Source organism: Cryptomeria japonica, chromosome 7 (assembly GCF_030272615.1).
Source record: "Cryptomeria japonica chromosome 7, Sugi_1.0, whole genome shotgun sequence".
NCBI classification, from domain to species: Eukaryota; Viridiplantae; Streptophyta; class Pinopsida; order Cupressales; family Cupressaceae; genus Cryptomeria; species Cryptomeria japonica.
Window position 1 is genome coordinate 790774569 of NC_081411.1, and position 144179 is coordinate 790918747.

The 144179-nt window shown below is 36.4% G+C and overlaps 2 protein-coding genes across 2 annotated transcripts; both read right to left on the bottom strand.

The window, feature by feature from the left end:
* Nucleotides 1-27621: 27621 nt before the first annotated feature.
* On the bottom strand, nucleotides 27622-28215 carry LOC131068972 (uncharacterized). Its single transcript, XM_058004262.2, has one exon. It carries the CDS (start codon nucleotides 28213-28215, stop codon nucleotides 27622-27624), a length of 594 nt encoding a protein of 197 aa, XP_057860245.1.
* A 7739-nt stretch (nucleotides 28216-35954) lies between these two features.
* On the bottom strand, nucleotides 35955-105566 carry LOC131068949 (uncharacterized). Its single transcript, XM_058004236.1, has 14 exons — nucleotides 105213-105566; nucleotides 103953-104087; nucleotides 103345-103483; nucleotides 71872-71963; nucleotides 54895-54954; nucleotides 54214-54420; nucleotides 53190-53318; nucleotides 52389-53018; nucleotides 51841-52033; nucleotides 51480-51676; nucleotides 37701-37808; nucleotides 37309-37460; nucleotides 36864-37142; nucleotides 35955-36610 (listed from the first exon to the last, which is right to left on the bottom strand). The coding sequence occupies exons 1-14, from the start codon at nucleotides 105435-105437 to the stop codon at nucleotides 36346-36348; spliced, it is 2811 nt and encodes a 936-aa protein (XP_057860219.1). The 5' UTR covers nucleotides 105438-105566; the 3' UTR covers nucleotides 35955-36345.
* Nucleotides 105567-144179: the final 38613 nt, after the last annotated feature.

Consider the following 144179-nt stretch of genomic DNA (forward strand, 5'->3'; position numbering starts at 1 on the left):
TAGCAGACAGAACCTAAAAATATAAGGTGTCATACTAGTACTTATGGATCTTGCAATGTAATTTTGAAAGATTAACATTATCACCCCAAACCTGAATAATAATTGCAAGAGAAAGAATATTGTGAGCCTTATTATCTAAAGGATTAGCACTTACATCAATCAAGGGAACATGAAGCTATACCTTATGTGTCCCACCAACCTCCAAGCTAGGGTTAGGGATCAAAGGATTATGAGTGTCACCTGAATTATCTTCAGAGTTCTCCTTTGATGACAGTCATGATTGAGGATTCAACGAAGGTTGCTTCCCACTAGAGGCACGCAAATTAGAGGAAACCCTAATTGCATGTGCCGAATCTACCTGTAATTGAGAACTCCCCTTCCATCCATTCTTCAGATTAGGGTTTGAAGCGGGAGGCACCTTACCAGTTGCACTCACAACATCCTTCCAAGACCTAGTTGTATCAATCCCAATCCTTCCATGCCTTCGCACTGTAAAACCCACCTTTCCATTCCTCTGTCGATAACCCAAAAAAAGCCCTTTATTCTGAAACTGATGAAAATTTTCCTTAGGCTTGAAAATACCCTAAAAGTATTTAGAGAGGATGTTAGAATTCATTCCCCTCATAAAACCCCTCATTATTTTGCACATTATGATATCCCATTGTCATGTCCACCCATTTACCTCCATGGAATACCCATTGTGGAATATGATATGCTTGTTTTCCAAATGGATCCACAGGTGGAGGAGGATCATCAAATGCCCCATCACCCCATTCGTATTTCTTAAAATTCACCCGCATAGCAAAAATTTGTATAACCCTCAATATTAAGATATATATTGATCTTTAAACAAAAATAAAAATTAAAAAAAACAAACTCTAAATAAATCACTAGCAAATATTTAAGTCAAGAGTTGTTGTATAGGCAGGTGTAGTGTCCTAAAATTGCAACCCCCACAATTTCGACCACATTTTAGGTCCTCACCTAAGCGACTGCATCTCTCTCTCTCAACTGAGACCCATCTCTATGTTTTCATCTTGAGTCTCCCCTTGTTTCAGCCCTTATGTTGCCTCATGACCCAATCCAGGCCCCAAGATAGGGTAGGACAAGGGCGGGGCATCGCTGTCCCCCCTTGGACAGGGGCGTGGTGTCCCTATCCTCCCTCTTAGGGAGGCCCTAGGATGGGTCCATCCGGCCCCTTCTGCTTAATTTTCTCTTCGGGGATTTCAATCTCCCTTTGTCGACCTTTGATGGATAAAAATTAATTCTCTTGGGCATGTATAAAAGGAGATTCAACTCCCTCATTTGATAGACATGATATATAGGCAAGATAAGGAGAATAAACGAAATTCAAGCAAAAGGTCTTCATCAAGCATTCAAGTCTTCAAGCATCCACCAAGTTCTCTCCTTCATGTGTCTTTTTCATTCATCCATTGGAGCAACATGACAACATTCATTTGCAAGCATGTGTGTGTGTTAGGGTTTTGTCATGTTATGTGCCATTTCATACAACATTTGTGATTACATTCAAGAAGCAAAGCAATCATCGTTGTCAATTATAGATCTAAAAGGTATACATTTCCTACATTTACATTTAAATATTTGCAATTACTTTCTTTCAAGGTTGATTCCTCAACCGAGGTTTGACTGAGGCAAACCCCTATCCACAACCCTTCTTCTCTTCTTTTCTGTGTGTAGGTTGCAGTGCGCAACTATAATTGCAAGATTGGACTCCATTTACAAAGACGAAAAAACCCTTTTCTGCGCGCAGATTTTTCGGAGGACCGTGTGCACTTTCAACACGGTCCCGACGACGTTTCTCCAAATTTGCAGGGTAGATCCATACCAATCTAAACATCTCAGATCCGAAATTAAAACGCGATCCCGAACTGGTAGCTCCTCATTTCATTCATTTTATCTCCCTTTTTTACATAGTCAACAAGTCAACATATCTATTTACAAAAGAGGGCAAATCACTTTCCAACCCTTGCAATCCTCTTGGATTTGGATCTAGTGGATTCAAGTCCCTCTTTTGAATGTAAAGTTTCTCCCAAGTGAAAATCATCCTAGTGACTTCCTTTCTCTCTCCTAGGTGGGCAGTCACTAGGGTTCAATTTTCCACTTTACATTTTGGTGAACCCGATGTCTTACACTCTAATTCTGATTTCTTATTGTTAGACCTGAATTATTGCAATTTGAATTTCAAACTTTCATTTCCAAGTTTAATCTTTTAACAAAATTTAGAGGTTACTTGCATAAAAACCCTAATTTTTTTATTTTGACAAAATTAAGCTTGTTAAGTGTAGCATTTTAATTGCTTGTTTCAGATCTAATTTCTATTTCAAAATTGCAATTCAAATTTATCTTTTCATTCTGAAAATTAAAGTGGTTAAAAAGCAAAACCCTAATTTTTAAGAATCTCCTATTTCGACCTTTCACTGCTAATTTGACCAATCTAGACATCTCCAAATCGGTTGTTTTTTTGGATTCCACAATAAAATCATAATTTCTATCATCCCTGAAAATTTCAAAAAAAAATGGTCAGACTGAGTGTACTTTGTACACGATCCTTGGCTTTTCCCCGAAATTTTGGGAGTCAGAATTGACTATATTTTTCTGCTTAAATCCATAAAATTGGCATACTTTATCAATTTTTGCACCCCTTAAAGTCGAATACAAATTCAAATTTCCACACTTTTAACTTTTAAATTAATTTCATAAAAAGATCCTAATTTTAGATCTTCTTTTCAAGAAAATTAAGATTTTTATTGACTTTCAATGGCAATCAATGGATCAGATTTATTTGCTATTTCACATATGATTACATTGTTTTTAACATATATTTATTGAAATTATGTGTTTGATAATGCCTTTCTTCATTTCATGTTGCTTCTTTTCATTCATAACACTTGGTCATATTGTGTTGCTCAGATTTCAAAGTCATTTCCTTTTCAATTTGATCTCAAAGCTTTCACATATCATTTTTGTTGCATTATGGTGGTGTTGTTAACAAAATGCATTTCATGCATTAATCACCTTAAGGCTTTTGTAGATCACAACCTGAGAGACTCTAATCCTTCTACCTCTCCTAGGATATCTTGTGTGAATAAGATCAAAGCTAATATTCTAACCAATGATCTCTTTACAAAAGAGAAAGTATTGGACAGAGATATAGATCCATATTTTTCTCATACACATACCCTTGAGAAAGAAGGGCAACATCAAACTATTAATAATCTTACCTCTTTAGACCCTCCTTATTCTCCTAAGACCTATCTTCAACACCAAAGTATATGTAGAGATGATGATGTTATGAATTTTATTCATGATATTTCCCCTTGCATAGAAATGAGTAAAGATGAACCTTTAGATGATGAAGATATCCTTTCCCATGATATTCCTTCTTCATCTACAAAACCTTTTATTCCCCCTTACACATCAGGTTTCAAAGAAATTCATAATCTTATTCCCCCAACTTCCCATTTGTAACATTCTTATAGTTGTGGCTTTAATATAATATCAAAACAAGGTTTTAGAGGATAAAGAATTGGGAAATTTGAACAAGGAATATGTGTCCCTATAAACCCTCCTACGCAGGCTACTACAGAAGGCCTAGGAAGCAAAACTCCTCTTTCTAAGGAAGAACTCCTTAGGCTTCAAAATTTTAAGAATTATCTCAAAAGAGCCCGCAAGAATGCTTCTTCTTCAAAATGTCCCTTTTGCTCATTTCATCAAACCCATGATCATAATGTTGATGATTGCCCTGATTTTCAAAAATCTATTCAAGATAGCATTGACAGTGGCAAAATTAGAATTGTGGACGATAAACCTTCTTCTTCTAATAATTCTCCTCTTCCATGTCAAGAAAATGACTTAAAACACATTTATCATCCTGATAGACTAGCTACAAGAATCTATTGGAGATTAAAATATGATAATAATATTTCCTTTCGTCCTAAAAATCTAAATAAGAATATTAAGCAAGTGAAAGGTGAGGAAAATTGCATTTTTTCATGATTCATATTCACATTCTCTTGGGAAATGTCATGCATTTAAGAAATTTGTTCAAAAGCAATATGATCATGCACGAATTTCTCTTACAATAGATCTAGATGTCTTCCTTGACATGATCATGCACGAATTTCTCTTACAATAGATCTAGATGTCTTCCTTGACATGAGCATAGTGCCTTAGCACTTCTTTTCTTCTCATGTTGCTCTTCACCCTATGACATAACTAGACAACTTAACTAGGGGATCTTTATCATTTGTGGTGGTATTGTTTCAATTTTAAGTACTTTGCAGTAGCAACATGAGGCTCACTTCTTCTTCTTTTTTCCCATTAATTTATCTTCATGCATTATTCATTATTAGATCTCCTTTCTTGCATAAAGTTATGTGAGCATATAATTGTTCTTTGGTTTTTTCTCTTTGATTGACGAGCATCTTTAATGAGTAATACACTTCTTCTTCTTCTCTTAATTCTATTGGAAAACTTACCTCTTATATGGTTTCGATTATTTACAAATATGATATGCCCCTAGCATGGAATGGTCTCCTGTAAAGTACATGACCCTTCCTTGAGAGGATTCAGTCCATTAGGAAGTCATATCGCTTGAAAATGATCTCCATTTGAAGATGTGTAATATTTCTCCTTTTCTTCTCACTTGGGGGGCAAGGATTTTGCTCATTTATCTTCCTTTTTATCTCCTTTATCATTATTTCCTTTAGGGGCTGCATTTTTCATATGTGATTATCATTTCTTACAATTGTACGTTCTTATGACTAATCCCTCTTGAGGAATATGTGATTTTCTTTCTCTCTTCTCTTTCAAGATTACCACTTCTTGAGACGTTTATTTTACATTTACTAATGTTTTTTCTTGCATATGTTCATGTAAGTTCATTGTGCATTTGCTTATGTTTAATCTCTCTCTAGAAGATTGTGTAAGCTCTTCTCATTGTTCCTACACTTGGGGGACAATGATCTCTCCTTTTCTTTCTTTCTCTAAGGATCCACTCTTTCCTATGTTGGGGATTATGTGAGTTTTATTACTTGATGTCTTTCCTTGTGTGGAATCGTTGTTCTTTTCTCAAGAGTTCTCTCTTATACAAGAGGTGTAAGTCCTTGACTACAACCTCTTTTACACTTTCTAATGTACATCTATAATAAATTCACCCATCCACATTGGGATAAAAGTGAGTCATCCTTCATCAAGAATCCCTTTCACCTAGCAATAGGAGGAAGGATTGCATTCTTGTTCTCTTTTGTGCTTCATTCTAGAAGATATTATATTTGTCTAAGACAACTCCTCTTGGGGGTAAATGTCTTTTTAAAAAAGATATCTTCTCCTCCAAGGATCTCCTTTACACTTATAGCAAGATATCTCTTTTCAACTATCTTACCCTTGCTTGAAGAGTATTCCCTCTCTTGCTTGGATTTATGACATTGTTGCATAATGGATATCTTCTTTGTATTGAAGGTAGGTATCCTTGTTCTACTTTCCTTAAGATATCAACATAAAACTATGTTGACATCTTAAGGGAGGGCACCCGCACTCCTCCTTTTGTACTATATTTCTCTCATGCATCGTGTCTCTTATACAGTGGGTCATTCTCAGAACCAGAGGGAAGCCTCTTAGAGCGAGATGTCGCCAAAATTCTCTTATACAGTGGTTCATTCTCAGAACCATAGGGTGGCCTCTTGGTGCAGAGGCACCTAAGCACACAAGCATAGCAGGAGGTCAAAAGTCATAATATGAACAATTTATTGTATTTGAGTCATTCATAATATATTAAGGTTATTTGAGTCAATTGAATCATAATATGTAAGGCTAAATGAGCCATTTTGTCCAAAGATATCATATTTGGTCCATATTGAAGTTTTAAAAGTGTCCATGTAAGAGTTCGAGTCATTTATGTCAAAAATTGTAAAAATTGCAAAGTTGCAATATTGCCAAAAAGTGCAACAAAAGTGTAAAAAATGAAATCCATTGGTTATGAGGTGGTTGGAGTAGTTAGAAAGGAGTTGGAAATGGTTTATAAAACCATGTTTGGTCGAAATCAAGAAGGGAGATCGGTTTGGAGGGGATTTGACAAAGATTATCCATCAAACCCTCAAACTGTCATGAGGTTTTAAGGAATCTATGGCTGTCATAGATCCATGGAGGATCACATTTGATGTAATTTTTATATGTAGATATTATTTAATGATATATTGATGAAATATATTTCAGATGAATCCTTTCTTGTGCATTTTTGTGGAGTATTTGGCAAGATATGTTTGTTTTTTCAATGATTGTCAAAACCTTGCCAAGGGTTACCCAGTTTTGGAAAAATGATCATAACGTTTGATTAAACCGTTGGATCTGGCTGAAATTTTGAGATAACTTGTATAACTCAGTAATATAAATTCTGACCGAAGCGATTTTCTTTATGAGAAATATGTAAAATGTTATGGATGACTGTTTGTTACAGTTCAAGGTGAAAAGCAGATTGGTGAAGGCAGCAACAACCCAGTTGTAGCATTTGGTGTGGTCACATGAGGGATAATATTGAAGAAAGGATATATGTGTTGGAAAGGTCTCTGAATCTTCTTTCCATTCCTTTTGGTCTTACTTTATTTGGTTAAGAATTGAATATTTTGTGATTATTTTGGTGAAAATAGTTGTTAAGGGATGAAACTCTAAACTAGGGTATTCCATGGCAATAAAGAATTTATTCTCTCATGTTATGGTGAATGTTATGATCTAAAATATTGAATAAAGGGTTTTAATGATGTAATATAACCTTTGAAATTGTTTTGAAGTTGAGAAGAGTGATTTATCTTTTTATATGTCTCTTGATTCAAGTTTAAAGTTTACCCTTGAATGAAGGTTTTATGGATTTTCATGATGCTCTGCATCACCTCTTAGAGAGAGATGTCGCCACTTTTCTCTTATACAGTGGGTCATTCTCGGAACCAGAGGGCAGCCTCTTAGAGCGAGATGTCACCACTTTTCTCTTATACAATGGGTAATTCTCGGAACCAGAGGGAAGCCTCTTAGAGCGAGATGTCGCCACTTTTCTTTGTATAGTGGGTCATTCTCGGAACCAGAGCACAGCCTCTTAGAGCGAGATGTCACCACTTTTTGCTTTTATACAAGGTGATTATTCTTGGAACCAGAGCACGGTCTCTTGAAGCAAGATGTCACGCCTTTCTTGACATTTGTACTATACATCTTATACAGGTTGTAGCATACTTAGGCATAGACTCCTATGAGGTTCTTCTAACCTCACACACACGTGCACGAGGTTGAGTGGAACTAACCGCGTTCTCACCTTCCTCTCTTACATGGATCGCCTAGACAGACTTTAGGAAATAGTTTTCCATGTCCCTTTTCTCCATGGATCACCTAATTCTAGGGGCGAGATGTCCATGGTTTCCTCTTGTTCGCCTTTCTTCTCATGGATCACCAAAGTGTGTATTCATGTCCTCTCTCTCCTTCCTCTCATGAACCCATAGTTTTACTATTGATGGTTCATGGATGATGACAGTTTTGCTCTTTTATGTGATTATTGGTGTTTATGTGATGGCATTGGTCTTTGTGTTTCAATTAGTTGTTTGAGACATTTGTATCGAGGTCTCTTAGGCTAGTTGATGTGTGGTCTTGTGTGTTTTGTCTTTGTTGTGTGTCTTTTATGCTTTGTCTTGTTTTGGTCGGTCTTGTTCTCTTGGTCTTGTATGCTCTTGCATATGTTTGAGTGAGTTAAGACCCTAACATTTGGGGCTTTGTTCCTCAAGATTAGTGATGTCTTATACTCCTTGTGGTATTGCTCTGTATCTCCCATCTTTATCTCTCTCTTTCTTCTACTTTACCAGTAGTATTGGCGTAAGCTATACTCCCGCTAAAGTGGGGGCTAAATGTAGTGTCCTAAAATTGCGACCCCCGCAATTTCGACCATATTTTAGGTCCTCACCTAAGCAAGTGCATCTCTCTCTCAACTAAGACCCATATTTGTGCTTCCATCCTGAGTCTCCCCTTGTTTCAACCCTTATGCTGCCTCATGACCCCATCCAGACCCCAAGATAGGGTAGGACAGGGGCGTGGCTATTAGGGTTTCAAGCAGATCCGAAGCAAATATGAACTAACAATTATATGCAGATTTAAATACAAAAGATAAAGAAATAAAACAGGACACAGATAACACAGAGATTTAACGTGGTTCACCCAGAATGGGTTACGTCCACCATACACAGCCGTCCAATCTTTCTTATTATCCAGCAAAAACAGTACATCAACCTTACAATGCCTTAAGCATCCCAACCGCTTATAACATGCGTTTTAGGGCAACAAACAAAGTCGGCCTTTTTTAGGGTTTTATTACAATGTCGGTTTTCATCAACAAAAATGGCAAAAAAAATTTCAACAATCTCCCACTTGGAGACTGATACTACACGACACCACTGTACATGCAACATCCGCTGGATAAAACACTAGGACTTGACTGGTATAAATTCCACAATTATCAATCAAGAAGACTAACAGAAACTGATGAAGAAATCAGCTTCTCCTGTGGAACTGCCTTTGTGAACATATCAGTAGGATTCTCACTTGTGTGAATCTTCTCAAGCCGTCACTGACCCTCCTCCAAAATAGTCCGGATGAAGTGGTACCTGAGTTGAATGTGCTTTGTCCTTGAATGAAAAGCAGAGTTCTTCGCAAGATGAATGGCACTCTGGCTATCAGTATACAATGGGCTATCCTCTTGTGTCTGACCTAATTCCTTCAGAAAACATTGCAACCAAATCATCTCTTTGCTGGCTTCTGTAGCAGCAACATACTCAGCTTCAGTGGTTGAAAGTGCAACAACCTTTTGCAGCCTAGAAATCCAACTGACTGCAATTCCCCCTATAGTAAAAACATACCCTGTAGTACTCCTCCGTGAATCAATATCACCCACCAGATCAGAGTCAACAAATCCACTTAGAGAAGCATTAGATCCTTTGAAACATAATGCCTTCGTAGTAGTTCCTTTCAAATACCGAAGAATCCATTTCACAATATTCCAATGTTCCATACCCGGATTACTCATAAACCTGCTCACAACTCCCACTGCATGTGCAATATCTGGCCTTGTGCATACCATTGCATACATCAGACTGCCAATAGCTGATGAATACGGGATGTTAGACATTTTATTAACCTCTTCCTGTGCCTTTGGGCACATCTCCTTAGTCAATTTGAAATGACTAGCCAAAGGTGTACTAACTGCTTTTGCATCATGCATGTTAAATCTTTTCAACACCTTCTTTATATACTCACTTTGGGACAAATTCAAGGTTCTATATTTCTTGTCTTGTGTAATCCTCATACCGAGAATTTGCTTAGCTGCACCCAAATCCTTCATAGCAAATGATCTGGCTAATTTCTGTTTAAGATCATTTATATGTTGCATGTTAGACCCAGCAACAAGCATGTCATCAACATAAAGCAACAGGATAATATAATTGCCATTATCAAATCTCTTAAAATATACACAATGATCAAAATGACATCTATGATAACCGTGTTCAGCCATGAAACTATCAAATTTTAAATACCATTGTCGGGGTGCTTGCTTTAGGCCATACAGACTTTTCTTCAACCTGCACACCAAGTTCTCCTTACCTTTGACCTCATATCCCTGTGGTTGCAACATGTAAATTTCCTCCTCCAAATCTCCATGGAGAAAAGCTGTTTTGACATCTAATTGATCAAGATGTAAATCATCTGCAGCCACAAGACTAAGTACAGTTCTAATTGAAGTCATTTTTACAACTGGAGAAAATATTTCATCATAATCTATACCCTTTTTCTGTGCAAAACCATTTACCACAAGTTTGGCTTTATCTCTTTTCTGACCTCCTTCCTCCTCCTTCAGCCGATAAACCCATTTGTTAGGCAAGGCTCTTTTTTCTGCAGGTAAAGGGACTAAGTCCCAAGTCTTATTTTTCATCAAGGAGTCCATCTCCTCTTTCATGCCTAGTTGCCACTGTTGTTTGGCATCCACCTGCATTGCTTCTTCATATTCTTCTGGTTCACCAGAATCCGTTAATAAAATAGAATACAAAGAAGGAGAAAATCTTTCAGGGGGTCTACTTGTCCTCGTAGAACGTCTAACACTTGCAGGAGTTTGTGGGACAATCTGTTGTTGCTGAGCATCAGGTACCTATGGCATTTCATTTTCAGGAATCTCATCTAACACCACATATTCTTGTTTGTCCTGTTCATGCTTCTTTTCCTGCATCTATTCTTTATACATAACCTTCTCATTGAATATAACATCTCTACTTCTAATTATTTTCTTGTTTTCAAAATCCCATAACCGATAGCCATATTCATCTATCCCATATCCAATGAAGGTACATTTCTGAGATTTAGCATCAAGCTTGGTTCTGTTTTCTTTATCAACATGGACAAAAGATTCGCAACCAAAAGTTTTTAGAAAAGAATAATTTACCTTTTTACCAGTCCATGCCTCCTCTGGAATACCACCATCCAAAGGGGTTGAAGGTCCTCTATTTATCAAATAGATAGCAGTATGTACAGCATCTGCCCAAAAATGTAAGGGCAATCCAGCATGCAATCTCATGCTCCTCGCACGTTCCATGATGGTCCTATTCATTCTCTCTGACACACCATTTTCCTGTGGAGTTCCTGGAACTGTCTTCTGCTTTCGAATCCCATTTAAGGAACAGTAATCTTCAAATGCTTTGCTGTAATACTCACCTCCATTATCCGATCTGAGACACTTCAACTTTTTTCCTGTCTCATTCTCAACCAGAGCTTTCCATTTCTTAAAAGTTTCAAAAACATCTGATTTTTATTTTAGGAAATATACCCATGTTTTTCTGGTTGAGTCATCAATAAAAATAACATAATAACAAGAGCCACCAAGAGATGATACCTGAGCCAGTCCCCATACATCTGAATGTACAAGCTCTAACTTCTCACTCTTCTTCTCTTTCCCAACCTTGAGAAATCTGACTCTTTTCTGTTTACCATAAACACAGTTTTCATAGAACTCTAAATCAATCTTCTTTAGTCCTGGCAATAGATTTTTGGAGTGAAGGATTTTCATCCCTTTCTCACTCATGTGCCCAAGCCTATGGTGCCACATTATCGAATCTGTTCTTGCAACATTTATTGTTGTTGTCCCTGCAGTAACTTTATCTGTAGCAGCTAAGGTAGAGTAAGTGTTACCAGTACACAGATAAAATGTGCCTACCTTCACACCTTTAGCTACTACTAACGATCCTTTAGTGACCTTCCACATACTGTCTGAGAAGGTAACTATGCAACCTTCACTACCTAGTTGCCCTGCAGAAATTAAATTTATTCTTAAATTAGGAACATGTCTTACCTCCTGCAGAAATCAGTCATTACCATTCTGCAACTTGATCTTTATCTTTCCTTTTCCAACAATTTGACAGGGCTCATCATCACCCAAATATACCTGTCCAAAATCACCTTGAACATAATCTAGAAAATATTTTCTATGGGGTGTAGCATGAAATGAAGCCCCAGAATCTATTACCCAGGAATCATTAACATTATCCAAACATAAGATTAAAGCATCTTGTAAAGTATTACTTGCAATATTAGCTTCCTTACTGTCATTTTCATTTTTGTCTCCTTTGTTTTTCTGAGACCAACAGTCTTTCTTTAGATGACCAGGCTTTCCGCAGTACCAGCAATCTTTCTTTCCTCTAGATTGAGAACGTCCTTTCTTTGACTTCCCTCGTGACTTCTCATTCCCAGGGCCTTTTCCTCTTTCCTTTGATCTTCCTCTGTTCTCCACATTCAAAACACTACCCGATGATGTTGGAGTCTCACCTGTGCTTTTCCTTCGTATTTCCTCGCTTAGGATAACACCAACAATATCATCAAATACCAAAGTATTTTTACTAGAGACAGAGTTGCTTACAGTCATAACCAAGCTATTCCAGCTTTCTGGCAAAGAACATAAAATCAAGAGAGCCCTAACCTCTTCTGCAAAGGTAATTTTTACCGAAGACAATTGACTAGTAATTGTATTAAATTCATTTAAGTGCTCCGCTACAGATCCTCCCTCCCTCATTTTCAAATTAAACAAACGCTTCATAAGAAATACCTTATTAGAAGCCGAGGGTTTCTCATACAACTTAGCCAATGTTGCCATCAAATCTACAGTCGTTTTTGCTTCTTTTATATTGAATGCTACAGACGACGCAAGGCACAATCGAATGGATCCCAGTGCCTTTCTATCTAAAATGTCCCACTCTTCATCTGATATTGTGGTCGGTTTCTTTGCCTTTCCTTCCAATGGCCGCCACAAATCCTTTTGATACAGGTAATCCTCCATCTGCATTTTCCATAACTGATAATTCTGGTCGTTAAACTTTTCGACCTTGAATTTGGAATCCTCCATTGCTCCCACTCAAATCTGAAAATCCTGCCAATTTACAGAAAACCTCGCTCTGATACCAATTGTTAGGGTTTCAAGCAGATCCGAAGCAAATATGAACTAACAATTATATGCAGATTTAAATACAAAAGATAAAGAAATAAAACAGGACACAGATAACACAGAGATTTAACGTGGTTCACCCAGAATGGGTTACGTCCACCATACACAGCCGTCCAATCTTTCTTATTATCCAGCAAAAACAGTACATCAACCTTACAATGCCTTAAGCATCCCAGCCGCTTATAACATGCGTTTTAGGGCAACAAGCAAAGTCGGCCTTTTTTAGGGTTTTATTACAATGTCGGTTTTCATCAACAAAAACGGTGAGGATACGTGCTGAGTGTACAGTACTTTGCTGATCAGTCGCCACATTTCAACAGTGGCACCCCTGTCCTCCCTTTTCGGGAGGCCCTAGGATGGGTCCATTTGGCCCCTTTTGCTTAATTTTCTCTTTGAGGATTTCAATTTCCCTTTGTCGGCCTTTGATGGATGAAAATTAATTCTCTTGGGCATGTATAAAAGGAGATTCAACTCCCTCATTTGATAGACGTGATACATAGGCAAGATAAGGAGAATGAACGAAATTCAAGCGAAAGGTCTTTATCAAGCATTCAAGTCTTCAAGCATCCACCAAGTTCTCTCCTTCATGTGTCTTCTTCACTCATCCATTGGAGCAACATTACAACATTCATTTGCAAGCATGTGTGTGTTAGAGTTTTGTCATGTTACATGCTATTTCATACAACATTTATGATTAAATTCAAGAAGAAAACCAATCATCATCATCAATTGCAGATCTACAAGGTATACATTTCCTACATTTACATTTAAGTATTTGCAATTACTTTCTTTCAAGGTTGATTCCTCAACCGGGGTTTGACTGGGGCAAACCCCTATCCACAAGCCTTCTTCCCTTCTTTTATGTGTGTAGGTTGTAGGTGCGCAGCTGTAATTGCAGGATTGGACTCCATTTACAGAGATGGAAAAACCCTTTTTGGTGCACGGATTTTTCAGAGGACCGTGTGCACTTTCAACGTGGTCCTGACGAATTTTCTCCAAATTTGCAGGGCAGATCCGTACCAATCTGAACATCTTAGATCCGAAATTACAACGCGATCCCAAACCGGTAGCTCCTCATTTCATTCATTCTATCTCCCTTTTCTACATACTCAACATATCTATTTACAAAAGAGGGCAAATCACTTTCCAGCCCTTGCAATCCACTTGGAATTCATATCCTTGCTCCCCTTGGATTTGGATCTAGTGGATTCAAGTCCCTCTTTTGAATGTAAAGTTTCTCCCAAGTGAAAATCATCCTAGTGACTTCCTTTCTCTCTCCTAGGTAGGAAGTCACCAGGGTTCAATTTTCCACTTTACAGCAAGTTTTATTTCTTAATCACATCCATCGCATACCACAACACTCACGTTGCTACCACTGCTACGAAGAAAGTAAAACAATCAAAATGAAACTTTAGTCTATGAATTGCTTCACACGTGATATTTATGTCTTTCAAAAATCATTGATGGCACCTCTCAAATGTTCAATGTCAATTGATTCAGTAATTAGCATCTTGTCTCCAATAGCACATGCTACCATAGCAATAGCATATTTCTATGTCATGATTTTGAAGTTTGGTGAGGCTCCTACAAGACAAGCTTCAACTGAAATACCATGCTTTGGATTTATTTCTATAGATACCATGCACAGAAGATGGGGTTGTGTACGATCTTGGAGTTAGCAGCGATGCTTTTAAAGGGCTACAAATAATACTTCACAAAGATTTGTAGCATGGGTGCCAACTATTTTCTTCTACACTTCTACCAATGATAACATAACTTCAAACCAATAGCAAACATAAAACTTACATCCAATTTGATAACTTGCCTAAGAAATGGAGACGTAACCACAAATAAAATCTTACTTGCAATGGCATGATTTTGTTACCTTAATCCCTCTAAAACCATAACAAAATCCTCACAAGTAAACTAATACAATATGTGGAATGTACTAAAATACTACTCTGTTTGCCTATGAAATGCCTCCCATAGTCCAAGTGCAAGATGATATGCAGTGCCACAGCAATAGATAATATGGATCTGCTAAATCATGGCCCGATCACAATGAGGAAATGTTGAGAAGAAAATAAGCACTGCCAAATCTACCTCTCCATAGGCCCAAATGAGTGAAGCTCTAATACCATATTAGAGCTTTTGAGCAAAAACATAAAAGCATAATACAATTTTGCACACAAAATAATAGGCTTCTATATTACTTTGTTCAATACATTTGCCAATACATATAGGATTGACATATCCTATTTTATTGGAAACTACCCAAATAACTTTTCTAAATATAGTTATTTTAACAACTCAATATACATACCACTAATATTTTAACCCATTTAACAAACTATGAATCTACTAATAATTTTATATTTTAACATTCATAAATACTAGTGAGATATTAATTTAATTCACTTTACCTCACACACACTATGTGAACACAAATACATTTTCCCAACAAAAAAAACAAGAGGTACATGACTTATTTGATTTTAGGCCCATTTCTTTATGTAACACAATTTACAAAACAGTAGCAAAAGTCATGGCAAATAGATCAAAGTGCATTCTACTGAAGTTAATCTCGCCAAAACAAAGTGGCTTTGTCCTAAATAGAAATATCTTTGATGGGGTTATCATAGCACATGAAATCCTTAATTCAATTAAAACCCACAATATTAGGAAAGATTTCAAAGTTGGACGTAAAGAAAGCATACGATCATGTTCAATGGAGGTTCCTGATGTCAGTCATGCAGAAAATGGGTTGGAGTGGATTTACAGTTGTATATTCACTCCAAGATACTATGTACTTGTCAATGGTCTTCCATGTGGCTTCTTTCAGGGAGGACGGGGATTGCGTCAAGGAGACCCATTGTCTCCATTATTGTTCATCCTAATGGTTGGTGCCTTGAGTTGAAGAATATTTGCATTAAAAAAAATTGAGATGTGGTTAGGTATAAAGGCAATTCCCACACTCCCAACGTTTTCCCATCAATTGTTCACTGATGACACTATCCTATATGGAAAGGTTTCTTTTGACAAAGCAAACCTAGTAAATAGAACTTTGGAGGAATATTGTCTTGCATCCAGCCAACAATTCAACAAAGAGAAATCCAGACTTTACTTCTTCAACACAGGTCGCAAGGCACAAAGGAGGATTGCTTCAATTTTGGGGATTGAAGTGGATTAATTACCACGCAAGTATTTAGGAGTCCCCCCTCTTCAATGGTGCCATTCAGAGTAAATTATGGTCGGAAGTAGTGGAGAAAAGTGGCGAAAAAGTGGAAAATTGGAGGGGGCGTTGGTTCACCCTGGTTGGAAGAATAACTATGATCAAATCAATACTAGCAGTTGTTCCCATATATTTGTTGTCTACGCTAGAACTGTCAAACAAAACGATAGAAGATCTCAACAAACAATGGAAAAAATTTCTCTGGGATGGAGCAAACGAACAACACATAATACCACTCATGGCATGGGACAAAGTCAAAAGGCCTAAATAAAAAGGGAGTGCAAGCGTTAGGGATTTAAGAATTCAAAATAGGGCACTAGTGGCAAAGCTCATTTGGAGGATGTTTAAAGAACATAACTCCCTCTAGAGTATAGTTCTTAGGAGGAAATAGAGGAGAGGATTTTGAAAATAGCTAACCCTCCTCATGGTTTGGTTGTCTGGAATTATATGATTAAGTGTAGAAACATGATTACAAACCATCTTTCCTAGAAAATTAAGGATGGAAGCAAAGCAAACTTCGGATTGGACTCTTGGAATGGCCATAGACTGATCATCGAAATCAGAGGAATGGAAAGAGCCTGTGAGATTCTATCTGCAGTCTAGGATCACAAGGTGAGGAACTAAATTATTATAGCTTATAATCATGGTCTCCCTTCCTTCATTTGGAGAAGCTTCTTGAAACTCGAAGAGGAACAAAAGAATGCTATAGAAGGAGAATTAGGAGCTAGACTGGTCATATTGACAAAAGGAGAGGATGAGATCTTTTGGTGTGTAGCCAAATTAGGGAATTATACTCCAAAATTGGGTTACTATGTTATCTGGGGGATAGAGACAGATGTGAGTGGGATCCAAGTTTGTGCTAGAACTCTAATATTCTCCCAAAGGCAGGGGCGTTCACTTGGCTGGCCATACAAGGTAAGGTTTTGACTAGAGAAAGACTGATGAAGATGGGCTTCTCAAGTCCAATTAGATGCAACATGAAGAAACACAAGACCATCTATTTGTGTAGTGTAATGTTGCACAAGAATGCTGACAACATTTTTTGAAAAAATGGATTATCAATCTCCACTGCGAGCATCACTTAAAGATATTTTTGTGGGTTGGCTGCTTCTCAATAAAGGAACCATTTGGAAGGGGCTTTGGTATGCTATTCCAGCTACCATAATTTGGAACATATGAAAAGAAAGAAAGAAACCAACATATCTTTAACAGTATGAAGTTGAGCACAACTACTTTATTGAATAAAATAGAGATAGCCATCTATGAACATATCAATGCAACAGTACAAAACAAGTCGTAGCATCAATACACAACATGGGATGATGATATTGGTCGAAAATGACCTCATCTCATACCTCCCAAAGTGGAAAACATAATAGGCATAGGCTCTCGATAAAATGCTCGTTGGGTTCTTCCACCCAGGCCTGGAATTTGACGGTCACCCCTACCTGTCATATCATTTTTTTATGACGGTTAGATCATTTCAATACCTTTCATTTGACGAATTTTTGTAGCCATTTTATTCAAAATTTTCTTTTTACTTGTACTTTTTCCTAATTTACTAAATAAATTTCTAAATTCCCACTCAAAAATCTTGTTTACGATTATATTATATTTTAAAAAGATTCTAAATTAATACATATTTATAAAAATGATAATCAATTAATAATTACTAATTTATTAATAACACATGTCAATATCTTAAATATCATATAAATATATATTATAACAAGTTTCTAAATTTATATTTAAGACAATCTTATAAAAAATAAAATTGATTAACAAAATAGAAACAATTATATTATATCATTTCAATTATGAGAATTTCAATTTAACACAATCTTATTAAAAATATCTTAAAAAAGAAATTGATTAAGTTTCTTAAAAATAGAAACTATTATATTCTACTATTTTAAAATATTCTAAATAAATTTATATTTTTATAATAAACATTCTTATATATATATATATATATATATATATATATATATATATATATATATATATATATATATATATATATATATATATAATGAATTAAAATATTATATAATATATATTATTTATTATAATTTAGTATGGTTTAGTAATAATTTTAATTGTCATATGTACGCTTTTAGAAAAAAAGAACATGTCAATGCATACGATTCAAAAAAAATTGAGCTGTCATATACAGTCTAAAAGTGAAAAAACGGCCAAATTGACCGTCAAATTCCAGACTTGCTTCCACCTAGAGGAAGATTAAAAATGAATTTCTATGGTGCCGCCCGAGGGAATCCGGGCTTATCAGGAGCAGATTTTATAGTGAGGAATGATTCAGGTGGACTGGTATGGGCAGGCTCCGTCAAATTGCCTCCTAGGACAAACAATGATGCAGAATATTCAGCATTGTGGAATGGGCTACGGTGGTGTAGAGAGAAAGGGCTATCCAAACAAGATATCGAAGGGGATTCTCTAAATGTTATCAAAGCAGTCAGTTCTGGTCAAGCTCCAAGTTGGAAAACAATGATGTGGGTGGAAGCCATCCCGGAGATTCTCAGAGATTTCCTAGAGTACTCCATCTGACATGTCTTCAGGGAATCAAATTAGGCGACAAATCTTCTCTCCATTAAAGCCATTTATCAAATTGAAGGGAGGATTATCTCTGACGATGTGAGGACGTGGCAAGATCTGGACAAGGTGTTGATCACAGATTGCAGGAACTAAGTACCCATTTGAATTGGAAGTGACGGTTTGGTTGCAAAGCTCGGAGATACTTTTAGAATGTCTACACAACAATGAGAAGCTCCAAAATGTTCTCATTCGATCCCCTATTAATATCCATTCTTGGGCGCTTGGAAAGCATATTAAAAATGGCGAGTGAATGGGTATCTGTTCGTGTGATCGTGGAGGCACAGATTGGAGACCTGTTTGCTTCTAATGGACATGTCGTGGTTAATGTGATCAAGGATATCATCAGAGATGGATTTATGAATGGTGAACATGTTCACAATGCCTTTCTGCTAGAGAAATTCATCTATACGATGGCCAGAACGACGGGTAGTCACGATGCAACAGAGAAGGCCATCAACAGAATGGTTGTTGATCAGCATAAGGGAAAGGTGTTGGAAGCTCTGAAGAACCTGAACACAACTACTTTTGAAGGGCTTTTTGTGGATGCATTTAAAGTGGAGGACATCATAAAGAACGGGGATATGCATGATACCATTATGGCTTTGAGAGATGGTCTGGAAAAGAATTATTTGGAGTTGTATGAATACGTGATGTCTGAGAATGGTCATTTGTTTTCTGATGCTCAAATTAAGAGAGCACAAGTGGTCATTGATGTCATCAAGACCTTGTTGTTCTCCCTCTATGGCTAGATGTAATCTTTTTTCATAATCAATATAATGGTAGCCATCCCTGAGTGGAAATTTGTTGGAAATAAAAAATGAGAGGAGTGAGTAGCTCAAATTAATCTAAATCTATCATGAAAGAAACAAGCACCAAGAGATAAAAATAGATACTATTCTACAAATGTATAATATTAAACCTCCCAAATCTAAATCAATACTAAAAATGAAGCTCCCTCAAAAAGATAAAACTTATCCAAGTGTCAAGATATCTAAGTTATTAATCAAAGTGTAAATATATAACAAATTGAATAAAAAATACATGGAGCTAAATCTAGAAAAAGTACATGGATAGATCATAAGAGGTCTGTAATACATTTCAATGTTGTAAGAATAAGGAAAATTGGTTAAACAAACAAAAAATTATGAACTTGGAGGTTAAAAGGGGAATCTAGAATTCAATCAACAATAAAGTGTACCAATAGAAAAATATTAGAGACCTATACCACAAAAAAGTAAACAAAACTAGCTTTCTATTGATATTTCATTTGTAAAAAAAAGACTCTTGGATTAAAAGCTACGACTCTTGAAAAAAATTGCCCAACTAGAGCATCAAATGTGGTCTTGATGACCTCATGGTGGTTGGGTGGTGGAGAAATTGGTGGAAGTGGTATATCTTGCAACTCAATGTGGTATTTTGTGGTTGTGCTCTAGATTCAAATGGTGAAAATTGGTCAAGTCATTCATGCAACACTCTAATGGAGACCCAATGATGATTCCACCCACTAGGCTTAAGCCTCGTTAGTAAGAAATGACCAAGAATGAAGGACCTTAATGACCAACGTTTGAAGATTGCATTGAATTAAACTTTTAAAATTTTAATTATAAATAAATAAATTCATACTTTTTTTGCAAACCATAATAATGATGCTACTTATACCTTACACATGCCAATAAGGAATATTCCTTAGATTTAATCAACAACTACAAATTGTGACCCAATTGTGTACAACTCTAACAATATCATACAATATAGATCTGTACATGTTCCATAAGATTGTACAAACAATGACCTTGTCAAATATGCAACCCTCACCAAAAATGGCCAAAATAGAATTCACCAAAATATGAAGTGTTTTATATAAAAATAGAGATGATTGGGCCTTCAAGATGTTAGTGTAAATAGTTACTTTATGTATTTAGTTTTTTTAGCTTATTTACGTAGAATCTTATTCACAGTGCTTAAGTCTACACTCGGGGACTTTTAAAGTCTTGTCTCACCTCATATGGTTAAGACGAGTGTCCTCATTTTGTGAGACACCTCTTATACATACACTTGTCACTTGCTCACATACTTGTCAAGTGTGCTCACAAGTATTCCATTATTGGAGGATTTGTCACATGTTGTTTCCTACCTCCATTAGCTTGCCTATATATGCAAGCCTACATTGTACATTTTAATTGCACTTCTACTCAATCATTCATCTCATTGTATTGCATCATTATTTTCTCTCTCATAGATGGAGTGTGCACTTATTTGACGTGTGTGAATTGTTCATATTAGCATTCAAGAAAAGAGACTAAATGGTGAGGTCTTTTTGTCCCAAAATGCACCTAGCAAAATTTCATGCTCAAATCACCCTCGGGTCTAAGAAGGGGTTTGAAGACCAAGACCTCTAATATCATGTAAGAATTGATAGTGAACTCTAATACCCCAAGATGACTTGCAACACCAAATATAGCCTTCCACAAGATTGTAGAGCAAGAGGATAGATTGTTTGATTATAGTTTAATAATGTACAATTATCAATAATGGATCGATGATACTACTTGCATAATGTACATGAGGTCTTGCTTATGTAGGCAAGGTTGAGAGATATGACAAGACAAGATTAGATTGTGGCACATGTCTAAATTTTGTGGCATGGGACAACTAAAGATAACATAAGATCACATGTGTACAAGTGACTTCTAAAAATGTTCTAAAGCCTTAAGTAAACTTAACATGTAAACATGTGTTAATAGAACCTAACTAATGACTAGTTAAATATTGTGTGTTGTTCACACTACAAAGGGAAAATTGGATAGGAAATACTCATGTCACACCAACATCTACAAGTTGTGACCACTACCTAGTCATCATCTGACTTGGGTATGCCATCAAGGTTTGAACAAAAATTATGAATGTGATGCCAAACACGAGTTATTATAGCAATTATGTTTAAATTATAATAACAATGCTACTTTATGATGTCAAAATATATTCTAAAATACTTAACCTAAAACAACTTTACTATGTAAAACAAAAACAAAAACAAACAAAAAAAAAAAAAAAAACATTACCAACTCTATCACACAATTCCAAATTTATTTGATGGTAAAAATTAAATTATTTAATAACAAATTACAAGTAATGTATTTTGTTGTCTCATATTTAATAATTATGAATCCAACCAAACCAATCTAACAATTTTATGGTAATTGACCTCTATTCTAAAAGTCACTTTAGCGTACTTCCTACATCTACCTTCTATTTTATAGTCTCTATGCACTAAGTGCTACTCATTGACCTTATTTATAACACAAACGATAAGGAAATACATGCAACTACACACAAATCTAAATTGTGTTCACAAACCCTAAGACACAAGGAAAACCTTTTTTTTACACCATTGTACTTTCTAATTTACGTGAATATTTCATAGTACAATGTATAAACATGAATTCTTTTCAATAAATACTCAAGATCATACTACAACAAACATGTGAGTGTTCAATCCAATTCACAAAATTGTAAAGTAACTAAGACCAAATTGTGAAGAACAAGAGTTGTGCTTGAAAATTTAACATTATCTCTTGCAATATACATGTTAACAACTTGTAACAATCTTACACTTGCAAGTAAATTGATGGAATAATACCATGAAAATAGACTAATACAAATAATTTACACTTGAGAAACCCGATTAAAGAAAACCCTGAAACATACCTGCACTTTCAATTAAATAATACAAGTGCACTTTCCATCATGAAGGTCCAAAAGAACATCACAAATCTCCAACGGCACCTTTTCACCCCCAACAATCCCATCCCACCTACATCATAGTGTAATGAATGAATGAATGTTTTTAATAACATCTACATGACCAAGTAGCCTATAGGACCCACAAATAGCTAGCAACGCATATAAGTACCAAAGCCCAAAACAAATAGGCCATCGACTTACACCTATTTGATTTCCGTTTCTTTTTGTATGTTGGATCTTCTGTTGTGAATCTTGATTAGGTGATCTGCAACTTTTATTATCCTTTCTTCTTTAAGCAAGTTACTCAAGGAGTCTACATTTAAAGTCTCGATGTCATTGATTGGAATATCTTTGTAAACTGGGCACTCCATGACATAATGTCATTTTGATTCCACCATGTTAAGTATAATAAAATCATCTTCTATCTATTGATTCTTCCTAAGGTATCACCCACATGAACTAGTTCTTAACTGAACTATTTAACATTTTTGTTTTAATTTTATTTCCACTCCTATATAATTGATATGCAAGATTGTTCTCTTTTTAGAGACCGCCAAGAACATAAGCATCCTTGTCACTTGCACATAGTGAATTATTGATGTGTTTATTCTAACTACTTTTATTCGGTGAATTCCTTTAAGACTTCTCTAGAACCATTGCAATGGGCTGCAACCTTTAATTGCCAAACATCTAAGAAGGAACTGCAGTACAATTCAATTTTTTAATAGGAGCTCCGCTACAAATCGTTTGCATCTTCTCCAATGGATACATTTAAGATTAACATAAGGGTTGATAAAAGGAACCGATACAACTGCCATTCAAATAGACAAAAGAGGTACTTTTTCAACTCCACAAAAGAGTTTCAACCCTACTGTTTTCTCTTAAGTGAGACGATTTCTCTTGCTATCAAAATGGTTTGTTAGTGATGTTATCGTATCCTACCCCTACATTTTTTTGTCACTATTAGACGTAACTTTCCTCACCCTTTTTCCCTTTGTTCTGATTCGAGCTCTAGTATGATAACTGATCCATTGACTCAAATAAAACGCTTCTTTGATCAATTTTAGAGCATAGATACGCAGTCTGAATGGTTATGTAATTGAAGAAGTGTTTTCCACATTCACCCTATTCTAGGCCAAAGACTAGGCATAAGAATTTTTAGGTTGAAATTGCTTCCAAGAGCAAATGGTCCAAAGTTACTGATCGAGGTGTAATCTTTTAAAAGAATTCATTTAGAGGCATGTATTCTTAAATTTTCAACAATCTTAATTCTAAAGGTAATAAAGCCTACTCAACAAATTATTTGATATAAACATTTGATTTTTAATGTACCTTGGAATTGCAAACCGACATTATCGTGTTACAATGCAACTCGTTGTATACTACCCTGATTGATATTTTACTAGGCCAACCATGGTAACCAATATTTCTCACATATGGGGAGGGCTTCACAACTCACAGGCAACAACTCATGAGGCAAGTAACAAAAAGGGATTAGGTCTGGACCTTAGAAATCATAACCAAAATTCACTTCCAAACCCAATAGCCCAGAATTTGACAAACACAGATAACATGGATGTCCCAAAATATAGACCATATAGTCAGCAATTAAAAGAACCAAACAGATTGTCAGCATAGAGATACTCAAGACACTCCATCTGCCCGCATTCTCCCCCTGCCTCATTAACTCCATATAAACACTCTCTCAGTCACATAGATGGGTAGAAAAATTGGAGCGATGAATAAACCCAAACTCTCTCTAGTAAATATTGTGGGAAGTGAAAAATCAATTTTCTCTTATCAACTAAAACACCGACAAATTGTTTTGGCTTGAACATATCCTTTTCCCAGTCTGTAACCTCTGTCATTCAGTGCAATATAAATTGCAGAATACTTGCAGAACCAGCCCCACTCTTTCTTCAAAAGACTTTAGGCTATAGCAGGACCGGCTTCCACCACACTTTGCCTTGTTCATAGACTGACTTTACACCCAATATAGCCAAAACATTATGGGACACCCAAATAGACACTTGAGGACAACAATGACACGAGTATAGTCAAAAGAGATAATGACCACAAACATATTGCTGAGATATCCTCTTCTGATGTGATGCAGAATCATAAAAGAACGAAAGCAAATATGTGTTTTCATGTTAACTACTAAACAATTAGATATCAGGTATATATAATGGTTGTCACTGGCAACCAACTTACCAACCTTAATTCGGTCAATTTTATGAAAGACTGAAATTTTTTAGATAGCAAAATTCCGGATGGGAATGCCCTATGGACAAATTTATTTTTTCCAGGTAAACTAAAAAAATTATGTGATTAAAGAAGATAAACAACTGAGATAAAAAGTAGATATGTCATGTAGTTTTCAAGCATCAACAAGATGCTTTATCACAGTACAGAAAGTCGTATTAAAATTATTTCCATTTTGATTAATTTATTGTTCTTGTTTCATTGAAGTGGGGATGTGTTTTGAAGCATGCATATCACTCCATCAAAAATAGAACGGCTTAAACCACACACACTAAGCTTACACTTCTAGGCTTAAAAGTGTTAAACACTCAGAGTTGACTGATATTTTATAGGCTTAATATGTTGCTTAATGTATATGATCACACTAAGAATACACTTTAGGCTTAGAAGTGTTAAACACTCAGAGTTGACTAACAATCTCTAGGCCTAATATGTTGCTTAATGTGTGGTTTAAAGCTGGCCATTCAATAACTTTTTAACATGATAATCAAATGAAATGACCTCGGTAATATTATAGCACCTAACTGCCATCTTCACGCCTGCCTAGGTTGCTCTTGGTTATGTCATTATACCTGGAAAAACCCAGCATTGCACCTCACTGCCATCTTCACGCCTACCTAGGTTGCTCTTGGTCATGTCATCATACCTGAAAAAACCCAGCTAGGGAAATGTTCATACCGGATATAAGTAAGAGCCATTTACTGTTAGTCATCTGAAGGTTACATGGGAATTGCCAAATTTTAAATTAATTTATCTTCTGAGATGAAAGAAATAAGCTACCCTATAATTCCAAAAAGCATGTCATTTGTTTCATTAACATTAATCATGACCAAGAATGCAATTGCACATGGCAAGACCATGCCCCCAAAAATGCAACAATTTATATCTAACCAAACTTGCCAGCAGAAAAATGCTGGGAACATATCCTAGAAGAGATTCTCAACCTAAGATTGATGAAGATCAATCTGAACGTGGTAAGTGGCAGGAATCTTCAACCTATGATTGATAAGGACTACAGATTTTACGATTTTACATCTTAAGGTGGTAAATGAGAAAGGTAGCCTTTAACGACCTGCAGTCCCTCAAATCTAGTTATACATACTGAAAAAGTTCAGATTGAAAATTCTCAGATGACTTAAATAACATGTGTAGGCTATCATAATAAATGACCAATTACTTGCTCAACAACTTGTCACAGTCCCACTGAAGTAGCCTCCCTGTTCTCAATTTGATAAGATTATTTACAATTTTGGTATTACCATCATACTTCTTTTTTTTTAATCAAAAAACGGCCAAGCCCAAAATTTTATAACTTAATAAAAGAAATTACATATTGGAATAATACAAAAGTGTCTAGGATATCAGAGTAAAGTAAAGGGGCAGATTGGAATCAATCCCCTATCCAAAATTAGAGCATTCAAAGATTCAGAGGGTTCAGTTCATTTGCAAAAAGTAACAGAGGAAAGAGCAAATAGCCACAACCAAAATATAGCAAAACCTCCCAAACACTAAGCAGACAAAGAAGATGAAGAGCTAGCTGAGCTTGAAGAGGCTCTCCCCCGTCCTCTACCCCTGCAACGATCCCTGCCCCGGAGACAGCCACCACCGCAACCACGGCGCCCACGAGAGCCAGCACAACCCCTACCTTGAGAAGAGCTCCCCCCACCACCGCTCTCTGGAACAGGATGGATGTTTTGTTGTGGTTGAGCAGGCAGGAGAGCCATATAGTTTGGCTGGAAGGGAGGAATAAAACCATTGGCAGCCGCATAATCCTTAAACAATCGTTCCCTCCTAGCATCCTCAGGCTGGTGGTCCAGAACTTTTCACCTTAGAAAATCAATAGCTGCCCTAACATTCTGCCTATGCTCTCTCCGAGCCTGGTCCTTTAGGTCCAGAATAAGGGGATAGAAAATGACCGTTTCCCCATAATTGTGATATGCATAGACATTCGAGGGCCTAGGCACACTGGAACCCGGCAATGCATAATATAATACCTTATCAAGACCTCCCAAGAGCTCTGGACCAAACAATTTCTCAGCCAGAGCAGAGGTGACCGCCTTTGAAAACCCTGCATCAAGAACCGAGGCCACAAACCTAGAAGATATCTGTGTGTTGTCCCTTAAAAATTCAGACCTGTTAAGATGATCTTGCCCCAATATCATTTTTGTGGCCAGGATGACCAAGGAGTCAACAGAACGAAGCAGTCGTTTAAGCCTGAGATCCGAAATTTCTTTGAAACTGCACTGTCTTATTGGGCTGGAAAGAGAGATGGGAGTGTCTACTCCAAAGCAGTAAATTGGGTCCGAGCAGATCTTAACGATAATCCTATCTCCTTGCAGAGCACCCATGGCAAGCGGAGAAGGAAACCTCTGCAATCTGTCGATGAAACCAGAAGCTTCGAAGGAGAAAACAAAGATTATGAGGAGATGATGAAAGGTAACCTACCAAAAAACTTGCAATAATGCTCGAAAAGCACCCAACAAAAGAGGAATGTGCTGAAAAGACATTCCAACCGAGCGGCAAAGGAAATTTAATGCCAGGAGTATTGGATGACTCAAAAAACGAAGATCGAAGAATGAGCAATCGTAAAGGCCAAGATACATTCCCTGACAGGTGAAAAATTGTGCCAAAAAATTCGATCTCTGGGAGAGGAGGATAGTTGGATACCTGCCACGCACACCTTGCCATAAAATACGGAGGGGGAGCAATAAATGCACAAACTGTTGGAGAAAGAAAGCCTGCGGAATTTAAATACTCGAGAGCCAAAATCTGCCAAAAAAGGTAGAGAAACCTCCTTGCTAAAATGGAGGAAAGAAAACCTTGCTAAAAAGCTCCAACAAGAAAGTTGGAGCGTTAAAAATTAAGAGATACCGCTAATACTCGAGCTCCAAGGGCGCCGCAGAAGAGGGAACTGATAAAACACGTCAAGCAGAAGAAAGACAAGCTTTAAATGCACTGTCAGTGAAAAGACAACTGACAGGAAGAAGAGCACCACGTCAGCTGCTAGCAAAATAAGAGAAGCCAAAAATTTGAAAATTGGATAAAAAGCGACCATGAAGCTGATGAATGACACAGCTCAAAAGGCGGACCAATCAAAGAGATCCCACTCAACTGCCAGATAGACCTAACCCGCCAAAAAATTTGAAAACCAGAATCCACCTAGGCCATAGAAACGCCAATCAAAATGGCAAACCAACAGAGCATATTTAAATCAGAGATAAGAAGGCAACCGAAAACATTAAGCTTGCTCCCTCTGCTCAATGTCGAAACCATGCGCCCACCAACTTAAAGAGTCTCCTTCTGCCGCAGACTTTGAAAGCAAATCTAACTCTGAGTTTGCTTCTCTGTATATGTGACTGCAAGAAAAATTTTGAAAACCAGATAAAAGTTGAAGAACCTTGTCCAATATAGCTTGAAGGCGCCAATTAGGAGTTTTCCGAACTCTGACAGCATTGATCACCAGGGAAGAATCCCTTTCAATTTCAATATTCTTGACACTTCTCCTAGAACACTCAGTGAGACCAATCATGATGGCTTTGAACTCAGCAATATTATTTGTGTCCGGGGGGATTGGGAGGGCAACCTTACCAATGAACAAACCTTCATGATCCCTGATAACGCATCCAATTCCAGAGGGTCCTAGATTACCTCTCGAAGCACCATCAAAGTTAAGTTTAAACCAGTCGAGTCTAGGCAGGAGCCAGACAGCATTTGCTCTTTCCTCAACCTCGTTTTTACCTATAAAGGGAGGAACTTTGATCCCCTTCCATCGGAGTCTAATCCTGCCATCCCAATCAGTGAATTCCCTGTTAAGGGAAGGAGAGAAAGCCATTTTGCAATTGGCAGACTACAATGGAGCTTTCAACAGAGTTAAGGATTGATTCAACCTTTCTAGCCTTATTTTCAAATATTCTTTTGTTGCACTCTTTCCAAATTTCCCAAATTAAACAAGGACTGACTTCCCATAAAGAACTGAGAATTCCATCCTTGGGTCTAATGGGCCACCCCAAAAAAATTGAAACAATATCATTAGGGAGAGCAGTGATCCATCCAAGTTTAGCACAGAGCCACCTCCAGCACCTGGCCGAGAAAGGGCAATTGATAAGAAGATGGTCAATTGTTTCCTCATTTGCTTTACAAAGAACACATCTCGAGGGGCCTTCAAATCCTATTTTCTTGAATCTTTTTGTTGTTAGAATTTTCTTTCTCGTGGCGAGCCAAGCAAACACTCCTGCTTTTGGGATAAGATTACTACTCCAAAAGAGTTTGGGATTAATTTGAAGATCCAAAGGCTTCGATTGATTGGACAGAAGGTTGTAACCATCCTTGGTTGTGTAAATACCAGATTTGGAAAGAGTCCAAATAAGAGAGCCTTTACCATTTATAAGCACCAATTTTCTGATTTTTAAGATATTTAAGAGTTGGTTAACTTCATCCAAGGGAAGAGGAAGCCCTTCAAAACTTTTCCAATGCCATCCCATTGGGGAATTACTTGAGAGAACAACATAATCCTTAATGAAAACTCCCCAATTTCGAATTAGCCAATCACGGGAGAATTGAATGTCAAGTTGACAATCAATACTTGGGTAACCACACCATGAATCCTCCCAGAACAAACAAACAGAACCATCATGAACATCCCAAGATAAATAATCAGCAACTATAGGTATGCATTTGGAGATGAAATTCTAGATTCTAGACCCTTTGGGCAAGTTTTTCATCTCATGAAATTGGAGTTGGGACCTGCCTTTATATATTTAGCATACATAAGCCTAACCCATCTAGCTGAAGGATCTTTAATAATCTTCCACACTAACTTGGCTCCTAGCGCTAGATTATGTAAGGATTGGTTTTTGATGCCCAAGCCACCCATATTCTTTGGCTTACAAATTTTGTCCCAAGCTATAAGAGCAATTTTGTGTCTATCTTCTGAGTTTTGCCAAAAAAATTCCTGATTTTTTGGATAAGAAAAGAATTCATACCAGCAGAAAGGGCAAGATATGAAAGGAGATAAATGGGAAGGGCAGAGATGACTGCCTGCAACATAACCAATCTACCCGCCCAAGACAGCCACTTGCCTTTCCAAGAGTTTGAACTCCGTTCCAATTTGCACTTTAAAGGATCCCAGAGCTTAGAATTGCGAAGGCCTCTGTCTATTGGGATTCCAAGATAGATACAGGGGAGGGACCCCTTCTTGCATTTGAAGATATTCATAACCCTCACTTCTGACCTGGAAGAGGTGGAGAAAATATATATTTCCGATTTCTCTGCATTAATCACCTGACCCAAAGCCCTGCCAAAGGAAGAAAGAACTGTTTGAAAGTGAGAAGCTTCCCTCGAATTAGCCTCCCCCAACAGAATATTGTCATCAGCAAATTGCTAATGAGTAGCTGAAAAGTTTGAAGCTATTTTGATGCCTTTAATTAAACCTTTCATATGCCTATCCTTAATAGTCCTCCCCAATGCCTCTGCCATTAGAATATAAAGAAATGGGGAAAGGGGGTCCCCCTGTCTGATACCTTTAGAAGAGAAGTATCCCTCCGGATTACCATTGATAAGAACAGAAAATCTCGGAGTGGAAATGCATTCAAAAATCCAATTGATCCACTACTTGTTGAAGCCAAAGGCCTGCATGACCTTGCAAAGAAATCTTCGGTCCACATTATCATAAGCCTTAGATACGTCCAACTTGATTATCATCCCCGGTTTATTAGTGTGTTCTAGAGAGTGTGAATTGCCTCTTGAGCAACAATAACCCCATCTAAAATTGATCTACCCAGAACGAAGCCTGTTTGCTCTTCCGAAATAATGTTGTCCTTGAGGGGCTTAAGCCTATTGGTGAGCACCTTGGAGAGGATTTTGTAGGTTGTATTGCATAGAGAGATTGGCCTAAAGTCTCCCAACTTTATCGCTTTTTCCTTTTTTGGAATGAGAGCTATGAAGGTGTTATTAATTTCTTTGAGAATATAACCAGATTGTCGTGCTAAATCAAGAGTCTCCGCTAGATCTTTACCAAGGATGTGCCAGCATTTCTTAAAAAAACTCGAAGGAAAACCATCCGAGCCAGGGGCTTTGTCAGAAGGGAGCTGACTTAATGCCAAGGACACTTCATCCATTAAAAATCTTCCATTAAGCTTTCGGTTTTGCTCACTTGTGATTACTTTAGGGATGACTGAGAGAAACCTACTTTGATCTACCAGATTGGATCCCTCCACATTATTGAGCAGCTTAGAAAAAAAAAAGAGAAATTTCTGACCGAATGGCCACCAGATCCTCAATAATTTGTTTACCTGAAACCTGAATTTTATCAGTTATGTTAAGGGACCTTCTATGTTTGGTAACATTATGGAAGAATTTTGTGTTTGTCTCCAACTTGCGGCCAGTTTTCCCTTGATTTCTGCTTCCAAAATATTTCCTCTTTAGATAGAATATCCTCATATACATCTAGGGCTTTCTCTCTCAGAAATTCCGTCTAAGTCATGCCATCTTGAATGACTTTTTCATTCAACGTCTCCAATTGAGATTCTATAAGTTTCTTAGTTGCAAAAATATCTTTGAAATGATCTGGATTCCATTGAAGAAGTTTCCTCTTGATGTATTTCAGCTTGGAAACAAAACAGTATAATTTGGATCCCTCAAAGGTTGCTTCCTTCCACCATATTTCAATAAGTGATGGAAAATTAGGATCCTTCATCCACATGTTTTCAAATCTAAAAGGGGGCTTAGCCAAAGATGAGGGAGGCAGGAAACATAACAACAGAGGATAGTGATCTGAGCTCGAGCACGCAAGAATATTGCAATCAAGAGATAAGGGGAAATTGGAGAAATCACCCAGCTAGAAGAACCTATCAATCTTCTCTGCAATATTGCTAAACCCTAATCTTCTATTATTCCAAGTAAATTTGTTCTCCCCAAAGTCCACTTCGAGCAACCCATTTATGTATATCCAATCATTGAAGTCTTGCTGAGCTCTGCCAAGTCTAAGAATTCCCCCTCTTTTGTCAGACAGACTTCTAATGGCATTGAAGTCCCCACCAATAAAAAGATTTTCTCTTTGATAACGAGCAATAATGTCATCCAAATCCAGCCACAAGGCCCGTTTTAAGGAAGATGACACCGGACCATAGACATTTATCAGAGAAAAGGAGAAATCGGAGTCTAGAAATTTAGCAGCAACCAAGAGCCAATGTCTATCTGAAGCAAGCCTCTCAATTTGCACCTTTGATGGCTTCCAAAGGATAAGCAGACCACCAGATGCACCTTCTGCTTGGATTGATTCATTATTTAAAAATTTGAAGTGCTTGGCAAAGGAAGCTGCTTGATGGGAATCAAGCTTGGTTTCTTGTAACATTGAGATATCTACATAAATCAAAAGGAGTCTTCTTTTAATTAGGTGACTTTTGTTAGGGGCATTGAGTCCCCTAACATTCCAAGATAAGATTTTCATCTTTGATCAGGAAGGGGGTTTCCCTTCCTTACTTTCAATAAATCTATGATTTTCACTTGACCCTTGGCTGCTCCCTCCAAGGATCTGTGCTCACCAGGCAACTTTCTTCCTCTCTTTGGAGAAGCAATTCCATAGTCAGGTTTTGGATTACAATCATAGAGTTGTTTGATCCCTAATTTCCTTTTTTCTTTGACCTTGGAATACAAGGCAGCAAGAGGAGTTTCCATAACCTTCTCAGAATCTTCTTCATCATCCAAGTTTTTTAGAAGAGATTGAATATTTGAAGCAACCCCATAATCAGAAGAAACAAAAGGAAGGTTGGGAGAGGCCTCCAAAGAATGGGGAGGTTCAAGCGAGAGATTGAGAAGCCTGGAATTGGGAGAAACAACAGGAGGAGACGAGGGGCAATTTTCTTTGAGAATGGAGCCATCTTCTCCCAAACAAACATCAGCTTCCTTGAAAACCTTTAATTCTTGGACAATATCTTCTCTTAAGGTTTATGCATCCGAAAGGAGATTCAAAAGGGCTTGATCAGAGGAAAGATTCTTGGATTTCAGAAAAACAGCTTCAGAATTCCGAGCTCTTTTAGATTTCCTAAGAAGCTTTTTTTATTTAGCTAAAAAATCTTTATTAGGCCTCTTTTTAGGCAACTTCCTCTTTATTCTATTGGGCTTTTTATGGATACCTGAAGGAGAAGCAGAGCCTTCAAGCCTGGACAGGCTAAGGGGGAGAGGAGAATTCTTGGGAGCCATATTGACTTGGTCAGAGGCTTCAATATCCAAAGTGGCATCATTCCTAGGATCCCTTTGCCTGCTTGGCTGATCCACTTGGAGAACTTCGGGCATAGACTTACCTTGCATTTGAAAAAGAGAACCTGAGGCTCCGTTCATTGAGGTGCCAAAAATAATTTGGTTTCTCATTAAGCATTTTCCTGGGTATCTTCTTGACAATCTTTGAACTTTTTGTTTCCATCTACCCAACTCAAAAACTATTTCTAGTTCCCCATAAAAGCCCAAATCCAGGTCTATGTCTACATAAATATTAGCAACATCCCCTTGGAATCCATTAAGGAAATCCTCTTCTATACCTAAAAGGGAACCCAGAGCATACCCGATTTTAAGAAGGGCTTCAGCACACCAAAATTCCGAGGGAAGGCCTATCAAACTAAGCCACAGATCTCCTGATTCTATGAGCAAATGGATCAAAACCTGGTTTCCAGTCCAGGAAATGAAAGGTTGAACCAAGGTAAAAAATAGGATTACCATGAAGGATGTTTTTTAAATTAGAATCTATGCATTGTATAAGAAGAAAGTCATTCTGAAGCGAATGCACAGAGACCATACCAGGAAACGATTGTCACCACCATTCAATAATATCCTAAGTATTGCTACCAATACCACACCATTTAGCGAAGAGAGCTCTCTTTAAGGAGGCCAATAGAAGGGTTGACAGCATCAGAGGGCATGACAAATAGCTTGGAACCCGGACCCTTCTTTTTCCATACTGCAGAGCGTTTCTGAGAGCCAGAGATGCCCAAAGAAGATAGGGGGATTTCAGCCTTCGATTCCTTTCTCATATTTGGAGTGTCCTTGATCCAAATGCTCCTTTCTGGTTCTCCAAACAAAAATTGGAGGGGGGCCATTTCCTTGACTCTCGCAACTGCCTCTGATTCGGAATACCCTGCCCTTTCAAGGAATCCTTTTTCGTGCCCTACCGTGCCACTCTGTTTTAAAATCAATGAATCATTGGTTGCCCTAGAGGAAGCTTTCGAAGCAACGAGAGCCTTGCCAAAGCCGAAACTGTAGTTTTGGACCATTTTAGGGCGGTTGAAGTTCTGAAGAGGGATGCGATTTGATCCAGTTGCCACCTGGAGCCCGAGCTTGGACAGAGATCTGAAATCGTTCGAGACAAGAAAAGCTTGCTCAGAGCAGAATGAAACTCTTCTACCAGACTTAGATCTTCCATTAACCCGACCCAAATCATTCCGTCGTTGATAAACGCTAGAGACATTTTGCAGACGGAGGTTCCGAGAGTGATTATGGTGTCAAAGATCACAAGGGAAAGCAAGATAATGCCCATAGTTAGCAGTGGCCATTCTCCAAGTCTTGAGACTAACTTTTTCAGTATACCATCATACTTGTTCTCATGAAATGAATCAAAAATAATTGTCAAATGAGATAGTTCAAGTGGTAAATCGCCATGCTTTAATAATGGAGATTCGTGTAAACCACCATAGGAGATGCATGCCAAAAATGTACAAACATTCTGAACTGGGTGTGTCATACATACCCCAAGAGGCAAGGCACAAGTGCAAGACCTGGGTGACTTTGACCAAACAGATAGCCTAGTACACTGTCATGTCCCTTTTTTCAGAGGAAGATAATCAGGGGCAACTTAACCTATTTTCCATAGGGTAAAGGGAATAAAGGGGATGATGGTAATGTTTTTTAAATAATTATTTGATTGTTCTAATTACTTTATGATATCTTTTTATAAAAGGATAGATTAAAGGTTACTTTTAAAAGAGGGTCAACAAAGTGCCATTAAAACAGAGGATTAAAAGCAATGCTTTAGTAAAGGCCTTTCCAAACAATTCTCAAATAAAAATTTGGAGGGAAAAAGAAAAAAAAATATGATATTCAATTATTTTTCTTCAAAAAGTATAAAAAGAGGAGCTAGGCATAGAAGAGGGATCATATGTGGTATTGTAATTCAACCCTCATTTTTGAGATTGAACCACCCTTCAGCTAGAGATTTGGAGGACTAAAACCCTCTGGATTTTTGCTTGTGGAATAAAAGACAAAAACCTTTGAATCACTTGAGTGCTTCTATTCAGGGTCACTTGTATACTGAAAGTTTCAAATTCATATTATTATTGAATGTATTGAAGATATGTTGTGTGTTCAAGGACCAGTTTGTAGATTTTGGTTTGTAGGTTTTATCATTCATATTATATAATATTTCGAAGTATTTGCTGTTACACAGCATATCTTTTCTATATGTTGATAAGATAGCTGATCATTCTGTCTGTGTAAGAGGTCATGCCACTTAGTTGTACCATTCATCATCTAGTTTTGCTGCAGATTAATGGTGGCTTAAGCTGGCCATTCAAGGTATATCTAAATTGCAGCATTTTAAGCCAATGTATACTGGCTGCTAGTGTCGTACATATGACAATTGTCATACCATCTCTTATAATTGAAATAACAGCATTTTGGGAGTGATAATATCTACCATACAATATTAGAGTCGTACATCTTTTGGAGGTGACAAACTCTAGCATAAGAATCTAATATTCTGCTCTTATTCAGGGCTTCATCAGCTTTTGAGGAAATAATATTTTTTAGTTTTTATCGACTTTTTGAAATGTTTCAAAGGGTTGTCACTTATATTAAAGGTATTCAAATCATTTTTAATTTGCTGCCATCTCTGTTATTCCGTACCATTTTCAGCAGTCAATGTGAGTGGATAATATTAGTTTGATATTGTTATTTGAAATAACCAAGATATATTTTATTATGGGATATTGCTGTTAATGTTGTTGCAACAGCATTTCAATAGGGTTCTCTTGATTATTTTATAAAAGGAATTATTTTGTAGCATATTTGAGGTATTTTATTTCATGTTTAAATTGCTACTCATAAGTTGTTGCTGCTATGACATCTTAACCTGCTTTAGCGTTGATCGCTCTAAGTGAAGAATAATAATTGAGTTGCCTGTTGTAGCATATTTCAAGGTTGTTCATTTCAATAGGGTTCTCTAGATTATTTTATAAAAGGAATTATTTTGTAACATATTTGAGGTATTTTATTACATGTTTAAATTGCTACTTGTAAGTTGTTGCTGCTATGACATCCTAACCTGCTTATGTGTTGATAGCTGTAAGTGAAAATTAATATTTGAAGTTGCCTGCTGTGCAGCCTATCGCTAGCATGCATATTTGATTTACTATTTGATAACATTCTATCACCATATGCTTTCACCCCAACCATTCTAAGATCTTAGTGATCAGAAAGTGCTATAATGTGTGCATGAATATTGGGTTATTGTCAAGATTATCAAATATTCCTGAATAGGACATTATCAATCAAGGGATATTAACCAATCAAAAATGATAAAATGAATAATGAATAATGAATAATTTTATTATTCAACTTACCATGGAAATGGGAGGTAGACAAGTAGACATATCAAAATCTTCTATATGCTTTAATGAAAATAATGTACATTCATTTCTGCACAAAATGAAAATCTTCTCCAGAAAAGGACATCTTTAGAAAGATAATTCCTTTGCATTTCTACTCGCTGCTTTCCAATTAATAGATTTAGATAAATTACAAATTCATTCTTCTATCAAGACAGAATCTCTTTGCAACCCTGCACATGCCATCCTGTGAATCAACTCCAACAGCAGACTAGTTTCACAAGGTGCCTATAAGATTCCATCCAAAGGAATGGTGCTTCAAATACTAGTAGTAGAATGAGCTCAAACATCCAGCAAATATTGTCACCATGTTATTTTCCTTTTTTCCGACCTTTTCCTAACTGTCCAGACTTGAAAGCAGATTCTTGCTCTTGCAGGAAAGCCAATGCTTTCCTATACTTCTCTGCTCTCTCCTCCTCTGCCACAGCCCTATCCTGTGCCTTCACTTCCTGCAAAAAGTAATTATCCTTGCGTAACTCACGAGCAGCACCCTTCGCTTCTTGCTTAATTTGGCGCTGCAGTTTCTTTCTCTGGGCCCTTTCTCTGTCAGGATCATAATCTCTCCCATGCACAAAACTGTCACAAAAATTTAAAGTGTTTAGCCCTAGATACCATCAACTGCCAACACCAGGAATAATGAATCATGATAGCAATTTACATTGCAATAAAAAATTAAGAAATTCCTAACATGCACAAGGCATTGTGAGAGACTAGTCATTTTTCTAAAACATTTCTATCAATAGAGCAACAAGTTGACCCTGGAAGAATTTCATAAAACAAGCAAACTACTTTGTAGAATATAAACAAGGATAGAAAGATAATACAATACTTTTCTTCAAATCTTGGATTGAATTGCTTGATAGGAACTGGCTTCTGCATTCGCATTCTTAATGGTTGCCGTAGCATGTGATGCTCCTCGATTTTTTCACTTATTAGATGAGCAATGCCAGTAATTATTGTTTGGAGAGACTCTGGGATGTTATTCTCTTTAGCCACTTCATGTAATAGAGGTACAAATGTTGCAAATACTTCAGGAAAAGAAGCAATGTCATGATATATGTTTACAAAGCCTCTCAATGTTTCTATTACAGAATAAATAATGCCAACCCTGCAATTTGCATCCATGCAAAAGAACTGAAATTTAGTTTTTTATGAAACATACACACCCCTTCATCTTGTAGTCATTACCATTGGGAATGTCATCGGCCTCAATAATTGAACAATTTTTTCAGTATCATATGTGGGAATAGGCATAATAGAAACAATAAACTAACCTGTATGTATTGGATTCAAAGAGGGGTGAATTATCACCAGCCTCCATGATTGCTGCGAAATCCAATGGACGAGGTAAAACTGATACCCTACTGGAAAGACACAGCCACGGCCTGAATCCCAAATGCTCCAACATAAAAGTAGGCAACTTGTGCTTACAACCAAAGACAGAAAAGGTGAGCCAAATATACTAGCTACAACATGTGTGGCAAATAATGTGAGATTGTAAAGTTCATTTTAAAACCTAGCAAAAGTTTGAATGAAATTCAATCACTCATAGTCAATCATCTAAGATATCCCTTAAAAAGGCATAGATTACATGCTCATGTAAGATTTAAATAATGTGCATTTCAGTAAGGCAAGATGAGCAAGACAGCATGAGTCTACATCTTACTTTAAGTTCAGCCCTATTATCCAGGGTTTTAGTAGCTACTGCTGATATCAACAGAGCGTGTACAAAGTTGATAGCCTCGGGACAAAACCTTCGAGCTTCTCTGGTTACCTGCATCAAATCGTACTTTAAGATATTTGCAACAAAATTCAGTGTTTAAGATATTTAGTTGTCTAACTTTGATAGACAAGAAGTGTGTGCAGCTGTCTTCAATGCTCAACATTGAAAAGGTTTAGTTTCTGAAAAACAACAACATTCATTAAAATGCAACTAAATAGGATAAACAACCTCAAAAAAAGAAACCTTGTGACAAGTTCAAAGCACGGCCTAGAACTAGGCTTCACTTCAAACAATGTGAAATAATGTGACAAAATGAAAACAATAAGAAACTTATATGTGAGAAATAATCATTTATCGCCAATCATAAACATACATATTTATTCAGTCCTTACAGTTGCTTTTTAGATCCACAAAAGCCTGCTAAGAACTTGATTGTGGCCTTTTTATGAAGGTCACATAAAAACTTATCAATGCCAAGAAATAACACATCCACAAGCTTGTTCATCAGAAGTTTTCTCAGTACTTTTGCCATTACAACTTTTTAATATTTGAGCAATTAATGATCTTTTCTTTCCAGACTGTAATTGTGTGGTATCTCTTTCACAAATGATGTTGTGAATAACTTCTTTACCTTTTTGGAAAGGTGTCGATATTCTCTCTTTATCTAGAAGCATGTAATAATTGTTAGGAAAATTAATGTTTACATTATATTTCAGGTGTTAATGTAGAAGGGTAATTACTATTGTAATAGTGATGTTGTTAATAAACAACTCACTAATATATGTTTGGATGGTTAGTTGTATAAATTGTTGAAATAACAATATATCACAATAGTTAGTGGTTAATGTGTTATACCCGTGAATGGTATTCCAGGATATTTGTTATAACACCTCCCTATTAAATAGGAGGTTGTTTGGCTATGTAAGTGGCTATATATTAGCCATGTATTGAGTGTTGAAGAAGAAGCACGACATTATCTTGTGTATTTCTCTGCACATTTCTATTATGGTACCAGAGCAGGTTATTTATGGGCCTATTTTTTTAGTGATAAAAGAGAGAAATTGTCTCTGTTATTTTGGATCGGCCTTTATTGGCACATTTTGGTGGTCGCTATGTTTGACTAGCTTCATATCAGTAGGCTGTGATCATGATCCGTGGAGTATGATCTTTTCTTAGGCAGTGCGTCGGCGGTTGAGCCCCGAGAACAGTAGAGTTTGATGCTTCATTTTAATCGGTGAATTTATATGTGTTACTAGCATGAGTAGCAAAATTGGAGTTAAGTGCATTGGCCTTTGGTTATTCATCATGGCATGCAGTTCTGCAAAAGATGCTACTCTCAATGGGTTTTGCATCATAGGCATGGAATGTGATTGTTAAATACGAGTTTCTTGTCATGGCATCGACTCTTCCTTCTTTAAGCATAAGGGACTTTAATTGATGACATGAGCATCAAAGCTTTGGCATGGTCAACGATTCGATCTGTTACTTATAGAAATTAGAGACAGCACCTTGCTTCCATTCTATGCAGGCTGGCTCCATTTGTAGTGCGGATTTGGTATCTCTGTCATATGGCTTTGATGTCAAGGAAGTGCTAGGGTTTGTTGGCTTCCACAGTGCCTTCTAAAGTATCGTTATCTTTGATCTGTTGTTCGAGACACAATTTTCATGTTTCGCTCTCCGATGCAAGGTGTCATACACCAAATTAGAGGGATTGAGCAAGCTTACTAGTGAGGTGAAGGGCTATTCATGTTGGCACGGTGTGCTGAACTGTTCAAAGCTATGTTACCCCGAGTTTCCGAGATGGGGACGGCAGGGGATGGCGGGACGAGTTTCCGGGACGGCAAATTTTTTTGTCAATTTTGGGGACGGCGAGGGGACGGCTATATAAAATATTGGGAAAATTTTAAATATATAATGAAATTTTAAATGTTCATATGAAAAATAGATAAAGCATGTATATATACATTATATTCATATGAAAACATGGATAAAGCAAGTATAAGTACATTATAGAACCTTAACATACCACATTTGTGTTCAGAATTCATTGTGAATACTCAATATCATAGTTTTAAAACTCGGCGACTCGCCACGGATTCGCGAGTCCTTTGGCGCCGCGAGTCGACTCGCCTAGGACTCGCGAGTCTTTCGCAAAGACTCGCGCGAGTCTTTTGCTTGGACTCGCGAGTCTTTCGCAAGGACTCACGGGCCCAGAAAAGACGCCCGTGAAGGGTTAAAAGTGAATTTTTTTTTTGTTTTTCACTTCATTTTTATTTATGTTTGGTTTTAGCAGGTTTGTAGGGTTTGAAGAAGTAGAGGGAAAAAGAAAAAATCAGCAAGAGAGATCTAGGTAAGGATTTTTTCTCTTTCTTTTTTTTTCATTTGAATCATTTCATTGTTTTGAAACTCAAAAAAATCTTGAAAACCAAAGGGATATGCTGCCAAATTTTTTTCTATTTTCTTTCCTAAGTTATTTCCTCATTTTTTTTTCTTGTTTTTGAATGCTATTTTTCCCAAATGATTCATTGTCATTTTTTTTGTTGATTTTCCATAAAACCCTGCTGATTTTTTTTTTTCATGTTAAATCAGCAATGGCAAGTTCAACTCCAAGGGCAACCCCAAGGTCAGGAAGACAAAGAGATAAAGCATGGAAATATGGGATTGCAGGAAGCAAAAAGGGGGAGGTCACTTGCACCGAATGCACAAAATGGATGACTGGTGGAATCAATAGATTAAAATACCACCTTGCACAAAAACCTGGATATGGTGTGGAGGCATGCCCCAAATCAACTTCTGAAATTATTACAGAGATGAAGGCCATTCTTGCTGAGAATGATATGCATAAGGAAGAAAGGCAAAAAACAAGCGAAGCCATGGCAGCTGCAATGAATCCCACATTGTCCACTTCAGGTCCCATTGGTCACACTCAGGGTCATTAGTCACTTTCATCTTTTGGTGACAATGAGGGTGAGGCTAGTGGCACTCCTGTTATATCAAACCCTAATTTTTTTGTACCACGCAATGTTTCAGGTGCACAACCTTCACTTGAAGGTACAAGATGGAATAAAGAGAAGCATGAACAAGCACGGATAGCAACTTCAAACTTTTGGTTTTACAATAATCTATCTTTCAATGCAGCAAACAATGTGTATTGGGAAGGTTTTGTAATGCAGTAACAGTTGCAGGTAAGGGGTTTAAGGCCCCAACAGGTCATGACTTCAGTGGGCCATTGCTAGAGAAAGCTGTGAAAAATACACAAGGTGTGATTGATGATCAGAAAAGGTATTGGAAGAGAAAAGGATGCAGCAATTTATCTGATGGATGGACAGATGGACGGAATAGGACTCTTCTCAACTTCTTGGTGGCTTCAAATGGTGCAATGGTATTTATAAAGTCTGTTGATGCCTCAAATGAAATAAAAAATGCAGAGACTTTGTGTAATCTGTTGGATGGTGTGGTTCAGGAAGTTGGAGTTGAGAATGTTGTCCAAATTATCATGGGCAACGCAGCTGCATATGTATCTGCAGGTAGAATGCTTATGGAGAGGCATCCTTCGATTACATGGAGTCCTTGTGCTGCACATTGCTTGGACTTGGTGCAAGAGGACATTAGGAAGATTGGATGGGTGAAGAATGTGGTTGAAGATGCAAGAAGTGTCACCAAATTCATCTACAACCATACTTGGGTGCTTGCTTTGATGAGAAAACACACAAATGGCAAGGACCTTGTGCGACCTGGAGTGACATGATTTGCTAGCCACTTCATCACTTTGCAGAGCATTCTTAGTGCCATTCCTCATCTTAAGCAAATGTTTGTGTCAGATGCTTGGTTGGGGTCTGCATACTCCAAAAGACCTGAAGCAAAGAAGATTGTGAGCATTGTTTTTGATGAAGGGTTCAATAAAAGTGGAGAGTTGACTGCAGTAAGTAACAAACACAAAAGTAAAGTTTATACAATCTTGTCTATTTGCTGATTTTATTTTTTAGGGGTTGATTTTGTACTAATTTGAAATTTGTTTTCATTTTTTTAGGTGACAGAACCTTTGGTAAGGGTTCTTCGTATGGTGGATGGAGAGGGCATGCCAATGGGTTTCATTTATGAGGCCATGGATAGGGGCCAAAGAGGCCATTTCACATTACTATCGTGGAAATACAAGAAAATGTGAAATCCTTTGGCGCATCATTGATCGTAGGTGGACAAACCAACTCCACCAACCAATACATGCCTTTGCCTACTTTTTGAACCTGAAATTCTACTTCTCTGATTCATTTAGGGCTGATGAGGAGGTCATGGCAGGTGTTATTACATGCATTGATAAGCTGACACCTGATCCTGAGTTGAGAGACAAGGTTCTTGATGAGTTGGAGGTGAGATTTGACATTTGCAATTGCTCTATCTTTATTTATGAATTCGGAAATGTTCATTATTGAATATGAGTTTGACACTTTGACTATCTATTTCTGAATTTGGAAATGTTCATTGTTCAAGATCTACAAAATTGCAGAGGGGAGTCTCTTCTCATCACAACTAGCAATTGATAGGAGAGGAAAACAACAACCAGCTAAAAAATTTAGTAACTTAGTTCAATAGTGCAAGAAAAAACCTACAAACTTGATTGTTACATTTTTTTCTCAATTCTAATATTTCTAAATGTTTTTTGTAGATTTATGGTGGGAGAATTATGGTGCCGGCACGCCTAATCTTCAAAAGATAGCTATCTGTGTTTTGTCTCAGCCATGCAGTGCTTCTGGGTGTGAACGAAATTGGAGTGTATTTGAGAGCATTCACACAAAGAAGAGAAATAGATTGTCACAAAAGCAGCTCAATGATCTAGTATTTGTTCGGTACAACCTTTGCCTTCGAGTTAGACAGGTGGAGGGTGTTTCACATGAGGCCATTGACTTGGATGAAATTGATCCATATGGTGATTGGACCATGAATGAACAAAATGATGGTGAAGATGTCCTCCTTACCGAAGAAGAAATTGCAGAAATAGAGAGAGAAGCAACACAATATGCAGAAGGAGCAAGATTGGATGAAATGGAGGATGAAGATGAGGACGAAGATGAGGATGATGATGAGGACTTTGACTTTGAAGAAGAATCATCTCACCATTTAGATACCACAACACCCACTGCTACTACTTCTAGCTCAAGGCCTGAAAAATTGAGCTATATTAGGAAAAATACAAAGAGGAAGATGTAGTGTTCTCTTTGGTTTGTTCATTCACATTGTTGTTTTTCACATTTGGAGTTGCACTTGGACATATCATTATATGTAATTTTGTGAACATTTATATACTTATGCTGCCATTATACATTTTAGAGTTGAAACTTGAAACTTGAATATGCTGCAAAACTTGAATATGTTGTGCCATGAATGATGAAATTTCAAATATTGCGTGTTTGTAGATCATATGACATGTGTAATGTTTCAATTATGGCACTTATGTTCTCTAAATGCATTAATTTCTTTATGTTTTTTTTGTAAAACTACGGTTTTTTTTTTTGCCGAGTCTTTCGCGAGTCTTTCACGAGTCCAAGTCCGAGTCCAAATTTTTGGTTTGCCGAGTCCGAGGCGAGTCCGAGATTTTCAACTATGCTCAATATGCATTCATAATTGAAAATGCATTGTCAATATGCCAACACTTGTTTGCATGTAGTTCATTGTTTATTTCTGGTTGAAGGATATTTTGATAGTCTTCCATTTCTATTATGACCTACAACCGCTTCTTTATGCACTACAAAGTTTTGGATGTTTGTGAAATTCTATACCAAGTTGTTATTCATATTTCTGAGTGCTTTTGGCTATGATTCAGACCTGTTTACATTTCATAATTGTGAAAAGTCCAATATTGCAGACCTACAACCACTTTTTTACGCACCACCGCGTTCTAACTTCTAAGTGTTTGTGAAATTTATTACCAGGCTGCTGCTCATTATTTCTAAGTGCTTTTGGAAGTGATTCAGACATGTTTACCCATCATATTAATGAAAATCCAATTTTATAGACCTATAATAAAATAAAATAAATGTTTTTTTGAGCATTTGAGTCTTTTTTTGTTTTTTAAATATGCTGGGAAAAGGGGGACGGCTGGCCGTCCCCGGGACAGTTAGGGGACGAGGGGACGTCCCCAAACCATATTGGGGACAGGGGGACGTCCCCTTTGAGAGTCACTGCCGTCCCCAAGTTTCCGGGACGTTTCCCACAAATTTTGCAATTTTGGGGACAGCGGGGGGACATCCCCAAGTCCCCGAAACGTCCCCAGTATGGGGAGGAGGGAATTTAACCCGAGGACGTGTCCCCGGGTTACGTGGGTTCAAAGCAATAAAGTTCCACAATTCAAGTAATATTTTAGACCCATAGTGGGATGATAATATCTTTTGATAGAGGTAAATTTTTGAATGGGATTTGCATCTTGGTTTGGAGGAGAGTGTTCCGAAAGACTTACAAAGATTCAGAATAGCCGTGAGACATTTCTTCATTATTGGGAGTTCATGATTGCTATACATTACGGAGAAATTGACTCACAATTATATTTGGAGGATACCATGAGGGTCACTTGAATTAGTGTGCAGATTTTGATATTTTACTATAGTCGGCTTTGGCTAAATCATCTAGAACTCTCATTGTTTACTTTGGGAAAGGTAAGATTGAAAGTTATTTTGTTATTATAATTCTCATATAGTTTCTTGTCAAATTTTATAAGGAATCCTTGTCTTATAGTCTAAAATTCAAAGTCAAGTTGTATAGAGTCAATTTTTAAGATGTTAATGGTTGTCTCGTCAAAAGTGAGTCTATTGAAAAAAGGGTGTCAAAAAAAAAATGAAAAAAATGAAAAAAATTGTAATTGGAGTGCACGATCGGTGGTACCCGACACTACTAAGAAGTTCACATCAAGAGGGGAGGAATATTCTTTCTTCACAAGTGATGAAATGAGCCTCAAAAGACAAAATTGCTAATTAAGTAGCAAATCTATTGGAGGTTGGAGGCACAGGAGGTTGGAGGAATTTTGGCGACCTCTCGTCAGTCACCAACGACAAGGCCGCTTATCAGCTTTGGTGGCACTTTATTTTCTAGTATATGTTTTGTTTTTCAGTGTTCCTCGTTGTATAATAAGTGGAATTTCACATTGTGGGGGAGAATATAACCAATGTTCCATTCCCATTTGTGATATGTATGGTGATTTCTATGTAACTTCCCTGATGTGCAAGCAAAGTGGCGAACAAAAGCACCAGAGTAAGTCAGTTCATGGATCTTGAAAGGGTTTGTGGGAGGATCCAAAAAACCACACGAAGTGAACAAATGAGTGGAGGTTCCTGTTCATGTCAAGGTTTGTGGTAAGCCTGTTTAAAACCATGGGAGAAGAGAGCCTTTCTTTTGGATCAAGGTCATGAGTCACATAGTTGGACATGCCACAAGGATGAGCATACTGCAAAAGAGTGTGAATGTTTTTCTACCATGTAAACATTAAGGGGGGGAATGTTAGGAAAATTTATGTTTACATTATATTTCAGGTGTTAATGTAGAAGGGTAATTACTATTGTAATAGTGATGTTGTTAATAAACAACTCACTAATATATGTTTGGATGGTTAGTTGTATATATTGTTGAAATAACAATATATCACAATAGTTAGTGGTTAATGTGTTATACCCGTGAATGATATTCCGGGATATTTGTTATAACACCTCCCTATTAAATAGGAGGTTGTTTAGCTATGTAAGTGGCTATATATTAGCCATGTATTGAGTGTTGAAGAAGAAGCACGGCATTATCTTGTGTATTTATCTGCACATTTCTATTATTAATTGGATATGTTCTTTTGTGATTTGGAAATGATTGGTGAAACCCAATCATTCTTACCCTAGACATGTGGTTAGTGATTATTGAGGTTTACCTTAGGCTACTTAATGAACAAACAATGGTTTTTATTGCTTGATGTGATGTTAGAAATTTATATGATTCCTAAACATCTCCAACTATCATGTATCCATTTATTAAAAGTCTAAGTTGCCTATTCGGGTACAAGTATGGATATGGGTATGGGTCCAAATTCGCAAGTACGGCAAATTTGTTTTTTCCTTGGGTATGGGTATATATATATATAATGAACACGATTTCAATTTTCTAAGTTATTCAAAGAGATTTGCATTACTTCGAACTTCCACATTTAAGTTTATATTAATAAATTAATGTTAATACTATTAACTAAAAACATATTTATATATTTAATATTCATTATTTAAAATTTAATTTTACAAGAATATGCAAAATTAAAAATAAATTTGAACTTTCCCATTTAAATAAATAAATAAAATATTTGTTAATATTATATTAAAAAAATTTAATTCAAATAAAAAATAATAATTTGAACTTTCACATAATATATTTTAACAATTAAATTTTAAAATTTTAATTGAAAACAAAAAATATATTAAAGAAAAAAATTTAGTATAAAGTTAAATCGATTATAATTTATAATAAATGCTTCTTATCGATTTAATTTTATATCAAACGCACAAAAAGCATTCATATTTTCCGGCCGTTGTGGGAATGAAGGGAAAGAAGCACGTAGACAAGGAAAAAATCGCAGAAATATTTGAAATTGTGAGGGAAAAACAACATGAAAATGCTGCATTTTAATTTTTTTAAGGCTGCCAAATCTACTACAAACCCAGGCCTGCACCCATATTGGCCCCCATACATAGTAACTTAATTAAAAGTTAAAAAGTTTTGTGGGAGTTGATAGGCTTTGGGTTCTAAACTATGCATGATAGTGAAAAGAATGATTGATTCGTCTTTTGAATGCATATGTGCTCTAATCCTTGTGCTCTTTTCTATCTTCTGCATCTTGAAACATAAAATTGGAGTAGAGGTTGATTAGTCTCATGGTGCGTGTGTGTGTTATCTATCTTCTTATTTATAGAAATGCAATGGTACTTCTTACTCTACTCCTTGTGTTGTAATGCTGTTGTGAAATGATATCTACCTCTAGAGTGTGATTATAAAGGTATCCTCTATATCTCTCCCTAATTCTCTTAGTAATATTGAAAGAAATTATGAGATTGATAGATTGATAAGGTGAGATTAATAATTTTATTCTCTCTCTATGTTGGGAAAAGAAACATGTGATAATTGAATCTCTTGTGCCTGGTTAATAAACATATTCTCCCATCCTCCCTAATGATGTGTTTTACCAATGAAAACGGATGAGATCTTATGTGGATGATTGGTAATGATTAATGAATTCAATATATAAACCTAATTGAATCTCTCTTACACTTGTGAGGTGGTAATGAGTAATAAATTTAGTATATAAACCTAACAAAGTCATGATCATTTTAGGATTCTTATGAAAGTGCTATTAAAAAAATTATAACACAATGATTACCAAGGCATTCAATATTAAACAAGGAGTGAAAGTCTCCTAAATAGGATTTACAAAATGCTTTATCCGAATAAGATAAGCGCAACAACTAACAAGTTGAGACTTACAACTAATAAAGCGATATTCCTAATGTCTATCTTAAAGACTAAATTGACCACTATATACTAAATATTACAATAATACTTTAATACTCTCCCTTAATGGTCAACCTATAAACTACACTGTGCTTATTCTGAAATTTAACAAATTCGTTAGGACTAAATGACTTGGTAAGAATATCTGCAGTTTGATCCTCAGAAGGACAATACTGCAACATCACCAATCCATCTTCTACAAGTTGCCTGATGAAATGACAATGAAGCTCTACATGTTTGGTATTCTCATGGAAGATTGGATTCTTGGCAACCTTTAGCACTGCTTGATTGCCATAGAACAAGGGTGAAGGCCCTACTTGAGTCGTTTTAATGTCTGGAAGCAATCCTTCTCAACCATGCCGCCTCCCAAGCTGCTCTAACAGTTCCTCGATACTCTGCTTATGTCGAAGAAAGAGCTATTGCCTACTGCTTTTTTCTGGTCTATGTGATGACACTGATGTCAAGACTGAAAAGTTATCCAAAAGTGGATTCTTCAACCTTAAGTGTTAGGAGAGATTCCATGAGGAATCAATTGCCTCCTAGAATAACCCAGCTTAGCCCCTTACACTTAGTGACTGAGATCAAAACTTCTGAGGCAGAGAATAGAGGAGAATGAGGGATCCAAGCAGCCTTCCAGATTCAGCAATGGTAAATATAAATTTATAGCACTCACCTAATGGAATTTGTCACTTGATTTCAGTCCAACTGTGCAGGAACTGGGAAAACTATTCCTTGAACATTTGAAACAATATATATTCACACTCCTTGGCATCCATTTTACTATACAGAAGAAAGAACATAGACACAAGTGCATCACGGTTAGAATCAAAGAATAAAATACAGCCATAAATGAAAAAGTTGAGGACCAGTTGAATGGAAAGCAAACTCGTCGTTTCATCTTATTGATGATGGTCAAGGTTTGCTAAATGCCAGCTAAGAGATCCTTATCCTATGCTTTCTGGAGGAAATACAATGAACTGTTCAAACATAATTTACTTTTTGGTTAAATGACATCTTCAATGTGTCTATGAGATAAGACAAATTTACACCAAGCGAATTAAATTCACTAAAATCATACTTGCATCTATTTTAGCTTGACATTGACCTAGACACTTATGCTATCATTCCCTTTCAAATGTAAAAGTTTCAACAGTTCGATATTTGAATTGGCTAATATTTATATGATAAACATGAGATATTTGCAGTCATGAAATGCTTCTGGGAGAAAACGGAGTAGATTTTTGTTTGCACAAATGTTTCAGATCACATTCTGTGACCCATCATCAGGATGAATAAGAAAAGAAAGTGTAGATTGCAGAATTGGTTCCATAACAGGGGCCCAACTAATTCGGGATTCAATAAGTTGAAACAAGGATTTAAGAAAATGATTAGGTTATAAAATGTATGTTTCAAATTATAAGGTTAAAAGGTTTTTAGTGCCTTGTCCTGATACTGTATCTGGTTTTTGCACATTTTCTTTCGTCCATAATTTTGAAATATAGTTGACAAGTTTGTGGTGAAGTATAGCGAATTTTAGGTTGTGACAACAAATAAAGTTTAAGCCACAACAATATCAAGTTTGATTCACAAAAAAAATTTCTACCATACTGCAGTTCAGCATTTCATGTGCAGTAACTTAATACAACATTTTAGTGGCGGCAGTAATGGCAGATGAACTTTCAACAAATTTGTATATGAGAATGAATCAGTGTCATTAAGACAAATAAGAACTGGCCCGATAGAAAGTGCAACAGGGCAACAAATATTTTGGTACAATTAATCACTAATGTAACAAAGTTTCAACGTAAAAAAGAGATTGGTAGTGGAGATAAATTTTTGGAGTTATGCATTCATATTTGGAAAATTAAAATGTCATTTCAAGAATATGAAAGTTCTTGCATGCACTCTATAGTTAATTGTCTATTGTATTGCAGAATTTATGATAAAAGAGCTCTGTTGGATTTTGTTGTGTTAATTTTTCTCTAGTTCAAGCCTTATTTATCATGTCTTATTCTTAAATTTGAAAGATTAACACAATTTACTATGAGTTGGCTATTTTCATGTGCTACTTTTCACCAATTGGCTGACCTTCAACAGTTTCCAGAAAACATATTTACCAGTTAAAACAAAAAAATCCAAAAGAACTTACAATTACTTGATGTAAAATCTTTAATAGACTCGCAGAAATTCATAAAAGTGACCTGAGTATATCTCGTGTTTTTTCTTAGAAAATATCCTCTGACTGATCCATAAATGTATCTAGTTCATCACTAAGTTCAGTTGTTCGAGTTCAGTGAATGTTTGTAATGGATGTATATGATTTTGGCCTCATAGATGTGGTTGTCTTTGGGGACCAAAAACTGTACTTTGGTGGCGACAAAAGTTTAATATTTTCACATATTCATGTTCCTCGTGAAAATTATGTAATTTCATAAAAAGATGCCTTGTTTCGAATCTGTATTCACAAAAATGTCTTACAGAAAAATGGAGGACAAATATAACACTGAAGTAGCAGTTTTGTTTCTGTCAAGAGGCAATTACGACATTGCCCCCTGCAGAAAAGCAATGGTTTTGCCCCAACTGACCATAATAGAAGATAAAACAAAAAGATGGATGATTTCACTTCCAATTTCAATTCTGGAGGCTTATAGAGAATATGGGGGGCATGAGATGGGATTGATCATGGGAAGCCATATTGAATGTTGATGACAAAGAAGAGGAGAATTTCCAGCTGACAGGTGAAGAGCAGGCATGGTAGTAGTAAAGAGCAACCCAGTGTTGTGATTTCTGATCATTGTAGCTTTTCTGTTTCAGTAATAATATTCAGGTAGATGCGCAACTGCCACTACCAACTGGTTTTTCTCCTATGTTACCAATTCATCAGTATGTAGGCTCAGATATGAGTCCAATTTGAACCTAGTCCAGATTTCAGGTCAGTTCCACTATGGAGACACCAGAGGTCCCATCACATGAGGATGGATTTGTCCTGGACAAACCTGGGCGAACCTAGGCAAATTTGGATGAACTCATGGAGGATAAACAATTTTTTATTTACTTTTTATTTGTTTTTCCTACTTTTAGTTTCACTTAAAAACACAAAGAGGTGGGCTCGTTTTCTCTACAGCAGAGCAAATACAGGAAGAAAGTCATCACATTTCATGAATAAATATTGGAGATCGCAAACAGTGCGGACTTGTGTTATTCTTCCCAGCATTCACCCTCACACTGCAGACATTATCCTTTTTTACTGCAGGTTTTATTCCATGTTCCCTGGCATGATCATTTATTTTCTGTCCCTGTGGACCTTACTGTTATATATTTAAATTTTATCATATTACATAATCTTTAATATTTATATTATTTAGTTATTTAACCTTTTAAATTTATAATCTTTTGCCTATATATAATGTTTAGCTTACTCATAATCTTTAGAGTTTAGACAATAAATATACAATCGAGACATATTATCCTATATATATATATGGTTAAAATATGTATAAACTTTTTATTTTTGTCTTCCGTACAAACAAATCCAACCCCAAAAAAATTGCCCAATCCACATACCAAACCCGTAAACCAAAACTGGTAAGTTAGGGTTTTGTTCCCATTTCGGGGGTTTTCAAGAATAAAATTCAGTTGTTGCGTTGTCCATTTCCTTTACTTTCCAGATTTTCATCTTCATTTGCATCTACATATCAGTCCTCTAATTCCTCCCAGAATAGCAGTCATTTGATAAAATCAATTAGCACCTTCGAATTAACACTGCCATTTAGTAGATTCAAGTAGAGCATGGTAGAATGAATGCTGTCATATGGGAAGTCCAAGTATCTCAGTCATTATGAATAATATGGTTTGATATTTTCTACTATACATCAGAGCAATTAAAGATCAATAATACATATGTTAGTTATCAGTTACTTTTTAAATAGGAAACCTCCCTACTGTTTCCCTCCAGTGAGTTGCATAGCAAAAATGTAAATTGTAAATATAAGATAGAAATGTAAATCATTGGACCACATTGACTCTGCATTCTTTGTGCTCAATAGGATCCCTTGAAAATCCTTTCATTTATAACTTGTAACTGACTTTTATTGCTCCTGAAATACCATCAATGATCTGTAATATTTGAATCCATACTTCAGAAATGCATTCCATAGGATTTTAAGGATATGTATATTAGTATGCAATAATACTTACCGATAGTAGCATTGAGCATAAGAAAGTTCCAACAGCAATGTCCCGTCCACAATTGACAGGGCACCGCATAAGACATTCTGACATTAACAGAATGGCAGGAGTCATAACAACATGTCGAAAATCAGAGGAAGGAAATATCAGTGACCAAATTCGTAATAATAATAATGTCTTTGAAGATGGCCAGCAGTTGCCCTTATCTGTAAACAAAAATGTAAAATATTGTTAATCTCCATAATTATAATATGAGAAGTTAATCTCCGCTTGACATATAAATTGTCTATTGAGTTTTGAATGATCTTAATTATTAACAAAAATAAAGCAGCCTGCTCATATTTATAAAGAAATTAGTAATTACAGAAACCTGGGTTCCTAAGATCCTCAGTCATCTGGTTCCGAATGCGGATGAGACGTTGTCGTGCACAAATGGCTGCAAAATATGGTATTTCTAAGCTGATCTCCAGCAGAGGCTGAACCAGTAAATTTAACTTATTTAATTTTAGGGGCTTTTCATCTGCAAGAACAGCAAAATACTGCAAGAGGACACCATAGAACACCTGCACATAGAATGAGTTTTTTGGTGACTAGGTTAGCATGTCTGGCTTCTCCAATGCATTACAGATTCCATGGGCAAAGAAAAATAAAATAACACCCACCATTATAACTGCTGGCTTTGACAACAAAAGGAGAAAAATCATTTAGTGTCCACAAATAACCAAAACAGATTAATGAGATCCAACAATGAAACCAACATCAAAAATCAGGAAAAGGATGCCTAAAGCATATGGCTAGGCATCCAGCCTCTAAAATCAGCAAATAAAATTTATGAATGAAAGTAAACTCTGCAACAAATGTAAAACAAAAAGGCTAATAGCATTGAATGCATGCAAAAAGTAGAAATGATAATCTTACTTGCATCTTATGACGATTCTCTGCAGCCAGGCTAATAGCATTGCATACTCGAATACGGCGAATTGCCTCAATTATCTGATCATCTGACCGATTATGCAGCAAAGACCTTAACTCTCTCAAACTATTTGGAGCATTTATAACAAAGGGTAGAGTTTCCATTTTATCAGCAGAATCTATCTGTTGAGCTGTGATATTTACAGCTTTGACCTTGTGTGATTTTTGGCTTTGGGTTTCCATTTCAGTGTTATCCTTTATAGATTTCTTCAATTCATTTAACATCTCTCCTTTTTTCTCACTGTAATCATACTCATCATCACTCTGTTCCCAATCTTGTTCATTTAGGCCTTCGGAGTCACTATCATCTTCGCCACCCTCATCAGTTTCTTCTGAAGCAGAACTCCCATCATCCAATTCATTGTCCTCACTATCCTCTTCATTTCTTTCAAGAACCTCATCCACCCAACCTTTCTCGTCCAATTCTTCATCTGAAAAGAAAGAGTCACCAAGATCATCGCCAGATAGCATTTTCCTCGTTTTTTGTTCTCTTCCTGTAGAGTCATTCTTATATTTCTCATCATTGTCATCATCATCAAAATCCTCATTGTCTAGCATTCTTTTACTGCGCTCTTTCTAGAAAAGCCAGCCATATTAAAAAACAGTCAGCTACCATCCAATTAAATCAAAGAAAGCAAACAGTTTAATATATTTATCAGAATTTTCCAAACTTCTATGATACAATTCCAAATATAAACCCCAATAAGACAAATTTAGCTTTTAAAACAAATTGATAACAGATCATACCTCTAATGCTTCAAGTCGTTCCCTCTCATCCTGCGCAATTTCTTCAGGAGTTTTTGTCCTTTCAGAAGCATGTCCACGAATATCTAAAACCATCTCCCTTACAAGTTTGTCATAGTCATCAGGTTGGTCCTATAAACCACAAGTATAAGAACTCAGCATGTAGCTAGTAAAATGCATTTACTTGCCCAAGTTTAAATCAGACATCAATAATGGAGCACATCAACATAATAGCAGAACAGAGATTGAATAAGTGTCAAGAAACAATAGCTACAAGAAAGTAGCCATAGCAATAATGCATGGGCTACATGATGACTGAGGAACAAATCATATACATTGAACTTGAATTTCACTTAATTTAACCAGCATCACAAGCATTTTGTCACTTTCTCTTAACTTCAGCCAGAATATATACTGTATAAAAATAAATCTACAATAACTATAATAAAAACGTAAAAGAAATCAAACGTTATATTTCCAGATGTAGTCATCGACTATTTATTATACAAGAACAGTATCATATGCCATTCAAGAAATGTTTTCTATCAAAACTAAATGATATGCCCACTCCATTATTTGAACTTCAAAATTTGTTATGAAATTCAAAATAGTCATGAATGTAGAGGTTCTAACTATGACCTACAAGATGTGAAACAGCATGAGTTCAATAGGTAAAACATCACAGCTTTCATAAAATGAAGACCCATGTTCAAATCCCTAGGAGGAAATTTAAAAGTTAAACAACACTAAAATGAAAAAATGTTGAATGTTAAACTGTGTAAACTACCACATCCAATTCTCTGTTTGACATATCCCAACATACAAGGCCAGGTGCAAGTCCTAGGTGTATTTGATGTTAGAGACACTACTCAATTTTGACATCTAAGTCGAAGGACATCCCACAAGAGGATATTAACTAATCAACAAAAACTATTATCTACAAGATTATATTTATAATATGTCTGTTCACATGAATCCAGCAAACAAGAAGTACAAATTGTAAAAACATTTGTGACCAACATCTCACCTTTGAAAATTCTGTTTTCTCTACAAGAGAAAATTTTCTTTCATCTTTGAACCCCTTAGAACTACCCTTGTTCAGTAATTCTTTTAGCCTGTCCTTATGAGGCCGCATTAGAGAAAGTAATCCCTCAGATTGAGTCAAAGCAGTAAAATCTTTATCCAACTTCTCCTTGAGATCTTCATCTTCTTCCTTTTCTTTAGCTTTTTGAGCCTGGCAAATTTATGAATAATTATTGATCATGAGAAACAATCATCATGCTGTAGGATTAGTTCAGAAGGAATTGCATGAGAACATCATAACAGAAACAATAATAGTAGCTCAGAAAAACTGAAGATGATATGTCAAAGGCCTTAAACTTTATATATGCTAATAATGATGATCATAAGTCATAACATTCATATAAAAACCATTAATACACACCCACCATTTTTTATATTCCTAGGCACAATAAAAAATACTTATTTCTAAATCAAAAAGACAAAAAGTTCACTTCTAAACTCAAACTAGAGCAGACATGGATGCTACAAAATTCCATACTGAGACATAGCAAATCATGATAGTTTTCTAAATCTTATGTTAACTTTCATTCTTCAGAAATTGCATGTAATTAAAATCTGAATAAAGAGTAAAAAAAAATACTAGGTAAAAGAATCTTGAATTATGAATTATGAGTCATCGGCTTACCTTATAGAATTTACTTTTAGCAATAATCTCCTCCATGATTTCCTTTTTAGATTTGTGTTTCTGCAAATAAATGCATAGAAAATGATATCAGAATCAAGTATGATGACATAGCATAATATTAAAATATAAAATGAAAATTTATTGAGTATAAACAGATTAGAAAATATACTGTGAGAAAAATAAATTTAGATCCATCGGTAATTCAGAGAAAAATAAATTCTGGAACAACTCTTTTGAACTCAGAAAGCCACTCACTTTCCATGTCCATGACCATTTCAGGAACTGTACTTGGATCACTCCCAATACAAACACCACAGCAGTTTAAGAGCATCGAATATCACTGTAATTAATACATTTCTCAAAATTTTCTAATCACTCGAGTCCACCCCTATTGTCTTGCTTTGTTTTCTTTACCTCACAGTGTTTAACTACTTTCAATAGCATAGTGTCTAGTTCTTCTCTGTTTTAAGTGATTATACTTTTCAAGTGTTATAAACCTACTTTGATCATTTTTGGAAATAACAAAAACCTTCCTACAAGAAGACATTTTTTGCTTGGTAGAAAAGTTCTTTTCTAATATATACGAGGGCCTATGCCTCTGCCTCGGGACATCCAGCAAATATTTGACCTTATAATCTGAATCATAAAGGAAAAAATCATTATCCAAAATAAATCAGTGAACCAAAAAATTATTTTTTCAAAAAAACGCAATTTAGTGGGGGAAAATTTAGGTTAGGATTATGCTTTTTGAGAAAGAAAAGAAAAAATCACACACCGGGCATAAAATTGTGATTGTTTCACAGTTTAATTGGATAAAAATCATGATTTATCAGAGGGAAATTGCCAAAAAAATCATTTAATCGAATTTCATGAAAAACTTGTAATTTGGGAAATGGTCCAGTTCCCAAGAAATCGTGATTTTTCCCAATTTTTCTACCATGTTCTATTATTAAAGACTGGAGCCAAGCAACAACTTAAGTATAAATATGCTGCCTAATGACACTGGCATCACTAAATTGAAAGGAAATGTATCATAAGGTAGTAAGTGCAGTCAGTACAAATACACAATCACATAAATTATAACTTTTTGAATAATAGGTTTATAATTGAATAAGCTATAAAGTAATTGCACAACACATACAATGAGGAATTATAAATTGTAGGAAAAAGATTGTATATGGAAAGAATGACTAAGATTCCAACTCTACTACAAGCAAAAGATTATCTCTATCAATTGGTGTTGATGTATATGGTCACTTTTAACATATCCTGCACTCTCGCTTCTAAATGAAATTAACCTATTCATCAAGAGACTCGAGGAACTTTAATAAAGGATTTTATTAATACTTGATGTGCTTTGTCAAAATATGTCCATCCCTTAAAACTACCTATCTTTTCTCACTGTCATGGCTAATGGAAGGTTCGGTTGTCATGTCCCTTTCTGGGTGGTCAGCCAGAAAGATCCAAAAAGGTGATTTTTATTAAAATAAAAATGCTGAACAATTAATATGTAAATATTCAAATTAAAAATAAAATAAGTAACAATAATAGCAATAGTTATATCATTAATAATTATTAATTTGAAAATCAAAATAATAATAAGTCATAGCCAACCTAGACTTTGTTGTGGGTGCCAACTTTGATTACAAATAGATGTTAGGAGAAATCACTTGGATGAGGAAGATAGCGCAGGGGGGGGGGAGGTCAAGGAATCTGGGTCAACACCTACAACACGTGGCCCAAGCACAGGTAAAGAAAACATTAATGCTTTCTTTGCACCTCGTGCTACACCAAGATCACAGACCACTTTGGAGAATACAGGATGGAAGAAAAATGTCCATGAACAAACAAAGAAGGCTATTGCAAATGTTTGGTATTCCTCTAGCTTGACATTCCATGCTACCAGATCTCCATATTGGCAAGGCATGGTGGATGCTGTTGCAGCTGTAGGTCCTAGGTTTCAAACCCCATCTTACAAGATATTGAGGGTTGGTATGCTCAATGAAGTAGTACCAGATGTTAGCGATGTTGTTAAAGAGCATCAATTAGAGTGGGCTGATAGTGGTTGCACCATTATGTTAGATGCATGGATAGATAGAAGGAACCAAATCCTCATCAATTTCCTTGTCTCTTATGATATTGGCACCATATTTTTTAAATCTGTAGATGCATCAAATACAATCAAATCTGCAGCTACATTGTTCGAGATGTATGAATTGGTAGTCATGGATGTAAGGCCGAAAAAATGTGGTTCAATTTTTTACAGACAATGCTGCTGCTTGTGTTGTTGCTAGGAGACTCCTGACAAATACCCCTCTACGTTTTTTACCCCATGTGTAGCACATTACCTTGGCCTACCCCTAGAGGGCAAAGGAAAAATTGAATGGGTTAAGGAGGCATTGTAGAAGGCTCGCACAATTACCAAATTTATCTATAACCACATGAGGGTTTTGTGTATGATGCGTTCTTTCACAGAGGGCAAAGAGTTAGTTTGACCATGGGTGACAAAATTTGCAACACACTTCCTTGCACTACAATCCCTTTGTCAACAAAAAATGAAATTGAAACAAATGTTTATTTCAAACAAGTGGATGGAGTCTAACTTTACAATCAATTAGATGTCACAAAAATGGCAAAGTACATGTATTCTACTAGTTTTTGGGATGCAGCTTAACAATTTGTAGAATTTTCCGAGCCTCTAGTAAAAGTCTTGAAACTAGTGGATGGTGATAAATCCCCCATAAGATATTTGTCTAAGACCATGGATAAAGCCAAGGAGGTCATGAGGGGTAGGATGGAAAATAACAAAGATAGGTATATACCACTATGAGACATAATTGATAGGAGATGGGATCGACAAATGCAATATTCTCTCCATGTTGTAGGATACTTTCTCAATCCATCATTGTTCTACAACTCTTATTCAAACATATTGATGCTGAGATCCCACCAAGATTGTTCAAGCGCATGGAGAAAATATTTCCAACCCCGGAACAATTGCATGAAGCTATGTTAGGGTTGCAAATGTACAAGCGGGCAAGGGGTTTCCTCTTTAAGGTAGAAAGACCTTCCAACCAGGTAGACTATATAAACTTTTGAGAATCTTTATTTTGTCAACATGATCATCAAATGTGTTAAGATTTAAGATATTCCTGTATGATATCATCTCCATATAATGTGTTTTTTAGCTCAATGGTGAGATTTTTTTGGTCACGAATGCAAAAATTTTAGGTGGATGGCAATATGCATTTTGACCCAACCATGCAGCTTATCCGCTTGTGAACATAATTGGAGGGTTTTTTAACACATACATTCCAACAAAAGCAACCGCCTAACGCAACAATGGATGAATGACTTGGTGTTTGTTCACCACAACCTCTACTTGAAGCTAAAGAAAGCTCAAGGTAAGACTTTTAATATGCTTTTTTTACTTTTAAAATACTTGCAGTCAATTGAACTTGTATTCATTGCGTTTTTCACTTGCAAGGCAAAGATTAGTTTCTACATGGACAAAAACAGGAGCTATTGAGGAAGAAAAGCCAATTGACATTGATGAGATTTTTCCGAACTTTGAGTGGATTACTGATGATGATGATTTTCTTGAGCAAAATGATATCATGGCGGAGGCCAGCTTGGATCCTTGTGAAATTGAACAAACTAGGATACTGTGATGTCCCCATCTAAACAATCAAAACATGATAATGCCCGCTCTAAAATAGAATTTAATAATAAATAATAATACAATTAAAATATAAAAATATATATATAACCAAAGAAACGAATAGAATGAATTAAATAAAATCTTAATAATAATAATAAACAAGATTTAATATACAGTTTATATTTATTAAATATTAATATTAATTTTATATTTATCAAATAATAATATAAATTTTACAATATTACATTATTGACAAAATAACAAAGTAATTAGAAAATAAATATAATAATAAATAAATTCAAAAAAACAACTATTCAATAAAAAATAATATATAATAGAATAGTAATCATCCTAAACAATAGATAAATTTAATTATTAAATTAAATATTAGTAAACTGCTGGTGTCAAAGACTCACAATAGACAGCAATATATAGAAATATAAGTAGTATTAGGAGTAACGTATTGTATGATTAATATCAGCTACCATATAGAATTAATGATTTATATCAGTATCACACAAATAAAGCAGCATGGAAGAATATTAAGTAATGACTGACAATAGTCATCCATTAATCAATATCTTATGTGGAAGTAAAATATCAAATAAACAACGATTATATTAGAGTTGGAATCATTTCATTAGAGATATTAAGGCAACACCCTCATCCACCGTCCAAAGTGGAAATTAATCCTTAAAGATGCGATAGGTAATTATAAGAAGAAGCGTTTACAATAGTGGTACAGCAATCACCATGATTCATAATCATAAGAGGAAGGACTAATAATTAATTAGTTATCCAACTACAATATGAAATGGTGCATTTAGGAAGTGATTACGGATAGGCAAGAGTTATGTCTTTGCAACGTAACCAATCACTTCAATTGCAAGTTATAAGAAGGCATTCAAAGTCAGTCAATTAGACATTGAATACCTATTATCTCTTCTCCTCTCACCCTTGGGGATGCAATCCGTTTAGAGCCAACAGCCTAACGGCCTTTCTGGTGCAAGTACAAACCACATATATCAGAAGCGGAAGAGATATCAGAGCAGAGCCTGTCATCTTTAAGTCCAGAATTTTATATAGTTATAATTAAACAATTGCCTACAGCCGTAACACTCACTACTCCATTAAGTCATAATTGTAGTAATTAGTATCGAGTCATTATCCTCAGAAATACCGACTAAGTCGAATATCATAGTGGTGCTCCCGTATATCTCTGAGACTGATATCTTTCTAAACTAGTAGATTGGTACCTAATATAGTACAGTACTGTTATATTAGTCTGTTTAAGAGGACATAGTAGATCTAAAGCAACAGTTAGTCTATATCTGAACCCTGTTTTGACCATATAACATTTATAAAATTGTCAGCACTAAGCACCACAAAAATAGAAAGAAGTGACGAGTAATTGACATTTCGACAACTGTCACCATCTAGTTATTATTTATGTTGTTGTGGTGTGTTTTGTGCAATGTAATCAACAATATGAATATAAACAACGAAAATCTAATTTCTACAATTCATGGGTTGAACTCTATTTAATTGCTCTCAATATCTCTATGCTGTAGAAATGCCCTTAACTTTAAAAAAAGAAAGTAGTCTTAGCCTGTTTTTCTTCAATTTTTTACATTTTATATAAATCCAATTTTTTCGAAAAATCTATACTTTTGGTTTGCCAATTTTTTTCTCCAAAAGATTTTTGCTGCTGTGGGTGTGCCTGTCTTGCTTTCTTTGTCTTATTCACGATTGCTAGTAATATAATTTGTACTATATTATAAGCATGGTTTTACAATTCAATGTCATGCCCCGACTAAAAACATCACTAAGAAATCGCAGCAGAAAAGAAAGGTTTGAAATCACAGCAAAAAGAGGTCTTTAAATATTACCTTATCTATGGGCAAAGGCAAGAAAGAAAGCCAGAACAGATCGCAGCATTAATAACTAAACCTAGGGCAAAAATAAGTTATCAATTACAGCCGACCTGTACCTTTTTGGAGCCCAATATTAAAGTTTAAACTGCCTTTAAATTAATAAATTTATGAGGACCAACCCATGGTTTAGAATGTTGGCCGACCCTTGGTATTTAGTGCCCCACCTTGGGGATTTAAATCTCAAATTAAATAAATCTTTATTCATTTAACGGGTCCGACCCCTTATGGAGTGCCCAAGCCTGCAATTAAAGGATGCATTGAAAAGGTATAAAATTATGAAGAGTCATCTCATTTGTCAAGCATTATATCCCTCCAAAAGGTCGCCTACCTTGTTAAAGATATAAGAAGAGTTTGTGAAGAGTGATGAAGGGAGGAATGAGGAATCATCTACCCATACAAGAGCGGATCCAGAGCAGAATTAGAGCAGAAATATATGTTAAGGAATTACAATCAGATTAGAACAGGATAAAGCAAGAAGATCTTATCTGAATTTGAAAGACAGCAAGTAATTGATTATTAGGCAGTAATAATCTGAAGCTATATAACAGTAAGATATAGCAGAAAAATATTATATTCCTTAAGTAATTGGTATGCTATATGTTGAATCCTATGTTTGTGAATTTAAGGACGGATTTATTTATTTAAGTAATTATGCATTTGATTTTGTAAGGCAATCATATTAAGAAATTGCAAGGGAATATAATAGGGAGGTGCAGGAGTACAGGCCCCCTCAATTAAGTACTCCATCCATTGAGTTGGTACTTGTGGGCCAAGGGGTTGAATTGTCTTGGATGGATGTTCAGTGCCCTTGGGCTTAGTTGAGGAGGCTAGTTGTCCAAGTGCCCTATGGTATGTTCCCCTCAAGTTTCTTATAGGGTTGATCCTTGGGAATAAGTTATAATGTGCCGATTTACGATAAGAGTTTCCTTAATATTTTACTTCATGTTAATTAATTATTTTTCCTGAATTCAATTGCTATAGTGTAATTTAGTGAAAGAATACTCTTGTAAATAAATTGTATTATTGGTATTGTTATTTTTGGGCAAAATTCAGGTATACCCCAAAAAGGGACATTAAATTCGAGTTATAATATGTGAATATTCGAGTTATAATTCGTACTATATTATAAGCATGTTTTTTAAAGATATTCTTCAAATACGCACATATTACAATATTCACATATTAAAACCATGCTTGTAGCTATTGTAAATATACACATTTAAATATCAATATAATTCGTACTATATTATACCCTCCAAATGTAATATTACTAGAAAATATATGTAATTATAAGGATACTATATTGCTAGCAATCGTGAATATCATGAGAATTATCTTGAGCTTGTCTTCGCTTTCTTTGTCCTATTACTAGTACTATATTTAAATTAAATATATTGAGAGCAATCGTGAAACTAAATATCATGAGAAACTGTGAATATTTAAAAGAGAAGCGTGGTTTTATTGCGTTTGGCCAGACATATCTGCCATGTCATACACGTTTGGGCATTGAACCCTAATCGCAACCAGAAAATGCAAAAGATAATGCTAAAAATCTTTGTTTTTGGCGACTTAGGTTTTATAGGAAAACAATTAGAATAATATCAGATTATTTACCTTATAATGGTCTTTAAGTCATTTAATGTATCTAGTCAGTTGAATAGTTTAGGCTATTTCTATTTTCAGTCTCAATTAACGATTGTTTCATTTTAGAAACATTGTCTTTGTATTTCTTATTTAAAGAGCCTCCGTCTCCTTTGTAATTTTTTTTTCCAGAAATTTTTTATCGATTTTTTAATGAAAAAATTGTGGCTACAAATTTCCAAGGGTTTGCTGAAAATCACGGATCTTTGCAAGCAAATATTTTTCTGTATTTTGAAGCTAAAATTTGCGGGTTTCGTTTTTTCATTGTATTACTTAACCCTTTTCAGTCTATGTTCATCAGTCTGCGATCGTCTGCCAGCGAGTTCGAGGGGGTTTTCTGCACACAACAGATTTTAGCAGTGGGACATTTTTTGCTGACCCGCGTCAGATTTCTTTGTCATTTCTTCCCGCGCAACAGAAGTGCTCTTTTGTGGCCGCATTTTTTGTGTCAAGTCTTCTTTCCTGTGCGACGGCATTTTTCTAGCTCTTTTCTGAGCATGTGAAGGGTTTTCCACGACACGAGGGTTTGCAGATTGTTTTGCCCTGCAACGGGTTTGTATTTGCCCACAAAAGCATTTTTGTAAGTCTTTTTTTCCGGAATGAAAGTCAGGGTTTTGCTGATCTGGGTAATTCTGTTTTTCTACTGTGTTTTTGTATAAATATCTGGGGTTTCTAAATTTGTGCTAGGTGTACCATTTTTTTGATAAAAACTGAAGAATATAATTTATTTTTTATAGGGTCTTACCATTTTTCCTCTTCATTTGTATTTTGCACAAGTTAGCCTTGGGACTCATGCCAAACTAGTTTGACTGGTTTTGACCTGAAAAATCAGATTTTTCCAAGTTTATGCCAGCTGTTGCTAAAGGTTTTTGCATGGTTTTTGACAGAAAAATCCGACTCTTTTGAAGCTCACGTTTGCCTTGTTTTTTTTTTGTGCATAAGAAAACAGGAGGGATGGCGTCATTGACCAACATCATGTTGGAGGGCAATCAGTGGTTCAACAGTAGAAACTACAATACCTGGAAGCAGAGGATGCTGTCAATTTTTGAGTACCAGTGCCTTCATCATCTTGTTTTGGGTACATATACTCGTCCCACAATGTCGGGCAAAGACCATGACAAATATGATGAACATAACCAAGAAGCAGTTATGTTGCTAAAACTATCAATCACCAACGACATGCTTCTAGAGGTGCCATCTGGCAAGACTGCTGCAAAGATTTGGGCACACCTAAAAAAGTCTCCATGAAATGTCGGATAAAAGTTGAGCTTTCTTTTTGAAGAATATGTTATTTTCCCTTATGATGGATGAGAAGATGTCTCTGCAGGAGCATCTTATGAAGATCAAGGATATACACAATCAACTAGTGGCCATTGGTCGCAAGATGGAAGACGACATGATAGTGATTATGCTGAAGAATCTACCACACTCCTACGAACACTTTATTGAGATGCTCAACATTACCTCCACTAATGTTGACTTGAAGTTTGATGAGTTGCACAATAAGCTATTGCAGCAAGCTAGGTGGAGACAGCAGTTTGGTAGCAACAGTGACATGGTCGGTGCTAAACAAGCGTTTACTGCCAAGGATAAAGGCAAAGGTGAGTCCACTCAGCAGAAAGGACAGCGCACATCTAAAGACTGTTCCAAAAAGACTTTCACCTGTCACTATTGTGGGAAGATTGGTCATATCTAGAGGTTCTGCAGAAAGCGGTTGGCTGATCAGAAGTCCAATCAAGGAGAGTCTAAACAGCAAGCTCATGTCACAAATCATTATGAGGAGAAGGAGTCAGCCTTCTATTCGTTCATGGCCAAATGACTTGAAAGATTTTGTCTTGTGTAGGGTGGTTAGTTAATAAAATGATCGTTATGGGAGGGTATTAGAATAATATTATATTATTTACCTAATAATGGTCATTTAAGTCATTTAATGTATCTAGTTAATTAGATAGTTTAGGCTATTTCTATTTTCTCTCTCAATTAATGATTGTTTCATTTTAGAAACATCATCTTTGTATTTCTTATTTAAAGAGCCTCCATCTCCTTTGTAATTAACACATTCAATCAATAGATTATCATTTCAAAAATGTGGACAAGTTTTTGGCTATTTTTGGCAAAATATTGTTATTTTTTACGAGTTTAATAGGTTAAATCACAGCAAGTTAATGCAAAAAGTGGCAGTAAGTTTTACTTCAAGTTACTCGTTGCCGAATTAGGCACGCAAGTACTCATAGGGTTTTACAAGTATGGTTGGTACAATACTTGTGGTTATAATTCTTAGTCTTGCAAAATATTTATACTATATATTGGCAACAATTATTGCACATGTAAATCAACAAATGACCAAATGTTTGTCATGATGGACCATTAAATGAAAACATGAGAACTAATGAATCTCATATATACATTCATTAACAAGTGCAATACATACCTTTTGGCTTTATATAAAAATATCATAATTATCCAATAAATGTGTCATTTATAAAATAAGGTGCTCATCTAAACAAGTATTGTTGTTATGTGAACAAATTTTGTTCTTATGTGTACAACTGTTGAGGTGGCAATGTACATGCATTGGAGTACTTCATATCATATGTTTGTGCTATGACAAATGTAAAAGGAGAGTACAATAAATACCTTGTATTTTATATTTTATCAAGAAATGTGATAGACAAATGTAAAAGGAGAGTACAATAAATACCTTGTATTTTATATTTTATCAAGAAATGTGATAGACTGTCAAAAAAAATAATGATCATTTAAAGTCAAATATAAGTTGTGTTTTCAATAAGAATGTGTTGTTTTTATAACAATAAATAGTATTTTGCATTCAACTATTCGTTCATTTGTGTTGTATGTCAAAGTTAGGGAAAACCAGATTTATGGTTACCAAAAGGTATTAAGATCATTTAGGTTGCATATAAGTTATATTTTAAATAAAAAAACAATATTTTATTTTTTATCATTAGGGAGGGATTCTTTAAACTGGCCCAACACTAGTGGAGGTCACAAAGGGGATCTCCCCTTCAACATATCAACTAAGAAGCCACAATGGAAGTCCAAGAGTCACCACTTGGAATTCCAACTTAACATGTCACTTTGGGGATTTGAACATGGATCTCCATCTTGAGAACCTTATGACCTTACCATTTAAGCACAACCCCATTGACAATAAAAATAGGATATTAATTATATTCTTTTGTTCAACTACTAAGTATTCCCTGATATTTTGGTCAAATCCTTAAAAATTCATTTTAAAAACACTTTCCACTGCATGTGCTGATGTGGTGCATCGCATGAAGAGTCACACCTCCAAAATTTAGTTGTAAATAGATAAGAGTCCATATCACATTTCTTAAAAAAAACAAAGTTCCTACGAAATTCCATGTAACCCCTACATGGTTGCAAAGTGTGTCTACACAACCACTGGCCCCTCTCCCCTAAATAAAATCTTTTTTTTTAATCGGTAATGACTTTTTTGGACTGGAGTTTCTAACCAGTGAGGGTCACAATTGGAAGACCCCCTTGTTGGTGTTGGAAATAAGCCACACCCGGACCGACGATGGACTGGTCCAAGAGGGGCCAGTAGCTCGGTGGTAGAGCACTCCAGCAACATATGGAAGGTCCTACGTTCGAGTCCTAGCTGGTCCATGTCTCAACATGGTATCAGAGCTAGGTCCAGGCTAGGAGCCCCAAGCACACGAGAGGTGTGGTTTAAGGGGGGGTGTTGGTGTTGGGAATAAGCCACACCCAGACCGACGATGGACTGGTCCAAGAGGGGCCAGTAGCTCAGTGGTAGAGCACTCCAGCAGCATATGGAAGGTCCTAGGTTCGAGTCCTAGCTGGTCCATGTCTCAACACCCCTCCCCATGGTTACATTATCATTTTTGAGGTATTAACATCTCCGAGCTTATACTTTTGCGCAACCACCTACTCACCTTCCTCATCTCTCCATATTCCTCCCTCTCCTTATCTTTCCATATTTCTCCTTCTACCTCCCTCTCCTTATCTCTCCATGAGATCCTCCTTATGTCTCCATTCGTATTACGCCAGCACCAACCATCCTATTCCATATGCATCCGTAGCATGCCTGCATGGACAGTGAACAGTTAGGCATTAACACCTCTACATCATGTTTGTAGCCAATCGCCAGAGTAGAGTCCACTAGACAAACCGGGCAGAGTGAGCATGCAGTCTCCATTGTTCCTTTCAAGTGTGCGGTGGCAGGCCCAAGGCATGGGCAAAGGGACTCGAACCTACAAACTCCCTATCAACAGGGATCGCAACTTTCGTTGCGTTGCGGAGCTTTCCCCCCTAAATAAAATCTTTAAAAAAAACACAAAATGCAGAAAAAGACCTAGTCTATTTTATTAAATAAAATCGAGAGCAAGTTGGTAGAGGACAACCACGTAGCACCAGCAGAAGCAAGATCAAAGATACACTTTAAGTCTCACTTCTGATTTTCCTATGAAACATTTCAAATTCATTTTTTACTGAATTTTTCAGACGGAATTTTACTTGTATTTTAATGATGTAAAAGATAGTGAAATATTGCTTGCATTTTACAGTGTTTTTCTTTTGTTTCTGCCATCATGTGCTTTTCCATGGGATATAGAATCATTGAATTTTGTTTCATATAAGAATTATTTAAAGAATAAAATATTGTGCGGATACATTGTTTCATATGTTAAAGAGGTACCAAAAAGACACTATAAATTAGTATATTCTTAGAGATATATGAATAGAGTTTTTTCAATTTTGTTTTGTTTTTTAAAATGTAAAAAAAAATCATATCGTTTACCCTTGTTTAAAATAAAATCATTCTGTATTATTTTTTATTTAAAGGATCAGTTTATGTGAATTTATTTTTATTATTTTTAAGTGTACTGTGATTTATTATTTTTTTACAATAATAATTTATTATTCATAACTAAATTATTTAATATTTAAATTATGTATCTCTGTTGCTTCTAAAACAATGAAAATCTCCTCTAGTAGCTTATAAAATTGTGTTATATGTATGTGTACACATTTTAAATTAATGGATGCCATATCCAACAATATCCATATTAGAGGGCCTCAAAAAATGGTCGCATGTTGTGACCTTTTTCACACATCACCCCATCACAGATAGGGACCCCCTGTTTTTGCTTTTTAGGGTTTTGCTTTGGCGTCACAACTACTAATCACCAATCTTTTGCAAATGAGGAGTTAGAGTTTTTGAAAAGTCATCCCGAGCCAAGTAGAGAAATCATGCTCTAAATAGTGTTTGAACGTTATCAAAGTGCTTAGAAGGTCTGAAGGATGAGAATCGCAATTGCTTTGATTCATTTCTGACAACTTTCTATTTTTACGAATGTCTGCTTTTTTGCTTTTTTCTAAAAATAGAAGTTTTGTTTTCGACACTTTGGGCACAATCCAGGAAGCAGCTTTTTTGGCTTGCTTTTTGCTTTTTTATGCTTTTTGCTTTTTCTGCATTTTTTAAAGTAGAACCTGGGTTTTGTTCCACATGTCGTTTGATCACTGCCCATGTTGTCAGAATTTGAAAATCTTGCCTCTAAGTATAAAAAGGACTTTGTTTTTCTCGCTTTTTTCTAGAATTAGGGTTTTGATCTTCAAGCCATATCATTACTGCCCATGTCTTTAGATTCGAAAAATTTTGCCTCCCAAGTGCAAAAAGCAAGGGTTTTGCTTTTTCTGTTTTTTTTCCAGAATTAGGGTGTTGATCCTCGAGCCATATTATTGCTACCCATGTCCTCAAATTTGAAAAATCATGTCTTTTAGTGCAAAAAGCAAGGTAAAAACCTAATTAGGGTTTTTGTTCCAGAGGAACGTGGCAGGTCAAAATGGACATCGCAAGTCAGAGATGGATATGACAATTTGAATGATGTTTTGGAGAAAAGGTGGCATGAAGATGAAAGTTTGCCCAAGGCATAAGGAGACTTGTCCAGACATCTTCAAACTCCGCCCAAGCCAAGGATGGCTAATGGAAGACAAAGTTTGCCAAGGTTAAATTGAAGATGGCAAAGCAAAGTGGAAGCATGTCTAAGCTTCTTCCAAACTCACCTTGTCCAAGGAAGAGTGAAGTTCGCCTTGGCAAAGCATCATCCAAGTCTGCCCTATCCAAGGAGCCTCCAAGTTTGCTCTTGGCAGAGACTCTCCAAAGTCCGCCTCCTACACAAGAAAAGTTGTCCAAGCACTAGCAAACTCCTACCTTCAATCAAGTAACCCATGGCAAAGGTTCATCAAACTCCTACCTTTGGTTAAGGAAAAAATTCATAAAATTGGCTAAGTGTTGATACCTTGGGGAAAAAAATTTCAAAATTTGGTTAAGTGTCAAGGAAAATTCCCTAAGCAAGAAGAAAATCCGCCCAAGGAAGATGAACATGACAATTTGAATAAGTATGGTGGAGAAGAATGGCAGGACATCCATGAAGTTTGCCCAAGACAAGTGGTTGGTAAACATGGCAAGAAGAAGCTCAAGTCCGCCCCTCCTAAAACAAGACCAAGTTGGCAAAGACTTTTCAAAGTCCGCTTAATGCACAAGTGCAGTTGTCCGACACATGTTAAACTCCTACCATCAAACTCATGGCAAGAGTTAGTCAAACTCCTACTCAAGGTTAAGCTACAAAGTTGAAAGGAGAGAAATAAAACTAAGGCATGGAAAGAAAGAAAATCAATTGGCAAGTCAACTTCTAAATCCGCCTAGCATATGTCAAGCTTGGCAAAGCCTTTGCCAAGTCCGCCCTACCAAGTGTGTGGCACAAGCAACATGCAGTCCGCCTAGATGGATGTCCAAACATTATTTCAAGGGGAAAAGATGTCCAAGGCAATGCAAAGTGCGCCACAAGGAGAGGAATAAAGTCAAGCAAACAAATCTGTCCAAGCTTCTTCCATGTCCGCCCTATGCATAATGTTCGACAACCTTCCAAGTCCGCCCGTGCTAAGTTGGAAAGGAATTATCAAGGTCCACCCTCTAGAAGGAAGATTAAAGGATACATAAATTGGCAAGAGAAGTCCAAAGTCCGCAATGTCCAAGCTTCTTCCAACTCCGCCTTGGCACAAGATAATCCAAGTCCGCCTAAGCATGATACAAGATGAACCAAAGTCCGCCAAGACAAGTAGAGGAATAAAAACATAAAGTTTTGCATGTCAAGACACCAACAAAGTCCACCATGCCTAAAGGGATATCAAGTTCGCCTTGGCTAGACACACATCAAGTATGCCCTTGGACTGTCTCAACCTTCATGAACTCTGCCATGTCCAAGAAGACTCAAACTCCACCCAGCCAAGATAGAAGATGGCAGATAAAGCATAAAGTTTGCCAAGGTTAAGATGTCAAAGGTGATGCAAAGTGGAAGCATGTCCAATCTTCCTTGAATTTTGCTACTCCAAACTCCACCCTGTCCAAGCATGTGCCAAGTCCGCCTTGGCAAGGAAACCATCAAGTCACAAACCATAAAAAAGATTGTCCTAGCACACTTCAAGTCCGCCTATGGCATGGAAACATCAAAGTCCGCCTAGGAGGTATAAAAGGCATGACATAAGGAAGGTAAAATTCGCCTGAGTCCAAGCACTATCTAGAGTCCAAAGGAAAAATGTCCAAGGTAAATTGTCCAAACACCTTGAAAATGTGACCAGACTTAAACGTTCAAGTTTGTCCAGGCATAAATGGAATATGTGAAGATGCCTGAGCCAGGCATGAAAATTCGCCCAAAATTTGAAGATCAAACATAAAGATCAGCTTACCATGGTGAAAGATAAAAAATGGCTAGAGAAAAAATAATTTTGACAAAAATTGCACATGAAATCAAGGGTCAAACAAACAAACGGGTTGGAAAATAAAAGTTTGACACATGAAAAAGGGCTAAGTGGAATTTTCCAAAAGCAAAAGAATCGAATTCTGACTAACTGTTAGAGAGGAAACAGGAAGAAAGAAGAAGAATGAAGAGGAAAAGTAAAGAGGTGATGAATAAAATTCTTGTCCAAAGGTGGAGTTTGTTCTATTTAGCACAAGCCAGATTCAAAATTGAGAGCAGAACAACAGGCAAAGTGTGTTCGAGCATAGAAATGGTCAAAATCTTGGCTAGGTGTTGGAGGATTCACATGAAGGTGTCACAAAATAAAATTGACTAGCCAAAATTTTGCTAAGTATGGGAAATACTTCACAAAAAAAGTTCCAATTTCCTTCATTGTGGTGAAGGCACAAGGGAATTCTTCTCCAAAATCCTAGGCAATTGAAAGAGCTTCCAAAAATCAAGAAAGAAAAGTCTCCAGGCTTGGTGTAAATTCCAGACTTCTTGAAGGATTTCATCTCTTGAAGAGTCAAAGACAAGCTCCATATCAAGATCAGATAGTGGCAAGAAGACTATTCCAAACAGATTTCCATACTTGGTCAATTTTTCGGCACCAATTGGAGAATTCAAGAAGAACATTCAACAATCAAGATCAACATTCTAGAAGGCACACTTCACAATGCAACAACCTTCTAATTTTCTCATTGGTCGAAGGGTAGTTAATTGTAACAAACCCTAATTAGTGTTTTATTTTGTAATCTCAACCGTTGATTGAAAATTAATCCTAGGCATTGAATTGTAATTGGGGAGCCTATAAATTGAATTCACCCCTCATTTGTAAATCATGGGAGCATGTTGCAAAACATGTTGACATAAGCAATTGTTGCTTAGGACTCCCAAAATAATAAGTAATACATTGTTCGAATTGATGGTGATTATTTCCCTTATTTTGGAATCTGCATGGTTCTTATCCCTCATCATACTTTAGATTTTATTTCATGTACGTTAGATGAATGAAGGATTTGATACTTTAGATTGGTGAAACTTTTGCTCATACTTTTGTTGGATGGATGATTTTCATTCAATGTGTAAAGTTAGCTTGAGCTTTGATGTGGATGCCTAACTTCTACTTTGAGTAATAATGTTCAATTGTTGGTATTATTCATAAGTGTGAAAATCTTAAGCACGACCTTAGAAGATTGCACATGCTTTGCGTAGTTGTCCAAGAGTGGCAAAACAAAGTGTTGTTTATTAGTTTCACCCAGTCCTTACCGTCTCTTGAATTCTTAGGAATAGATTAGAATTTCTAAACCTTATCTCCTTTTCAGTTTTCTTGAAGTCCATGATCCAAACCCAAACGATAGATCTTCATTGTGAACTGAACGAGCCAAGCGTAAGTCCCCCTTGTATTTCAGCATACATAACCAAAGTATGCATCCAACATAAAGTCGATCGTTCGCACATATAAACCTTGCAGTCGCCTTGTGGTCTCGCTCGTAATCTTGGCAGAAGCAGTGATTTTGTTCAGAGGAGGATAGAATATCCTTGGAGATTTTATTCTAATGTTCGGTATATGATAACAAGTACACCAACACCATAATCATATCCGATGCCGTATCTGTAACAATATCCATCCACCTCTTGTAATGTCCCATGTCTGAAATTAAATCATTCTAATAACAAATTCATAGTACATAAAATGAAAGAAGCAATCAATGAACAATCAGATTCAATCCAGTTAGCATTTAAAAAACTGGGAATTTGGATATCTCAACTTACAGTTCAACATAAATGAAAAGTTGAGGGACAGACAAAGTATTTTAGTTAGCATGCTAGAGTATAAACATAAACATTTACTACAGTGGACATTGTTAAAACAAATGATACACAAATTTGCATCCTCAATTGTTAAGAAGCAAAAGAGAGTATGACAAATATATCTCACATTTTCACCATCTGCCACCACACCAGCATTTGGAATTTTATCTTGATGAGAACCCAAACCAAAATTTAGCTTCCTTGTCATTGTGTCCTCCACTGAAATGTATAATGCAAACAGCTGTTACTATCTCAAATATATAGCATATAACAAAAGAATGCATATGAATCCATTGTCATAAACATATAGGTGACACTTAAGATATAAAATGCCTAATTGTAAACTATATTGAAACTTGCACTCCATTTAAACATTTGGAATCTTTTGACAGGATAATCTTTAAACTTAATACATAAAACACACCGGTAACTCTTCCTAACACACAGCAAAAATGCATAAGATTAGAACAAGGCATACATAAAAATACAACGAAAAAGCAAAAATGTATAGATTAGAACAAGGCATACATAAAAATACAACGAAAAAGAAAAAAAGCTTGCATTGTAGCATCAGATAGCTATGGCTATCGGCTACATAAATTAATTAGAATATTTTAAATTTCACTCATCAATTTATTTGTTAACTCTGCAGTAAAGGAAAACACTTTAAACTTCAATCAAGCAATCAAAAGTCTACAGTCATTTTCCTTTTCACACTGTCTTCAAAGGTTCTTTATTTGTCTTGATAAAACTAACATCAAGATGTCATCACTTGACATGAACACAATTTGCAACAATGAAACAAAGTCCATAAATACATGACTCACCTGGCAACCTCGACCCCAGTGAGGAATACTGACCCCAAACCTCCAAGAGGGGCACTACCCGTCTACTCCACTAGAGTGCTATCCCCAAAAGATTACTCTAGTTTTAAAAAGCAAAAAATTAAAATCATTTTGGGCCGTGTTAGATGGAAAAGCGACATTATTTTATTCTTTCGATTTTTTCCAATTAAATCCCAAGTAATTGAACTACATTTATACTTCCACTTTGCTAGGTTAATCCCTATCCAAGTAATGCTCCCATGGCTGTAGGAACATTTGTAGACTCGTATGAGATTAAGCACATGACTCCACATAGAGCTAGCAAATGTTGGGTTGAATGATACAAGCTCCTTTCTACCATAGTTCATGACTCCATATTGTGATTTTTGTTGTTGATGCCATGAATATCAATATTCATTTGTTTTGTAAAACTAAAACACTTGGCAATATTTATATATTTTAAAATGTTGTTTCCTTCAAATAAAATCAGCTTTTATACTCATGTGGCTAATGTATATTTGTGCATGTGATCAAAATAGTTTCTATTTAATTAGTTTATTGTGTCTTTAATGTTTATTTATTGAAAGGTGCCTGATAAAAGTTTTAGATCCTTAATAATCTTTATATTTCGTGGTTTTCTCAATTTGCTGAGTCTTAGCTGAGTCTCAATGCCAAGTCAGAGCTGAGTCGAGTCCAAGTCTTGTATCGATGAACAAACACAAGGTATTGGATGGTTCATGAAAAAGCAACTTCCTATGTCAAACAAAGCAACAATTATTCATTATTATTCACTATTTGCTTCCTAGAAAGTATACGTGTAAAAAAACCAAAAATCCAATATGCATAAACATGCTTAACAATAATGAACAGAAAAAAAAAGGATGTATAGCTGTTGCCAATGTACCCTTATTTAGAATAATCCTTGAGGAATTATTCCACAGAATCTGCCACTATGAGAGCTTTACCGAGTACAAAGTTCACTATCTCATCACACCATACTGAATATGCTTTCTTACCCCAATTTTAACCTCCAATGTACATACTCCATTAACAAACTGCAGCCTAGACCTAGTGCTACTTGCCGAAGGTTGAGAGTGCCACAATTCAGCCACTATATAACCTCATATACATCATAATCTATGACACTTCGTGGTGCTATACTTGACCATCTATCACGGGGTCCATCCATCTCAGGGTGGCATACTTAATAAGATGCATGAAGGATTTATGGTCCTTCAGCTCTCGTAAACTCGGAAGACTGGACATCCTTCCTATTTGAAAGACATTTCTATAAATTCAAAATAGATTGCTAAAGGGATTTTCTATATTAATTGCTAATAAATGCCCTTTAGAAGAGATGCAATAGATTTACTTACAAATGGCTGCAATACACACACACATACATATGTATATGTACATGTACATGTAAATCTATGTATATGTACATCTATACACACACACACACATACATATGTATATGTACATGTACATCTTGTTGAAATAGTAGCTAGCTCGGATACCTATCTATTGTATTTTAATGTTGTCAATGGCAATTAAAATACACATGTATTATCTATTATGTAAATCGAACTTAGGGTTGGGCTCAAATACATGCAACTTGTAATTATGTCTTGCTTGGGCAAGACCTATATATAATGTATCTTGTGGATAGGACAGGCCCTATAAATGTAACTTGTAATTTGGTCTGACCCTAATTGGGCGATGTAACTTGTGGTCCTATATTGAATGTAACTTGTAGATAGGGTAGGCCCAATATGTATTTTGAGCGATTATGTAATTGGGTTGGGCCCAAACTCATGTAGCGTGTGGTAAAGGCAATCAAGCAATAACGTTGTAATAGGTCAAGACCTATTTGGACGATATACATAATATTATTATTAAATTAACAAGGCGGGCCGACTTGAGAGTTGACACCACAAGTCAAGTATATAAGCAAGTCATTTGCACAGCATAACGAATCAATTAATATACAAGGCGAATCATTCTTAAGGCTGTCAACACATGTAATCTGCTCTCCAACATTTGGCGATCTCTCTCTCTCTCTTGTGCGAACTTGCTCCTCATCCATTGTGTGAAGGTTGGCTGTTAGGTGATACTATCAAGATCTTGCGAAGCTAATGAAGACTTGCCTTGAGCGAATTTGATGCTGATGATAAGAGCTGCAATCTCCATCATCATATAAAGAGGAATTCATATCTGCTATCTTGCTGGTTGAACAGCAATCTTAGATAAGCACACTTGCCTTGTAATTGCCTACATTTGAGATAATACACATTGTACTTTGTGGCTGGGTTTTTCACCTCCAAGAGGGAGGTTTTCCCAGGGTATTGGTGTGTCTTGTTTTGTGTTTTTATTGCTGTTATTGTTCTGTTATAACCTGACTATTTAAGATTAACATCTGATTGCTTAAAATTAACATGGTATCAGAGCTTTAGGTTCATTCTAAATAATCAGATTATTAGTTGTCCTTCACTTTTAGTTTGTTGTTAGTTTTGCAAGATGGTTACAGGTCTGAAAGTCAAGGACAAACTTGAAGGTGCCCTAAATTTTACACCATGGAAGGTCTGTTACAATTTGTGAAAGATAAGGATCTGACTGAGCCTTCGAATCTGGATGAGCTAAAGCAATTCAAGAAGTCTACCGTGAATCAGAAAGTTCAACAACAATGTCTGCTTGACAAATTAAAGGCATCGATTGGACAATAGCAAGAATAAGATTTCAGGTGCTCTCATTCCTCTATTCTCAATTATAGGGTCCACCTAGTTGGAGATTTGCATCTGATTACCTTATTGTTATTAGTGTCTTATCTAGTGCACAAGGTTCTCTTGCTTGTTAACTACTTCATCTGAGGGTGCTTTCATATGTCGGTTTGTGCACTTGTTTTCAGATCTTAGTATTGCCTAACTTTCTTCCTAAGGTTTGGAACAATCACCCTAGTTCGAGCCTTGTTCTTGTGTTAAGAATTTGTTCTAATCCATTTTGAACTATTGAAAATAGTTATGCCCTACTCTTTATTTTTTAAGTATGTTTATCTCTCAACTTATTTGATGTGGTGATCCGAATTGATGCATTGATCTAAATACATCCTTGGCACTTAAGACTTCAGCATGTGTATTCAGATATAAATCTAGGAGTATTATGATGGCAAGCACAAATAGAAAGATGAATAAATTTATAGGAGATTCAGAAACATGGAACCTCAGTCATTGGTGTGATAGACATCCTACTTAGTATCTATGCCCAATGTTGACCTTACTATCTTCATATTATGATCTGATCCCTTATGATACTTGTTGCATAGTTCTGATGCACTGTATTCTATATAAGTCTTAAAATGCTCAATAGTCTTGCTGCTCTAGAATTATATACTCTTATGGTGTGTCTCTTGATTTGCATCAAATCTCTTAACATCGTATGGACTGCATTTTCTGTTATGTTTTATGTTTGGATAAGGTTGTCATGTAGGGCTGTGACTGTGTAACACTTGGTTCTCTTCAGCTCTTCATAATAGGCCCTCATGTTCTTTGTTATGTTGTTATTATAACCTTGCTCTGCTCCTCTTGTGTAGAGGATTGCCTTTAGCTCTAATGCATTTTCTGTCATGGCTTTCATCATCCTTACATAATATTCATTGTGACACTATCTCTTCAATTTAAGCATACTGCCTATTGCATTCTTTGAAGTAAGTATTCTCTTGATGATGAAACCTAAGATGAATGAGGTATCTAACTTATTGAATTTGGCTTTCGATCATACACTTGTGCTCAACTACAATGTGTATCCTTTTGAGTGGTCGATACTCGTATCTGATTTTACGCATTGGCTGGAAAGACAATTAAGCTTAAGGATTTTGTAAAATGTTTTCTGAAGTCATACACTTGCCTTAGTTTTCTAATATAAGCTAACTCTCTGTTATTCAACTACGGAAAACAATTTTAGAATGTTATGTAGCTTTACTCCATGGTTGAAGTTGATCATAGACTAGCAATGTCCTTTTGAGCAATCTTGGCATATGTTATCAATGGTGGAAGTCTAGATAAGTTACTTTACATGTTAATTCATTCTATTGGGATATTTTCTCTTCAAGAGTTTCTTGAATTACCATGCCTTCAAGCTTAAGAGGGAGCTTGGTTTCTTCACTTGAAGGTATGCCTTGATCACAATGATTGTACTATAGGTCCATTTCGTAAAAGTGAAGTAGGGAAAAGGTTGGCATTTCTCATATTTGATTTATGGCTTCCTTCCTTGATTGATTCTTAGTTTATGCAATCTTCATGAGACTTGATTACCACAATTTTATATTAAGAATCAAAAGAGAGCTCCATATGGAAGTTTTTGAAAATATGAAGCTAGATGTAGTTAGAAGTTAACATTTGCTCTTGCCGCTAGATATACTAATATTAGAACCACTATAGCTAATGTTGCAGGCTGCAAGTTAGATATAAAGACTGTTTTCTTAATGTTGTCTATATTGAACAACCTGAAGGTTATGAGATTCATAATAGAGAGACTCATGTGTGCAGACTGAAGAAAGCTCTCTACAGTCTCAAGCAAGCTCCTAGGGCTTGGTATGAAAGAATTGATAAGTACTTAGTTAGTTTAGGGTTTTATAAGAATGATGTTGATCCTAACATTTACTTTAAAGTATTTAATGGTGAAATGCTAATTCTGATTTTATATGTGGATGATTTATTTCTAACTGGTGAAGATAGTCTCATCATTAGGTGTAAGAAAGAATTAGCTACTGAATTTGAAATGAAGAATCGAGGTCTAATGCATTACTTTCTAGGGTTAGAAGTGTGGCAAAGACCTAATGAAATTATTCTAAATCAAGGAAAAATATACTATTGATATATTGAACAGATTTGGTATGATGGAAACTAACTTGAAGAAGTTGAGTATTTTTTCAGCTAACTTTGATTTTGCAGATCCTTCAGAGTACAGGCAGTTGATTGAATCCTAGATGTATTTAGTCAACACTAATTTGCTATGCAGTGAGTGCACTTAGCCAATTGGCAGCCAAGCACATCCTGAGATACTTGCATGGAACAGTTGGCTATGGACTGAAGTATCCAATCAACACAGCAATCAATTTGGAAGGCTAATCTGATTCTGATTGGGCCGGAAGTGTTACTGACAGAAAAAGCATTTTAGGAATCTGTTTCAGCTTGGGTTCCGCTATGATCTCTTGGGCCAGTAGGAAACAGTCCTCAGTTGCATTGAGTACTGCAGAAGTTGAATACATTGCTTCAAGTGTGGCAACTAGAGAAGCTATTTGGCTTCGTAAGCTTCTTGTTGGGTTGTTTGGACAACCTTGGGAATCCACTATTATTTATTATGATAATCGGAGTTGTATTAAAATGTCTAATAATCTCGTGTTTCATGACAGGTCAAAACACATGGAAACACATTATCACTATATTCATGATATGGCACAAAGAGGTGCCATCCAACTGAAATATATCAGCACCAATGAACAGGTTTTTGATGTTCTCACCAAGCCTCTAGCTCAAGTCAAGTTTGAGTACTTCAGAGAGAAGCTTGGAATTGTGGAGAATACAATATCGATTGAGAGGGAGTCTCAATCCCAATGATGCAATTTAGACTGCATCTTCCACTCTCTGCGGGCAATGCAAGGTGACAGTGTATCCTTCTATGGGAGAAGGCTGAGGTGTAAGACCTCTTCCACCCTCTACAGGCAATACAAGGTGGATCCATCCTCTGCAGGCAATGCAAGATGGACATCATGAAATGAGTTCATGATATTTATGTGTTTTATTGCAGGTATACTCTATGGAGCTTATGCACTCATCCTTGCAGGCAATGCAAGATGAAGGTCATGAATGGATCATGACAAGTGGCAGCTATCCTCCCTAGCTAAGAGGGAGTGTTGAAATAGTAGCTAGCTTGGATACCTATCTATTGTATTTTAATGTTGTCAATGGCAATTAAAATACGCATGTATTATCTATTATGTAAATCGAACTTAGGGTTGGGCTCAAATACAAGTAACTTGTAATTATGTCTTGCCCTATATATAATGTATCTTGTGGATAGGACAGGCCCTATAAATGTAACTTGTAATTTGGTATGACCCTAATTGAGCGATGTAACTTGTGGTCCTATATTGAATGTAACTTGTAGATAGGGTAGGCCCAATCTGTATTTTGAGCGATTATGTAATTGGGTTGGGCCCAAACTCATGTAGTGTGTGGTAAAGGCAATCAAGCAATAACGTTGTAATAGGTCAAGACCTATTTGGACGATATACATAATATTATTATTAAATTAACAAGGCAGGCCGACTTGAGACTTAACACCACAAGTCAAGTATATAAGCAAGTCATTTGCACAGCATAATGAATCAATTAATATAGAAGGCGAATCATTCATAAGGCTGTCAACACATGTAATCTGCTCTCCAACATTTGGCGATCTCTCTCTCTCTCTCTCTCTCTCTCTCTCTCTCTCTCTCTCTCTCTCTCTCTCTCGTGCAAACTTGCTCCTCATCCATTGTGTGAAGGCTGGCTGTTAGGTGATGCTATCAAGATCTTGCGAAGCTAATGAAGACTTGCCTTGAGCGAATTTGATACTGATGATAAGGGCTGCAATCTCCATCATCATATAAAGAGGAATTCAGATCTGCTATCTTGCTGGTTGAACAGCAATCTGAGATAAGCACACTTGCCTTGTAATTGCCTACATTCGAGATAATACACATTGTACTTTGTGGCTGGGCTTTTCACCTCCAAGAGGGAGGTTTTCCCAAAGTATTGGTGTGTCTTGTTTTGTGTTTTTATTGTTGTTACTGTTCTGTTATAACCTGATTATTTAAGATTAACATCTGATTGCTTAAAATTAACACATCTATACACACACACACATATGTATATGTACATGTACATCTATGTACGTATACATATGTATATGTACATATACATATGTAATGTCCCCTAATGAATCTGATTATGAATAGTGCAGTTTAAGATCAATTAGGTTACCCAAGATTATGTTCTTATTGTAAATACCTGGAATCAATTTAAAAACCAATAAATATTCTATGATTTTATGCATATTTAAATTATGATAGCTTATGCAGCATTGCAAAGACGAATGCATATCTCTTAGAGTAGGATGCCCTATCCCTATGCAACACCACTCTAGGGTGCCTTGTAGCTGTTCTCCCTCACGCAACGTTTAATTGTAGGGTGCCCTTTACCACTGTTCTCCCTACTCAACGTATCTTGTGGGGTGCCCTATGGCTGTTCTCCCTTTTGGACGTGTCTTATAGGTTAGTATTGGCTATTCTCCTTACGTAAAAGATATGAATTCAGTGTAATCCATTGTTAGATTATTGATTCATTCATATCATGATTCGTATTAATTATTGCACAGATTCGTATCAGTTATTATTTATTCTGGAAGATGTTCACATATATATATATCATAGATTAAATTTATCAAATCAACTTTCATTTAACTACCATTTACCAGTTAACAATACTACTGCCCAACGTACTATTTAATTTACCATTTCCTTCATAATTAACGTAATTCACCAGTTTATCAAGCATCTATTATATTAATATATTGTGCCTTATTTAGTTTATTATCCTTTTTAGTTCATGAATTTATCAGACGCCTGATTATACCTGAAAAAATCGTACCTAGAGGAGTCTGCTCGTGCTCTTATCCACGCATCTGATTTCACCGTTTTCCCGATCGTTATGGTTTTCATATATTGTTCCTTTCGATTTGTGCAGTATGCAAGGTAAGATTTCCCGCCAAGTGGTCTTCGTGTCTTCATGTTCAAGGCGGAGTCCAATTATATAAGTCTCGCATCCTTTGGAGGGGTCGCGCTCATGGAGCGCTTAAACGTAGTGGTGGCGACTCCTTGGAAAGCCGCCATCCCTTCCACTGTTTTATTGATAACCTTGTTTAAACATCCATGATCCATTAGTAATAACTTGCAATTAGTAATAACGATTAACATTCTTCAGCATCGGTTGTAACCAATATTTCACTATATTAAATAATTCCATTCTATATTAAACCGACACTTAGTTAGCTTACACAATCGGAAACCATAGAATATTGTTTTGCAATAAATACTATTTTCCTATACAATAATACATTTACAAAATTTTAAGGGAACATGACAGTCCTCCCCCCTCAAATTTGCTTGCCCTCAAGCAATTTCAAATTTGGATGATCAAAAATTTCAGGTCCCTCACAAGTAGCATTTTCAGTAGGTAGACCTTTCCATTTTACCAAGTATTCTTCAATGGTTTTATTTCTTAATCTCTTCTCTCTTACGTTGAGTATTATTTCTGGTTCTAAGATTAACTTTCCTTCATCATCAAGCGGAGGTAGATCCTCGCATGGAGTAATGTGTTGCCCTAATACCTTGGAGACATGAAAAGTATTGTGAATTCTGCTGCTTGGAGGAAGCTCCAATTCATAGGCCACCTCCCCAACTTTCCGAATTACTTTATAGGGTCCGTAGAAGCGGGGTTTAAGCTTCTCTGCACCACTAGATTTTAAGGTTAATTGTTTGTAGTCCTGCAATCTGAGGAAAACCATATCCCCAATTTCAAAGGTCCGCCCAATTCTTTTTTTATCTGCGTATATCTTTGTTGATTCTGGGCTTGGAGTAAATTGTCCTTAAGCTCGTTTATTATGTCCATGCTTCCTTGTACGAAATCCTTGGCTCCTGGGACTCGGCTTTCTGTCTGAATAAGATCTCCAAATGATGTAGACGTGTATCCATATAAGGCTTTAAAAGGACTCATCCCAATGGACATGTGATGAGTATTATTGTTACAATATTCTCCCAGGTGGAGCCATTTGCCCCATGCACTTTGCTGTCACGTAACATAATTCCTCAGGTATCCCTCTATCCATTTGTTAACTATTTTAGTCTGCCCATCTGTCTGCGGGTGAAAGCTTGTACTAGGTGTCAATTTTGTCCCAGGTAGTCTGAAAAGCTCCTGCCAAAAGTTACTAAGAAATCGACTATCTCGATCACTCACAATAGTTCGGGGTAGCCCATGTAATCTAAAAACTTCTTTGAAGAAGACTTCAGCTATTTGGGGTGCTCTAAACTCGGTAGAAATGGCCATGAAATGTGCATACTTTGTCAATCGGTCCACCACCACATAGATGCAGTCTTTTCCTTGAGTCTTGGGCAACCCGGTTATAAAGTCCATGGATATGCTCTCCCATTTTTTATTGGGAATTGGTAATGGCTGAAGCAATCCTGCTAGGAACGTATGCTCATCTTTGTTTCTTTGACACGCTATGCATTCCCTGATATGTTTAAGTACATCACCCTTAGGACCCTTCCAAGAGAACCTTTCTCTGATTTGCTTGTAGGTTTTGTAGTACCCTTGGTGCCCAGCAAATGGATTGTCATGATAATTTTTCAATATCTCCTTCTTTACTTTGGACCCTGGAGTAATGAATATACAGTCTTTATAGATGATGAGATCATCTTTGACTTGGTAATTTTCATCTTGTACCTTCCCTTCAATCAAGTCACTAGAGAATGCATCCTTGGTATGTTCGGTGAGTATGGAAGTCTTCCAATCAGTTGATATTGCTGTTATGGCATTAAGGTGGAGTCTTCGAGATAGAGCGTCTACTACAACGTTGTTCTTCCCTTTCATGTATTCAATATCGAAATCATATGCTTGTAATCTGCTCAACCATTTCTGTTGTTTGTCATTCAAATCTTTCTGGCTTAGGAAAAACCTCAAGTTGTTATGATCGATTTTTACAATGAATTTCCCACAAATTAGATGCTGCCTAAATTTGGCTAAGGCATGCATTATTGCCAACATCTCTTTATCATAGGTAGAGAATGCCCTTTCTTGCTCCTTGAGCTTTCTGCTCTCAAATGCTATTGGGTGTTTGTTCTGCATAAGCACTACACCAATGCCCTCTCCCGAGGCATCACAACATAGTTCAAATGGCAAGGAAAAATCAGGTATGGCTAGAACGGGACAAGAACTCATTACTTGCTTGAGTTCCTCAAATGCTGCTTGGGCTTGCTCATTCCATGTGAAAGCTCCTTTCTTCGTGAGATTTGTGAGTGGAGCAGTTAGCTTTGAAAATCCCTTTACAAATCTTCTCTAGTAGCTGCAAAGTCCAAAAAATCCTCACAAGTGGGTGAGAGTTTTGGGTTTTGGCCAACTTTTAATGGCCTCAATTTTTTCTTCATCTACTTTTACCCCTTGGGCACTACTGATTATATGCCCTAGATATAAAATCTCTTCCATCCCAAATTCACATTTGGATAACTTAGCATATAAGGAGTTATCTTCAAGTATTCTAATGACTTCATCGATGTGCCTTAAGTGATCTTCCCATGTTTTGCTATATATTAATATGTCGTCAAAGAATACCAACAAGAATTTCCTCAATTGATTCCTGAAAATATGATTCATGCAAGACTGGAAGGTGGCTGGTACATTTGTCAATCCGAATGGTAGAACCAAAAACTCAAAATGCCCATAATGGCATCTAAAGCTGTCTTAGGAATGTCTTCCTCCCTTAGCCGGATTTGGTGATATCCGGATCTTAAGTCTATCTTGGAGAAATAGACTGCCCCGTGGAGTTCATCGATGAGTTCATCAATTCTAGGAATGGGGTACTTATTTTTTATTGTTTTTTTGTTCAATGCCCTGTAGTCTACAGTTATACACATTCTCATCGTCCCATCTTTTTTCTTCGAGAGTACCATGGACGAAGCAAAAGGACTACAACTAGGTTGGATGTGTCCCATTTCTAGTAGCTCCTTAATGGTTTTCTCAATCTCCTCTTTATACTTGTGTGGATGGTGGTAAGGTGTAGTGACAACCGGTTTTGTCCCTTCTTCTAACTCAATGGAGTGTTCAAACCCCCTCTTTGGAGGCAACCCCGGGGGAATATTTTCAAAAGCTTTTCCATGTTTCCTCAATAATGGCTAAATATCAATGTGGAGTCCTTTGCCAAGGGTATTTTTATCCAAAATCAAACATTGGGCTGTCCACTCTACTTGCTTGTGACTAAGGACCTTCCCCATCTTCTTGGCTGAAATTTCTCTAGGGGAGTTGTCAGAAAGTCCTTCAAGTGTAATCCTCTCTCCATTGCTTTCAAAGCTCAATACCAATTTGGAGAAGTTGATGTTCATGTCCCCCAATGAGTCTAACCATGGAAGTCCCAAAATCAGATCCATCCCAGCCAACTTGATAGTGTAGAACTTGTCCCTGATATTATGCTTTCCGATAGAGATGTTAAACTGAGGAATTTTCTTAGTACAAGAGGTGGTGAATCCATCTGCAAAGGCAACTTTAAACCCCTTGAAATCTTGTGTTTCTAATTTCAGTCTATTGGCTAGTTCCTCATCTATGAAGTTATGTGTGGCTCCACTGTCTATCAAGGCTGCTACCTTTTTCCCCTTAATTACCCCTCGGATTTTGAAGGGTCGATGCTTTGTTGTTGATGAGATAGAGGCCAGAGTCCCCTCTTCTTCATCTTCATTCCTTTTCATCTTCTTGCAAGGAGTGTCTTCTTCTTCTTTTTCTTCTGAAGTTCCCACGTAGTGGATTTAACTTCTCAGGGTACAATTATGGCATGGTTCCCAACTTTCCCCACATTTAAAACATTTCTTGTTCTTCCTCCCTTTTTTGCAGTCATGGTTAGGACTCCATTCCTCATTGCATTTTTGGCACAAGTTGGAGCCCTCACAAACATGTCCCCTTTCCCATTTCTTTTTACACTTGAAACATAATCCTTTCTTCCACAATTCTTCCCGTTCTTCCCGTGATATGTAAGGTTTTTTGCTGCCTCCCTTGTCATAGGGATGCTTGTCTCGTGGGGCTATCCTCTTATGGTGATCCCCCCTGTTGATTGGTTTCAAGATGAGTAGCCTTGAGAATGGCCTTTTGGAGGGTAGGAGGTTCAAATGCCCTCACAAGTCCTCGAGTTGATTCATTTAGCCCGTCCACAAATAGGTACACAAGCCTATCTTCTGATATCCCCGAGACCATAACTGCCAGTTTTTGGAATTCTGAAATGTACTCCTCAAGGGTCCCTTTTTGCCTAATCCTCATAAGATCTTTGAAGTGCTTTTGGGGATGAGTGTGGTCAAACCTTTCAGTGAGCCTCTCTTTAAAAGTGTCATATGTTTTGATATTTTTGTGGTCTTGTGTGATGAGACCATTATGCCACCACTCATGGGTTGTACCCTCCAAGTGTAGTATAGCAAATGTTATGGCATCCTTTTCCTTCATAAGGCAAAGAGAAAGGTAGGTCTCCAATTTTTAACTTTCTCAGTTCCATCAAAGTTGGGAATGGTTAGCTTTCCTACTTTGCTTTGTATCTCACAGTTAGGTTGGGCTTTCCTTCCTTTATGACCCCTACTAGAATTCCGCTCTACAATATTCAGAAAAGGGAATGCTCCTCCTAATTTCAGGGTCCAATCTTGCATATTCTATGGCAAGCTCTCTTAACCTAGGGATATGAGTTTCTCCATCATCTTCAAGGGTTTCTTCTCCAATCAAAAAAGAGTGCATATTGGTTCTATGGGTAGATTCTTGGGTAGCTCTGTCATTTCCTTCTGACGGGCTTGGTGACCTGTCCCTTCTATTTTCCTAGTTTGATCTGAGATCATTTATAGTTGATGTGATGTTTTGGAGTGCTTGGGCAGTTTTTTCCATAAAGTTTCTAAATTCTTGTTCCATGACTAAAGAGGTTTTCTTTTTCTCTCTTTCTAAAGCTCTTACGGCTCGCTGACTCAATTGGATTAACTAGGGCCCTTCCTAGGTTGACAGGAACATGCTCTGATACCACTTGTAATGTCCCCTAATGAATATAATTATGAATAGTACAGTTTAAGATCAATTAGGTTACCCAAGATTATGTTTTGATTGTTAATACCTGGAATCAATTTAAAAACCAATAATTATTCTATGATTTTACGTATATTTAAATTATGATAACTTATGCAGCATTGCAAAGACGAATGCATATCTCCTAGACTAGGGTGCCCTATCCCTACGCAACGCCACTCTAGGGTGCCCTGTAGCTGTTCTCCCTCAAGCAAAGTGTAATTGTAGGGTGCCCTTTACCGCTGTTCTCCCTACTCAACGTATCTTGTGGGGTTCTCTATGGCTGTTCTCCCTTTTGGGCGTGTCTTATAGGTTGGTATTGGCTATTCTCCTTACGTAGAAGATATGAATTCAGTTTAATCCATTGTTAGATTATTGATTCATTCATATCATGATTCGTATTAATTATTGCACAGATTCATATCAGTTATTATTTATTCCTGAAGATGTTCACATATATATATATCATAGATTAAATTTATTAAATCAACTGTCATTTAACTACCATTTACCACTTAACAATACTACTGCCCAGCGCACTATTTAATTTACCATTTCCTTCATAATTAATGTAATTCACCAATTTATCAAGTATCTATTATAGTAATATATTGTGCCTTATTTAGTTTATTATCCTTTTTAGTTCATGAATTTATCAGACGCCTGATTATACCTGAAAAACTCGTACCTGGAGGAGTCTGCTCGTGCTCTTATCCATGCATCTGATTTCACCGTTTTCCCGATCGTTGTGGTTTTCATATATTGTTCCTTTCGATTTGTGCAGTATGTAAGGTAGGATTTCCCGCCAAGTGGTCTCGTGTCTTCCTGTTCAAGGCGGAGTCCAATTATATAAGTCTCATGTCCTTTGGAGGGGTCGCGCTCATGGAGCGCTTAAACGTAGTGGTGGTGACTCCTTGGAAAGTCGCCACCCCTTCCACTGTTTTATCGATAACCTTGTTTAAACATCCACGATCCATTAGTTATCGACTTGCGGTTAGTAATAACGATTAACATTCTTCAGCATCGGTTGTAACTAGTGTTTCACTATATTAATTAATTCCATTCTATATTAAACCAACACTTAGTTAGCTTACACAATCGGAAACCATAGAATATTGTTTTGCAATAAATACTATTTTCCTGTACAATAATACATTTACAGAATTTTAAGGGGACATGACAACATACACATATGTACACACACACAGACACACGTATAGTTTTTCCTAATTTATATTCTAAGATTATTCTTTAAATATTTTATCTCTAAATATTACTCTTTGTTGCAATCAATACATTTATCTCCAATTTCCCTTGATTCCCCTAATACAAATGAGTCTTACTACCCTTTATATCTTCTAATATGGGAGAGTCACATCCTTTCTTTTTCAAGGCATACATCCCTTCACAAATGGATCACGGGCGCTGCTGTTGGTCTTAAAAATAATTTAATCTTTTATTATTATTATGAGTATATTTTGGTGTTTAGAGAAATCGCTGGAGGCAGGAGAACAACCCACGACTTGTTCATATTTCAGATTTTATTTTTATGTTTGATCATTGTCACCTGAGTCTATTAATTGACCCTTAAAACAATCACTATTTTATTTCATCAAGTCTTAAGGGCTGTGATTTGACTGGGATAGAGGCTACGATATAATTGTTATACATTCATCTTGGCAGGGGCGCGACACTGAATCTGAATCATGCTATATTTATTGATGTTATAGTATTGTTGCTGCTGTCAATGATATAATGATTAAATTAATTGTTGTTATACTGCTGTCATGATATATTTATTGCTGCTGTTATAATGCTGTCATGATATATGCTAACGATCTTTTTTTTAATGTTATCAATGATTTTTTTTAAACATTATTAAAAAGTGCTTTGCTTTGCTATCCTATTTCTGCAACAGGGACACATCCCTGTGGAACACACAGTGTTTTCCTTCAATTCAGATATCTCAATATTTTTAATCTCTTCTTAACTCAAAAATTTAACATTTTCCATTTGGCTAAGAAACCTTAAAAACAATTTTTCCTAAAACTTTTTGTACCAATCCCATACTTCAACCTCATAGAGGAGACACAAAATATTCCCAAAATATATTAGAAGTATTCTTATTCTCAGTTAAAACCGCAAATCCCTGTCATCATCTTCCTTCCAAAAACTTCAATATCTTCATAAATCACACTTATACATTTAAGCAGCAGATATCCATTCCTACTTAAAACATGAATATAAAGACACAGAAACTATGTTTGAATATTTTCTTCAAACTGCAAAAAACAGCATTCAGTTTTCTTATATTGAAAAAGAAATGTTTTCCCCTTTTTAGTAATGTCATGTAGCAATCTGTGATGACCAACTTTGCAAAAAGCATAGACCCCTTTATACACCATGGAAAATTTAATGTGGCTCATCATTGAGCCAATTGAAGAAACTTCCTAATTTGAGGAGAACTGTTCTGAAGGTCCAGATGCTATGAGGTGGCTTGTGGTCCGAATATACACTGAAAAATGAGGCATTTTCATGCAAATCAATTCAAAAAAATATTTCAATGTCCACAAAAAAACCTACTTGCCAAACTTGCCGCAACAATGCCACATGTAAGAAAGAAACTGACAGAAAAATGCACAACAAAAGGTGTACCTAATGTGTATCTATGTACCCTAATATCAATTTAATTGAAGAAGAATGTCCTTAGAGGTAGAGCTACACTCAAAAATCCTTGAGCAATTAATCAATCTATAAGTTCTCCCTCACTGTAATGGTCAACTACCTACCTATGTAATTTCAATATCTCATAATTACATAATTTCTTACAACAAGATGAACTTCCTATATATAATCACTTGTCCAATAATGGTTGGAGAGCATAAACTCTTAATGCACACATCACATTTTTACTGACCTATATAACTTACTACCTAAGTTACCAATTTAATAGAATATTAAAATAATGTTAATTTTAGTATTAATGCTCAATAGTGTATATTCCTTTTTAGTTAGATCATCTTCGATCTTCTCAGCAGTTTCTTATTAGAAACTTGCTTTTATTGTAAATATCCTTGTATTATTTATGAGCGTCTTGCTCATTTTGTTAATCAATCAATTCTTTGAAATCCATTGCGTGTCTCGCATTGTTTTATGGTATCAGAGCTATAGGAGAAATTTTTTCGGAAATTTTTTAATTCTAAATTCCAATTAGTGGAAATTTTCGAAATTTTTTCTGGTGTTTTAAAAATCCTTCAAGGTTTTTTTTCCGTTGCCTAGCTCCTGTTTTTCGCAACCTGCAACCTGTGTTCGGCATCGTTCGGCGTCATGTGTCTGCGACCTGTGTTCGGCGTCGTTTGGCGTCGTGTGTCTGCGACCTGTGTTCGCGCGACCTGCAGGGTCGTCGTGACCGGTGTTCCGTTTATCATCTCCGGCGTCGCGACCTCTGTCTGTCATCTCCGGTGTTCCGTCTGTGATCTCCACCTGCAACCTCCGATGCATCTGCAACCTCCGGCGTCGCGACCTGCCACCTTCGGCGACGCCATTTATTTTCTGTGACATCCATGGCTCCCACGACCTTCTGCAATTTTCGATTAAGGTGTTAACCTTTTAGTTTTTATTGAAAATCAATTTTTCTTGCAGATTCTTGGTGGGTTTTTCGAACACCAATCTGGGTAGTAGTTCGTTTTTCTGGGTGTCTCGATTTTCGTGCCCGCGGATCCAGATTTTGACAGCAAATCTCTTCTGGGTTTTTCACACGAATTTGTGGGTTGTCTTTGGATTTTTCTGGGTCAGCCGGAAATGTTTTTGGGAAACGTGCAAATGGCTTCTCTCACCAATCTGATGTTAGAAGGCAGTCAACACTTTAATGGCCACAATTACAACATCTAGAAACAGCGTATGTTGACCATTTTTGAATATAGGCGTCTTGACCAGCTTGTTTTGGGAAAAGAGCTCAGTCCTGGTACACCTGGTGCAGATCAAGATAAGTTTGATGAACGCAATCGGGAGGCAGTTATGCTTCTCAAACTCTTAGTGACTGATGATCAGTTACCGCAGATTCCTTCCGGCAAGACAGCTTCTGACATCTGGAAGCATCTGAAGGAATTGCATGAGACATCCGACAAGAGCCGAGCATTCTTTCTAAAGAATCAGCTGTTCTCCATTATGATGGACGAATGTATGTCCTTACAAGAACACCTCACGAGGATTAAGGACATTCGAGATCAGCTCGAAGCTATTGGTCGGACTATGGAGGAAGAAGACATGGTAGTAATCACTCTGAAAAGTCTTCCGAAATCGTATGAACACTTCATTGAGACCCTCAATATTACTTCCACTAATGTTGATCTGAAGTTTTCAGAATTGTGCACCAAACTTCTACAGCAGGATCGCTGGAAACAACAGTTTGGTAGTGGTACTACATCAACCTCCTCGGAAAATGCCTTTATAGCTCAATCCTTTCACAAGGATAAAGGCAAATTTCAGTCCTCTCAGTCTTCTCAGCAGAAAGGCTCTTCTCAGACACAGGATGGAGCTAAGAAGAAGAATGTGCAGTGCAATTACTGTCACAAGTACGGCCATATGAAGAAAGATTGCCGTCAGAGGCTCGCTTCTGAACAAAAGAAGCAGGGAGGGTCACACCAGAAGGCGCATGTTGCTGAACATTCCGAGCAGAAGGAGTCTGCCTTTTATGCCTTTATGGCTAAGAGGTCTTCAGATCATGTCAGGTCTTCTGCTTGGTACATCGACTCTGGTGCATCACGTCACTTTTCTCATTGGCGTGACTGGTTTATAGACTTCTCACCTTTCAGTGATTCTGTTGTATTTGGCGGAGGTGAGGAGTGTACAGTTGTTGGCAGAGGCACTGTTCAGATACAGTCTGGTGGCAGGACTCTCCTTTTTCTGAATGTGTACTATGTTCCTGGAATGGAACTTAATCTGCTCTCTGTCAGCCAGATTATGAGGAATTCTCCTCAGCTAGATGTGGTGTTCAGTGCTCACAAGTGTTCCATCATTGATCGGGAGACTCGTCTTACTGTTGTTGTTGGTCTAGAGGATCATGGCCTATATAGGCTTCTTGACACTGGTGATTCTCCTGAAGTGGCTCTGGCAGCTCGTGTTTCTCCTCTCAGCACTTTGTGGCATCAGAGATATGGACATCTCAACATTCAGTATCTCTCTCAGCTATCTCGGGAGGGACTTGTTTCAGGGTTACCTGATATTCAGACTCAGCATCTTGGAGTATGTGGCGCTTGTCAAGTTGGCAAACAGCATCGGACTTCATTCACACATGGAAAGTCTTGGCGCGCATCTAAGGTACTTCAATTACTTCATGCTGATATTTGTGGTCCTATGAATACATCTTCTATTACTGGTTGCAAATACTTTTTGCTTATTGTAGATGATTTTAGTAGAAAGATGTGGGTGTACTTTCTTAAACATAAATCAGATGTATTTAGTATCTTTCAGAAGTTTAAGTCCTTTGTTGAAAAAGAGTCTGGACATAGTATCATTACTCTTAGGACAGATAACGGGGGGAGAATTTTGTTCTTCTGCATTCTCCAACTTCTGTGATACCCATGGCATCAAACGCCAGTTGACTACACCCTACACTCCTCAACAAAACAGTGGTGTTGAGCGTCGCAATCGTACGGTTGTTGAGATGGCTCGCTCTATGTTACAACACAGGAGTGTTCCGAATAAGTATTGGGCTGAAGCAGTGTTTACTGCTATCTACCTTCTTAACCGTTCTCCTACTCAGGCTGTTAAGGGGAAGACTCCAGAAGAGGTTTGGTCTGGTCGAAAGCCTAAGATCAGCCACCTGAAGGTTTTTGGCTCTGTTGCCTATGTTTGGATTCTAGATGCTAAGCGCTCCAAGTTGGATTCCAAAAGTCAGAAACTCATGATGACAGGATACAGTGATCACCATAAGGCCTACAGACTGATAGATATAGACACTGAACGTCTTATCTTCAGTCGTGATGTTGTATTTGATGAAGACAGAGGATTCTTCCAGTCCCCTTCTTCTGAGCAGAGTTCTGAGGATCAGCCTCACAGTGTTCTTATTCCATTAGGTTCGCCTGATGGGAGGGATGATGCAGAATCTATTTTCGATGATGCACTACCTGAGTTCCCTCCGGAGAATAATCCTCCTCTTGCTGCTCCTGTTCCTGATCCTGAGCCTCTTCCAGCTCCTCCAGATGTTCGCACTTCTACTCTCCGGCCTAAATGGTGGGCCAAGACCATTGGTGATCTCAGGGATACTGAGCTCATTGAGGGTAGAACCTCCCGTAATAAGAGCAAACAGCAGCATACAGTCAATTTTGCTCTCATGGCTAACATACACAGTGTTTTTGAGCCTCAGACATACTCAGAGGCTAAAGGTATACCTGAGTGGGAACAGGCTATGGAAGCTGAGTTCCAAAGTCTTCAGAAGAATCACACTTGGGCCCTTTCTGATCTTCCTTCAGGGAAGAAGCCCATTAGCTGCAAATGGGTGTACAAAGTAAAATACAAAGCTGATGGAACCCTGGACAAATATAAGGCTCGTCTTGTTGCTCGTGGGTTCTCACAGAAAGATGGCATTGACTACGAGGAGACTTTTGCTCCTACAGCCAAAATGAGTACCATACGGCTCGTTCTTGCCTTGGCAGCCCAGTTCAGTTGGAAAGTCCATCAGATGGACGTCAAGAGTGCTTTTTTGAATGGTGACTTACAGGAAGAAGTCTACATGACACAACCCCCAAGATTCAAGGTTGCTGGTCAAGAACAGAAGGTCTGTAGACTAGTCAAAGCACTCTATGGTCTGAAACAAGCTCCTCGGGCTTGGTACATGAAAATTGATAAGTACCTGACAGATCATAATTTGCAGCGGAGTCCATCTGATGCAAACTTGTATATCAAGCATTCTAGTAATGATATTCTATTTGTGGTTGTCTATGTGGATGACTTAATCATTACTGGCAGTTCAGCACATGCGATCACTAGGATCAAACAGGATTTGTGCCGCACCTTTGATATGACAGATTTGGGACTTCTACATTACTACTTAGGAGTTGAAGTCTAGCAGACTGAGAACAGTATCTTTCTCTCTCAGTCCAAGTATGCCAGAAATCTTGTGGACAGGTTCAGAATGCAGGATTGCAAACCTGCCTCTACTCCTATGGAACCCGGGCTCAAACTTTCAGCTCAATCATCTTCACCAGTTGTGGATGAATCTTTGTTCAGGCAACTAGTGGGCAGCCTCATCTATCTTACTGCCATTAGACCTAAGATCAGTTTTGCAGTGAGCTACATTTCACGCTTCATGACAGCTCCCAAGGCTGATCATTGGATAGCAGCGAAGCGTGTGCTGCGTTATGTGAGTGGCACTCCTGATTATGGACTTCTGTACACTCGGAGTTCTGATCCTATACTCAATGGTTACACAGATTCTGACTGGGCTCTACAGCAGGGTATGTGTTTAGTTTGGGATCTGGTGCTGTCAAATGGACTAGTAAGAAGCAGCAGGCAGTGGCTCTCTCCTCGACAGAAGCAGAGTATCGGGGAGCAGTTAAGGCATCTTGTGAGGCAGTTTGGCTTCGACGAATGCTTGCGGATATGCATGTCTCCCAGGCAGGTCCTACTCCCTTGTTCTGTGATAATCAGGGAGTGCTCAAACTCGCCAAGAATCCAGTCTTCCATGAAAGAACCAAGCATGTGGAAACTCATTGTCACTATATTCGACAGCTGGTTGAAGACGGATCCATTCAGTTGCTGTATGTTCCTACCTCGGAGCAGCCAGCAGACATCTTCACCAAGCCCCTTGGTCCTGATAAATTTGTAAAATTCAGGGGGTCTATAGGTGTAGTTAATAGATTGAGCATTAAGGGAGGGTAATAGAATATTAAAATAATGTTAATTTTAGTATTAATGCTCAATAGTGTATATTCCTTTTTAGTTAGATCGTCTTCAATCTTCTCAGCAGTTTCTTATTAGAAACTTGCTTTTATTGTAAATATCCTTGTATTATTTATGAGCGTCTTGCTCATTCTGTTAATCAATCAATTCTTTGAAATCCATTGCGTGTCTCGCATTGTTTTACAATTTGGGTTTGGATTAAAGCATGCCAGTATGACAAAAAGAATTAGGAGTTAAGCTCATTTTCGGTGCATCCATAAAAATATATATATAAAAAGCAGAAAAATTTACATATTTGCAGCCTAAAAACAAGAATTAAGTTGAAAATACCACATAGAATGCATATAATAAACAAATTCATCATAAAAATTAAAAAATACTACAAGGACATTGGTGCGCTCCATCTCTGGACAAGTTCGAAAATTGTTCGAAAATTCTGATACAAATTATTATGCCCTGCAGAATATTGTTATTTGTCTAAGTTCTTTTGAAGCAGTATTTATGACAGAAACAGTGAAGTTATATTTCTGATATTTAAGTTGTATGTCTGAAATTGTGACTCTGAGTTTTGAGAAATAATTGTTTTTGGGTTTGCAATCATCATTGAAATTATTATTTGAGGGAAATCTGGTTATATACATCTAGTACCCTATTTGGGATATTCCATCTTAGCCATTGTGTGGAGAGATACTGAATGTGAACAACCTGTATGTTATCCATGTCATATTTTTATGAGTTGCTGTTCTGGAATAATATCTGAATGTAAATTTGATTCTGCGATATTCCTTTTCTGTGAAATTTCTACCATTGGTATTTTGGAATGGATATTGGGTTATAAATTTGAAGTAATTGTTGTTTAGAGTGTTATTGGTATTATTTCTTTATGTCAGCATATTTCAGTGGTATCAGAGCCAAAATCCTGCCAGCCTGTGGGAAGCTAAGGTTGATTTTAGAAATGGAAGAAAGGGATAATGAAATTGTGGCTTCTAAAATTGCTGAGTGGTATAACAAATATCAAAAGTTTAAGAATCTACTAACATTCCAAGAATATCTAAGTCTGACAAGAAATATTATACCCGTGAATGAGGAGATTATCAGAGTTTTTGATGAATACTCAAGTGAACTTGATGCTGTCAAAGCCACCAAGTCTTTTAGCAGGTACTAAATAAGAAAAAGGAAAGAAGAAATGGATACTGAATCAGAATCTCAACCAGAATCAAAAGAGGTTGAAGGTTTGAGGAGTTTGCTAAAAACATGGGTTCTAAGAATGATGAATCAAAGTATTGTCTCAAAGATGGGTTGGATGGAGAGACTGAAATGAATGTGAAAAGCAAAGAACCAGAAGAAATATTTGAGGAAGAAGAAAACTCAGAAGTTACTATTGAAGAAAAGATAGATAAGAAAAAGGAATCACTTGCTTGTAATTCGCAGCTTACAAATGAGCATGGGAAAGACAAAAGTCAGCCATATGAGGATATGGACAAGCAAGAATCAACTATTGCACCTATAAGTGGAAAATATATGTCTTCATGGTGGCCACAAGATTGAAGAAAATGCTTTCCCGGAGTTTGCCAAACCAGCATTGATTGATCAGCTATGTGGAGGTATGAATCCTACTAATATTCCATTGCGTGAACCAACTCTACATCTTATTGGTAAGGAATAAAATTGTGATTTGGATAACTTGGACAGTGATGTTCATACATATGAAAGCAAAAACAAAAAATTGGTCATGTAGTAAGATTGATTTCCCTTGTTTTGTACACATGATTACATTGGAGGAATATTTGTGCTGTCTTAAAGAGTTGATTGTAGAGTCTAAGAGATCACCTAACAAGATCCTACAATTTGATAATGTTTGGTTTGTCATGGATACTTCACCATGGAGTTGATTGGAAGCAAAAAACATAATAGCTGAGGTGCAGGCATGGATCAGTTTTATGTCAGCTAAGGCAGCTAGAACATATGACTTTCAGCTGGACACACCTCATAGACCAGCACTTATGATGAAGCAACCTACCTTGGAAGAAGATGCAACAAAGGACAATGAAGACACTGTGAAGAGGCATGAACATGATTCTGACTTTCTGAGTTTGATCAACAGTCATTTGTCATCACATAAGCCCTGCATTGAGAACACTCAAAAGTAGATTGCTAAGAATGAGGTAAAAGCTAAAATTTCATATTGCTCACAATCTGATTATGTATCAGCAGTTGAAGGAGAGCACGAGGTAAATGATTCCACTCACTATTATGATGGTAATCCTTTGTTTGAGCATGATGTTGGCCTAACCTCAGACTCTCAGTTTTGTAGAAAAGATGTTGTGATTGTGAAGGGAGCTGTTTTTGAAAGGTATGATTATGAAGACAAATCAGAATATTTGTTTGACGATGTTAAACCTCAAGAGTCACATCACTTGGAAGGACACCTGAGGTTAAACAAAGATATGATTATTGTAACTCTAACTCACATTGATGATGCTCATAAGATGATGGCAGATTATTTTTGGAAAGGCCCAAAGGAGACACAAAGTCTTTGAAGGAGAACTATCTCTTGCAGGCTTACAGGTACTCAAAGAAGCTTTTGCAATGAAATCAAATTACCCACACCTACTTTCAGATAGAGATCATCTCCTCCAACTTAACGAGGTATATTTTGATGCATTAGGAAGAAAAGAAGATTAAGTAGATAAGCTTACCTATGAGCTTAAGGCTAATACAGATTCCTTGAAGAGTACTCAAATGGCCCTTCAAGAGTCAGAAAATCAAGTTGATGAGCTTTGTTTGGAGTTGAGCTTGACACATTCTTCATCATCCGAATCATCTACAGCAGTCACATCCAAAGAGCAACAACTAATATGAAGATTGTGAAGAGTTGATACATAGATGAAGATTTTGAGGGACCCCAATGTGAAGTTTTTAAAAGAGAGGGCAGAGGTATAACTTGCAACCATGGGACAGAAGTTATCACAGGTGGCACATTTGGTTTCCAGTTAGAGACATCTCTTGGATCAGCACTTGTGGACAACCATCCACCCATAAATGGAGAGGTGATTACAATCTATGAAGGCATCACACAAAGACAGGCAGTAAGGACTGATTTCCTGATTTGGAACAGCAGTCCCTTACATATGCAGAATCATGAGTTGGCTGCCCTTACACATGAAGATGATAATGTTATGATCTTCCAATGTTGGTACTGAAGATTGGAGAGTCAAACATGAGGCATTTGTTATGGATCCTAGACACAAAAGGTCTGAGTTTGTATATTTCAGCATGGAAGATGTAAAGAAGACACAAAGTATGTATGATGGATGGCCACAAAGAGCTAGGGAGGCAAAGTTGTTGGCTGCCCAACCAAGACAGCACTTACAAGAGGTCAAGGAACGCTGCAATCATATAGAACAAGCAAGACAGCAAAGAGAAGACTATCTTCAATCACTATTTCTTCCAATGGAAGAAGACATGGAGATGGAGCATATGGGGGATGATCCTCTTGAGTTGAATAAGCAAGAAGAACAGTCAGATTGGTGTGAACAAGAGAAGAGGTATGATTCAGAAAATTCTATTGGGGTATCTAGTTTGCATCATGAGCTTCATGAGTTTCCTCTTTTAGAGAAGCCATTGAAGGCTCAAATCATAGATGAAGATGTGATAGCTGAACACACGCTTGGTGGTCTTGACGGGTATTTTGTGACCACACCAACACAGAATAAAGTTTTCCAATGGTCACTTTATACTCTCAGATCAAAATCATATGTATGCTAAGATTGCAGGAAGATCATACATTGACTCCAAGGTTCCAACTGTGTACTAGCGACTTTTTGATGGATACAGACTCGTTTGGCTTTTATGTTTGCTGGTAATCCAAGGGGACTTACGTTTGGATTATTCTTTCACTTCTTTGCTGTGGCTGGAACTTCATCATCGGATATAGCAATTTTGTGATGCTTCTGCTTCAAACAAACTAAACTGGAATGAACTGAAATTAAAGGGGAAAGGGCTTAGGATGAATAAGCTAAATCTAAGAACTCAATAGATAACAATGGTCCAGGCGAGATCAACCACACTTTACTTCGCCACTAGTAGACAACTACATACAGAGGGTGCAATCTTTATAGGTTGTGTTTGTAAGATTTTAAACCATCAATGAACACCATCAAAGAACAATGTTCATCCAACAATTTAGATTAAGAACACAAATATAAGAGCTCGGTCCAAGCTTGCACTGTGGATGGAAATCATCTATCAACAAAAGGTATGAGCAAGCGATCTCTCCATAAAACACTGCAATCAAATTCATTCATCTAAATGCTTGAAACAAATCTAAACTAATTGAGGAAGGTGAAACCATGCAAGTCACAAAATAACACAAGCGAACACCATCAAAGAACAATGTATCACTGTTATTATCTCAATAACTTATCATAACAATTTCATACAAATCTCCCTCAGTTATAAATGAAGGGGTGAACCCTTTTTATAGGCCTCCAAGAGGAAAATGGACGGTCGAGATTAAAAACCAATCAATGGCTAAGATTAAACATTCAAAACCCTAATTAGGGTTTGATCAAAGATTCCCAATCATGACGCCAGGTAGCAAGGAATAATCATAAACTAAGTCACCAGGTTCGGCCGAATTTCATCCTTGAAGTTCGAAATTCGCCGAACTTTAAAACACGCAATAAAAATCGTTGAAAATCGTTAAGTTCGATTGACCAAAATTCGTTTAAAATTCGCACACGAAACAGGCAGAGGTGTTTTTTTGTTGTCGGCAAATAACCACTTCGCTATTGCCGTTGGGAGGTACAAGGGTTGTGAGTCAATGGTCGACGCAAGCATTGGCGCCGGTAGGGTTTTTAGACGGCCGCATCGGGAGAAAGAGGATAAGGTAAATGTTACAATTAAAGAAACTTCATAAAGTTGCCCGCTAAATGTGAACCTTTATTAAACATTTAATAATATTAAACATCTAATATAAGTTGTTGCCGGATGTAATGGCGTTGCCCAATAAAATGTTAAATAGTATTAAAATATAATATGAATGTTAACTAATAATGTTGTTAATATATTAACGTTTAGTATAAAAGTTATCAGATTTAACATTTAATATATAAAAAATTAAATATTTTAAAATATTTAATTCAAATTTTTAATAATTCATATATAAAATTTGATAAATTTAAATTAAAATATATAAATTAAATATTGTTTATTCTGATATTTTTAAAAACTCAAATTTATATAAAGAGAATTTAATGACGATTTTTTTTTCGAAGGTTTATATTTTATAAATATGTCATCTTTTTGTAATGATTTCAAATCTATTTATCAATGTTAAACTATTTGGGCAATTTTATAGATATATTACATATATTTATTAAAAAAAATTTAAAATTACATATGGCGAATTTAATTCGAATTTTATACATTTTGAATTTTTTCCTCATCGAACTTCATTCGAATTTCAAAGTTGTCGAACTTCGAATTCGAATTCAAACCTAGTGACTTAGATGATAAATGAGGAATCACGCCCACTATGTATTAATAGCTCTCTACTCCCAAAATGGCATCCATAATGCATTAAATGCCCATCACTTCTCAAAAATCGCCCATTATGCATTAAATGAGCCACTACTTCTTTGAATATGACGGCTGCCATGCATTGAATATACCATCACTCAATCAAAATGTCCACTAGCAATAAAGTCCTCATGCAATTAATAGATTCTCATCCAAAATTGGACAACAATTATCCCATTCATTTATGGCAAATGCAACGAACCTAGCTATGACGGCTTCCAACACTCCTACAGAGGCACGTGGCACAGTCTCTAGCTTGAATTCCAGCAATGAAAAGTCCTCTTCACACTTGGAGAATAATTTCCCACCTTGGAAGAATTTTAACAAATTTTTCCACTTCTGCAAGAATCTTTGTACTTCTGGAATTCTACAAGAGAGAAAACCTTTCTAGAGAGATTTTTGTCCTGAAGGAAATTTTCTTGTGTTCTCATGCATACCTCGTCCTAGAGAACGATTTTCTCTCAACTGACCATTTTTTCCATGTTTGAGAAATTTTGTCCTGTCCGGAGTTCTGGAGAGAGAAAATCTTCATAGTTAGCCAATTTTCTTTGTGCCTTGAAATTCTTCATCTTGGGTGCATTTCTACCCTAAGGAAGAAGTTTTGATTGAGAATGAAAAAAATCTCCTCATGATTTTTGTGTTCTTCATCTGTCCTTGATCGTAATTTCGTGAAGGGAAGGAATTTGGACTTGGAGGAGAATTCCTCCTTGACCTATGTTTGGCGCCCTCCTCCTAGACTTGTTTGCAATTATGCTATGGTGGAAGAATTTTTTGATGCTTGGAAAAATAGTAAGTTTGTAATCCGAGACGCAATGAAACTTACTAAAAATAGTAAGTGCTCTGAATTCGCTCAAATTTCACTAGTAGCTTCCTTAAAGGGTTTTGACTTCATTGCAACGTTCAAATTTTCCTAAACCCTAAGAAAATGACCTCAAACCTAAGTCTGAAGGGGCAAAAACCCTAAAATAGACAAAACAAGCTCTGAATTTAGTCAAATTCACTCAAAACACTTGCAGACTTGATCACAAATTACCAAAACACTTGCAAACCTGGTCAGAATTTACCAAAACACATGCTGACCTGGGGAGATCGACGAGATTGCTGCGAAAAGACCCAAAGAACCACAACCAAAAGACCAAGAGGACCAAAACAAGCAGGGGGTCCCCATTAGCAATGGGGCGATGTGTGAAAAGGTCACAACAGGTGGATCAGCCACTAGTGTTATGCCTATACATATAAAGGGAGGCATATGTGATTTGGTTGGGCTTTGGGTCATTTGTGGAGAGTTTGAGGAGTAATCTCTCCTAGAGGCTCACATGGTAGAGCTCACATTTGTTGGACCAGCATATGAAGGAGTGTACATGGATGGTGACATTGCTAATTCAGCTTGGTTTAAGCATGTCAACACTCTTGGAAAAGCCATTAATGCATGGATGGTGACATTGCTAATTCAGCTTGATTTAAGCATGTGAACACTCTTGGAAAAGCCATTTATACATTTCTCCCTCACGATACATTATTGGAGTATAGAGCTGTTCAATTTTCAAGGTATAAAGTGTGCATGATCAATGTTCTTCATGTTGAGTGGCATTTACTTGGAGTGGATAAGTTACAGCTGAGCCTTGGTACATGGCATGATAAAACCGCAAAGATTCCAGGTTGTCTTTTGGGGACAGCAGCTGATTGGAGGAGTTGGAGAGGATTGTATCGTCTTTCTCTTATTGGAGGTTGGCTTATTGCGTTGTCATTGGAGATAATTGTTGCTTCATCTGGAGTGAGGTTCTCAAATGGATAGATGTTGTTCCGATCATTCTTCACATCCATGGGAATAGATTCGGTTTTAGATGGATATTTGGCATCGGTGGCATGAACAGAGTTGCAGGTTTCAACACTGCTAGTTGCATTAGAGTGAAGCAGCAAAGTGAGTAATATTTTTCATATGGCTAGTTTGGGATCCGGGTGGTGTAATAGAGAATTGCTTGAGGACAAGCAATGTTTTCGGCCAGGAGGACTGTGATGTCCCCAATTTTTAAAGTGACAATTAATTAAATTGATTTTTATTAAGCTGTCAAAAATAAATAAATATTCAAATGATGACTTAATATTAATTGATTTAATTAAATAATAATAAAATAAGTCACTTATTCACGTTAAAAAGTTTACCAGGCATTAAAAAAATAAATAAATAAATAAGTCACTTATTAAATAAAGTCTTCAGTCGACCTAAACTTCTATATGTTTCCCTGAGGTCTTTATAAAGAGGCTCCTAGGGTTGTAGGAGGCATGCTTTTGGATTTGATATAACAATATATGATATCTAGAGATGGAAACCTTCACAAGTTTAACAAAAGGGTTGGATGAAAACCTGGCTCTTCTAGTGGGGTGGATTTGTGATGGAGTCTACATCAACGCACATTTGTGAAGTCTCCTTTGGAGACAAATTTGATAATTTTCTCAGGAATAAGCTACTTGCAGGCTGAGGTATTTTGTATCTCATTAAGGAATAAAGTTATTATCTTTCAAAATATTTTACATTTGTTATGAAAAGTTTGTATTGCTGGGAGTTGACTTCATATATTTTATTGTTCACCTGCGATGGCATTAATTTAATTAATTTGTGAAGTTGCCATATGGATGTAAGGATTATATGAAGATATGCACAATCTGGAATGAATTGATTTAAATAAAAAGATATGCACACTCCTCATATTGCTTATGATATTGTTAGTAGCAAGTAGCAACCATAGATTGAAAAAATGGTGGATTGAAGACATTAAAGCTTGGCTTATATCAAATCAATATTAGATCCCTGTGAAGTTTAAAGAAAAAAAAGTATGGAACATCAAAGAAATTAATAATAAGAGCAAGTTAAGGTATTAAAAAGACTTTATCAATCCTAGTTTGATTAATACAATTTATTTTTCCAGCATCATTTGCTTGAAAAATAAAATGAATATTGTTAAAATAAGGTGTAATGCTTGTGGCCTGTAGCTGATACTGTTTGATGGACTACCCCATAAACTACTCGGAATGAGCAAATAGGTAAAATTTGTGACACTAAAAAAATTGAGAACAAACACCATTTCGTTTTAACTTGCATTGACCTTAACAATGCGATAAGCAAATTCACTATTTCATCATGCAAATAATAATTAAGAACTTGTTGCTTACAAGAAACAAAACAACTTGGGTACCTTCTTTTCCACCATGTTCAACTACAAAAAGAATAGTGTGAATAATTTCTATTTCATCCATATGCATATGTCTGCCTACCATCTTATGTCTTTTTTTCCTTTGTAGAGCATTTTTTACACAAGGGATGGAGCTAAGGATTGCAATATCAAGAGAAATCACAAGGATGAGGCTTCCACTAAGTGATGGAAACAACAACATGAGTGACTCCAATAATATTTCGTACTATCTTGTATAGCACAGTCAAAATACATGTTAAATTGTATAATGAATGATGCAATTCGAAGGTCCCATACACTAATTTTGTCTAAAGAACATTAAAAGATCATCATCACATTTTCCACAAATCTAGAGCAATTTCCTACTTATAAACCTGAGAAGTTGCATCAGCTATCTCAAGGCTAGCGTTGGAATATGCCTCAAGGTCGCATGGCGAAGAGTCAAGCCTCTCAACACTGAAGATGACATTAAACTTAGGGAATCTAGACCATTTCTTCCAGCTGAAAAGCAATATGTATTACTTATTATTACTTACTAATATTAATCATGCATGACATTAAATTGATAAAATGTATTTTATCGATCAAATAAAAATGACACAATGCAAAAAAGAGCCACATATGGCTAACTTGCGCTCACTACCATAAACATCTTGAAATTTCATTACCGGAAAGAAATACAATGCATTTTACCAAAGTCACTGTTAATATTGCCAATAACAACTAAACCAAAGGATACAAATCTTCATTTAGTTTAGTTGGGGTCACAAAAATAACTGAGATATTGACTCCTAAGACCAGACACATGTTTCATATCATACACAAAACTTCCTTCCAGTACTAATTACTTTTACAACTTTAAGGGTTGAAGCAACTTCCTTTGAGCACTAATTAATCTTACAGCTTTACAAGATTGACGTAACTTTGTTCACAGTATTCTCAATTGTGATTTGATCCTTAAATAGATCTTCCATACTAGTTAGCAACTAACACACTACCTTCTCAAGCTATAAATCTGGTAAGCAGCTTTCCTAATGCTCTTTCAAGATGTATTTCAAGATGTAAGAAACAAAATATATAGCTCTGAAGGTTCGATAGATTGAAAAATGACTTGTCTTCCATTACCTTTCTAGATAAATGAAATGACATGCAATCCAACATAAAAACTGTACAATTCATGTAAATGCAAAGCAGGGTGAGGACATACAATCTCTTGAAATGTCTTCATCATCTTCAGCAATATCATCTTCAAAGTCATCAAGAGTTGAGAGGGCAGCACCATGATGAGTTAGAATATCATCATCTCCATCTGATAAAGCGAACTTGCTTTGCTTAACCATCCTTCCCTAGGAGAAAACAAGCAAAGAAAAGTAATAAATAACATTGTATTTAAGTCGGTGTGAATCAAAGAGAGAACGTGATAGGTTCCATATTTAACATTGAATTTAAGTTTGTGTGAATCAAAGAGAGAACACTATAGGTTCCATGTTCCCAACTAAACACACTTGAAAAGAGAAATGACATATCTTACAATAATTCAAAAGACAAACAACAGAAAATAGTAATTTTAACCCGCTCCAACCTGAATAGTCTTATGCTCTTTTAAAATGTCATGACCAAGTTTGATATCATTAACAGTTAAAGATCTGCAATTCTTGAGAACAATGCGTGCATAAAATTTACATCTACCTTAATTGGGAATGCACACATTAAAAGATTCTGTTACTATTCTCCCAAATGAAATGAATCCCTATTTGACTTCCTGCAAGCATGGATATTTATCAATATACCACTAAAATGCAAGTAGACCATTACCTGCCGCTCACGTTGGAATCTAATAATAGCCTTATCTTCATCTCCAAGACTCTCATCATTTTCCCCAAACCGTCTATCCAAGAACATATTAGCTTTCCCACTTTGCTTGTATTCTTGTAAGAGAGTCTTCTTTCTCTGCACAAAATCACCCACATTGCCATCCACTATAAATTTTCAAAATTATAGAACACACTAAACATTTGCTAAAACATAAAAATGCATGGAAATGCATGGGAATGATATAGCATTCCTCGTTTTCATTCTTAGCATTTGTTGCTGGAGACTCCAAATATGGATCTTATTGAAAGTAAACGCACTTCAAAACATAATATGTCAATTGAATTATTAGAAAAAAGATAATGAAACTTAAGCTTTTAGTGCCTTGATAATTTGAAACATTAAAAAATATTTAGAAAAGCATGTATCTATCATGTATAGACCTGTACAAAACAAAATATATCAATTGAATTATTTGAAAAAGATGAAGAAAATCAAGCTTTTAGTGCCTTGCATAAATTGAACCATGAAAAAAATTTAGAAATGCATGTATCTAGTATGTTTAGCCCTGTATGAGTACATATTGTCGGTAGTCTTTATGGGTGCTCATATTTTGTTTCTGCTCACAAAATAATTGTTCTACTATTGCTAAAGCATCTGAATAAATTTAAACCATTGCAGTGTAATGGTAATGGAGGACACCCACACAGATCTGACCCCAGTTCAAATCCCTCTCCCCATTTAGCATTCAAATAAATTTAAACCATGCAGTATAACGGTAATTGGAGGAGATTTATAAGAGCCTAGTCTCAATCAACATCCCTCCCCCTACATAGCATCCAAATAAATTTAAACCGTTGCAGAGTAATTGTCACAAAAATATCACCTATAACACAGCAGTCACATGATCAACCTGTCTAATCTCCCCCATGATCAACCAGCAAACATAAGCATTCAACTTAACCGTCCGATAGCTACTAAGCTACATAAAATGTTCTCAAATTAACAAAATTCAAAAACAAACAACAAACCAATGAACATCCATTCAAATACATAAACAGAAAACATAAAGATCCACTCAAATGCAACTAGTTTGAAAAATGCAGGAATTGGCAGACTTACTTTAAAATTGGCATGTTTACAACATAAACCTTAAACATTAAGCCACAGTGCCTCTGAGTTGTGGAGTGTAAGCGGAAAGATAATGAGCTGGGGAATTTACTAATAAAAAGCAAATACAATAAGATGAAAAAATTTGCGTACCTTTTCCATGGCTAATGAGCGGGAGAGGCCCACGCGACGCCCTTGCCCCTTCTGTTTTTTCCCTAGAATATTAAATTTCTTGCGTGCCCACAGAGTTTCAAACATATTTGCCTCCGAAGCATTTTTTCTCTTCTTCATGGCCACGGCATCTGGTGCCAAACCTGGAACCTTATTCTTCTTCTTCTTTGATTTATTTTTTCCTTCATTACCCTTTTTCTTTCCCATTGCTATTTTCTGAAGAGATTGTTCACAGGCAACAGACAGTAAAACAAGAAAGCATTTCACAGTTGATATTTTCTGAGACGCACAACCTCTACGTCTCTAATTAGGGTTTAAGGCTGGCGGTAACTTTTTATTTGCTACATGAAAAAAATCCCCGTTTATATATCTAATATTTTTTAATAAAATCCCTTTTTATAGGTATTTTGTTAATTAAATAAATGTTAACAATGATTGGGCAATTAATTTAGCTTTAACTAGGAGTTGCATCTACAATTATACTAGCAATTTCACTTTGGTGTGTAATGGGTGTGCTCAAGAGATGTGAAAATTGAAAGAAATACAAGAATAACGATAAAAACAATTATCATAAAATGACATATTGTATATCGTACTTTTTTATAAGTTGGGCAAATTTAATAGTTTATCATATGGACTCATTCATTTATCACCAATATCAAGTCATTGAAATCAAGGATAAGAAGATTTATATGTTAGAATTTGTAGTAAATATATACATGAAAATATGATCAATGTTCAATAACACTTCCAACAAGTATCTACAATATGAGCATAATACAATTAGGTAAATTAGTGGATTGAAGTCATTCCATAGAAAACCATTCTTTTGAACACTTCATACACTATTATAAAACGTCATAAATACGTCAAATGCAGTTCCATAAAACACTTTTCAACATATGATTGACATTATTTTAGCTTGAATATAAAAAAAAAAACCACTATTTATGAATAAAAAAGGAAAATAATTTTATATTCCAATTTGAAACTAAACTAAAATTTAAAGAATCTATTTTTTTACTCAAAATATATAAGTTTTATATAGATTTAACATAAAAAAGGTGTGTCCTACAAAGTTCCACAAGTAAGTGTGCATGCAATCAATCCATATATATGATGTTGGCGTGGTCATGTAAAGACCATGTTTTTAAGTTTGCTTAAATCTTCAATCAATTCTACTTTAGAAATATTACTATTTTCTGTCAAAATTGATTCTTCTATCCTCTTCTATTCTAAATAAGTGCCACGTAGTGGCGAGTACTTGACTTCATAGTATTGTAATAAAAATAAATATTTAGTTCTTAATTATAATATTGAATTATCGTAGATTTTTAATTATTGTAACTGCCACAGGGTATCCTCATTTGGCTTGCAAGATTCTATATTGTTTGTCATGACTGTGTTATTGTCATTTTGTTGTCATGATGAGCAGTACTCCCATGGCTCCATCATTATCCTTGAAAATATTTTCATGTATTGTCTCCATGGCTCTGATGACTATCTTATTAGGATTGTCGTGCCCTTTGATTGTTGTCTTATTAGGATTGTCGTGCCCTTTGATTGTGAATGGTTGTCGTGATGATTTCTTGAACCCTTTGCTACAAATAGCTCACTGCTCTTTTCAAGGGTTTGGCTTTACATCTTTTACATTGCTAATGATTGTCATAACATCACTATTTGTTGCTTCAAATCACTGAACATGGACTTTTGCTATTAGATCAAACCTTATATATTCCATTTGTTCTAAGACATCAAAATGACATCTTATCTTTGTTATTAGCCTCTTGACAAATGTTTCCATTGGCACTGTATCAACTCATATTGATGGCTTTGTCAAATACCCTAAGGCTGCAACAAACTTACTATGCTTGGCTTTGATAAGACTCATTTGGGTTGATCTTTCATAGCTCTGATGTTTGAAATGTACTCATGTTTACTTTCTAATGACTTTGTTGTCTAGATCTTGATAGGAAGGTTGCCTACTATCTTTGTTTGGTCATTGTATTTATCATTGTGTCTAGATAATGATTTGATTCTTTTGGAAAGAACCTCAAGCCTTAATAGTAGCTTGCTGCAAAAATATTATTACTACCCTATAGATGTATTCCATCTGCTACACTGTGGTATCTTTGTGCTTTCTTGAATAGAGGTATGTGGTTGTGACTCTTTCCTTGAGATGCATCTTAACTATGGAGTCACTGTCTTTTGGACCTAATGAAGTCTGAGAGCTTCTTCCTTTTGCTAACACTGCCTTTCATTACACACATATAGCTTTTGACTATATTCACCTCTTTGCCTTAAGACTTTGTTCTTGAAAACATGTGGCTTCCACTGTCATTTACTTACTAGTGAAAGCTCTTGAAGATGCTAGGGTAAGTGCACCAATATGGTGAACAGAAAAGTGGCCACATGCCAAAAAAAAAAAAAAAATTTCATAACCTGTGCGGGTTCTGAACATTCAAAAACCTGCTAGGCTTGGTAACACCAAGCCTAGCCAAAAATAATTTAAAAAACAAAAAGTTCCTCAAAACCACATTATGTTTTTTAATAAAAAATCAAAAGTTCCTCAAAACCTGTACGGCTTTTGAGGAACATTATTTTTTTGGGTAGCCCACGGGTTTTGGCCATTTTTAACGCCAAAACTCGTGGAACGGTAGCAAAAGGAAGCCAAAAAACCACAGAACCCGCATGGGTTTGTAATCATTTTGGATTTTTCCAGCATTAAGAGCAATTTTCAACAATGGCACGTGTCAAACAAGTAAGATTTGATTGGTTTGATTATTTTTGTTTGCATTTTAATTGAACTAGGGTTTTTTAATTGATTTATGTTTTGTTTTTATTAATTTAATGTCAGATTCTTCAAGCAATCCCCAAAAATGAAATAGACAACAAAGACCTCCTCCTGCACAAGCAACACAAGCAAATCATGTAAACATTGCACATGAGCAACAAGAAAACCCTCAAGATGTTGCTCCACAACCACAAAATCCTCAAAACGTTGATCCTCAACAAACACCACCACCCCAAAACCCTCCACGTCCTCCATTAGATCATGTAGATGCCACACAAGAGGATCTCATCAATCACCTTACACAAAATAGTGCCCAAATTTCTATATTGGTGAATAGGTTGAGGTCCTCTAGGCTTGAGCACCACTCAACCCTCGCCACAATGCTAGAAACAATGGCCAATAGTGCAAATGAGGTATCTAGGGAGGTTAAGAAATGGGGTTCATGGAGGGATAGATGTCGAACATTTTATGCGGATGGGTTGTCATATGATCAAGTGAAAAAAAGGGCATACTTAAAGCTGACATATGTGCTCTTTTCACCAATCCTGTTACCAGTAACAACCTAGAACTAAATACGACTCAGTTTCCTATACATTGGTGTGTTCATGTTAGGCTGAAAGAAGCTTTTTGGGATAGGTGGTATATGGTCTTTGACCGACCACCTTGTAATAATTGGGAGGCGCCTCTATATTTTTTTAGAAAGTTGTATTGTGAGTTTATCCTCGGCGAGAAGTCGAATTACTTTGACATCCGACAATTTCAAGGTAGAGGGAGAGGCTCTGCGCAGGATAGACCTAGGGCCCATAAGGTGGTACAGCCACATCATAGGAGGCGTACAGCTCCTAAACCCATGGTTCATGTCACTCTCCCTATATATCCTTGAAGGAGTCTATGGAATTACAGACTCTTCAGGCAGTTGCATCATTGACTAATGTCATTGTTCAACATGGCACACAATTGGTCAAAGCAAAGGATGTACCAGCACCTATGGCACCTCCTTCATCAGCGACACCTCCTTCATCAGCGTCACCTCCTTCATTAGCATCACCTCGTGCATCATTTGGTACGGACCAGCCCATTCAGCATACGTGCACCACCTGCCAGGGTGTATGCTCTAGTGTAGACACTGACACAGATGAGGATGGTTCGACATCTCATTCGTGTACATGTTGCGGGAGTAGATGTCATGCTTCCACTGCAGAGGATGTGGCTCTCACCGACGACCTGATCAGTATGTTGTTCCCTCGCTATCAGACACAGGTGCGTTTAATTTTGTTTATGACATGTTATCAATTAAGTGACTAAATCTTATAAAAAAAATGAATTTTTATTTTTAGAACAATTTAAAGTGACATACAAATAAAATGCATTGCAGGGTGCAGCAGGTGGTGGGAGTACACCACATACTTTTTAGTCAACTCCACGGTCACAAGTAGTTTCACCACCAGAGGTAAAGATTTGTAAATTTGTTAAAAATATAATAATATATTGGTTTCAAAATATCTTTTGTTGATTATATGTATCATTACTTGGTGTTTTATATGGCTTATCAAGGGCTGAGATGTCTCAACTTGATGATATCATGCTTTTGGCCATTGACTTTGGCCGAGATAGCTATGCGGTACCATTTAGATTTATATATATTTTACTTAAGTGATATATTAAATAGATACTCTTTTCCCCTGTGTTAATTTTTTTATGTTAGTTTACCCCACCTGCCTCGAGGACATGTCGCGTGAGAAAGCCATCCTCTAGCACTCTGAGGCAGAAAAAGATATCCTCCCAATCACCCAAACGACAGAAGGTAATTCAGTACAATTTAAATTCATTCGTTGAACTGTATTATGATTAAACATGTATATGTAGATATTGATAAATGCACTAAATTTATTTGTTCTATATACATAAACATATGGGGTTTAGGGAATTAATGAATGCACCTGATGTCGATGAGGTTCAGCAAAGGGAAGAGATGATATCTTCATATTCACTTTGGATTGCATTCTTGCTTGTTTGAAATAACTAAATCCTTTTATGTTTATATCGTATGTTATCATTTTTCATAAGGAAATGGTAATAGCTGCATCAGATTCGACTAGGCCTCCTAAGGTTACATGAGAACTATACGAAATTTCGGTGTGCATTTGTTCTACATATGTTAAAAATATTTGTTCTATCTAGTTTGTCAACAACTTTGGGTTATTAACTTGTATAATTGTCTTTAACCTATTATAGCCCCCTTCCAAACTTCCTACTGATGTTCTACCATTCCATTTCATTAGAAGTCCTACACGTATAATATGGGATCCAACATGACAAAGGGAAAAGGTATGTATGTCTTAGATCAACTCCTTTTCACTAAGTGCACAACAAAGTTGAAACCCTCTTGTTAACTCATTTTGGATCACTTACCATGGCTATAAGAAATGATCATAACTGATTCATCTGTGACTTTGCCTCCTACGACCATAGCACATCCATTTGAGGCTCTGGTATGCTTTAGATTTTTAGTCTATTCATTTTTAGTTATTGTGTGTTATTTGACATATATGTTATTAACTTGTATTAATGTTGTTTTACCAGTTATAGCCCCCTTCAGGACATCCCACGGATCCTCAGCCTCACTCAATTGCAGAAGATAGAGATGAGGTAGTCAACATTTCAACTTCAAACAATTTAGAGTTCAGTATTTAGTTATCTTGATGTTATATTGAGAAAATATATCTGATTCGACATTTGAATTGTCCTTGTGCAGCCACATACTACTTTGAAGAGGCTCGATTTTGATGATCCACCATAGTCATAGATATCGATAGAGACATATAGTTGTAGTTGTGGTCATTGAAGGACAATTTTTTATATATATTCGATATTTGTATATGTATATATCGACTTTGACAGACATGGCACATGCCACATTTTTGTAACTATTGTTGATTTGGCATCTATGCCATTTTTTGATATGTACACGATTAGTGTTCATTTCGATTATATGAAACTTGATATTCGAACCAATTTGTTCATTGATATATATGAAACTTGATACTCTTGAAACTTAGTTATTTTCTATTGAAATGTGATCAAACTTGTTCATTTGTATATGTCTTGAAATGCGATCCAATTAGTTCATTACATGTAACTCATATGGCGTATACTTTTAAACTAGGTTGCTCATATTGTGTATACCCACATACCCAAGTACCGACACCAGTAATGCTGATATTGTGTATTTTGATTGAGTGAATTTTCTCCGAGTCCTTTTGAGGATTGATGAAAGTAAGCTGCATGAGTTTGAACATTTGAATGTGCAATGAAGTAATCTCTAGCTCTTTCATAATTTGCCTCACCTTTGAGTATGTCTTGGATTTCAAAGTTTTGCTTCATGACTTCACATTTGGAGAGAAATTCAAGTGTGAGAGTTTAGGAGTGAACTTCCGCTTCAAGCAACTAGGAGCGAAATACATATTTCAGGTATCAAAAGAGTTGAGCGAAGTTTCTTGTTTCATGAATCGGTGTTTATGAGTGAAGTTGATAACTTTAAGAGCTGCAAGCGTCAAATGAAATTATTTACTTTATGTTTGACCTGAGAGGAGAGAAATCATTCACTTCAAGGGTTGCTGAGGAGGAACGAAATTGTTACTTCATGTGTTTGAGATAAGGAGCGAACTTCGTGCATGAAGAGATTGGAGTGAAGTTATTATTTCATAAACTCGTGCTTCAGAGCAAAGTTTTCATGTATTGAACAAGGAGAGTGAAGTTTTATTAATTCATGAGTTGAGAGCGAACAAGATAACTTCGGGAGTTGATATTATGGAGCGAAGTTCATCATTTCAAGAATCAATTAAGACAATATTTGAGCTCCCAAAGCAGATTTGAAATTTATCTAAGGATGAGTCGGCTTAGGTAAGGTTTTCATTTAAATTTTATTCCATAACAAGTCGGCCTCAGGGTAAGAGACGCACCTATTCATCTAATTCACCTATAAAAGAAGAGTTGAAGCAATCATTTTAACATCAAATCAAACCAATTATCTCTTCTTTCGTCAAAAGTCATCAAAAATTGTCAGTGAGAGGTGGCAAAATAGTGCATCTTTTATTTTGCTCCTCGTGGGAACGAACCGTCAGTGCAAGCGCATCCGGGTGCTTGGGTTTACGCTAGGTGTGCCCTTGTCTTGCTCCCCAAGATGTCCAATTGTTCTGAGCCACCTCGTAGCGATGCTTTCCCTTGAGTGCTCAAAGTGGAAAAAATGGTCAAACTTTGACATCGTGTAACTTGGAGACTGTGGCACTTATGGACGAGTCATTTGAACCTATGGGGTCATGTTGTCTCTTCCTAAAAAAACCTCTCTCAGTTTCGGACAACTCGATTCCATTTTATTGTGGTGAGATTTTTATGTCGCATAAAAAACCATCAGTGAGAGGTGGCAAAATAGTGCACCTTTCGTTTTGCTCATTGTGGGAATGAACCGTCAGCGTGAGCGTGCCCAAGAGGCTAATTTTATGCTAGGTGTGCCCTTGTCTCTCTCCCCAAGACGTCTGATCATTCTGAGACACCTCGTAGCAACACTTTCCCTTGAGTGCTCAAAGTGGAAAAAATGGTCAAACTTTGACGTCACGTAACTCAGAGACCGTGGAACTTATGGACGATTTGTTCAAACCTATGGGGTCGTGTTGTCGCTACCTAGAAAAGCCTCTCTCGATTTCGTTTTCTTGTGGTGAGATTTATTTTTTGTCACATCAAAACCGTAAAAAACCGTCAGTGAGAGGTGGAAAAATAGCGTATCGTTCGTTCTGCTCGTCGTGGGAACAAACCGTCAGTGCGAGCGCGTCCGGGTTGTTGGTTTTACGCTAGGTTTTCCCTTGTCTCTCTCCCCAAGACGTTTGATCGTTCTGAGCCACCTCGTAGCAACGCTTTCCCTTGAGCGCTCAAAGTGGGAAAAACGGTCAAACTTTGATGTTGCGTAACTCAGAGACCGTGACACGTATGGACGGGTTGTTCAAACATACAAGGTCATGTTATCACTGCCTAAAAAAGACTCTCGATTTTAGACAATTCGATTCTGTTTTCTTGTGGTGATTTTTTTTTGTCGCACCAAAAACCGTTAGTGAAAGGTGGCAAAATAGTGCATCTTTCATTCTGCTCGTCGTGGGAACGAACCGTCTGTGCGAGCGCGTCTAGTGGTTGGGTTTACACTAGGTGTGCCCTTGTCTCTCTCCCCAATACATCTAATCATTCTAAGCCACCTCGTAGTGACGCTTTCCCTTGAGCGCTCAAAGTGGAAAAAAATGGTCAAACTCTGATGTCACGTAACTCGAAGATCGTGGCACTTATGGATGATTCGTTCAAACCTACGGGGTTGTGTTGTTGCAACCTAAAAAATCCTCTCTCGGTTTCAGACAACTTGATTCTATTTTCTTGTGGTGAGATTTTTTTTGTCGCATCAAAAACCGTAAGTGAAAGGTGGCAAAATAGTGCATCTTTCATTCTGCTCGTCGTGGGAATGAACCATCTGCGCGAGCGCGTTCAGATGGTCGGGTTTACACTAGGTGTGCCCTTGTCTCACTCCCTAAGATGTCTAATCATTCTGAGCCACCTCATAGCGACGCTTTCCCTTGAGTGCTCAAAGTGGAAAAAAGGGTCAAACTTTGACATCACGTAATTCAGAGACCATGGCACTTATTGATGCAAAGCCTTGTGACTTCTTCCAATCACACTCAATTGACCTAAAGATAATCAAACTCCAGTCATCCAATACTAGGTTTCTCACCCTTTCACACCTTGTCTCAATGCACTCTCAAGGCATCACCCAACCACTCAAATGGGGTTTTCAACTTCAATGGCTTAACCAAACATAACTCAGGGGTTTAACACACCTATGACACCCTGACACAAGATTCCACATGCCCAAGTTTACTAGTTCACTTCCCAATACACAAAACTACACTTAGGAGGCTTATTCCTACTAGCCCTTCAAATTGGGTAATTCAATAATAACTGAAAACTTTCCCAAAACACTTGGGAAAGAAAATTGCATATTCAGATACCCATTTGCAAGTTATTTAACATATGTCAGAATCAGACACAGTTATTTATAATCAAATAGTACAAATGTATAATCAAATGGTACAAATTTATTACAAATGTATTTATAATCAAATGGTACAAATTTGGGCTCTCAAAATTTGCAAATCAGCCCCATGGGCACTTTTTATATATGAAATTTGGCATCTAATATAAATGATCAGGATCATTACTGTTTATATATACAAAATTTTGCATCTAAATATGCAAATTACAACTCGTTGTTTTTAATACAAAATTTAGCATCTAGATATGCACATTACAACTCATTGTTGTTTTTTATACAAAATTTAGCATCTAGATATGCACATTACAACTCATTGATGTTTTTATATACAAAATTTGGCATCTACGTATGCACATTACAGCTCATATGCATATTACGGCTCATATGCATGTAGAGCACATCCAAAAAAGCGAAGTTACAACGTTTCGCAAAAGATATATACAAAATTGTCAAAATTATTCTACCATATTATAGAATTATTCTTCTAGATGCCCCAAAATCAATCAAGTGAACCTTCTGGATCAGCTCTAATCCATAGTGTCTCAAATATTGCCTCATGGTCAGATTCACGAACTTTCCACAAATCCTTGTTAAGAGGTCTACCACGATATTTAATCAAATGAATATTTGTTGCAACAAGAAGGTTTGAGTAATGAAGAATATGTCTATGTGTCTCAAAGTCCTCAAACAATCGGGCATTAGAATTTTTGATAGGGTGCCTCCATTTTATAGAAGGATAAGTTAATGCCAAAATCAATACAACGATTGATAAATAAATGAGTTTAAGAGGTCTCAATACAACTCGACACAACAACGGTACCTTCTAAGCCATGTTCCTGTCACAACAATAGATCCTATTGGGTACTCAAAACCCTCTCCATCAACCACTATAGAAGTCAATTTCTTTTTGGCCTCGATATAATGACACAAAAAGTAATTTGTTCCTTCTTCGTTGTTCTCACCCATAATAACTGCATAGACATGACCTGCATTTAATAAAAGGATATAAGTTAATACCAAAATCAGCATAAGTTAATACTAATAAATTGAGCTTAAAATTGTTTTTACCCAAGTAACAAATTGCAACCCTTTACCTGGTTCAACTATGTCTAATACATGGTCAAAATCCATTGATGCTTCAATCTAGTTCATTTGTAGTGCTCTAGGAAGTTGATATGTATCTAGGGTTTGCAAAGGTCTACAAGACCATTGGTCAACCCACTCTTCTGATTCACATTCATCCCACACAAAATGCATACACGAAGAACAAAAACATGCAATCTATCTAGTATAAATAACTAATGATGCTGCATTTGAACTTCTAAATGAATGCACGTCACTTGATCCTGTAAGTGTACAACAATCTAGATAGTTTTCAATGTTAGATTCATGTATTAACCAAAAATATATAGAAAACATAGACTTACATGCATTACCTGGTCCCATTGTAGAGTTACACCATTGCACAATTGTTTTTGCATCTATTAACATTGCACCACCTTTGTACTTCAATTCCTCTCTGGTAAGAGCTCTTTTCACACATGCTCCCACACCATCATGCTCTCCCTTTCCATGCCCTGCCTCAATGAAATTCCAAAAATTTTGCACACCACTTGTCACATGCATCCTAGTCAACCAGTAGAACATCCTTGCATTCTTGAATTGTGCGGTGCAATTATCCGACCATATTAAGTGTTAGTTGTATCTTATATCTCTTTCCCTTAAACTATCACAGAAGATTGTAAAGCATCCTTGCACAAACTCCGAGGAATGAGTACGATCATCGTTGATATAGAAGTGATATTCTCTTATAACCTTTTTGTCCTCCTCGGTGCTATCATGTGCATGCATGAATGCTATGTGTACCCAAATTGCAACTTGTGTAGAGTGGTAATACATAGATTGTACTTCATTTTGCAGCTTTAGTGTATAATTCTCAGAAAAATCAATGACAAAGACAATAGTTTCGAGGGGGAAAGTGTCCTTACACAACTTGAATTGCTCATCTAACCACCTAGCTCTATGTGTGTGACCTGTGTACTCATACATTAGTTTCTCTTGAAACATCTTCATAAAATCAACTATACGTGTATCCCTTTTCACTAACTCACACCTCTTAATTCTTTTCCATCTTTAACACCATATGTGACTGACTTGAATTTTCCAATAGAAACTAGTTCCTTACCAATTTCATGTGTGTTATCCAGATGTAGGCATCTATGCAACTGTTGCAAATTGCCACATGTAGGGCAAAAACCTCTCAAACACATCATCTTATGTTAAATGCACCCGTCATCTCATCTACATAGTACACTTGAAATAAATTCTCTCGGTGACTTAGGAGGTGCTTGTAGACCACATTCCTGCAAAACATCGTTAGTGTGCAAAGTACAACATATATAGCGATAAATATCATAATGCATGGAAAATTCAACATGGACCCTACAACAACATGTAGTACGTGCATGATTAATCTTAACATAAAATGGTTTTTTCATCTCAAAAAATCTTTGACTAATTTTAATACGAGGAAAGATTTGAAGAAACCTTTCATAAAATTGTGTTTGAGTTGTATCTAAATAGTGTTTTGGATGTGGCTCACAATTATTAATTCCAATTCACCTTCTAACAACATCTCTTTGGTTGGGTGAAACCCTTGTGTTGTCATGCCAATATTTCTCAATTAACATTCTTAGTGCATCAACAACAACCTTGTCCTTGTGTGGGAGTCTACCCGACAATGCCCAAAGAGAATTATTGTTAGGATCCTCGATTTTCTCTTGCCTCCCTAAGGCATAGTGTAATGTGGTTCTACTTATCCTTAATGACATGCTTGTTTTGCTTATTAAACGATGTTTTTTCATTTCCTTTCCCATTATGGTTGATGTGAGGACATGACGAGTAACATTAGCATCTTTAGTGCGTGATTTCGAACCAATGGCTTGGTATGGATCAAAAAGATTCTCACAATGGTTCTTTCACTATTATTTCCGGATGTTCTTAACCCCAAAATTTTCATTTTCTCTCTAAATTTCAGATTTTTAATCATTTTAACAACTAATTGGCATCTTCCACTTTGATTTAAGTTTTTAAAATACCTATTCCAAATTCTTCTAACCATTCTTCTACAAGTTCTTTTGGAAATTTTATCATGCATTGGCTTCACAATATTTTCATCGATGTCTATTAGGAACTTTGGTTTTCGACGAATTATTCTAAGAGGTGTTAAGATTGGTGCATACTCTTCATTTTCATTAGGTTCATTGTGTGCATTGATCACATTAAATTAAAATGGTATATCTTCTTCAATTTCATTAACATGTGCATTCACCAAATCATTTTCAAATGGTGTATGTTCATTACATTTTATTAGGTGCATTCATCATATGTATTTGAATTGGTGTATGTTGATCATTTTGATTTGGTGCATTCATCATATCAATTTCAATTGTTGAATATTCATCCCTTTCATTAGGTGCATTAGATGATGTACCTTCATGTAATCTCCTCATACACTCCCTTTGTCTTTCCTTTGTTGCATCTCTTTGTTCATTTGTTCCTCTCTTGTTCTTTCCCATTGTCCTACACATAACATCATGATGACAATCCACAATCAAATAAAAAAAAAACAACAAATCATCATCATTTTGTTATAATCTAAAGTAACAATAATAAAATAACTTTAAAAAAAATAAAAATACAAGACAAATCAATCATGATCAAAGCAAAAAATCAACAAATGATCATCATTTTGTTATAATCTAAAGTATCAATGATAAAATAACTTCAAAAACAATCCAATATACGAGACAAATCAATCATTTCAAAGCAAAAGTGACAAAAAAATATGAAAACCTGACTGTTACTGTCCCAAAAAAACATTGGTCTTAGTTCTACATAACCCGTACGAGTTATGTAGAACTAGGAACCAAATAGCAAGTGGAGAGAGAGAGAGAGAGAGAGAGAGAGAGAGAGAGAGAGAGAGAGAGAGAGAGAGAGAGAGAGAGAGAATGGGAGATAGGAAGAGAGGAATAGAATAGGATAAGGAGAGGGGGATGGAGAGAGAGAGACAGAGAGAGAAGGGGATAAGGAGAGGGGGGAGGGAGATTGGGAAAAGGAGAGGGGGAGAGGGAGATTGGAGAGAGAGAGAGAGAGAGAGAGAGAGAGAGAGAGAGAGAGAGAGTAGGGGGAGAGGGGTAAGAGAGAGAATATGAGATAGGAAGAGATGGAGAGAATAGGATAAGGAGAGGGGGAGAGGGAGGGCGGAGATGGGGATAATGTGATAAAGAGAGGGAGAGGGATGAGAGAGAGAGAGAGAAAGAGAGAGAGAGAGAGAGAGAGAGAGAGAGAGAGAGAGAGAGAGAGAGAGAGAGAGAGAGAGAGAGAGAGAGAGAGAGAGAGAGAGAGGGTGAGTATAGGATAGGATAATGAGAGAGAGACAGAGAATGGGATAGGGAGAGAGAATAGAAGGAGGAGAGGGTGAGAGACATGAGGTAGAGAGAGAACGAGAAGGAGAAAAGGGTGAGAGAATCGACAGAGAGATAAGTATGAGGGGGAGAGAGATGAGATAGAACTCAAGGAGGATAATTAGGGCTTAGAATAGACAGAGACGGTGATGGGGAAAGGAAGATGAGAGAGAGAGAGAGAGAGAGAGAGAGAGAGAGAGAGAGAGAGAGAGAGAGAGAAGAGAGACATGCATGTATACAAACATATATACATATATGTATATAAATATATGTATACATAACTATAGATATGCATATATACATACATAAACACATATTATATATGTATGTATATAGATATGTGTAGTAAATGCTAAGTTTACAAGCATACATTATTATGTCTTCATAACCTGTACGGGTTTTGTGAAACACAAAATAATGGTTTTAGTTCTGCATAACCCATACGGGTTATGTAGAATTGCGAATAGTAATTTTTTTTTTCAAAACCCCTGCGGGTTTTGGCTTGGTAAGAGGGTTGGAAAATGACCCTAAGGCTTGCAAGCCCATTTTCCCCCCATTTTTGTCCCTTTACACGTTTTTTCATCGTCCAACATAATTTCTCGACTTCGTCATCATTAGGTTTACAAATGATCAAGTGGGCATCTCTAAAATTACCACCATAATCTCACACGTCTTCTCAGTTTTCTGACCATATAATTTTTTCTATTTTTGGACAACATTAGCATAGTAAACTTTAATTTTCTTTACCAATACCTTGAAAGTCCTCACAAACATATGTCTACCATTTTTTTTAATAACTTTTGATATAATTGACCAAATTAAAAATAATTTATATATTATTGTTCTACACTAAAATCTATGCACTTTTTAAAAAAAAAGTTTGCATTTTTTATTATTTTGATGCAAGTTATGCCCAGCGCATGAACAAGTACCAAATTTTCAAGATGCGGTCACTTCAAAAAATTATTTAAAAAAAAAACTCAACGAAAAATTACAAAAAAAAACACAACTTCTAGATATCACTCTTACCTATCATCCTACCACAGGGTTTTGAAAAATACTAAATCTAACTATATATTTTGTGTAGCGCACGAAAACAACTATGTTATGTTTTTTTTGAAAAAATCAGGAACAATTTTTCGTGCGTGAGAGGTTTGACTCTCTTTATCTTATCCAAATCTTTTTTAAAAACAATATTTTAGAATCTAAATTCAAAGTACTACAATTCTTATTCTTTTCTTGACTCCTAGTTTTGAGTGCATGACCTTCAAATATCTCTTTGAAGTTCAGGTTTACCTGTTTTCAGAAAGCAAAAAAATGGCCAATTATACCCCCCTTTTTGTTCACCATCTTGGTACACTTACCCGCTACAAGATTGTCTTTCTAAAACTATGCATGAACATTTCATCGAATACCTTGCTCCCCATTCTAATGTGCAACTCAAGGACTCCATATATGAAGAATTGCTCTATGAATAGAAACTCATCAGTATCTTTGCCACTGCCTGCTCTATACTGCATCCACGGGTTCTTTTACTCCTTTGTTGCTTATAATGCCCTTCTTGACCAGATTAATCTCTCTTCTTAGACAAAGGACATTCATTCATGATGATTATTATACCCCTCCCATAAGAATGAGAAGGCAATACTAAAAATCAATGAAAACTTCATGAAAACCATGAAAAGATCACTCCCACAACAAAGATCGCATTTCAAAAGGCTTTCATCACTACCCATACTCCAACTTAATAGTCTAAAGAAAACCTAGAATGAAAAATTGTCATTGACTAACAAAGAACATTTAACAAATGAGAGTAAAATTTCATTTGCTTTGCAACCCTACCTCCCATTGTGAACTTTTGACCAATAGACAAAGAGATTCTTCTTGGCAAACTGATGTTCATCTCCAAATATCTCTAGCAAATTGATGTTCATCTCAAAAAACAGTCATTTTTGAATTGAGATATGCTTCTCGTTTATTCTTCATTTACTAACCCATCTCTTGAACTCGTTATTTCTTATTGGATCAGCTGATTTGAAACTCCATTTGAAGATCTGAGAAGACATGGTAGCTAATGCATGAATGTATATGTGGAACTAGGGTTATTTTGCCTTCTTTGGATGTGCAGTTAACTCTTTGACCATGAGTCAAAGCTGGCTTTTAGGAGTTTAAAAGAGTTTCACCAATCTGATTTCCCTCCTAAAACTTTACTTAAACAATACTAATCATGACAAAGGCTCTCTTGATATTTTAAATATTAAGGGTAAAAAAAATATTCCCTAAAACTATAATCCAATACTCCTAGCACAATTCAAACCAAGGGAATAAATTGGGCGACACTCCCTTCAATAAAATAGCATAAATAATTATAATATAAATATTATAGTAAAAATATACATTTGTCTTAAAAGCATGATCCTAATTTAATTAAAAAACATATAACTATAATTATAATTGTCGTGTGTGGGAAGTGGGGTACCTGCAGCTGCAACACAAACACTCAATAGATCATTACAAGCATGGTTAGCAAATTGAAATCAAACAAAAGATAAACCATGACAAAGTGACCTATCACCTCCTAAGAGATGCGAGTGTGGATTTTCTCTCAGATCTAGATGAGCAATCCCAGTGACTTTACTACACCAAGACGAAGGATTTAAAATGATATGATGCGCAAACTAGATGAATGCATGATTAAGCTATATTGATCCAAAAAGATAATTATGCTAATGATGTGCATAATTATGCTAAATGAAGATGAAATTAAGCTAGATGAGAGATTGATTATGCTATATGATTAAACAATTATGCTAGAAGATGATCAAATTAAGCTATATGTAAGATGCAATAAATGATAACAATGTTTAAATGACATGCAAGAATGGATATGCCTATAATAACTATTGGATTTGAGGAAAAATCAACTCTACAACTCCCAAAGATCACCTGCATGCAAACCTGTCACAGAAGGAGAGAAGCAAAAAAACTATGGAGGCCAGAATTTAGAGATCCAGAAAAGAGGAGTTATATTGATTGTGCAACAAGAATGAAATTCAATAATTACAGTTGTTATGAAAATACAAAGAGAAAATCCTTATAATAGGATACTCTAAACCCTAAAGAATTATAAGATTCCTAAGTTTAGCTTAAGCATAGAGTATAATAGACTAATAATTAAATAAATAATTATTAGCTAATAAAAGATTACTCTAACAATAACAATTCTTGAAATGAGATGAGATCGGATCTGCCTATAATAACAATGCTTAAATGATATGAGATGGGATCCTTTGTGCTCCAAAATGGGGGATATTTATAGGATTTCCAAGGCCAGGGGTGAGGTGGCAGGAATTAATGATCAAGATTAAATTTGAAGATATCAAGGGTAAAATTGGAGGAGGTTGGAGAAGAGGTTGGAGGGAGGGACACTTGTCATCTCTGTGGTGACAAGTATCAAGGAGCCTTGTGATAGTTTTGATACTTAAAGATAAGTACAGATGCTAAGCTAATAAGATGAGAGGGGAGGGGGGGGGGGGTGAATCATACAAACTTAATCTTCCATAAAAACAATAGATTCAACCTCGGTAACATATACTTCAGTAATATAACCAAAACTGCTAAACATGCAAACTCGAAAGCATATAAACATCATAATACTCATAACACCAGATTTAACATGGAAACCCAAATAGGGAAAAACCATTGTGGGATTTCGAACCCACTAAGAAATATACTCTTCTAGAGTATGCTCGGTTAAAAGCAAATCCTGTTAAAATTTACAAACACATTGCTAGATGTGACCCGATTAAGGGATTTCCCTCAGATCTGTTAGGATCTTCACCTTGTTAGAAGTGACCTTGTTAAAGGATTTCAAACACTCAATTAGAATGTCACCTTGCTAGAGGGTTTTACAAATAAGACTGTTAAGTCCACTCAGTTAAGAGATTTTTTGTCACTTCACAAAATAACAGTAACAAAAATCTATCTGCAACTTCACATCTAAAATGCTAAAGCAGATTCTTATTTGCTCAATACAATTTAGGACTTATCTTGTCCATCTGCTGGGCTCTATACTCTGTTATTCAAACAGGTCTTCAAGCTTATGTGCTCGGTAATCACTATGTAGCATCCTTGTGCATACACTTGCCCGCATACATTGTTTATCAACAGTTCCTTATTTATAAACAATAGCTAACCGCTTAATCTCCTTGATCTCATGTCCCATGATCAATCATAGCCATCAAATCTTCAAACTTTGACCAGGTTCAATGTATCCTTCGATCTAAAAACGTGTTACCCCGCCTTGGAACTTGCATACATTTCTTGGAACTTGTGCTAGGGTATTGCGGTTCAATCTGAGCTGTAGATCTTCCTGCCGATTTTCCTTTGCCATAGATTCTTTAACAAACTTCATTCACGGCATACCGATCATTTAATCATAGCCAACTCATCAACTTCCTTCATTAAATAATGCATGTAATCATTTAATGCATTCCGTTATTACTCGGTTGCAACTCGGTAAATACTAAACTTCACTCGGTAGACATTCTGCCTTCATTAACCGATAGCGATAACCTTAGGGTTTACCGACTAGGTTCCTTAGGGTTTACTGACTAGGTTCTTTGCTCGGTAACATAGTATAGTATTAACCTTACAATCAATAACATATGTATGATATCAAAACAATCTAAACATTATGATCTCATCATTGTCTAACTCGGTAATAGTTGCCCATTGAATAACTTATTTCTCCCCTTATTCATCATATTCTTTCAGTGTCTTTTACCGACATCTTTATACTCATCAAATCATACTTCTCAAGATATGGCAACATCATATTGAATTAGAAAATCAATTTCTTGACATCAATGACAAAATAATAATATTAAGACAGTAAAACATCCTTAATCAGTTATATCCATAATCATCAACAACCTTCTCAATATCCTTATTGAAATGCCAACAATCTCCCCCTTTGGCATTGATGGCAAAACCAATTGATTTGACCTAATTGATTCAGATTTCTATGAGATTCTAAAATGCTAAAATGCTCTCCTTCTGTCATCAGAATTCTCCCCCATACATTTGTCTTCTCTTCTTTTATCTTCAGTCTTCTCCAGTCTTCTCCCCCTTTGACAATAATGTCAAAAAGTAAAGAACTAAAACATAATTTCTTCCTGTATGAAGTGATTTCCTGCTGTTATGTATCAACCTAGTCTTGGTCATAGCATTTACGTCTTCAATTCCTATTCCCTGTATTGTTTCCTGCGTTGTTTCCTGCACACCTTTAGAAAACATCCTAAAGTGTGTAAATCAACATCAACTCCTAAAATATATTTTGTAGAGTCATCGAATTGATGCCTTCACCGAACTCGGTCAGTGAGTAGAAGATAGGGGTAGGACCCCTAACTTACTTCTGAGATACTCAAAAGTGTCCCTTGGTAGTGGCTTGGTGAAGATATCTGCTATTTGTTCCTTTATGCTAACATACTCCAACACCACTTTCTTCTCTTGAGCTTCTTCTCCAAGATAATGATATTTGATAGAGATGTGCTTTGTCTTAGAGTGCATAACAGGATTCTTTGAAATGTTAATGGCACTAGTATTGTCATAGAATATAGTTACTGGCTCGGTAACTTTCTCATTTATACCTTCTAACAGTTGTTTGATCCATGCTATGTTAGTACAATTCAATGCTACAACAACGTACTCAACTTCTGTTGTTGACTGTGAAACACATCCTTGTTTCTTGCTAAGCCAACTCACTAGTCTTTCTCCTAAAAAGAAAGTTCCTCCACTTGTGCTTTTCCTGTCATCAATGTTGCCTGCCCAATCAGCATTAGTATAAACTTTTAAATCAAAATCATTTCTTTTCTGATATACTAAGCCATAATCCTTAGTGCCTTTCAAGTATTTGAAAATTCTCTTGATTGCTGTCATGTGTGTTTCCTTAGGATTTTCAAATAATCTTGCAACTATACCTACTGCATGTGCTAAGTATGGCTTGTTGTGAACAACATATTGTAACTTTCTAATCATGGATCGATAAAGTGTCTCATCAACAGATGCAGATTCATCATTTTTTGATAGTTTACAGTTGGTAGTCATAGGAGTACTTACTGGTTTTGAATCCTCCATTCCAAATTTCTTCAAGATTTCCTTTCTATACTTGGATTGAGTAATGAAAATCTCATCTTTCATTTGTAGTATTTGTAAACATATAAAATGCTTTATCTCACCGATTAATGACATCTCAAATTCTTTGCTCATTTCATTTCCAAAGTTCTTACATAGAGAGTCATTTCCACAAAATATAATGTCATCAACAAATATGGTTGAGATCAGTATTCCATTGTCATCATTCTTCATGTAAATATTGTTGTTTTCACTTGTTCTTATAAAACCAATCTTGATTAAATAAGAGTGCAATCTTTCATACCATGCTCTAGGTGCTTGTTTCAAACCATATAAAACTTTGTTCAATTTACATACCTGATCTTTATTCTTGTCTTCAATAAATCCTTCAGGTTGTTCAATAAAAACTTCTTCTTCTAATATACCATTTAGAAATGCAGATTTGACATCCATTTGATATACCTTGAAATTCTTGTAAGCAGCATATGCCAACAATGTTCTTACTCCTTCTAGTCTAGCCACAGGTGCAAAAGTCTCACCATAATCAATTCCTTCTTCTTGGGCATAACCTTTGCAAACTAGTCTTGCTTTATTTCGAATGACCTCTCCTTTTTCATTCAGCTTGTTTCTAAAAATCCACATTGTACCGATTACATTTTTGTCCTTTGGTCTTGGGATTAGTGTCCATGTCTCATTCTTCTTGATTTGATCAATCTCTTCTGTCATAGCATTCATCCAATCTTCACTGTTAAATGCCTCTTTCACTATTCTCGGTTTAAATTCAGATATCAGACATGTGTTCTGTCTCGGTTTATTCCTTGTCATCACTGGATCATCCTTATCTCCTATAATCTGACTTGGTGCATGATGTCTTCTGACATATTTGGCTAATACAGGCTCCGTAGGCTCTGTATGATCTTCTTCATCACTCGGTAACTGAATATTCTCTTCATTTCCTTCGGCAGTTTTCTCGGTAGGACTTGTCGGTTGAACATAGACAAATTCATCATAATCTTCTAGTTCTTTGGAATTTCCTTCATCATTTCTTTCTACAAATTCATCAATTTTCATATTTGCGCTTTCTACTATTTTGTTAGATGATTTGATCAGACATTTAAATGCTTTACTTCTAGAAGAATAACCAAGAAAAGTTCCTTCTTCACTTTTCTGATCAAACTTGCCATTTCTACCGTCCTTGTGTACATAACATCTACAACCAAAGATTTTAAAATAACTCACATTAGGTTTCTTGTCATACCAGATTTCATAAAGTGTCTTCAAAGTACATTTCTTCAGTTGTACTTAGTTCAGGGTGTAAACTGCTGTGCTTATTGCTTCTCTCCAAAATGTTTGTGGCACTTTCTTTTCAATCATCAGGGTTTTGGCACAATCCACAATAGATCTATTTCTTCTCTCAGCTATTCCATTTTGCTATGGAGTTCTCAGTGCAGAGACTTGTCTTTTTATACCATGATCATTGCAAAATAAGTTGAACTCATCAGATGTGAACTCTCCTCCTCTGTCTGATCTAAGATATTTCAGTTGTCTTCTTGTTTCATTTTCAACTCTTGCCTTGTACCATTTAAACATTTGAAAAGCTTCTGATTTTTCTCTTAAAAACATTACTGACATCATCCTTGAGTAATCATCCAAAAATAATATGAAATATTTATCACCATAATAACTTTGAACTTTCATAGGACCACAAAGATCAGTGTGCACAAGATCTAAAATTCCCTTAGAAGTGTAAGACTTACTTGTAAAGCTTGATCTTGTCATTTTGCCCATCTGGCATCCTCGACACATAGAATTCTCAGGTTTTTCAAGACTCGGTAGACCTCTTACTCGGTGCTTCTTGCTTATTTTGATCAGATTATCAAAATTTACATGACAAAACCTTTTATGCCATAACCAGGTATCATCTATCTTTGCATACAGACACTTATTCCAAGTTGAGTCAAGGTGAAATGTGTTACCTTTTGTTTGTGTCCCGGTAGCAGCTAACTTTCCATTCTTGTCATGAACTTTGACAATTCCTTTATGAAATTCTATTTGGTATCCTGTATTGTTTAGCTATGCTACACTCAACAAATTGTATTTCAAACCTTCAACCCAATAAACATCATTGCATCTTGCATTATCAAGAAGTGTTATAGATCCTTTACCTTTTACTGGACATGGTGCATCATTACCAAATCTTACATAGCCTCCATCATAGTCTTCTAACATAACAAACTTGTGTTTATCACCTGTCATGTGATGTGAGCATCCACTATCTATGATCCAAGAATCATTAGTATTTATGTGAGATAAAAGGGCTTTTTCTTCATATCTTTCTTCATCTGATCCATCTTTGATAGCCACATAAAACTACTTCCTCTGTATCAGTTTCATTTGATTTATCATCATTGGATTCCTCATCGGCTATTAAGCATGTCTTTCTATCTCTTCTTCTGAAGTCTCGGTGTCCTCTGTAATGATTATCTTTCTGTCTATCATCTCGGTAATCTCTCTTTTTAGTAGAATCTTTGTCAGGACAGTTAGAAGCCATATGTCCTATCTTATCACAATTGAAACATTTCAAAGGTAGTTTTTCTTTATACTTACCTTTGCCTCTTGGTAACCTTCTGGCTAATAGTGCTTCAAACTCTTCTTGCTTTCTGATTTCCTCATACAGTTTGTTTACTTCCTCCATGTTCTTGCGAAATCTTTCACTTGCTCCACTGTGATCTCCTTCAGAGTACTTATACTTTCTTTCATTGTAATCATTAGATCCATCAAGATGAAAAGAACTAAATGCAGATTCAACTTTATTTACCGATGACCCACTGTTATCAAAGTTACTTAACTCAAATGCATGTAGCTTACCAATAGTAGCATCTAAAGAAACTGACATATTAGGTACAGACCTCAATTCATTGATTGCAGAGACTCAGATTGCATAAGCTGGTAGAAGGGTTCTTAACAACTCACTTGTTATATCCTTTTCTTCAATAGTTCCACCTGCTCCTTTAATTTGATTGACAATCTCCTTTAGTCTTGTATTGTACTAGGTTATGTTCTCACCTTCATTCATCCTCATAGATTCAAGTTGTCCTCTTAGACTATCCACTTTTCTCTTTGAACATGTTCATCTCCACCATACACAGATATGAGCTTGTCCCACATTGCCTCTGCATCATTGCAACCTTCTAGATCATTAAACTCTGAATCGATCAATGTAGATGTTATTTCAATCATTTCTTGGATATGTTCTTGCTTTGCCTTTATCTCTTCCATTGTCAATGGATAGGTGCTCGGTGTGATGAAATCATTCTCCAGGTAATATACAACATATTCTCCAACTCCTGATAGGTGTAGCTTCATCCTTTTTTGCCATGTAGAGAAACTTGACTTGTTCAGCTTCGGTGCATCCCTCTTATACATCTTTGGATCTTTGCGTCAAGTACCTTTAAACTTTTTCTTCCGGAGTCCAAAGCTTTGATACCAATTAATAATTCTGATACTTAAAGATAAGTACAGATGCCAAGCTAATAAGATGAGAGGGGGGGGGGGGTGTGAATCATACAAACTTAATCTTCCATAAAAACAACAGATTCAACCTCGGTAACATATACTTCAGTAATATAACCAAAACTGCTAAACATGCAAACTCAAAAGCATATAAACATCATAATACTCATAACACCAGATGTAATGTGGAAACCCAAATAGGGAAAAACCATTGTGGGATTTCAGACCCACTAAGAAATATACTCTTCTAGAGCATGCTCGGTTAAAAGCAAATCCTGTTAAAGATTACAAACACATTGCTAGATGTGACCTGGTTAAGGGATTTCCCTCAGATTTGTTAGGATCTTCACCTTGTTAGAAGTGACCTCGTTAAATGATTTCAAACACTCAATCAGAATGTCACCTTGTAGACGGTTTTACAAATAAGACTGTTAAGTCCACTCGGTTAAGAGATTTTCTGTCACTTCACAAAATAACAGTAATAAAAATCTATCTGCAACTTCACATCTAAAATGCTAAAGCAGATTCTTATTTTCTCAATACAATTTAGGACTTATCTTGTCCATCTGCTGGGCTTTATACTCTGTTATTCAAACAGGTCTTCAAGCTTCTGTGCTCGGTAATCACTATGTAGCATCCTTGTGCATACACTTGCCCGCATACATTGTTTATCAACAGTTCCTTATTTATAAACAATAGCTAACCGCTTAATCTCCTTGATCTCATTTCCCATGATCAATCATAGCCATCAAATCTTCAAACTTTGACCAGTTTCAATGTATCCTTCAATCTGAAAACGTGTTACCCCGCCTTGGAACTTGCATACATTTCTTGGAACTTGTGCTAGGGTATTGTGGTTCAATCTGAGCTGTAGATCTTCCTGTCGATTTTCCTTTGCCATAGATTCTTTAACAAACTTCATTCACGACATACCAATCATTTAATCATAGCCAGCTCATCAACTTCCTTCATTAAATAATGCATGTAATCATTTAATGTATTCTGTTATTACTCGGTTGCAACTCGGTAAATACTAAACTTCACTCGGTAGACATTCTGCCTTCATTAACCGATAGCGATATCCTTAGGGTTTACCAACTAGGTTCCTTAAGGTTTACCGACTAGGTTCTTTGCTCGGTAACATAGTATAGTATTAACCTTACAATCAATAACATATGTATGATATCAAAACAATCTAAACATCATGATCTCATCATTGTCTAACTCGGTAATAGTTGCCCATTGAATAACTTATTTCTCCCCTTGTTCATCATATTCTTTCTGTGTCTTTTACCGATATCTTTATACTCATCAAATCATACTTCTCGAGACATGGCAACATCATACTGAATTAGAAAATCAATTTCTTGACATCAATGACAAAATAATAATATTAAGACAGTAAAACATCCTTAATCAGTTGTATCCATAATCATCAACAACCTTCTCAATATCCTTATTGAAATGCCAACACCTTGCTCACAAGAGGGCAAGTTTCCAAGGGAGGAGACATGTGGCATAAGTGCCATGTGTCTCAAGTGGAGAATATCCAACCCATAGGAGGTTAGGATAAGGAGGTTAGGATGGGGTTAGATAAACCAAAGATTAGGTTAGGGGTTGGTTAGGTTAGGTGGTTAGAAGTTTGAAGCCATGTGGGGAATTTGAATTTAAAAAATTAAAATAATAGGAAAAGGCTAATTAACTTTCAACAACTCATAAATTGATTTGTTTTAATTGATTAGGGGATTAGAAGAAATGAATTAAATGAGGAGAGGATTAATTAATTCAGATTATTTAATCAAAGGGGACTATTGAAATGAACATATTAAATAAATCTTTAGATTTATTAATAAGTAGATGAGTGGAAGAATTTAATCAAATTTCTAATGAATTCAATTAAATTGGGGAGGGGGATTAATTAAATAATTGCTTTTTTAATTAACTATCTTCAGACCATTTTTAGGTGGATAACTGTTAGAAATTTGATTAAATTCTTCCACTCATCTACTTATTAATAAATCTAAGGATTTATTTAATAGGTTCATTTCAATAGTCCCCTTTGATTAATTGATTCAAAATAATTAATCCCTCCCCATTTAAATTAATTTCTTCTAATCTTCTAATTAATTAAAACAAATCAATTTATGAGTTGTTGAAAGTTAATTAGTCTTTTCCTATTATTTGAATTTTTAAATTCGAATTACCCACATGCCTCCTAACTCCTAACCATCCCTCTAACCTAGCCCATTCCACCTAACCTTGGGTTTAACCAACCCTATCATATCTTGCACATCCTAACCTCCTATGGTGTGGATATTTTCCTCTTGAGACACATGGCACTTTGGCCACATGTCTCCTCTCTTGGACACTTGCCCTTTTATGAGCAAAGCTCCTTGACACTTGTCACCACAGAGATGACAAGTGTCTCTTCCTCCAACCTGTTCTTCAACCTCCTCCAATTTCACCCTTGATATCTTCAGACACAATCTTGATCGTTGATTCCTGGCCTTGGAAATCCTATAAATATCCCCCATTTTGGAGCAATAAGAATCCCATCTCATTTTCATCTTATGCATTGTTACTATAGGCATAATATCTCTTAGCATATCATTTGAGCATTGTTATTATAGGCAATTGCATCTTAGATCTAGCTTAATTTGATCATTTTCTAGCATAATTGTTGAATCATGTAGCTCAATCATTCTCTTTTCTATCTTAATTGCATCATTATCATTTAAAATCCTCCATCTAAGTGTAGTCAAGTCGTTGGAATTTGCTTATCTAGATCTGAGAGCAAATCCACACTCGCATCTCTTAGGAGGCGATAGATCGCTTTGCCATGGTTTTATCTTTCTTTGTTTTAAATTTGCTAACCATGCTTGTAATGATCTATTAAGTGTTTGTGTTGTAGCTGCAGGTATCACACTTCACAGGCACGACATTTTGGCACCCACCGTAGGGCCGAAAATCTCATTTTTGGCCTCTCAAGCATCATTAAACCTTCATTTCTAACCGGGCTGGAATCAAAATTTTGTACGAGCTCCTTTTCGGTCTCGTACGAGCTCCTTTGTGCAGTGATACAACAATTCATCTTGAATCGTACGAGCTTTTAAGGAGACTAAAGTGTCATACGAGCTCTGTTTTGCACTCGTACGGTCCTGGAAGGGCACTCGTACGGTCATGTAAATTGTGTCATACGAAATTTTTTTTTGTGTTTTAAAAGCAGTTTGCATTTTAAGGGTTTCATGCTTCAATTTGGTTATTACTAATGCTAACCCTGGTCTGTTTGTAAGTTTTTCGATAGCCTAACTGGTTTTTGCAGGACGATTGTCGAAGATTACGCTTGTCAAAGCTTCATTTCAACAAAGCACATCATGACTACTAATGCATCTATTTTGCAGGTTGCCTAAGAGGACTCAACTAAACCTATGTCTTCTTTAATTTTTCTAGGCACACTTGATTTTGCTAATGGAAATGAACAATCATGTTTTTTGTGTTTTGATGATAGGCGAGTATGCTCTCACCTTTCTTAGGTGATCAGAAAGCTAGACTCATCCTTTGCTTTCATTAGTGCATTTCTTTAGCGGGCATGCCCTCTCAAGGAGCTAATAACTCTTAGCCATTAAGGCCGGTGAGAGGGGAACGACCTAAGTGGGAATGGCTAATGCCAAGTACTCCAACCCACTATAAAATAAATGTGATTTGATGAAAATTAAGTCAACGACAGTACTCGGGAATATCTCTCCTTCGTACCTTAAGGTATATCAAACCTTGGTTTTCAAGGCTGGGAGACCTCTTAATTGAGTTTATACCTCGACGCGCCGAACAAATCCCTTACTAGTTCTGGTTAAATTAGAAGCTACTCGATTCACCTCCGAAAGGATTATAATCTTTTTGCAAGAGAGATAGTAACTCTTCCAAGACACTTGCCATATCGTGCCCCCGTTAGCGTTTGGAGTCAGATAATACGACGTTGAGAATCCATTGTGTGAGACTCAGCGGTCGTATTCTAATTAGCTATTGGGTGTGTACCCAAGCTTGCAAGCAAAGGTTTTCTCTCTCAGACAACTCCCTTAGGTAGCGTAATGTGCTTGAGGTCACTTATCATATCGTGTGTTTGCTGTGTATTCATCCCTTAAACAGAAAATCAGACATTTAAAACTAGAAAACATAAGCAAAAAAACCAAACTTCACTAATCATAATTTTGCCAAACAAACATCTTTATCTCCGTTTTGTCCTCTATCGTACGATTTTGTTATTTTGTTGTATGAGGTATCTACTTTGTCGTATGGTCCGGTGAGAATTGTCGTACGATCATGTTTAGCAAAAAATTTTATGTTATCTTTCATCGTCTGGTCCAGTGATAATTCTCATACGAGTCATCTTAGCAGAGGATTTTATGCCATCATTTGTCATCTAGTTCTGTGAGAAAGCTCATACGAGTTTATGTCTTCTGTCGTGTGAGATTTCTAGTTTGTCGTATGAACCTATATAAATTATCGTTCGGGGCTGTGTAGTCTATCGTACGAACTTCTGTCTCTGTTGGTCAAGAACTGTCTTCTTGCACATCTTTTTCAGGTCTGTCATATTTGGTCAATTTGCAGTGATCATACGCACCTGTTATCTGTCATTTTATGCTTGGATTGTCTTCTTGGTTCTCTTGGTCAAGATATCATCTGTCAAATCGGATTCTAAAGCTAAACACCTCAAGATTTTCAAGTATTCACATTCAACAAGTTCAGATCTAAACATCTCAAAGTGCATTATCACCCTCTTTGATAAACTGAACACCCAAAACATAGTTTCTCATCAGGATCTATCATCCTCTATCATGAAACTACAACGCTTGGTTAGAATAATCTTGTCCCACATCGTAGGATATATCGTTCCTACTGGACTTGGTTTTTATCAAATCATCATCATTGCACTCCAAAACCGAAGATCGAAAAACTTGCAAACTTTTAAACACTTGAACCATCTTTTCGTGTCATATCGCTCTATCACATTTACATTGACAATTGATCACTTATCGAAACAACTTTTGGACAATCGAACCCCTGAAATGGAAACAAAAACATTTACAATAGTTGAATCATATCAACAGACATACCAAAGCAAAACACAAGAAGAAAACATGACCAACCAACATATCAAAGAAATCAAAATCTAACTATGTCAAAATCTCACAAGGATTCGAATACATCTCTAAAGAAAGGTGGTTCTTTTATGCAACTCTTAAAGATATCCCTAAAGGATTTGGCTAATCAAAATCAAAATCGTGCACCTATGTCTAGTAGTGGCTCATCCCTCCATAAGAAAATTGACTCTCCAAAGGCATCTATTCCTACACCTCTTGAAAACTTACAAGAACCTTCCATAGCATCCTCACCAAAGAATACATCCAAAGATGAAGTTCCCCAAGGGATATCCATAATGGCCATCAAACCTATTTCAGAGGATCCTATTCAAAGCTCATCTCCTTCATATCCAAGCATTGATTCCTTGCAACATCCCCATAATGCTCCCTTGCAAATCGAAGTCATCATTCATAGAATGCTCGTTAAACGTGTCTTGATAGATGGGGGAGTTGGCTTGAACATTTGCTCTTTGAGTCTTGTCTGTGCTCTAGGTTGTTCAGAAGATGCAGTTGATCCCCTGAAAAAGATCACATTCAAAGCATATGATGAAGAAGAACATTCCTCTAAAGGAATTGTGGTATTACCCATTAGAGTGGGACCTTTGCAGAAAGACACAACATGCCAAGTTCTAGACTTGGACTTATCATACAACATACTCTTGGGAAGACCCTGGATATAGGACATACAAGGTATTACATCAACATGTCATCAGTGCCTAAAATTTTCATACAATGGGTAGGAAATCACAATATCAGCAGACTCAAATCCATTGCAGTGTTGTAGTGATCTGAAATTAGCTCAAGAGGTCATAGTTTCACATAATAGAGAGGCAGCATTTTCAAGCACGCAATCCAAGGAACAATAATTTGCATCAATTTTGTCAAACATGAAAAAACAAATGCAGCTAAGAGATCGAGGGAATGAAGAATATTTGATATCGTGGAAAAACAAACAAAAGTAACTTCAAATTGAAAGGGAAGAAGCAGATGTAGATGTCGATTTCACGCGTATGTAGGGCAAACGTTAGGAACTAGCCTACTTGAATCAGAATCACATTCGGCTGACATTGACTTAATCGAGGACGATCAAGAGCTACTTGTGAGAGGTCATTCTGACGAGAGTATCATTCTAGACATGGAAATACATATTGAAAGCTCTAACATCTCTATCATGACCCCTAATATCTTTGACATAATTCAACATGAGGATCCTTTATCCTTAATCCATCCTGAACCTATGGACTGGGAAAATGAAGGACATACTTCCATTGATACCTTTCCTAATGACCATGTCATATATGTATATCTTAACGCAATCAAACCCACAACAACTCTCACCAGAAATTTCAGCAACGCATCTTCCAGTCAAGTGGGTGCCAAATCTCCTAGTCGCAAAAAAGAAAATAAAGAAAACAATATCAGGTCTAATGCTGAAAACCTTTTCTTGGCAACATTAGACCGAAAAAAAGTAAATATAAAGGACGCATCTAACGGTGAAAACCTCCTCAAGGTGCCAAAAGATGGGAGATTTGACACCTTACCTGAATTCTATCAAAAGAAGTCATCTATCTTGATCGAACCAACAGAGGTAGTTATCATTAGCACAACTGATCTATATCCAACAACTTTTCTATCAAAACTAGCAAGGCAAAAATATTTGGAACCCTTTAAAAGATGGCAAATCAATTTTACCTGGTCATATACAAACACTCCGGGGTTCAATCCATATCTTACAATACATCACCCGAATATCAGTCCAGGAGCAAGCATGCTATTCATCACACCACAAAGTCATACAATCCCAAAAGCATACAAATTAAGCTTTCCATGCACCAACAACACAACAAAGTATGAAGCTTTGGTTATAGGTATCAAAATGGCTATAGAATGGAACATTACACAACTTCAAGTCTTTGGAGACTCTCAGCTCATCATCAATCAAATCAATGACGATTATCAAACAAAGGACGAAAAATTGATGCCTTATAAAAATATGGTTTATGATATCAAGAAATACTTTGTAGAAATAACTTTTCAGCAGATTCCAAGGAATGACAACAAAGCAGCAAACGCCATGGCTACACTTGCTTCTCTCCTTCAGACACAGGAAAATCAACAGCGTTATGAATTCCTGGTGGAAGAGTTGTTTTACCCTGCTCATAATTGTCCTGATTCCCAAACTATCTGTCACCTTGTTGGGCATGATTCATCCCATTATGGCCAAACTTACACATACCTGAAAGATAACACCTTACCTCCCGACTTATCGAAAAATCAAAAGAGAAACTTTATTCACCAATCCTCCTATTTTACTCTTGTCGCGGACACCCTATTTAAACAAGGTCTAGATGCTACTCTTTTAGGATGTCTCGAACAAGAAGAATCTGAGAAGGCCTTACATGAAGTCCATAATGACATTTGTGGCACTCATTCAAGTGGTCTTACCCTTTAAAAAAAGCTCATACGCTTGGGCTATTATTGGCCGACAATGGAATGAGATTCTTTTCAGATAGCTAGAACATGCAAACAATGTCAGATCCATGTGAATTTGATTCATGCACCAGCACAAGAACTTTATGCTTTGGCAACATCTTGGCCTTTCTGCCAATGGGGTCTTGATCTAGTAGGAAAGATAAATCATTCTTCATCTAATGGTCACAAATTCATCCTTGTAGCTACATAATATTTCACAAAATGGATCGAGGCAGTACCTCTCACAAATATCACAGGAAAACAAATTGTTGCATTTATCTTGAATTACATCATCTGTCGCTATGGAATACCAATAACCATTATCACTGATAATGGGCGATTGTTCAAGAATCAGGTTGTACAAGAACTATGTGAGAAATTCAAGATCCAATACAAATTCTCTACACCCTACTATCCACAAGGAAATGAGCAAGCAGAAGCATCAAACAAAACTATTTTGAAAATCTTCAAAAAGACAGTGAATGATGCTGGAAGAGATTGGCTTATTCAATTAAACCCTTCTTTATGGGCCTACTATACCAGTATCTGCACACCAACAGGTGCCACACCTTTCTCCCTTATTTATGGATCAGAAGCAATACTGCCAATAGAAGTAGAGATACCTTCTCTACGAGTATCATTAAAAGGTCTCATCCCAGATGAAGAACAACAAGTATCTAGATTACAAGAGTTAATATTAATCCATGAATGAAGACAAAATGCCTTTGATCATTTAAAGGTATATCAACAAAGAATGTGTCGGAGTTATAATCATAGGGTCAAAACACGAGTCTTTCAAGTTGGGGAGCTAGTACTAAAGGAAAATCCTCGCAACCAGGCAGATCGAGAAAAGAAAGGAAAGTTTTAACCAAACTGGTTAGGTTTGTTTGTGGTCACAGCAGTATTTGGATTAGGAGCATATCAGCTATCAACATAGGACAAAGATCAGCTCGACGAACCCATCAATAGCATGCATCTGAAGAAATTTTATGTCTGAAAATGTGAAAAAATCAAAAACAGTGAAAAAGCAGAGAAAAAAAAAAGGTGAAAAAACAGAAAAAAAAAAGAAGTGAAAAAAGCAGAAAAGAAGTGAAAAAGCAGAAAAGAAGTGAAAAAGCAGAAAATCAAATATGAGAAAAAGTGCAATTAAAACAGATGGTGAAAACCTGGCAAACAGGCGCTATATGTCCGCTAGCTCTTCCATCTATTAGTTCATGCGTCTTTCTGCTTGCATTCATTTTCCATCAGCATTGTCCATATCCATCATGAAGCCTTTGTACATATGCAGGCATCCCAGCTAATCTCTCGCCATGGTTTGGATCATTGAGTATATCATAACAACTTTGTTTCTAGGCTTGGGGCAAAATCTTGCACCTAGCTGGGGGCAAAATTCTTGATCATTTTGATCTTAATCAAACAGGTAGAACAAACAGTTAGACAAATCTTATCAAGCAAAAACTGAGACACATCCAATGTTGAACATGAGATCAAATTATCAATCATCAACCTATCACAAAGTCATTATAAGAACATTTGCACACTTTTCAATGGGTGATATCTTTTGGGTAATGATCTTAACATGATTGTTCAACTTTTCTATATTGATTTTCGCTATCATGATTTTTGAGTGACTTCAGGATGTCTTTGACTAGAGGAACAAGGAAGAAACATGATATTTTTCTTGTCTATTGTCTGTAAATTAATCATTAATATGTGCAAATTTGTCTCGGGACATGACCATCAGAGTATCATTGAAGACATTTCCGATTTGCATATTAAAATGGTTAATACTGCATGTTTTACGCAAGTAACACTCAGGTCATTTTGGTTTAATTATACCTTGATGCTTGTGCTAACTTGCAATATCAAAATCCAGGAAGGAAGTGCTAAGGTCATCATGGTTTAATTATACCATTGATGTTTGCACTCACTTCCCACATTTCAAAAGCTCAATGATGACAAAAATGCAATAATCAAGTGACTGGTTTGATTGTAGCTTTGCATTTCATTTGCATTGGCATTTGCATTTAAGCTTGCATTTCATTCTTGCATGGGATCTCACATGCTCATTTTATCCAAGGTTAAATCTATCGCAGGAATCATCAAGGTATCATCACAAGTGTATACGCAATTAGACTGATGACTCATATCTCTCCAGATATTGTCGTCCTAGCGAAAATCTTATGCTACCCTCTCAACAGAACCAAAATCAACATATCCAAATCTTCCTGCAACTTGATATCAACAAACTGTCAGTTCTTTATCTAATCAACCCTATCAATTCGATCAATAAATCAAATTTAATCGATTCTATCATGTCTTATACAGGATGTATCTTTCTTGAAACTAGACGTTCTGATCATGTCTTATACAGGATATGTCATTCCTGAAACCAGACGCTTTGATCATCTTTGTCTTATACATGAGGTGTCATTCCTGAAACCAGGCTGAATCTCGATCTTATCAATCTAATCAATCAAGCTTTATTAATAATCAAAAACCACATCACCGTGATCGTAGAACTCATATTTTCATCAACCAAATTTGCAGACATCAAATCATTTCTAATCGGGATATCAATTTCGCAAAGATCCAAAACTACAAAGGTCAATTATCTCAATTGATCTCCCGAGGGGGCATCATCATACCGCAATCTATCAATCAATAGCTGGGGCATCCTATCGAACCAATATCATCATCAAAATGAGATTATTCTTTGAATCAACGCATCATCACACCTTGTTTCAAAGAGAGGCAAAATGTATACACCTAAAAATGGTCTGAAGATAGTTAATTAAATAAGCAATTATTTAATTAATCCCCCTCCCTAATTTAATTGAAATCATTAACAATTTGATTAAATTCTTCCACTCATCTACTTATTAATAAATCTAAGGATTTATTTAATAGGTTCATTTCAATAGTCCCCTTTGATTAATTAATTCAAATTAATTAATCCCTCCCCATTTAAATTCATTTCTTCTAATCTTCTAATTAATTAAAACAAATCAATTTATGAGTTGTTGAAATTTAATTAGTCTTTTCATAATATTTGAATTTTTAAATTTGAATTACCCACATGCCTCCTAACTCCTAACCATCCCTCTAAGCTAGCCCATTCCACCTAACCTTGGGTTTAACCAACCCTATCCTATCTCGCACATCCTAACCTCCTATGGTGTGGATTTTTTCTTCTTGAGACACATGGCACTTTGGCCACATGTCTCCTCTCTTGGACACTTGCCCTTTTATGAGCAAAGCTCCTTGACACTTGTCACCACAGATATGAAAAGTGTCTCTTCCTCCAACCTCTTCTTCAACCTCCTCCAATTTCACCCTTGATATCTTCAGACTCAATCTTGACAGTTGATTCCTGGCCTTGGAAATCCTATAAATATCCCCCATTTTGGAGCAATAAGAATCCCATCTCATTTTCATCTTATGCATTGTTACTATAGGCATAATATCTCTTAACATATCATTTGAGCATTGTTATTATAGGCAATTGCATCTTAGATCTAGCTTAATTTAATCATTTTCTAGCATAATTGTTGAATCATGTAGCTTAATCATTCTCTTTTATAGCTTAATTGCATAATTATCATTTCAAATCCTCCATCTAGGTGTAGTCAAGTCACTGGAATTTGCTTATCCAAATCTAAGAGCAAATCCACACTCGCATCTCTTAGGAGGTGATAGATCGCTTTGCCATGGTTTTATCTTTCTTTGTTTTAAATTTGCTGACCATGCTTGTAATGATCTATTGAGTGCTTGTGTTGCAGTTGTAGGTATCACACTTCACAAACACGACATATACAATAATAATAAAATTGGCTCATTAATGGGCTTGGTAGGATAAATCCTGTAGTGGATAGTCTAGAAAAAAATAGAGAAGGGGTGGACAAAGATAAATTTTGATGGGGCTTCAAGAGGGAATCCAAGAGTATCGGGTGCAAGATGCATTGCAAGGAATGATGAAGGGATTGTCTTGCAAGAGGAGCACAATGGCTTTTAAATTGAAGAAACAATGAGGTTGAGGCGAGGGTTGCCTTGTTGGCAATCATTGCAAACAAATTATCGGTCACGAAATTACACCTGGAAGGGGATTAAAAATTTGTCACCGAGGCAATTTCCAAAGGGGTCTTACAATGATAAAAAATTAATAAAATTAATTTTATTATTGGCCATTCTTTTTTTTTTAAAGATTTCAAAATTTTGCATGTTTGCAGAGAGGGAAATTCTGAAGCAGATAATCTTTCAAATTTAGGGTGTGATATAGATGATTAGGCCGTGAGGTCATGGGAGAGAGCTGAAGAACACATGTTAGAACCTGACTAAAGAATTTGAGCCGAACTAAGGGAGTGACACGTGGTAGAGCATGATTTCAAATTTGTATTGGGAAGCAAATTGCTTTGAGAAAGTTGTACAATAAATGTGTATGGACTCAATATGCCACTCCTTCTCATTATACTCAACTATATAGTAAATTTTTCAAGTACAAATTGAAGGTGGCACATGAGAGTTGAACTCATGAGAATGACTTGGTCGTTGGGTATGTCCTTGGAATTAGGAGGTATTTGTTTGCAATTGGGTGATGGGACAAGGGCGAGGTGTTGTTGTTTAAAGGTAAAGGCAAGCAGCGAGTTGGCTTTCACAAGGTAAGGTGGGTGTGGAATTTTCTAGATGGTGACATTTAAGATAGTGGAATTAAAGAATAGTTTGCATCCATGAAAGCGAATTTTCACTCCATTCCATAAAGAAGCAATTAGCATTCTTTAGGGAAAAAAAAAAAAGACTTGGGGGCATTTTAAAAATTTGACAATCCCTTATTCTTGCAAATCATGGATACGTTGTTTGGGGAGGAATACTTGATGTCAGAATTTTGATATCAAACTAATGCAGACATCATTTCAACAATAGTGGGATGGAGTTTTTTATTTTGGATGAAGGAACAGGTGGTCTGGGTGGCCAAAGCATGTGTCCCAGCCTACTCTTTGTGTGGTTTAACCTTCTTGTTGGCGTGGGTGGTAATGGGATGTGGGTTGCAACGTCTGTTTGGTGAGGGTTTGATGTTAGAAGGAAGCAAGGTGGAATTCAAACCATTTGTGCTCTAGAAAGACGGTGCAGACAGAGAGGGCAGGATCGAGGAGGCATGCTTGGGCTAGGAAAACCTAAAAGATTACCTCTAAGAGAAGGAGGTGGAGATGAGAAAGGGATGGGAGGCAAAGCAAAAGGATGCGGCCAAGAAGACCAATTTCACACCAGAAGATTACTGGATTAATGGACCTGGCAAAAAGCAAATGAAAATGTAATTATCCGTTGCTTTATGTTTTTTGGTAAAAATGTAGGTGTTAATACATTTTCAAATAAAAGTATGTAGCCATGGCGATATGCCATGATTTTGGTGTGGGATAGTGACTAATACACATGCTTGATCCTCTCAGTGGGTCTTTTAGGAGGAAAGGGTAGTATATCTTTTTTCTAAAATTCTTGGATTGCTTCTCAAGGTTAATCCTAATTTTTTGATACTTCTAGAATAGAAATGTATACTTATACTTTATTATTAATATAAATAAATAAACTATTACAGATCAAACAAAAATTATAATAATAAAATTAATCATAAACTTAATTACTAATTATTAGTTTAACATTGTATAATTTAACATATATTTATGTAATATTAATTATAACTAATCTTAATAAAATAACTACTAATAATTGTAAAATTATATAATATAAACATTAGAGTGAAAATATGTATTTTTTTCATGATAAAATATATATATTAATTAATGATTAAAATTTATTGCCCGTTAAGGGGTTTGTTCAGGTTTATCCGAGTAATCAAGGTTCATGTGAAGTTGAGTGGATGCCCCCCGAACTAGGTTGGATCAAAGTTAACTTTGATGGTACATCTAGAGGTAATCTGGGACCTTCGAGTGTAAGATGTGTGGCTAAGAACAGTCAAGGTCATCGAGTGGCGGCAGGGTTGCAACGCCTCCCATCTGGAAGGAGCAATGACGCTGAAGTGAAGGCAACTTTGCTTCCAATACAATTGGGGAATAGCATAGGTGTTGAGAAACTACATTTGGAAGGTGATTCCCAAACGATCATCAATGCTATTATACATGGAGTTTGTCAATGTTGGAAGGTTAATCGAGATATAAAGGACATCAAGTCAAAAATTTCCTCCTTCGTAGGCTTCAAGATCTCTCATGTCTATCGAAGTGGCAACATGGAGGCATACAGGTGTGCGAATGAAGCTTTGGATTTAAGTATTAGAGATATAAGGATCTCAATGCATTAATGCCCATTGTGTTTCAAATCGATGCAACCGTTGCATATGCTCGTTGGGGTAGATGGAAGGTGAGAGTTAGTGTGGGTGGTTGGCTTTGTTTTGGAGGTAGTACGGGGTGGCAAGGGGGATATCTTCCCATATCCTTGATTTTCACAACACGTTTCCTTGGGCAAGGTGGCGGGAATGTTTGGCTCTTCTTGGAGGTGGCCGATTGGAAAAGTACTGACATTTATAATGCCACAAATCTCTATGCATACTTACACTTTGGCTTGTATTGTTACATTAATGTGAGGTTGGTCATCATGGCTTCCTAGTTAAGCTTTCTGATTGGTACCGATATCGAGAAAAAGTTTCATTTGCTTTATCAGAAGGTGGTGTTTTGGTGGTGAAGGTGTCAAAGAGCTTTGTGTTGCCATGGAACCAAACTTTTCACTGCGGCCATTGTGTCCTATGGTGGCCATCTAGGGTGTCATTTCGGATGAACGTTCGTCGAATGTTTTTCATTTTGAAGACCAAGATTTCTTTACCCAGGTGAAGATCATGTTGGGAGAAAAATAAATGCGAGCAAAATACAAATACCGTACGAATGTGGCGATTGCTTCAATGTTCACTGCGTGGTGTTTGAACTTGTGGGGGTGGATAGAGTTCAATGGGTAGTCACTAATAGTGTGCAGGAATATTGGAGGGGTGGTCTAGAGATTTTTATCAGAATGGCAAGGGATGGCGAAGGGTTTGTGTGCCCAAATGGTGTTTGGCTTCACTCCAGTGAATTTCAACCACCATTGCGCCCATTCCTTTGGTAGAGTGCCGACTGTAGTGAGGAAGTTCGGAGGGCCTTGACTCAGATAGGTATTTATGGAGTGCAGGAATACATCTGCTTGTGGGAGAGGAAGGAGATGCACAAGGAATTGGAAAAATGGGACCCATCAAATGAAAAGTCAAAGGAGGAAGACTCTGGTTTGGGTTCTTCCACGAGAAGGAAGTGAGAACATCCTAGAGGATCAAAGAAACAACTACGAAGATGGTCACTATGGATTGGATTTCCACCGGAAACCCATGATGATCAAGAGGACGAGGAGGATCTGTAAAAGAGCTCCAAATACGAGGGAGGTAAAGGCAAGGAGTTGGTCATTGCTAGTGGACCATAATCTGGCTTTCATGTTGTTTTTTATATATCTATGTTATTTAGTCTCGGGGTTGTAGGAATTTTTTGTATACTTGGGTGGTTTTTTGTAAATGGGGATATGATGTGGATATATGAACTATTCGGACCACATAAATCTTTTGATATATGTAGTTTATTTTTTGAATATTAATACAAATCAACAATTACCAATCGAAAAAAAAATGATCAAAAGTTATTAAATTATTTTGTATATATTAAAATGATAATAAATAAAATTACGATTTTCAAAAAGTATTACCAAATAGATGGTTTCAAGAAAAATTATACAAAATTATAGTTATAAAAAAATGTATAATAATTGAGTTTATTTTTTAAATAGAAATATCATGGTCAAATGCTTTTAATGATTTAGCAATCGCACCTTGGTGTGCAATGAGTACACCGAAGAGTTGGGAAAGGTCAATTTGGAAAATTTTTGGTCTATTTTTTACAAAAAATTGTGTAGGGCATGATGTCAATTGGTATGGCATTTTGCAAATGATGTTTTTTACAACAAGTAGAGAGAGAGAGAGAGAGAGAGAGAGTGAGAGAGAGAGAGAGAGAGAGAGAGAGAGAGAGAGAGAGAGAGAGAGAGAGAGAGAGAGAGAGAGAGAGAGAGAGAGAGAGAGAGAGAGAGAGAGAGAGAGAGAGAGAGAGAGAGAGAGAGAGATGGAGTAAGGAGATAGAGATAGAGATAAAGATGCAAATGAAACATTGGAAAAGGAGAGGGATATGGAAATGAGAGGGAGACATAAAGAAAGAGAGGAGATAGGGATGGATAGAGATGGAAGAGACAAATATACAGGGAGGGAGAAGGGAGAGAGATAGAAAGATAAAGATATAGATATGAAGTGATATATAGAGAGAGTTAGAGAAA

What these genes read in the sequence shown, in the direction of transcription:
- LOC131068972 (XM_058004262.2), bottom strand. Translation starts at nt 28,215, where the DNA reads ATGGCTTTCTCTCCTTCCCTTAACAGGGAATTCACTGATTGGGATGGC.
- LOC131068949 (XM_058004236.1), bottom strand. Translation starts at nt 105,437, where the DNA reads ATGGGAAAGAAAAAGGGTAATGAAGGAAAAAATAAATCAAAGAAGAAG. An exon ending in ATAATAGGGCTGAACTTAAA is followed by an intron (nt 37,461 to 37,700) that starts GTAAGATGTAGA and finishes TTTGGTTGTAAG; the next exon opens with CACAAGTTGCCTACTTTTAT. An exon ending in TTTGAATCCAATACATACAG is followed by an intron (nt 37,143 to 37,308) that starts GTTAGTTTATTG and finishes TGCAAATTGCAG; the next exon opens with GGTTGGCATTATTTATTCTG.